This window comes from Salvelinus fontinalis, chromosome 13 (assembly GCF_029448725.1).
Source record: "Salvelinus fontinalis isolate EN_2023a chromosome 13, ASM2944872v1, whole genome shotgun sequence".
Classification (NCBI taxonomy): Eukaryota; Metazoa; Chordata; class Actinopteri; order Salmoniformes; family Salmonidae; genus Salvelinus; species Salvelinus fontinalis.
This window is the reverse complement of record NC_074677.1, coordinates 26362765-26498485: the sequence shown is the minus strand read 5'-3', so window position 1 is coordinate 26498485 and position 135721 is coordinate 26362765. Positions and strand designations below refer to the sequence as shown.

At 43.4% G+C, this 135721-nt stretch overlaps 3 protein-coding genes across 15 annotated transcripts; 2 read left to right on the top strand and 1 right to left on the bottom strand.

Annotated features, from left to right (window-relative positions):
- The first annotated feature begins 16036 nt into the window (after window positions 1-16036).
- LOC129868328 (dehydrogenase/reductase SDR family member 11) lies at window positions 16037-58781 on the top strand. Its single transcript, XM_055942209.1, has 7 exons — window positions 16037-16410; window positions 54841-55050; window positions 55923-56017; window positions 56241-56370; window positions 56592-56684; window positions 56958-57023; window positions 57244-58781. Exons 1-7 carry the CDS (start codon window positions 16279-16281, stop codon window positions 57283-57285), a joined length of 768 nt encoding a protein of 255 aa, XP_055798184.1. The 5' UTR covers window positions 16037-16278; the 3' UTR covers window positions 57286-58781.
- Window positions 58782-59069: 288 nt separating this feature from the next.
- Window positions 59070-132703, bottom strand: LOC129868325 (T-box transcription factor TBX6L-like). Of its 2 annotated transcripts, none has more exons than XM_055942193.1 (10): window positions 132381-132703; window positions 131904-132069; window positions 124718-124820; window positions 124320-124484; window positions 119680-119826; window positions 117244-117314; window positions 116858-116934; window positions 116086-116350; window positions 115237-115898; window positions 59070-60401 (listed from the first exon to the last, which is right to left on the bottom strand). In XM_055942193.1, the coding sequence occupies exons 1-10, from the start codon at window positions 132460-132462 to the stop codon at window positions 60370-60372; spliced, it is 1770 nt and encodes a 589-aa protein (XP_055798168.1). In that variant the 5' UTR covers window positions 132463-132703; the 3' UTR covers window positions 59070-60369. The 2 variants fall into 2 exon arrangements, with proteins under 2 accessions (XP_055798168.1, XP_055798169.1); XM_055942194.1 differs by having other exon boundaries at window positions 116086-116347; window positions 132381-132702.
- LOC129868327 (flotillin-2a-like) lies at window positions 67342-108706 on the top strand. Of its 12 annotated transcripts, XM_055942196.1 has the most exons (14): window positions 67533-67743; window positions 80932-81049; window positions 92360-92441; window positions 97257-97410; window positions 99254-99344; window positions 100963-101049; window positions 103573-103696; window positions 104003-104121; window positions 104230-104343; window positions 104469-104588; window positions 104839-105053; window positions 106575-106758; window positions 107029-107178; window positions 107666-108706. In XM_055942196.1, exons 3-14 carry the CDS (start codon window positions 92378-92380, stop codon window positions 107702-107704), a joined length of 1461 nt encoding a protein of 486 aa, XP_055798171.1. In that variant the 5' UTR covers window positions 67533-67743; window positions 80932-81049; window positions 92360-92377; the 3' UTR covers window positions 107705-108706. The 12 variants fall into 12 exon arrangements, with proteins under 12 accessions (XP_055798172.1, XP_055798177.1, XP_055798173.1 ...); XM_055942197.1 differs by lacking the exons at window positions 67533-67743; window positions 80932-81049 and adding an exon at window positions 67342-67526; XM_055942195.1 differs by lacking the exon at window positions 80932-81049.
- Window positions 132704-135721: the final 3018 nt, after the last annotated feature.

Genomic DNA, 135721 nt, shown 5'->3' with positions numbered 1-135721 from the left:
TGTTGTTTGATGGAACTAATTTGAGTACACTACTAGCCTGTAGCGTATGTGTTGTAGATTTTGACTGGCCAAGTGAATAATCAAATAGTTTAGACTCAAACAACGGCATTCTTCCATGCATTGTGGAGAAAATGTATGGAAATTTAACGAGATCCATGTGGCTCATTAGTATGAGATGCTGCACAATGAGGCTTTAGTTGTGAAGCATCTTTGTTGCCCAGTCATGTAACACTGTATGTTCTTTCTCCTTATCAAACTGAAATGTAGCTAGGACTGGCTGGGGAATCCAAAGTTGGTTACTTCCATTGGTTTCCCTTTCCAAAAATGTTTAGTTTTGTCCGGGCAAGTAAGCAGCATGTATGGAAGACCAAAGCTTTTAAATATTATGATAAAAATGGCCGAATCTAAGTTGTGTAACTTTTTCCAAGACAAAATATTCATTTTCCAATTATTCCAGCTGAATACATTTCACAATTATGCTTACAGAATTATTATATCTGTACCAGAGTTGTAATTTAAGCTGATTAATTGTCTCATCTTTTGCACTAATATTGTAAGTGTAAATGGTCAAATCCTTAACACAGTTTAAATTACCATCATAGAACTAAGACTGGAATTCAATCAAACCGGGACTGCGGAAAAAACTGTATGGTCAATTTTACAATTTCCATTGGGTGAAAAATCAAACCCGATTTTGATTTAGTCCTGCTTTTTCTCTTGATGCATTGTTTAATATTTTCTTTCAAATGCTCCACCGGTTGGTCCATGACTCCCAATGTGCTCACTGCTCTCCTGATGCTAGAATGATGGGTCGAAACATGTTTATGTTCAAGCAATGAAGTTTATGCAGTAAAGTTATGTTTGTGTCTGAGGGAATATAAGCAGGGTTGTTTGACCTGTGGACATATAATCATCTTGCAAAGGTGGTAAGAATCCCCCAAATCCATGGCATTTTATTGTTCAGTTTGGAACAAGGATATTTGCAGTACATTGACCCTGTCAATTGCACATGTAAAAGGCATTTGATTGTCATATGATTTATAACTTGGGATGGAGGTGGTGAAACCTTTTTTAAATTGTGGTTTTAAATATTTTATACAGTGCAATTTCTTTTCTTGATCTTGTTTGAATTAAATATTCAGCTGAAAATGTGAAGACAATACTCTTTTTTAATTTAATGTCTTAAGGCCCAGTGCAGTTAAATGTGATTTTCCTGTGTTTTAAATATATTTCCAGACTGAGATTGGAATAATACTGTGAAATGATCATGCCCATTTAGCGTAAGAGCTGTTTGGAAAGATTGCTTGAAATTTCAGCCTGTTTTGAAGGGATGGGTTTTTGCCCTGCCTGGCAACATCAGGCGGTATAAGTTAACAGATCGATAACAGAGTTTAAAACCTCTGCCAATAACAGCTAGTTTTCAGGTTACATTAGGTTAGTCCAATTGGGCCCTTACTCAGACCACTCCCAGACAGTCCTAGCAAAATTCTTGCTCGGGGAAATTGCTCTTTGCTTAGAAGATTTTTTTTATTAGAATTTTTAACCATTTTAATTCAGTAAGCTACTCAATTGTTAGCCAGAAATTATTTGATATTGAGATTTTTAAAAAATGGCTGCATTGGACCTTTTTTAAAGTTGCAATATGTAGCTTTTTGGGCAACCAGACCAAATTCACATAGATCTATAACTCACATTTCTATCATTGTACTTGAAAGCAAGTCTAAGAAGCGGTAGATCTGTTCTATGTGCGCTATTTCTATGCTTCCCGTTAAGTTTTGTTTTTCGTCTTTTACGTTTGGTTTTGTACACCATCTTCAAACAGCTGAAACGACAACATGTTTAGTTTTAGAAAATATATTTCACAGCGGTTTAGATTGTAAAATGATTCTACACTATACTAGCTTATTTTGTCACACATACTGAAATTAGGCGAACTATTAGAGTTTTGGCAACCTGCATAGTGCAACTTTAAGACCATTGTTGGTCATTCACAAAATGCTGTGTACATGTTTGTGCAATTTTGATGTGTACATTTTGTCATAAATATCCATTTTTTTTCTACTGACAATGACTGTAAAGGTATTTAACACACCGTGTACAACTAAACTGGAATTGTATATTTTTTGCTGAAAATAAAAATATATATATTTGAATTATGGGTTGTATTGTTTTTGGGGGGGGCTTAAACAGAGAGAATACTTTAATTAAATAAGTCATTTGTATATGTAGCAATCAAATCCCATCTAGAAGTATGTAACACAAGGACATGCCGATCATGAAAATATATATTTTTACTCCAATTGAGATATGGTGAATTTATTGCAGTATTATTTTACTTATGTGGCCCATGGTTGGTATTATCTGGAACCACTAACAATAAATGCAACCATAAACAAAACTAATGCACAAGTTTAGTTGAGATTGGTTGACTATAGTTGAGACCAGTCTCTGTCCTCACTGGACCCTGTGTCTCTGCAGATTGAGTTTCCCGGGCTGCTGGCTGATTCCCATCCTAGGTCCTCTTCTGGGAGAGTGAAGGCTGTGAGCTTCCTTCCATTCTGTTGCGTGTAGAATATCCACATCTCAGGAAGTCGTTGGACCTTCTTTTTTGTTAACAATACCACTGAAAATATCAAACACCCCAATAAAGAAAATTAGAATTATAAACAGGTTCAGCCCCAGGTTCGACTGTGATCTGTCAGAGTTACGCCACCTCAAGAATTCCATTTGGCGAAAGGCTCCGCACACACATTCTTCGGCTGAATGGCTTTCGTTCAGGCAAATGAGAAATAAGTGCACTCAGGCTACTCGGAAGGCTAAAGTTAGTTATTTTAAGGAGCAGTTCTCTCTCTCTGGGTCTAACCCCAAGAAGTTCTGGAAAATGGAGAATAAACCCTTCTCACAGCTGCCCATGTCCCTTAATGTTGTTGATGGTGTTGTTACTGACAAGGAGCGCATGGCTGGTCTACACGGACAAGTTCTGGTCAGGTTTAGATCTTATCTGTCAGAAAGATATCAGTGTGTCCCTGTTGCACCCTCTACAACCACTGATTATTATTATCTGACCCTGCTGGTCATCAATGAACGTTTGAACATCTTGGCCATGTTCTGTTATAATCTCCACCCGGCACAGCCAGAAGAGGACTGGCCACCCCTCAGAGCCTGGTTCCTCTCTAGGTTTCTTCCTAAGTTCTGGCCTTTCTAGGGAGTTTTTCCTAGCCATTGTGCTTCTACATCTGCATTGCTTGCTGTTTGGGGTTTTAGGCTGGGTTTCTGTACAGCACTTTGTGACATAGGCTGATGTAAAAAGGGCTTTATAAATGAATTTGATTGATTGATTTAATCACCACTTCATTAAGTCAGGATTCCTATTTGACTCAGCCATGCCTCCTTGCCCGGCCAACATTTCCTCATCTCCCAGCCCTTCTAATGTGACTAGCCCCGATGCTCCTCCCTCTTTTTCTCCTGCCCCACTAAAACGTTTCTCCCTGCAGGCAGTCACTGAGTCTGAGGTGCTAAAGGAGCTCCTTAAACTTGACCCCAAAACAATATCTGGGTCTTATGGTTTAGATCCTTTCTTTCACCGTGCTTCTACACCTGCATTGCTTGCTGTTTGGGGTTTTAGGCTGGGTTTCTGTACAGCACTTCGAGATATTAGCTGATGTACGAAGGGCTATATAAAATAAATTTGATTTGATTTGATTTAAGGTTGCAGCCCCTATCATCGCTGAGCCTATCTCTGACCTTTTTAACCTGTCTCTCCTTTCTGGGGAGATTCCCCTTACTTGGAAGGCAGCCACGGTGTGTCCTTTATTTAAAGGGGAGATCAAGCTGATCCTAATTGTTATAGGCCAATTTCTATTTTGACCTGTTTCCAACACTTTTGGTAAAAGCCAGTCAGATGATTATTGCCAAGTTTTCTTGATGTCTATACTATTCTCTCTGGTATGCAATCTGGTTTACTCTAAGGTTATGGATGTGTCACTGCAACCTTAAATGTCCTAAATGATGTCACAATTGCCCTTGATTCTAAGCAATGTTGTGCCGCTATTTTTTCTTGGCCAATTGGACTTGGCCAAAGCTTTTGATACGGTAGACCATTCCATTCTTGTGGGCCGGCTAAGGAGTATTGGTGTCTCTGAAGGGTCTTTGGCCTGGTTAGCTAACTACCTCTCTAAGAGTGCAGTGTTTGAAGTCAGAACATCTGCTGTCTCAGGGTACTCCCTTGGTGACAGGTAGTGGCTAAGGCTCGATCCTAGGTCCCACGCTCTTCTCAATTTACATTAACAACATAGCCCAGGCAGTAGGAAGCTCTCGCATACATTTATATGCAGATGATAGTCATATACTCATCTGGCCCCTCCCCGGATGTTGTGTTAAATTCTCTACAACAAAGCTTTTTAGTGTCCAACAAGCTTTCTCTACCCTTAACCTTGTTCTGAACTTCTCCAAAACAAAGGTCATGTGGTTTGGTAAGAAGAATGCTCCTCCCCACCAGTGTGATTACTACCTCTGAGGGTTTAGAGCTTGAGGTAGTCACCTCATACAAGTACTTGGGAGTATGGCTAGACGGTACACTGTCCTTCTCTCAGCACATATCCAAGCTGCAGGCTAAAGTTAAATCTAGACTTGGTTTCCTCTATCGTAATCGCTCCTATTTCACCCCAGCTGCCAAATGAACCCTGATTCAGATGACCATCCTACCCATGCTAGATTACGGAGACGTAATTTATAGATAGGCAGGTAAGGGTGCTCTCGAGCGGCTAGATATTCTTTACCATTCAGCCATCAGATTTGCCACCAATGCTCCTTATAGGACACATCACTGCACTCTATACTCCTCTGTAAACTGGTCATTTCTGTATACCAGTCGCAAGACCCACTGGTTGATGCTTATTTATAAAAACCCACTTAGGCCTCACTCCCCCCGTCTGAGATATTTACATACAACACCCGTTCTGCCAGTCACATTCTGTTAAAGATCCGCAAAGCACACACGTCCCTGGGTCACACCTCTTTTCACTTCTCTGCACCTATCGACTAGAACGAGCTGCAAAAAACAATCCAACTGGACAATTATCTCCTTCTCTTCATTCAAAGGCTCAATCATGGACATTCTTACTGACATTTGTGGCTGCTTCGTGTGATGTATTGTTGTCTATACCTTCTTGCCCTTTGTGCTGATGTCTGTGCCCAGAAATGTTGTGTTGCTAATGTGTTGTCATGTGTTGCTGCCATGCTGTGTTGTCTTAGGTCTCTCTTTATGTTGTGTTGTGGTGTTTTGTCCTATTTATATATAGGCCTCGCAGGAGGCCTTTTGGTAGGCCATCAAATTAGAATTTGTTTTTAACTGACTTGCCTAGTTTAAAAAATGTAAAGTACACTTGGGAATAGCACACTGGGAATGCCACTGTTCTCATACTGTACTTCCTATTTTTCTGGCAGCAGCCTGGGCTTCTTGAGACTGGACTCCCTACTCTTACAGGTAACCCTAGAGGTGAGGAAACTGTCAGTCCTCTGATGCTCTTTTCCTCTTAAGGGGTGTGTCCTCTGGCTGAAAACCTCCTGGGCAGCTAGTAGTGGTTGATTCTGTGGCTGTCCTATGGCAGCACTTTAGCACTACAGAGATTTGTTTATCATGCAAAGATAGTCATGAAGAGGTCACGACAACACCTTTTCCCTCTCAGGTGACTGAAAAGATTTGGCATGGGTTCCCCAGATCCTCAAAAAGTTCTACAGCTGCACCATCGAGAGCATCCTGACCGGTTGCATCACTGCCTGGTATGACAACTAATCGGCTTCTGACCATACGGCGCTACAGAGGGTAGTGCGTACAGCCCAGTACATCACTGGGGCCAAGCTTCCTGCAATCCAGGACCGATATAATAGGCTGTGTCAGAGGGAAGCCCATAAAATTGTCAGAGACTCCAGTCACCCAAGTTATAGACTGTTTTCTCTGCTACCACACAGCAAGCGGTACCGGAGTGCCAAGTCTAGGACCAAAAGGCTCCTTAACAGCTTCTACCCCCAAGCCATGAGACTGCTGAACAATGAATCAAATGGCAACCAGACTATTACATTGATTGCCCCCCCCCCCCCATCCATTTGTTTTGTACACTGCTGCTACTCGCTGTTTATTATCTATGCATAGTCACTTCACCCCTACCTACATGTACAAATTACCTCAACTAACCTGTACCCCGCACACACCCCATGTATATAGCATTGTTATTGTGTTACTTTTTATAATTTTTTTACTTAAGTTTATTTGGTAATTATTTTCTTAACTCTTCTTGAAATGCACTGTTGGTTAAGGGCTTGTAAGTAAGCATGTCACGGTAATGTCTACACTTGTTGTGTTCAGTGCATGTGACAAATAAAGTTTGATTTGATTTGAATGACATTTAAATAAAAGTTGAATACCTCTGGCGGCAACACCACACTGAAATTCTGGAGGATGCCCTTGTGCCATGATAAAAAAAATATATATTTTTTTAAGTTCTAATACCTGAATTTGAAGATCGAAAATAAATCTTTGCTCAGTGTCACTGCGGTCTCAAGTTGTTTGTGTGGGGCTTTGCATATATGTGTCTGTCTGTTTAAGGGGAGCTAAATAAGCTAACAGATTTAGCTTTTCTCCACTACTGTCCTTCATGACTACTGATCTGAAAGGATATACTGTAGGTAAATTCTGGTGTGTTGGTGTTGTACACTTTTCCAGTATTTTGAACATGCAGCACTCATGAATGTAAGGAGATTAGTTTAAGAGACGGAGGGAAGGAAGGAGAACTCCGCTATCCCTTGTTCTGGTCAGTGGGAGAATTAAGGCTAGAGGGGTAGCAGCTAGTTGACAATAATAGTCAATGTGGCAGAGATGGGTGTGGTGTGCCATTCTAAAAACTTAAGACGATGCCAAAAAAAGTATTTGGTGGCTTACTCCATTATAATACACACTTGTCCTGTACAGAAGCACAGTCATTCATGAAACTTTGGCTCCTCTTGGTGGCAAGAAAATGCAACGTGAGTTTGACGACAGTTTACACTGTTTTGCTATACATACTTTGTGAGGATGTCATTGCCTCTGGACTGTTTTAATGGCTCTTGTTTTCCATCCATGCCGGTGTTGAGATCTCTAACCAACAATTTACAGCAGTATTGTAATTGTGGGTTTGTAGCTAGGTTTCCATCCAATTGGCGACAGATTTTCATGTGAAAACTCTAGAATCCGCATAAAGAAAATATGCGCATTTTCCCATCAGTGCCCATGTTTACATGCACGGCAATATCCCGTTATTATTAGGGATGCTCAAATATTCTGTATTTGAATTGACGGATATATACATCCTATCCCGTTTAGAATAACCCGCAAAGGCTTGTATACCGGTTATGAGAAACCCGGATAAAATGCCTGGGATATGCTAATCTAAGACGGGATACTGTGACATGTAAACATTTTATCCCGTTTACTGTTGTTTTTGCAGTCTGCGCAGGTTCAGTTTCGCATATCATGGGTGTCGTGAGATTATATTTTTATCTGATTTTCAAACAAATCACTTCAAAATTAAGCTACCTGCGCAGTTCGATCCACCATTTTAATTCCTTAATAATTGTGCCTAATTATAATAGATTTGCTATAGTTTAAATTATGTTTCTACTTATAATTTCCGACATTTGATAGGCACTATTATAATTTCCTACATTTGGTAGGCCATTTGTTTGTCAACTATAGTTTGATACATGCAGCTTCTCTTCTGTCATAACTTGTTGCCTCAGAAGACTAAATAAAATAGTGCTCACCAGAATGTCTTAAATCGATAGAATTAATGCATTAGTAATCTATACTGAACAAAAATATAAATGTAACATGCAACAATTTCAAAGATTTTACTGAGTTACACAGTTCATATAAGGAATTCAGTCAATTGAAATACATTCATTAGGCCCTAATCTATAGATTTCACATGACTGGGAATATAGATATGCCTCTGTTGGACGAAGATACCTTTAAAAGAAAATAGGGGAGTGGATTAGAAAACCAGTCAGTATCTGGTGTGACCACCATTTGCCTCATGCAGCACGACACATTTCCTTCGCATAGAGTGTATCAGGCTGTTGTTGATTTTTGCCTGTGGAATGTTGTCCCACTCCTCTTCAATGGCTGTGCGAAATTGCTGGATATTGGCGGGAACTCTGTTCACAACGTTGACATCAGCAAACCCTCACCGGGCCATGCAAGTGGTCTGCAGTTGTGAGGCCAGTTGGATTTACTGCCAAATTCTCGAATACAAAGTTAGAGGCTGCTCTGGTGGACATTCTTGCAGTCAGCATGTCAATTGCTAAATCCCTTAAAACTTGAGACATCTGTGGCATTGTGGCACAAAAATGCAAATTTTAGAGTGGCCTTGAATTGTCCCCAGCACAAGGTGCACCTATGTAATGATCATGTTTAATCAGCTTCTTGATATGCCACACCTATCAAGTGGATCTATTATCTTGGCAAAGGAGAAATGCTCACTAACGGGATGTAAACAAATTTGTGCAAAACATTTGAGCGAAATAAGCCTTTTGTGCGAATGGAAAATGTATTTTATTTCAGCTCATGAAACATGTGTTTATATTTTTGTTCAGTGTAGTTAACACCGGTTGTCACGCCCTGACCGTAGAGGTCCTTGTCACGAATACTACCGAAGGTGACTCCCCTTCCCGTTCGGGTGGCGCTCGGCGGTCGTGGCCGCCGGTCTACTAGCTGCCATCGATCCCTTTTTCCTTTTCGTTTATGTCTGTCTAATTGTTTTCACCTGTTTCTTGTTGCGGTTTTGGGAGGTGTACTATTTAGGTTAGTTTCGCCCGCTAGTGTTTGTGCGGGCTTATTGTGTGTTCATGTTACGTCAGGAGTGGATTATTTTGATTGTAGGTTTTTCGCTGTCCAGTTTTTTTTAAACAGTTGGTCTGTGGGTTGTGTTTGCGCCTGTGTTTTGGCGTCACCCCTTTTGTACCTGTTCCTGTTTTCACTGTGGACATTAAAGCGTTTTGTTCCCATAACTTCTGCTCTCTCTGCGCCTGACTCTACACCCATCATTCTCCTGGCGTTACAGTCCTTTTTATGTCTCTATTTTGGTTGGTCAGGGCGTGAGTTTTGGTGGGCATTCTATGTCTGGTGTTCTATGTTGTCTATTTCTTTGTGTTTGGCCGTGTGTGGTTCTCAATCAGAGGCAGCTGTCTATCGTTGTCTCTGATTGAGAACCATATTTAGGTATCCTGTTTTCCCACTTTGAGTTGTGGGTGATTATTTTCTGTTTAGTGTTTGTCGTCACCTTTCAGAACTGTTCGTTTGTCGTGTTGTTGTTTTGTTAGTGTTCATATTTATTAAAGAAATGTATTTTATGAATACTTACCACGCTGCACCTTGGTCCTCTTCTCCTTCTCCCGACGACAATCGTTACACCGGTAAAATTGTCTGTTTTGTTTTAGGGACAGAGGAGAAAACACAATAACTTCAAAACAGTGGAAAGACTGGCCAGTGCAAAATGTCCAAATGTCATCAGTTTAACCGGTTTTAAGAAAATAAAAATCTGACAAAATGAAGAAACACATTTTTGATAAGACTTCAGTTCGTCTTAGGTGCATATCTTATGTGGTGGAAATACTGTCTGCTTGCATAACAGTTTAAAAAATAACACATTACAAGATGTTGTGTCTTTGGCTATGCCGGATTAAGTGATATGACATGCTATTCTATAAAATCCTTTCTCTGTAATTAATATTACCTGATTGAGCCAATCATGTAAATGTAATTAACTAGAAAGTTGGGGCACCACGAAAGAGTGTTTATAGAGCTGTTATCTTCTGAATAAACTCTGAAAGACCTAGTAATATTTTGCATCAATAGCAGTCAATATTAATCGTCACCTTATTTCAGTCTCATCTGAACATCGTAGAATTATGGGTTATCTTCACGAACCCTGGCAAACAAGTTGAATCAGCAATACAAAATTGGGTTTAATTATTTATTTACTAAATACCTAACTAATCACACAGAATTACATATACACAGAATGAATCATACCTTGATTACAAATTTTGTCATAAAGGAAAACGTCCCTAGCGGACGGAACAGACATGACAGCTGGATACACAAAGAAAAGGGGGTTGGGTTTGAGTGAAAGAGCGGGAAGACTGAGAAACAAAGGGAGAAGCTGTGCTATCGTAAATACAGTATCTTATGCATTCTAAATTACCGCCCATTTAGAAAAGGAAAATGCAATAAATATTTACTCTGAGCTGCGCTTCGGTAGGTTGGTCGTAAATGCTGGCCGTGTTGGCCAACAGAGATCTTCCTGTCCTCGGAAGAATGTCACTGGTGGTAAACTGGATACATTGTAGTATCGTCGTTGTGTGGTAGACGGGATAGGTCGTCCGTCCTTTCCTAGCCCATGTTTACAGCTGCTGTTGCTAACTCAACAGCTAGGATGTCTCACTTCTTTAGTGAATAAGAGTTCAAAGTTGATACCGTTCACAACCAAAGCTCACGCTGAGGTTGGCTTAGTTCTGTAGTTGACATGTTAGTCCTTTTCAACGTATGGACCCTCGTCCTATCGTCCTCTGTAACAGATAGTTACGTTTTCGTCAAGGGCTTATATAGTGGAGGGAGAGAAGGGTGTGTTTCATACTTTATTACCCATGTCTCTTCACAGGGGCGGGCCACTGATTGAGCAGAGCTCTAACTTTATGAAAACCCAAATCTCTCATTTCGAAGCTAAAATTACATTTAATCTTTTCACAAATAGTGTCATATTTAAACATTTAAATTGCACAACAATTCCATGTGAATCTGATAACTAGAATGTGTAGACTTTCCCAGATACAGTTTGTTGTCCTGTCATCAGTCATAATGTCTCAGATGACAACCGAACTGACATCATATTCATTAAGTACCAACGCATATTTTCAACTGGTTCTATTACCGAAATATGGTTCCTTTCCCCCCACTTGTTTGATGTTCTCAGACTCTCTATGTTTAACAAAGGCTATTCAAGAGTCCTTCAGTAGAGTCAGAGAGAGACGGAAGGGAGAAAGGTATTTATGGGGGGGGTCATAAACCTTACCCACAGGCCAACGTCATGACAAAGTGCATTTGCATTTTCTCTAAAGATGCTGAAAGAAGGAAATCATATTTCTCCACTCCTGTTCCCGAGACAAAATGTACATTTGTTTATAATTTCACTGTAAGAAATGCATAATTCTGCAGAAGTTCAGTGCGTGGTGACATAGTGCACACAAAATGTACTTTTTCAACTAAGTTTTCATGTACCAAAATACAAATCTAAAGTTCAATATGTTTTCATCGCATTTCCAACTCTATGGATCATTTTGTCACAAACTGTTGCCTTAAATAGCAAATGTGCCTACTCTGGTCTTCGCACATGAGCTCCAGCCAACAACCGATACAGTGCTAGTACTTTGTGCGGGTATAGTCTACATTATGTGTCAAACTTATTCCATAGATGGCCGAGTGTCTGCGGGTTTTTGCTCCTCCCTTGCTTTTGGTTGATGAATTAAGGTCACTAATTAGTAAAGAACTCTCCTCACCTAGTTGTCTAGGTCTTAATTGAAAGGAAAAAACAAAAACCCGCAGACACTAGGCCCTCCATGGAATGAGTTTGACTGACACCCTTAGTCCACATGATGAGATTATTACTGATAAGAGCAAGAATATTTTTATTTGTCAAACAGCTGTCACCAGAATAAGACCCTTGATATTAATTGGAAATGGGCATCAAGATCACAATGCACTTTCACCACCCTGTGAAGTTCATAATTGATTTAAACTGTAGCCTAATAAACTGCATGGTTTCCAGAGTCATAGTGGGAGGAGGATCATCACGTTACTCCAAGTTTATGTCAATATGATGGTTATTATATCAATATTTGCGAATTAAGGCGTTTCCACCGCCATTTCTGGCATAATTAATTTTACCGACACTAAAAGATCCCACCATGTAGACTGAACAAGTTGTCTGTCAGCATTTATAAAGTTGTATCGAAACTTCCTGTTTCCATCATAGCTGTTGTGATTTTTTTTAAATGTGGTATGACTTTACTCTAATAACTGGATGGAAACGTGGTTTGTCTGTAATCCTTAATGTTTGACAAGTTTAGCCATTTGCCTCTGTCACACTCACTTAGATGTTACATTCCATTGCAACCAAGGGAAGACTAAGTTTCATCAGTGAATGACTGTGACAGCTAGCCATGGCTAATTTTTCATCCAGGAAAGAAGGAATATGGAGGGGAAATGAGTTAGTAAAACAGACAAAGACAGACAAGTTCAAGTTTTAATAATCTCCACATGGCAGTCATAGACACTGAAACACATGGATATTGCATTGCTAATAGACAATAAAACATACAAGAGAAAAGCATGACAAAATGTACATTTGACCTTTGAAGATACTCAAGTTGTGTTGATAAGTTGGCAAAAATAAGGTATGGGTGACTGTGCCTTTCACAGACAGACAAATACAAACATGCATAAAGTCAAAAACACACTGCAGTGGAGGCTGCTGAGGGGAGGACGGCTCATAATAATGACTGGAACGGCGTAAATGGAATGGTATCAAACACATAGAAACCTTGTGTTTGATACCATTCTACCGATTCCGCTCCAGCCATTACCAGAAGCCTTTCCTCCCCAGTTAAGGTGACACCAACCTCCTGTGATACACTGAGTGTCACGATCGTCTTGATATGAGAGATTAGACCAAGGCGCAGCATGATGTGAATACATCTTCTTTTTTATTATATGAAGACGTAACACGAAACACTTATACAAACTAACAAAAACAACAAACGACCGTGAAGCTACAAACGCAAGTGCACACACAAACTACTTACGTTCAACATAGACTAGACATAGAAAATGACCCACAACAGCTAAAGCCTATGGCTGCCTTAAATATGGCTCCCAATCAGAGACAACAGTAACCAGCTGTCTCTAATTGTGAACCCATTCAGGCAACCATAGACTTTCCTAGACAACTACACACAACACTAAACCATCTATTCACCTTAACCCTCTAAACCATACAACCCCCTAGACAATACAAAAACACATACTTCACCATGTCACACCCTGACCTAACTAAAATAATAATGAACACAAAGATAACTAAGGCCAGGGTGTGACACTGAGTATTCAAAACATTAGGAACACCTGCTCTTTCCATGACATAGGCTGACCAGGTGAATCCAGGTGAAAGCTATGATCCCTTATTGATGTCATCTGTTAAATCCACTTCAGTCAGTGTAGATGAAGGGGACGAGACAGGTTAAGGAATGATTTTGAAGCATTGAGATAATTGAGACATGGATTGTGTGTGTGCATTTTTGTTACACTTTTTATATACACTGCCTGTATTTATATACTGGATTCATGCCATCGCTTACTGTTAAATACAGTATCTACTGCTGTACATATCATTCTTAGTATATATTTTTGCTGTATATACGCATAGATTGCATTTGGATTACAGATACAGTGTTATTTGGGTTGTTAACGGGATTTGTCTTGGCATTCGTAATTTCTTGTTTTTCTGTTTTTGATTATTATTTGTGCACTGCATTGTTAGGAGCTGGTAACACAAGCATTTCGCTGCACCCACTATAACATCTGCTTAACTGTGTATGCGACCAGTAAACTTTTATTTGATTTGAAATCCACTGTGATTATTATTTGACCCTGCTGATCATCTTTAAACGTTTGAACATCTTGAAGAACGATCTGGCTTTAATGGTTATGTACTCTAATAATCTCCTCCTGGCACAGCCAGAAGAGGACTGGCCACCCCTTGGAGCCTGGTTCATTGCTAGGTCTTTTCCTAGGTTCCTGCCTTTCTAAGGAGTTTTTCCTAGCCGCTGTGCTTCTACATCTGCATTGCTTGCTCTTTGGGGTTTTAGGCTGAGTATCTGTATAAGCAACTGCTAATGTAAAAAGAGCTTTATAAAATACATGTGATTGATGGAACAGGCAGTGGTCCAGGCTAGGCATGCTCATTATGGCCCCTGTAGGCCAGGAGATCATTATGGGCGAGCACCATGGTCCCCTGTCCCCTCCCTGATGCTTTACTGTTAGCATGACACAGGACTGATGGTAGCGCTCACCTTGTCTTCTCCGGACAAGCTTTTTTCTGGATATGCCCCCAACAATCAGAAAGGGGATTCATCAGAGAAAATGACTTTACCCCAGTCCTCAGCAGTCCAATCCCTGTACCTTTTGCAGAATATCAGTCTGTCCCTGATGTTTTTCCTGGAGAGAAGTGGCTTCTTTGCTGCCCTTTCTTGACACCAGGCCATTCTCCAAAAGTCTTCACCTCACTGTGCGTGCAGATGCACTCATACCTGCCTGCTGCCATTCCTGAGCAAGCTCTGTACTGGTGGTGCCCCAATCCCGCAGCTGAATCAACTTTAGGAGACGGTCCTGGTGCCTGCTGGACTTTCTTGGGCGCCCTGAAGCCTTCTTCACAACAATTGAACCACTCTCTCCTTGAAGTTCTTGATGATCCAATAAATGGTTGATTTAGGTGCAATCTTACTGGCAGCAATATCCTTGCCTGTGAAGCCCTTTTTGTGCAACGCAATGATGACGGCACGTGTTTCCTTGCAGGTAACCATGGTTGACAGAGGAAGAACAATGATTCCAAGCACCACCCTCCTTTTGAAGCTTCCAGTCTGGTATTTGAACTCAATCACCATGACAGAGTGATCTCCAGCCTTGTCTTCGTCAACACTCACACCTGTATTAACGAGAGAATCACTGACATGATGTCAGCTGGTCCTTTTGTCACAGGGCTGAAATGCAGTGGAAATGTTTTTGGGGGATTCAGTTCATTTGCATGGCAAAGAGGGACTTTGCAATTAATTGCAATTCATCTGATCACGCTTCATAACATTCTGGAGTATATGCAAATTGCCATCATACAAACTGAGGCAGCAGACTTTGTGAAAATTAATATTTGTGTCATTCTCAAAACTTTTGCCCACGATTGTAGATTGATGAGGAGAAAAAAATGATTTAATAAATGTAATCAAAATGTGGAAAAAGTCAAGGGATCTGAATATTTTCCGAATGCATTGTATGTCTCTGTAGTACCAAAGCGCTGCCATAGGACAGCCACAGAATCGACGACTACTAGCTGCCCAGGAAGCTTTCAGCCAGAGGACACACCCTCAAAGACGAAAAGATTATCAGAGGACTCTGACAGTCTCCTCACCTCTAGGGTCACATGTAAAAGGAGCACAGTCCTTCAAAAAGCCCAGGCTGCTGACAGCTAGAGGGAAACCCTCTGAATAAAAAGAGGAAGTATGAGGAGGACAGTGGCATTATCAGTGTGCTAGTCCCAAATGTACCTTCAGTCTCCCGGAAGAGGACCTGGGAATTAGCCAGTGTCCCGGAAAACTCAGAGTCCATATAGAGTCCGAAGAGACAGAGGGTCCAGTGAGGACAGTGACTTGTCTCAATTTAAATTGACCAATCTGAACTAAACTTGTGCACATTGTTGCATTTCTTTTGTTGTATTTACGTTGCAATAATTGTATTGTGGTTCCAACTAACCAATCATGGCCCATATGGTGCATTTATTACAGCATTATTAAATTATACTAATTTAAATAGGAAAACAAATATATTTTAAATCTACATTGTCCTTGTGTTTGTTATTATCATTGAGATAATATTTGATTATTGCTTACAAATGGTTTACCGGACGGGTACATTACATTTTGACTGGGTAGATACGTTTTGCATTTAGCCTAAATCAATTATTGACCAAAGTCAATACATTTTGAAGGAAATGTATGACATTGTCTCCTAGAGTACATATAATAACCAATAAACTCATTGAACATAAATGTCTTTCTTTATTGCTCATAAATTCTGCAATGAGGGCCCAGCAATGCAGCGGTTTCAGGTCTGCGAAAGTAAAAGCGCTAAAATAAACAAGCGGAAGGGGACGTCAACCAAACACATAGCGCAATGTTTGTCATTTAATATTTAATCCCGAGCGCAGGGATTGGGGTTTCCGCACTATGCCTTTTCCTGGATGCTACGAAAACAATATAAGGGAGGGTTGAACCGTGTAACAGACCGCCTCATATAAACAAGTAACTGTTATGTCTATTGTGACTGTTCAACAGACATAGGTAAACGAAATCTGTCGTTCTACTACGACCGTTTTGAAAACTAGCTAGCTAGTCTTTGTAATAGCCAAATAATCAATTGAAATGGAGCGGTGGAAAGGCAGAGTAGCTCTCGTGACTGGAGCCTCGGTCGGGATTGGAGCGGCTGTTGCACGGGCACTTGTCCAACACGGCATGAAGGTTGTGGGATGTGCCAGGAATGTTGACAAGATAGAGGTGAGTAAACATTAAACAATGTAAAAGTGAGAAAACTGTCGCAATCACTCAAAGTAGCGAGCTGACAGTTCCTCTGATGGCTGAAATGCGCCAAAAGACCAGTGTGCAGTTAACTGGCAGTGGCTAGCTATAGCCATTTTTTCGCACCTACAGTCATTGTTTCTCACTGTATTAGAGATACACAGTAGCTAGCTTTAGCCAGCCGATTCTAGTCTGCAATAGGTTTGCCTGCTTTAGAATTCAGAATAAAAGAATACATTTCTGATTTACTTTGGCCTAACCAATTGAAATAAATTTAACCTTTTAAACACAATTTACAATTTATTTTTAGAAACCTTCATGTACCATTTTAAGAAAATGTTAAATTAATTTCCCAGTTATTAGCTAGCTAGCTACATATCTAATCACTATTATTCCGTTTTATACAACGGATGGGTCTAATCCTGAATGCTAATTTGTTAAAACAGCCTTCCAGACGGTGTCTGTTCCACAAGTTACCACCGCCTAAATCTATGAAGTTAAAATGCTTATTTACTCTCTTCAGTCTAACTGCGTAATTCACTGTCTCGTCAGCCCAGCTAGGCAAATTATAAACTTGATCTCCACTATAAAAAGCATCTAGACATGATCTCACATTTTTTTTAGACTAACATTTAGTTTTCAACAGCAGAGATTTGTTTAAACTTTATTTTGTGGCTAATTTATTCATTACTCAACTTCATCTCGGGCCTAACAACACCCGTGACAATATATCCTCCAAACAGCGGCTTCTCGGGAATTATCACTTAAATACACATTCTCATTCTCTCTTTCCTAAGATTGAGAAATAGATGTGGCATGTCTTGTCAACATTGCATTACTGACAAAAGTTGTCTTCTAAAACAAGTGAATATAAATATTTTATTGTCACATACACCAGATATGTGCAGTGAAATGTGTTGTTTTACAGGGTCAGCCATAGTAGTACAGTGCCTCTGGAGCACAAACACACACACACACACACACACACACACACACACACACACACACACACACACACACACACACACACACACACACACACACACACACACACACACACACACAGATTGGGCAACTGGCTTCTTTAGCCCTCCACCCACTTGCTGATCACCTGGCTTCCTGTCCTGTCAATCGTTAACTGCTCCAGCTTTGGTCAGAATTGTGTACCACCGTATGACTTGTAATAAATTTAAAACCTAGCTGTCAAATAGGGAAATGGTTCCAATTGTTTTGATAACCAGGTAAATCTCAGTAGGACAAGGTGACTTTTATCAATATATTTGCCTGTATTTACCTGCAAAACAATAAATGCTAATTAGCTGCTATCTGGACGAGAATGCCAAATCGAGGCAAAGGTAAGAATCTCTGGGTTAACTGTCTAATGTTAGCTAAATGTAGTAATGAATAAATTGCCAAAATGCCTTTCAGTTGACAGTTCTGTGAATTGTCTTGTGCAAGTTTTAAACTGGCACAATACCTGTTTAGCAAAGGTTTCATATAGAGATGACGTGCAGGAGCTTGCAGGGATTTGTGGTCTTCCAAGATGTCTACTTTGAAGCTAATTAGCATTTTCAAATATGAGATTAAATAGAGACGAATATATTAATAAAAGTCACCTTGTCCATGCACATTGGTGTGGCTGGCTACTTAGTTAAGCGAGTAGTGTGTCAAGAAGCAGTGCGGCTTTGTCACGCCCTGGCCATAGAGAGGCTTTTATTCTCTATTTTGGTTAGGCCAGGGTATGACTAGGGTGGGCATTCTAGTTTCTTTATTTTTATGTTTTCTGTTTCTATGTTTTGGCCGGGTGTAGTTCTCAATCAGGGACAGCTGTCTATCGTTGTCTCTGATTTGGAATCATACTTAGGCAGCCTGTTTTTCCACCTTAGTTGTGGGTAGTGGACTTTGTTAGTGGCCTGTATAGCCCTAGTAAGCTTCACGTTCGTTTTTTGTATTTCTTGTTTTGTTGGCGACATTTGTAACATTAAAAGAAATGTACGCTCACAACACTGCACCTTGGGCCTGTCAATTCCAAGACTACGTTCGTGACAGAACTACCCACCACAAACGGACCAAGCAGCGTGGTAAGGAGGAATGGACATGGGAGGACATCCTGAATGGGAAAGGATCCAGGACGTGGGAGGAGATCCTGGCGGGAAAGGATCGCCTGCCCTGGGAGCAGGTGGAAGCAGCGAGGAAGGCGGAGGCAGCGAGTAAAAGGGCCCAGGATTACACAGGGTCAAGGCTGGCACGAAAGACCGGGAGCCCCCCCCCCCCAAAAGAAAATTGGGGGGCGCACGAGGAGATTGGCTGAGTCAGGTTGGAGACTTGAGTCAACTCCTCGTGCTTACCATAGGGAGCGTGGTACTGGTCAGGCACCGTGTTATGCGGTGGAGCGCACGGTGTCTCCACTGCAAGTTCACAGCCCGGTGCGCTACATTCCAGCTCCCCGCATCGGCCGGGCTAGAGTGGGCATCCAGCCAGGACGGATAGTGCCGGCTCAGCGCATCTGGCTGCCAGTGCGTCTCTACGGCCCAGGATATCTTTCGCCGGCTCTGCGCACTGTGTCTCCGGTGCGTCTGCACAGCCCAGTGCATCCTGTGCCAGCGCCCCGCCTTTGCCCTGGTGAAGGTAACCATCCAGCCAGGATGGGTTGTACAGGCTCTACGCTCGAGACCTCCAGTGCGCCTCCATGGCCCAGTGTATCCGGTGCCTGCTCCAAGAACCAGGCCTCCAGTATGTCTCCCCAGCCATGTGAGTCCTGTGCCTGCTCCAAGAACCAGGCCTCCAGTATGTCTCCCCAGCCTGGTAAGCCCTGTAGCAGCTCCACGCACCAGGCTGTCCATACGTTTCCTCCCTCCAGTGATGATCCATGGCACGAAGCCTCCAGTGGTGATCCATGGCACGAAGCCTCCAGTGGTGATCCATGGCACGAAGCCTCCAGTGGTGATCCATGGCAAGAAGCCTCCAGTGATGATCTATGGCACAAAACCTCCAGTGATGATCCATGGCACGAAGCCTCCAGTGATGATCCATGGCACGAAGCCTCCAGTGGTGATCCATGGCACGAAGCCTCCAGTGGTGATCCATGGCACGAAGCCTCCAGTGATGATCCATGGCACGAAGCCTCCAGTGATGATCCATGGCACGAAGCCTCCAGTGATGATTCATGGCACGAAGCCTCCAGTGATGATCCATGGCCTGGAGCCTGCAGTGAGGATCCATGGCACGAAGCCTCCAGCATTAATCCGCGGTCCAGAGCCTCCAGCGACAGTCCCCAGTCCGGAGCCTCCAGCGATGGTCTTCAGTCCGGAGCCTCCAATGACGGTCTCCAGTCCGGGGCCTGCAACGAGGGTCCCCAGTCCGGGGCCTGCAACGAGGGTCCCCAGTCCGGGGCCTGCAGCGAGGGTCCCCAGTCCGGGGCCTGCAGCGAGGGTCCCCAGTCCGGGGCCTGCAGCGAGGGTCCCCAGTCCGGGGCCTGCAGCGAGGGTCCCCAGTCCGGGGCCTGCAGCGAGGGTCCCCAGTCCGGGGCCTGCAGCGAGGGCCCCCAGTCCGGGGCCTGCAGCGAGGGTCCCCAGTCCAGAGGCGCCACCAAAGTGGGGGGAGCCAGAGGTGGAGCGGGGTCTGCGTCCCGCACCGGAGCCACCACCGAAGTAGATGCCCACCCGGACCCTCCCCTATAGAGTCAGGTTTTGCGGCCAGAACTTTGGGGGGGGGGTACTGTCACGCCCTGGCCATAGAGAGGCTTTTATTCTCTATTTTGGTTAGGCCAGGTATAACTAGGGTGGGCATTCTAGTTTCTTTATTTCTATGTTTTCTGTTTCTATGTTTTGGCCGGGTATGGTTCTCAATCAGGGACAGCTGTCTATTGTTGTCTCTGATTTGGAATCATACTTAGGCAGCCTGTTTTTCCACCTTAGTTGAGAGTAGTTGACTTTGTTAGTGGCCTGTATAGCCCTAGTAAGCTTCACGTTCGTTTTTTGTATTTCTTGTTTTGTTGGCGACATTTGTAACATTAAAAGAAATGTACACGTACCACGCTGCACCTTGGGCCTGTCATTTCCAAGACGACGTTCGTGACAGTCTTGGCAGGGTTGTGTTTCGGAGGACGCATGGCTCTCGACCTTTGCCTCTCCTGAGTCCGTAGAGGAGTTTCAGTGCTGGGACAAAACTGTATCGAGGAAAAGGTGTAAAAGTCCCCAAAAATATATATTTTTTAAAAACGAGTCACCTTGTCCAAGAGAGATTTACATGGTTATCAAAATATCACGCCAGGATAAGCCTACACGAAACGCAGCTCTTATTTTATTATAGTGTTTCTAAAATCTCCAATGGGAAAAATGAATGGTGTAAAAACGTATAAACGATTGGAACCATTTCCCTGTTTGACCGCTAGGTTTTATAGGTATTATGACACCTCCACTGTGGGGCTCTATGGGCCCCTGTCCTTGACTTCTGCAAAACACCACAGCCACTTAGTTTCTCTAGATCAATCAGAGATTAGAGCAGTGACGGCGTGCCATTGCAACCTATAGACCAGACTTACTCTTTTCCATTGCTAAGGAAGAGTTTGTCCACTATTAAAAGTTTGAATTTGTTCCATTATTTAGACTACAAAAAGTTACTCCAATGTTAAGACATCTTATTATTCTACAGGGTCACCATTGTTTGGAAGGTTGACAAACTCTGACACCTTTCTTGACCACAGAGAAAATTGCTTTACTATTAATTTTCATATTTTAGCAGACATTCTTACCCAGAGCAACTAGGGCTAAGTGCCTTGCTCAAGGGCACATCACCAGATGTGAGGGATTTGAACTAGTGACCTTTCAGTTACTGGCCCAATGCTCTTAACTGCTAGGCTACCTGACACCCATTCAGCAACCTTTTGAATTTCAGGTTTCTGATATTGGAAATCACGGGTGATAAAAAGACATTAAGCAATAGGCTATTTGTTCTTTATTAGAATATGCTTGGCTTTACACAAGATTCCACTGACACTTTTGCAACCACAGGCCATCTCCAATGTTTGGCCAAGAACTGAGGGAAAGATGTCAGATTGTGTGGAAGCTGGAAGGTGAAGAAGGAGCGACAAGCTTTCAACGCCCCCTCTCTCGGACAGACTGCATCACTTGTATGAGGCCTCTGAGCATTGTCTGTGTTTGAGCTTAAGGGGAAAGGGGGGCACAAAGCTGGCATTGTACCCCCTCTGCCATGCCCACATTGGGGACTGGCTGTAACAGTGCCAAGCAGGGTATGCGCTCACTGAAACGGGGGCTTGTAACTAAGTGTCCATCACCATTTTGTGCTCTTTTTCTACATGGGGGTGATGAGTACAATGTAGGCTACATATTCCAAGATAGCTATGTTCTTTGATAGCAGACAAGACACAGGTAGTTATAGACAGGTATCCTAACAACGTCAAAAGGATGCACACACATTGCATGGGTAGAAGGGATTCTGAACTGTCAGATAGCTAGCAACAATGACAAGAAGCTGCCATGTGGGGAGTCATAGGTGGCTTGTTTTTATTTAACCAGGAAAGTCAGTTAAGAACAAATTCTTATTTACAATGACATCCTAGGAACAGTGGGTTAACTGCCATGTTCAGAACAGCAGATTTTTACCTTGTCAGATTGGGGATTCGATCTAGCAACCTTTCAGTTACTGGCCCAATGCTCTATCCACCAGGCTACCTGCCGTTTTAGCTAGTTGAATTCGTTTTTGATACCATGTCTTGTTTTGAGGTGTTTTGACTTATACCACGTCTAATGTTAATATGGCAAAGATTCGCAACTATGTCTTTGAGAAATGACAATTGCTTATAAAATGTATTTGAAGACAACATATAGTTTACATGTTGTCAGTAATTCTATAATTCTAAACCAACCCAATATGTTTTGTCCTGAAGATCTGCACGCATCGGTTTCATTGCTAAACAACACACCCGTCTATTAACATAGATGAATCCCTATCTAATCCCGTGGCTAATGTTTCTATATTATCTGGTTGGCCAGTTCCTGTGTAACAAAAGCCTGAATGAGTAGAGTTGAAACTTAGGGGGAATGTGACAGCAGTAGAGGCCAGTGTCACTGAGAGGGTAGAAAAATAGTAGAAAACAGAAAAGGAAACGATAATGAGATGGATGGAGATGTGTGGTCGCCAAGGGCTGCCTGCAGGAATGGGGAGATGGAATAGGAGCAACTTGGCTTCAAGAAGCAGGTGCCAGGCCATTACTGACATTAAACAATCCATTCTCTCATTGAAACTGATATTCAGCTGATCTAGCTACAGTAGGACTGTGGTGACCTCTTACCTTGCATAATGCTATAGTAATTACCAAGGTGTTTCAATATAATGAATCCTATGATAGTAGGTTCAGACCTTATGTTTCAGTGACTTCATTAAGAAGATTCGCTATGCATTCATGGTCATCAATTGTATGCCTGTGCCAGCCCTGCTCTGTGGTCGTTCACATTCAGGAGCTCTTTGACTGTCACATAAAAGCAAAGTGCCTTGGGCTATATTTAGGTTAGAGTAATAGCCTAGTCGTGCCACAGGCGTGTTGATGGGTGTGTTTTGTTGTTCTCCAGTCCCCTTTGGGTGTTTTGCATAGAACTTAATTGATTTATAACTTAGACTGTCAGTAAGTTTGATTGGTTGAATGTTAAGAATGATAATAGATTTAAACAAAGATTGATGCCTTAGTTTTTCCTGCTTTGCCCTGCCATGTTACAGCAGTTGGCCATGTTTTATGCCTAGTTTGTGGTTGCACCCACAGATGTCATACAGTGCACTCAAACTAATATAATAGCTACAGTAGGCTATAATTCACTTAGCAGATACATTTATCCAATGCGACTAAAGCAACATTTTAATACATCAGTGTTGGAACGATGCTTTGTACATTTCCTATCACGGGCCAACAAGCAGGTAAAAAGGCATCCCACTTGTGGTCAGACTCTGAACTGTAATTCACATAAAAATGACGGCAGTACTTAATCGTCCCATGCTGTTCCAATATAAATGGACCTTTACTGTACAGTGAGAGTATAGTGCTAAATTTACCAAATAGGACCACACAGGACTGTGCACTGAGACTTTAGACAAGACTGGTTTCAGTGTGACTGATGTGTGGCACAGGCGGGAGTTTAGGACAAGCTGGGGGGGGGCGATGAGGGTGTCTGTCATTTAATCTATGAGTGGCTGCACTTTGGGCTCAGTCAATTCCTAGAAGATGTATGAGTGGTGGTGCGTGGCATGATGCAGTTCCAGCAGGACGATCATGGTGTTATCTTTGGATCTAGTGTGAAATAATTCAGCTAGAATATTCCACTGACCTTGGCTTGAAGGGGGAGACGAGGAGCTAACAAAGAGGGAGGGGCCCCAGACCCCTGTCTCAGTTGGTGTCCTTTTGATTGGTCCGGAGTTTCTAATGTCATCCTTTTTTTGATATCCAACCATCTTCATCATTTACATATCTTAACATTTCTGTGTCATTATTTGAACAGAGACCTTCAGTGATGCTTAATGCTGCATAATTGTGGGAAATAAAGGGTCACCCTAGCCTACTTTCAAGTACCTTTGTTCAATGTGCCCTGAGCTGCAATAGACAACCTTCTGTAAACATAATGATGTTACACATTTGATAAATTACAGAGTAATCCTACATTATAATTGTTATTGCCAACGGCAAGCAGGTCAGTTGTAAAGCCAGTGACAATAATGGACTTATTATCAGATTTTCCTACACAACCCCCCCAGTCCAGCCCAGTTTGTCATGTTTGCCAAAGATGGGCCAGTGTACAGTATGTAAGGGTATATTTGGCGTTGCTCTGCTTGTGAAGGATAGGATTCGATAGGGAGCTGAGGAGGATCGGTCTGGCCCTGGCCTTCAGTGATAGGAGTAGTGTGCTGTGCTGCTGTGCCTGGCCTGCATCTTAAAGCTAAAGTTCTCTGTGAGATGTTAATGGGTAGAAATCTAGTCGGGTTGCCAACTTGCTTTGAAAGAACATACTGTAGGTCTATAAATCACACAGGCAGAATGCATTTGACATGACAGCCAACTTTATTTAGCCTTGTACAGCACTGTAAGGCTCCATCAATATGTGGTTGAATCCTTTGATTAGCTGTGTGTTAATGACAGCATGTCAGCAGAGCTTTAGTGGTACAACGGCCCTGGTCAGTCCGGACCACTGGTTTCACTGTAGCAGACAGTGGCAGTCAGAGCTGTTTAAGATGAGGGAGGACGGTCATTTTTTTAGTGAGCATGGCCTTATTTCTATTACAGCATATTGAATGACTGTTATTCAAATTCCATTCACCCTGTTCAATGTAACAGCGATAGGTTTAGGCTACTACTCAAATTTTCCCAATACCCATCATGAGGTTGCCACAACCTAGCCTATGAATGAAAGTTTACAACTAGGTGCACACAGGTCGAGAGAAACATTTTAAGTGACAGTCACTGACACATGGACAGACAGTGACACATTCAATACCGCCTTGCAGACTCTTGCCTGCATCTAGCTGATATAGGGTGTAATCGTTAGTCTAACAGTTGCAAACGAGAGTTTCTATTGAATAAATTCAGGTATGTTTATCCCCGTTTTGTTCCGTTTAAGAAACGTTTTTTAATAGAATCGGCGGAATGAATACACCCCATATCACACGTAAACAGTTCACTTTCATAACAGCCACGTTTTATTCCTTCTCGCATCTATGTGCTCTCCTCCTCTCATCTTTTCCCTTTGTCGCTTGTGGACATCAGTGCACAACACATCAGCTGTATGTGACCAGGCGAAAACACCTTTCCAAGTCAAACCATAACATAACTGCTACACACAGCCTACATCGCTGTCACCATATTAGCTAAAGTAACGTCATAGCCAACATAGCTAATAGAACTAATGCGTTAGTAAACCTAATACAATCATGCCGTAACATTACAGTGTACAGTCAGTAAGCAGTTTAGCACTTTAACTTCTTTGGGAAAGGGGGGCAGTATTGAGTAGCTTGGATGAATAAGGTGCCCAGAGTAAACTGCTTGTTACCCAGGCCCAGAAGCTATGATATGCATATAAGAAGTATATTTGGATAGAAAACACTCTAAAGTTTCCAAAATTGTTAAAATAATGTCTGTGAGTATAACAGAACTCATATGGCAGGCGAAAACCTGAGACAAATCCAACCAGGAAGTGGGAAATCTGAGTTTTGTAGTTTCATTTAAGTGATTGCCTATCCAATATGCTGTGTCAAAAGATGCCAACAGTCTTTCTAAAGATGCCAACAGTCTTTAGAAAGTTGTTTGAGGCTTCTATTGTGGAAGGGGTTTGAATAAGAGCTGTTTCAACAAGTGGACTAGGCTGAGGCCAATGAGTTGTTTACTGCACGGGCGCGCCGTTCCTTCCTTTTCCTCTGTAATGAATACGCTATTGTCCGGTTGGAATATTATTGAAGATTAATTATAAAAAGACCCTAAGGATTGATTGTAACCATCATTTGACATGTTTCTACAAACTGTAATGGAACTCTTTTGACTTTTCGTCTGGATTTTGAGCTTGCGCATTGTGCCTTTGGAATAGTGAACTAAACGCGCAAACAAAACGGAGCTATTTGGACATAAATATGGACGTAATCGAACAAAACGAACATTTCTTGTGGAAGTGGGAGTCCTGGGAGTGTATTCCGACAAAGATCAGGAAATGTAAGTGAAGATTTATAATGCTATTTCTGACTTTTGTTGACTCCACAATTTGGCGGGTAACTGTATGGCTTGCTTTGGTGGCTGAACGCTGTACTCAGATTATTGAATATTGTGCTTTTGCCGTAAAGATTTTTTGAAATCTGACACCGCGGTTGCATTAAGAACAAGTTTATCTTTAATTCTATGTAAAACATGTATCTTTCATCAAAGTTTAAGATGAGTATTTCTGTTATTTGATGTGGCTCTCTGCAATTTGTTTTGGAGGCATTTCTGAACATGGTGCCAATGTAAAGAGGTTTTTGGATATAAATATGAACTTTATCGAACAAAACATACATGTATTGTGTCCTGGGAGTGTCATCTGATGAAGATCGTCAAAGGTTAGTGATTCATTTTATCTATATTTCTGCTTTTTGTGACACCTCTCTTTGGTTGGAAAATGGCTGAATGCTTTCTGTGACTAGTTGCTGACCTAACATAATGATATGTTCTGCTTTCACCGAAAAGCCTTTTTGAAATCAGACACTTTGGTTGGATTAACGAGAAGTGTATCTTTAAAATGGTGTAAAATACTTGTATGTTTGAGAAATGTTAATTATGAGATTTCTGTTGTTTTGAATTTGGCACCCTGCAATTTCACTGGCGATCCCAGAGAGGTTAAGTCGGCGGGCCCCTGTGGCAATAAATTAGTAAAACCAAAAGCTTACCTTGACTTAGAAGAGTTCCAGTGTTGTGTTGGATAGTCATAGCCAGCTAGCTAACATAGCATCCCTCTGTTTGAGCAGGATGTTTGAGTAGGCTAAACTAGCTAGCTGTATTTGCTAGCTAAGTAAGTGAAACTGAAAGTGAAAAGAATGGCAATGTCTCTCTCGCTCTCTTGCTTCGCGTTCATTTTGGAAGAAATTAATTTGTTCAAAACTGTTCAACTATTGTCTTTCTCTCTTTGAGTCAACTACTCAGCACATTTTATGTACTGCAGTGCTAGCTAGCTGTATCTTATGCTTTCAGTACTAGATTTATTCTCTGATCGTTTGATTGGGTGGACAACATGTCAGTTAAGAGCTCTGATACGTTAGAGGACGTCCTCTGGAAGTTGTCATAATTGCAGTGTAAGTCTAAGGAAGGGGATGAGAACCATTACATTTACATTTACATTTAAGTCATTTAGCAGACGCTCTTATCCAGAGCGACTTACAAATTGGTGCATTCACCTAATGACATCCAGTGGAACAGCCACTTTACAATAGTGCATCTAGATCTTTTAAGGGGGGGGGGGGGGGCAGAAGGATTGCTTTATCCTATCCTAGGTATTCCTTGAAGAGGTGGGGTTTCAGGTGTCTCCGGAAGGTGGTGATTGACTCCGCTGTCCTGGCGTCGTGAGGGAGTTTGTTCCACCATTGGGGTGCCAGAGCAGCGAACAGTTTTGACTGGGCTGAGCGGGAACTGTACTTCCTCAGTGGTAGGGAGGCGAGCAGGCCAGAGGTGGATGAACGCAGTGCCCTTGTTTGGGTGTAGGGCCTGATCAGAGCCTGAAGGTACTGAGGTGCCGTTCCCCTCACAGCTCCGTAGGCAAGCACCATGGTCTTGTAGCGGATGCGAGCTTCAACTGGAAGCCAGTGGAGAGAGCGGAGGAGCGGGGTGACGTGAGAGAACTTGGGAAGGTTGAACACCAGACGGGCTGCGGCGTTCTGGATGAGTTGTAGGGGTTTAATGGCACAGGCAGGGAGCCCAGCCAACAGCGAGTTGCAGTAATCCAGACGGGAGATGACAAGTGCCTGGATTAGGACCTGCGCCGCTTCCTGTGTGAGGCAGGGTCGTACTCTGCGGATGTTGTAGAGCATGAACCTACAGGAACGGGCCACCGCCTTGATGTTGGTGGAGAACGACAGGGTGTTGTCCAGGATCACGCCAAGGTTCTTAGCGCTCTGGGAGGAGGACACAATGGAGTTGTCAACCGTGATGGCGAGATCATGGAACGGACAGTCCTTCCCCGGGAGGAAGAGCAGCTCCGTCTTGCCGAGGTTCAGCTTGAGGTGGTGATCCGTCATCCACACTGATATGTCTGCCAGACATGCAGAGATGCGATTCGCCACCTGGTCATCAGAAGGGGGAAAGGAGAAGATTAATTGTGTGTCGTCTGCATAGCAATGATAGGAGAGACCATGTGAGGTTATGACAGAGCCAAGTGACTTGGTGTATAGCGAGAATAGGAGAGGGCCTAGAACAGAGCCCTGGGGGACACCAGTGGTGAGAGCGCGTGGTGAGGAGACAGATTCTCGCCACGCCACCTGGTAGGAGCGACCTGTCAGGTAGGACGCAATCCAAGCGTGGGCCGCGCCGGAGATGCCCAACTCGGAGAGGGTGGAGAGGAGGATCTGATGGTTCACAGTATCAAAGGCAGCCGATAGGTCTAGAAGGATGAGAGCAGAGGAGAGAGAGTTAGCTTTAGCAGTGCGGAGCGCCTCCGTGATACAGAGAAGAGCAGTCTCAGTTGAGTGACTAGTCTTGAAACCTGACTGATTTGGATCAAGAAGGTCATTCTGAGAGAGATAGCAGGAGAGCTGGCCAAGGACGGCACGTTCAAGAGTTTTGGAGAGAAAAGAAAGAAGGGATACTGGTCTGTAGTTGTTGACATCGGAGGGATCGAGTGTAGGTTTTTTCAGAAGGGGTGCAACTCTCGCTCTCTTGAAGACGGAAGGGACGTAGCCAGCGGTCAAGGATGAGTTGATGAGCGAGGTGAGGTAAGGTAGAAGGTCTCCGGAAATGGTCTGGAGAAGAGAGGAGGGGATAGGGTCAAGCGGGCAGGTTGTTGGGCGGCCGGCCGTCACAAGACGCGAGATTTCATCTGGAGAGAGAGGGGAGAAAGAGGTCAAAGCACAGGGTTGGGCAGTGTGAGCAGAACCAGCGGTGTCGTTTGACTTAGCAAACGAGGATCGGATGTCGTCGACCTTCTTTTCAAAATGGTTGACGAAGTCGTCTGCAGAGAGGGAGGAGGGGGGGGGAGGGGGAGGAGGATTCAGGAGGGAGGAGAAGGTGGCAAAGAGCTTCCTAGGGTTAGAGGCAGATGCTTGGAATTTAGAGTGGTAGAAAGTGGCTTTAGCAGCAGAGACAGAAGAGGAAAATGTAGAGAGGAGGGAGTGAAAGGATGCCAGGTCCGCAGGGAGGCGAGTTTTCCTCCATTTCCGCTCGGCTGCCCGGAGCCCTGTTCTGTGAGCTCGCAATGAGTCGTCGAGCCACGGAGCGGGAGGGGAGGACCGAGCCGGCCTGGAGGATAGGGGACATAGAGAGTCAAAGGATGCAGAAAGGGAGGAGAGGAGGGTTGAGGAGGCAGAATCAGGAGATAGGTTGGAGAAGGTTTCGGCAGAGGGAAGAGATGATAGGATGGAAGAGGAGAGAGTAGCGGGGGAGAGAGAGCGGAGGTTGGGACGGCGCGATACCATCCGAGTAGGGGCAGTGTGGGAAGTGTTGGATGAGAGCGAGAGGGAAAAGGATACAAGGTAGTGGTCGGAGACTTGGAGGGGAGTTGCAATGAGGTTAGTGGAAGAACAGCATCTAGTAAAGATGAGGTCAAGCGTATTGCCTGCCTTGTGAGTAGGGGGGGAAGGTGAGAGGGTGAGGTCAAAAGAGGAGAGGAGTGGAAAGAAGGAGGCAGAGAGGAATGAGTCAAAGGTAGACATGGGGAGGTTAAAGTCACCCAGAACTGTGAGAGGTGAGCCGTCCTCAGGAAAGGAGCTTATCAAGGCATCAAGCTCATTGATGAACTCTCCAAGGGAACCTGGAGGGCGATAAATGATAAGGATGTTAAGCTTGAAAGGGCTGGTAACTGTGACAGCATGGAATTCAAAGGAGGCGATAGACAGATGGGTAAGGGGAGAAAGAGAGAATGACCACTTGGGAGAGATGAGGATCCCGGTGCCACCACCCCGCTGACCAGAAGGTCTCGGGGTGTGCGAGAACACGTGGGCAGACGAAGAGAGAGCAGTAGGAGTAGCAGTGTTATCTGTGGTGAGCCATGTTTCCGTCAGTGCCAAGAAGTCGAGGGACTGGAGGGACGCATAGGCTGAGATGAGCTCTGCCTTGTTGGCCGCAGATCGGCAGTTCCAGAGGCTACCGGAGACCTGGAACTCCACGTGGGTCGTGCGGGCTGGGACCACCAGGTTAGGGTGGGCGCGGCCACGCGGTGTGAAGCGTTTGTATGGTCTGTGCAGAGAGGAGAGAACAGGGATAGACAGACACATAGTTGACAGGCTACAGAAGAGGCTACGCTAATGCAAAGGAGATTAGAATGACAAGTGGGCTACACGTCTCGAATGTTCAGAAAGTTAAGCTTACGTTGCAAAAAAATAAAAATAAAATACAAGATCTTATTGACTAAAATGATATAGTACTGCTGGCTGGTGAAGTAGCCTGGCTAGCAGTGGCTACGTTGTTGAAAGTGAAGCTGGCTAGGTAACCTCGACAATTTCACTAAATTTCTCTAAACTACACAATTATCATGGATACAAGGACAGCAAAGACAACTAGCTAACACTACGCTAATCAAGTCGTTCCGTTGTAATGTAAGTTTCTACAGTGCTGCTATTCGGTAGAAGTTGGCTAGCTAGCAGTGTTGGCTAGGTAGGAGGACGGCAGCGCGGCAGGCGAAAAATAGCTGGCTAGCTAACCGATAATTACTCAAAGCTACACAATTATCTTAGATACAAAGATAGCAAAGAAAACTATGTAGCTAGCTAACACTACACAAGTCAAGTCGTTCCGTTGTAATGTAATCGTTTCTACAGTGCTGCTAATCGGTGGCTAGCTGGCCATGAGTCTCCTGGGTTTTGTATTGAAGTCAATGTACACATAGGACAACGGAAGCTAGCTGTCCTTCGGCTACACCATAGTGCTACTCTACAGAGTGCCGTTGAGGCTGCTGTAGACATTCATTGCAGAATAGAATGTTTTAATCAATTATTTGGTGATGTGATTATATTTAGTACAGTTTTATCTAAAAACGATAACTTTTTTAATGTTTTACCATTTTTATTTGTCTGAAAATCACTGAGGAGAATGGTCCTCCCCTTCCTCCACTGAGGAGCCTCCACTGGTAGCAGGGTTAAACTGTCCATGTCCAACAACACTGTTGACTGTAGTTCTAGATTGTTTCTTTGTGAAGGGGTTGGTTCATGTTCTCTCGAAAAAGTATTGCTCTCTCTCCCCTCTCTGTTTGACTCTTCAAAGAAAGCAATCAAAGAGGAGCTATGTACCTAAAAAAATATATTTGCTCACTCAGAATGGCCTCAGAAGACTCCAGAAGAGATACAGTGCATTCAGAAAGTATTTAGACCCCCTGATTTTTTCCCCACATTTTGTTACGTTACAGCCTTATTTTAAAATGGATTAAATAGTCTTTTTCTCTCATCAATCTACACACAATACCCCATAATGAGAAAGCAAAAACAGGTTTAGACATTTTTGCTAATTTATAAAAAATAAAAAACCTTCACCCTTGTCTGAGATCCTGAGTGCTCTGAAGCAGATTTTCATCAAGGATCTCTATGTACTTTACTCTGTTCCTCTTTCCCTTGATCCTGACTAGTCTCCCAGTCCCTGCCACTGAAAAACATCCCCACAGCATGATGCTGCCACCACCATGCTTCACCGTAGGTCTGAGCATCCTTTAGGTGCCTTTTGGCAAACTCCAAGCGGGCTATCATGTGCCTTTTACTGAGGAGCTTCCGTCTAGCCACTGTACGATAAAGGCCTGATTGGTGGAATACTGTTGAGATTGTTGTCCTTCTGGAAGGTTCTCCAATCTCCACAGAGGAACTCTGAAGCTCTGTTCTTGGTCACCTCTCTGACCAAGCCTTTCTCCCCCGATTGTTCAGTTTGGCGACCAGCTTCAGGAAGAGTCTTGGTGGTTCCAATGGAGGCCACTGTGTTCTTGGGGACCTTCAATGCTGCTGAAATGTTTTGATACACTTCTACACCTGTTATCACTTTGTCATTATGGAGTATTGTGTGTAGATTGAGGAGGAAAACATTTTATTTAATCCTTTTGTGCACGACCGACTTGATTCGGTCTAATGTATGAAAATTTGAAATTGTATTTTTTACTTTGGATAAAAGCAGAAACGCAGAGCTACAGAAGGGTATATCATACACTGTATTTGAGGAACAATGGGAAAGTAATTGTGCTTTTGAAAGTTGATAACTTGTAACCCCACTTTTGAGAAAACGCCGGCTAGCTTGCTAGCTACTTCCAGACACAAATGAGAGAACAGCTAACTGACCTTTTTATTCGCCCTAGCAGAGCTGGTTAACCTGTTTGGGCTGCAGGGGCAGTATTGAGTAGCCAGATAAAAGGTGCCCATTTCAAACGGCCTCGTACTCAATTCTTGCTCGTACAATATGCATATTATTATTACTATTGGATAGAAAACACTCTCTAGTTTCTAAAACCGTTTGAATTATATCTGTGAGTAAAACAGAACTCATTTGGCACAAACTTCCTGACCAGGAAGTGGAAAGTCTGAAATCGAAGCTCTGTTCTACTTCCTGCCTATAAATGGGCATGATACGTATTAGTATACATGCACTTCATAGACCTTCCCCTGGATGTCAAGAGGCGGTGAGAGAAGAAATTGAGTGTTTATCTTAGTCTGAAGTGGAATACAAGCTCTTTGTATGACGTGTCCCCCATTTCTTGTTTTCTGGAGAGCGCGAAGAGGGACCTGGATTTGCCTTCTGTTTAGCTGCCGTTATAGGCAACTAATATCTCCGGCTTTGATTTTATTTGATACTCGTGACCATATCATCGTAAAGTATGTTTTTTCAATATAGTTTCATCAGATTATTGAAATTTTTTCGGGAGTTTTGGAGTGTTCGGTTCTCTTCCGTTTGTTGACATGGAGAGATTCGCGCCACTTGGCTAGTGTGCTTGCTAAATCGAGAGCGAAAATGGACGTTCTAAATCCAAACAACGATTGTTCCCGACAAAGGACCCCTTGTCCAACATTCTGATGGAAGATCAGCAAAAGTAAGAAGCATTTTATGATGCTATTTCATATATCTGTCGTACATGTGAACTAGTCGTCGGCGCCCAACTTTGGGGTACTCTAGCTATACCGAAGCTGGATGTCGTAATGAAGTTATTTTTTAGAATTCTAACACTGCGATTTCATTAAGAACTAATGGATCTATCATTTCCTATACAACATGTATTTTTTAGTTATGTTTATGAATAGCTATTTGGTCAGAATATGTGTGTCAGAAAAAGTGTCAGAAAAATATCAGAACGTTGTGGGAAATAGTAGCTACGTTAGCACAACGTATAACCACTGATTTCAGCTCTAAATATGCACATTTTCGAACAAAACATAAGTGTATGTATAACCTGATGTTATAGGACTGTCATCTGATGAAGAATATCAAGGTTAGTCAAAAATTATATATCTTTTACTGGTTTGTTACAATCGCTAACCTTTTGTTACTGGGAAATGGCATGTGTTTCTGGCTATTGTGGTAAGCTAATATAACGCTATATTGTGTTTTCGCTGTAAAACACTTAATAAATCGGAAATATTGGCTGGAATCACAAGATGCCTGTCTTTCATTTGCTGTACACTATGTATTTTTCAGAAATGTTTTATGATGAGTAATTAGGTATTTGACGTTGGTGTCTGTAATTATTATGGCTGCTTTCGGTGCAATTTCTGATTGTAGCTGCAATGTAAACTATGATTTATACCTGAAATATGCACATTTTTCGAACAAAACATAGATTTATTGTATAACATGTTATAAGACTGTCATCTGATGAAGTTGTTTCTTGGTTAGTTTGGTTGGTTCTTGGTTAGTTAGGTTGGCTTTGTGCATGCTACCTGTGCTGTGAAAAATGTCTGTCCTTTTTTGTATTTGGTGGTGAGCTAACATAAATATACGTGCTGTTTTCGCTGTAAAACATTTTAAAAGTCGGACATGTTGGCTGGATTCACAAGATGTGTACCTTTCATTTGCTGTATTGGACTTGTTAATGTGTGAAAGTTAAATATTAAAAAAATATATCTTTTGAATTTCGCGCCCTGCACTTGAGCTGGCTGTTGTCATATTGTGGGCGGCCTCGGGCTGCAGCCATAAGAAGTTAAGCTGTTTTTATGTTATCCAGAGCATTGGTGACTGCAACTGTGCTGCTGGTAACAATTTACACTTTTTTGCCAACATTTACTGACACTGATGTTGAGTGTTTGTAAATTTGTCAGTTATTCTACGCTCTGTCACACTCAAACGAGAGTGCTCCGAAATTGGAGTAGATAGCCAGAGCGAATTTACGTCTATCAACAGTTGTCGCAGTGACATTCTATTGAAATAGTTACTTGCATAGTGGAGTCTTTTGTTAAGACGTGTTAGTTTTCATTGCAGCCTCGTTTGAATGTCGCGGTTGCGCAAATTTGTACGGAATGGGGTTAGTCAGGTAAACAATTAACCATAATCCCAACTCATGACGTTACTACCCTGCATGAATCTGCAGTTAGCTAACCAACCAGGTTCAATGTTAGCTAGCTAACATCAGGCTATAACTAGCAATGGAAATGGCTCTGATATACGAATAATATCATACACGTAGTGTTAGCTAGCGAGCCATCCAGCTAACATTAGCTAGCTAGCTAAAAGTACGCTTTAACTTCAAATGAAAACGACTTTCTGTCAAAATTAGAAACATGTAATATCTGAAAATGTAGCTAACTAGACTATCTTACCCGTGCTCTGAAATTGGAGTAGATATCAGCAGTGCCGTTGAGGCTGCTGTAGACATTCATTGCAGAATAGAATGTTTTAATCAATTATTTGGTGATGCGATTATATTTAGTACAGTTTTATCTAAAAAGGATAACTTTTTTAATGTTTTACCATTTTTATTTGTTAGCAGTTGTCACAGTGACATTCTAATGAAATGGTTACTTGCATAGTGGAGTCTTTTGTTAAGACATGTAGCTATCTAGCTAGGTAAACAATGAACCATAATCCCAACTCATAACTTTACTACCCTGCATGAATCTGCAGGTAGAAAACCAATCAGGTTCAATGTTTTTATTTATTTATTTATTTTAAATTTTACCCCCTTTTCTCCCCAATTCCGTGGTATGCAATTGTTACTATCTTGTCTCATCGCTACAACTCCCGTACGGGCTCGGGAGAGACGAAGGTCGAAAGCCATGCGTCCTCCGAAACACAACCCAACCAAGCCGCACTGCTTCTTAACACAGCGCGCATCCAACCCGGAAGCCAGCCGCACCAATGTATCGGAGGAAACACCATGCACCTGGCGACCTTGGTTAGTGTGCACTGCGCCTGGCCCGCCACAGGAGTCGCTAGTGCGCGATGAAACAAGGATATCCCTACCGGCCAAACCCTCCCTAACCCGGACGACGCTAGGCCAATTGTGCGTTGCCCCACGTACCTCCCGGTCGCTGCTGGCTGCGACAGAGCCTGGGAACGAACCCAGAGTCTCTGGTGGCACAGCTAACGCTGCGATGCACTGCGCCACCCGGGAGGCACCCAATCAGGTTCAATGTTAGCTAGCTAATATTAGGTTAAAACTAGCAAATGGCTCTGAGATATGAATAATAAGATCATACAGGTAACGAGCCAGCCAGCTAACATTAGCTAGCTAGCTAGCTAACAGTACACTTTAACTTGAAATGAAAACTGTCAAAATTAGAAATGTGTAATATCTGAAAATGTACCTAGCTAGACTATCTTACCTGTATACATCATGGATGGACACCTCTCCCTGTCACGAATGCCATGGTTGCCCTTAGTTTAAAGATGTAATCCGGAGACAGGTGTTTTCTCCATCTCCTTACCTATCATGCTCTAATTCCACTGATTTCAAAACTCGGTCCTCCAGAAAGTGGAGAGCAACACTTCTACAATTCTACTACGAGATACATTTATTTAAAAAAAAGCCGAGTTAGACAGGATTACCTACACATACTGACCAGCTCAAATAGACAGAAGTGTGCTATATGGTAGACCAATTCGAACTCATCTCTCGGCATGTCCAGCCCACTCATTATCTCAGCCAATCATGGCTAGAGGGAAGGGTGCTGCATTTTTCTGTGGCTAAACCAACTAGGCTCGTAGTTTAAGAAGTTATTCATATTTACAGATGGCATACAAGTCTGTTATTAAGGCACATGAAAGTTCACATGTTCCAGAAGGTATTTCTGCCAAAAATCGTTTAGATAAAAAAAATATATACATTTACGTTCAAATGGCTCTCCTGTGAGGTAGTGACCCGTGACATATGCCTAGTTTCCTGAAACGAGTCACATTTTAAAATTGTAAGGACTGTCGCTCTCCTCATCCTCGGACGAGGAGAGGAGAGAAGGATCATCAGACCAAAATGCAGCATTCGGGAAATAAGCCATCCTTTATTATAAACGACGATGGCAACACGAAAAACAAAACACTTTCAAAATTACAAAACAAGAAAACGACGTAGACGAAAAAACCTGAACATGAACTTACTTAACTAAAACGTAAAACTCACGGACAGGAACAGACTACATCGAAACGAACAACCGAACAGTCCCGTATGGTGCAAGACATAACACAGATACGGAAGACAATCACCCACAAACAAACAGTGAGAACACCCTACCTAAATATGACTCTTAATTAGAGGAAAACGCAAACCACCTGCCTCTAATTAAGAGCCATACCAGGCAACCCAAAACCAACATAGAAACAGAAAACATAGACTGCCCACCCAAAACACACGCCCTGACCATAAACACATACAAAAACAACATAAAACAGGTCAGGACCGTTACAGAACCCCCCCCTCAAGGTGCGAACGCCGGGCGCACCAGCACAAAGTCCAGGGGAGGGTCTGGGTGGGCAGTTGACCACGGTGGTGGCTCAGGCTCTGGACGCTGTCCCCACACCACCATAGTCACTCCCCGCTTCTGTCTACCCCTCCCAATGACCACCCTAAAACTAACATCCCCTAAAATAACGGCCAGCACCGGGACAAGGGGCAGCACCGGGACAAGGGGCAGCACCGGGACAAGGGGCAGCACCGGGACAAGGGGCAGCACCGGGACAAGGGGCAGCACCGGGACAAGGGGCAGCACCGGGACAAGGGGCAGCACCGGGACAAGGGGCAGGTCCCGGCTGATATACTCAGGCAGATTCTGACTGAACGGCTCTTGACGCTCATGGCTGGCTGACGGCTCTCGACGCTCATGGCTGGCTGACGGCTCTCGACGCTCATGGCTGGCTGACGGCTCTCGACGCTCATGGCTGGCTGACGGCTCTCGACGCTCATGGCAGGCTGACGGCTCTCGACGCTCATGGCAGGCTGACGGCTCTCGACGCTCATGGCAGGCTGACGGCTCTCGACGCTCATGGCTCTCTGACGGCTCTCGACGCTCATGGCTCTCTGACGGCTCTGGCTGCTCAAGGCTCGCTGGCGGCTCTGGCAGATCCTGTCTGGTTGGCGGCTCTGGCAGATCCTGTCTGGTTGGCGGCTCTGGCAGATCCTGTCTGGTTGGCGGCTCTGGCAGATCCTGTCTGGCGGGCGGCTCTAGCGGCTCCTGTCTGGCGTGCGGCTCTAGCGGCTCCTGTCTGGCAGACGGCTCTGTAGGCTCATGGCAGACGGGCGGCTTAGCAGGCTCATGGCAGACGGGCGGCTTTGCAGGCTCATTGCAGACGGATGGCTCAGACGGCGCTGGGGAGACGGATGGCTCAGATGGCGCTGGGGAGACGGATGGCTCAGATGGCGCTGGGGAGACGGATGGCTCAGATGGCGCTGGGGAGACGGATGGCTCTGGCCGGATACGGCGCACTGTAGACCTGGTGCGTGGTGCCGGAACTGGAGGCACCGGGCTAAGGATAAGCACCTTCCTACTAGTGCGGGGAGCAGGGACAGGGCACACTGTACTCTCAAAGCCCACTCTATAACTGATGCGAGGTACCGGCACTGGTGACACCGGGCTGAGGACAAGCACATCAGGATTAGTAGGGGGAGAAGATACAGTGTGTACAGGGCTCTGGAGACGCACAGGAGGCTTAGTGCGTGGTGCCGGAACTGGAGGCACCGAACTGGATACACGCACTACAGAGAGAGTGCGTGGAGGAGGAACTGGGCTCAGGAGACGCACTGGTAGCCTAGTGCGTAGTGTAGGCACTGTAGGTACTAGGCTGGGGCGGGGAGGTGGCGCCGGAAATACCGGACCGTGGAGGCGTACTGGCACTCTTAAGCATTGAGCCTGCCCAACCTTACCTGGTTGAATACTCCCGGTTGCCCGACCAGTGCGGGGAGGTGGAATAACCCGCACCGGCATATGTAGGCGAACCGGGGAAACCATGCGTAAGGCAGGTGCCATGTATGCCGGCCCGAGGAGACGCACTGGAGACCAGACGCGTTGAGCCGGCCTCATGACACCTGGCTCAATACCCAATCTAGCCCTGCCAGTGCGGGGAGGTGGAATAACCCGCACTGGGCTATGCACTCGTACAGGAGACACCGTGCGCTCTACTGCGTAACACGGCGCCTGCCCGTACTCCCGCTCTCCACGGTAAGCCTGGGAAGTGGGCGCAGATCTCCTACCTGCCCTTGGCCCACTACCTCTTAGCCCCCCCCCCCAAGAAATTTTTGGGTGTTACTTACGGGCTTTTTGGGCTTCCGTGCCAGACGCGTTCCCTCATAACTCCGGTTCCTCTCTCCGGTAGCCTCTACTCTCCTCAGTGCCTCCAGCTCAGCTTTGGGACGGCGATATTCTCCCGGCTGTGCCCATGGACCTCTCCCGTCCAATATTTCGTCCCAAGTCCAGGAGTCCTTGTTGCCCTGTCGAGCTTTCCCTTGCCGCTTGGTCCTAATTTGGTGGGTGATTCTGTAAGGACTGTCGCTCTCCTCATCCTCGGACGAGGAGAGGAGAGAAGGATCATCAGACCAAAATGCAGCATTCGGGAAATAAGCCATCCTTTATTATAAACGACGATGGCAACACGAAAAACAAAACACTTTCAAAATTACAAAACAAGAAAACGACGTAGACGAAAAAACCTGAACATGAACTTACTTAACTAAAACGTAAACCTCACGGACAGGAACAGACTACATCGAAACGAAACGAACAACCGAACAGTCCCGTATGGTGCAAGACATAACACAGATACGGAAGACAATCACCCACAAACAAACAGTGAGAACACCCTACCTAAATATGACTCTTAATTAGAGGAAAACGCAAACCACCTGCCTCTAATTAAGAGCCATACCAGGCAACCCAAAACCAACATAGAAACAGAAAACATAGACTGCCCACCCAAAACACACGCCCTGACCATAAACACATACAAAAACAACATAAAACAGGTCAGGACCGTTACAAAAATAAGACTGTAACATAACAAAATGTGGAAAAAGTCAAGGGATCTGAATACTTTCTGAATGCTCTGTATCTCTTCGAGCTATCAGAAAAGGGATGTCACCCTTCCATAAAGAAATTTCACCTGAATCACCCATGGATTGTCTTGACAAACAAATCAGTGTCTTTTCAGCTGTCTGTTATGTCAGTGTCAATGCTCAGGAATAGACCCAGCGGCAATGCGGATGGATTGTGAAAGTCCCTTTCTCTTTTTCTCTCTTTCCATCAATTTATCACTTGAGCTTCTCAACATCATGTTTGCTCTGATATTGAAAAGCTTATTTGGTTTTGATTTCAATAAAAAGCTATGGTTTTAGTTGAGAAGCAAAGGTTCAACAAATGCAATATACTGTAGGTGTAGTAATTCGGACCCTTTTGTCATATCTTTCACTGTATGCCAAAACAGACATGATCTTATTCTTGGCACAACATGCTCAATCATGTTTCAAAGGACTGGAGCTGACACTGTAGAGAGTTTGTGAGTCTTTTCCCTGCTCTGGCTCCGCATTCCTGTGGTTTTAGATGAGGCTCAGTGGCCTGGTCCCAAATCTTTTTGTGCTGTCTTGCCAATTCCTATGGTCATTTTCATGCCAAAAAAACAATCGACCATAGTAGTTGGCAAGACAACACAAACAGATCTGGGACCAGGCTATGGGCTCAGTCAGTGGATTGTGAATAGTTTTGTCTCTCTGCCTGGCCTCAGCCCGCCACCCATAGTATCTGTGAGACTGTCACTGTGGTGCCACTGGAGTGACATGCCCCCCCCAACTCCCCCCTCTTGTAACTGTGGGTTCTAGGCGGTTAGCCAGTCTGATGTTCAGTTTGTTCATAGTGAGTAGTTTTCACACAGCAAAGCAAGGCTTTGAAGTGGGTCAGACCAGTAAGGGGTGACTTCACGTTATTTTACTCACTCACTCTGTCTTTCTTTTTCTCTCACTTTCTCTGTCTCTCTCTTTCCATCATCCAGCTTCTTAACATCAAGTTTGTTTTGATTTTGAAAAGCCTATTTGGTTTTGATTTCAATAAAAAGCTAGGGTTTTAGTTGAGAAGCAAAGGTCCAACAAATGCGATATATACTGTAGGTGTTGTAGTTTTGACACTTTTGTCATACCTTTTACTGTATGCCAAAACTGCATAAGACATGATCTTATTCTTGGCACAACATCTCTCACAGGTGACGATCAATGTTAGTTTTAGCTGTTTGGGAAAATCTGCATACTCATGACCTAAACAAAATGCGTATTCAGTCCCTGAAAAAAAATCCCTGTGTCTGCATGTTGAAGTACCTGCAGTGCAGGTAGGGTATTTGATGAGTCAGTTCACCCCGCAGCTCATCTGCTTATCACTAATTCATTGGGAGCAGTTTGTCTGACCCACAGGACTTTTCCACTGACTTTTGATTTTCCATTGGGATCTAAGTGGATAAACCACTGCATCTAGCCTATCTGATGATGTGGTGATTTCCCCGTTTCAGACCGTTTTCTTTGGGTTTGGTGCCTAATGAACATGACCCTGTTCTGTGTTCACCCTGTGGATTACCTAGCCTGGCCCTGTGTGCCTGTTGGCCCTAAGGCAGACACATCCTTTCACGCTGCTGTGGCTTCAGCAGACGGGATTACTATGTCTGCAACTCTGCATGTGCTCTCTATCTCTCTCTGAAGTCGCTCAGACCTGGGTTCAAATAGTCTTTTTTTCTTTCAAGTGCTTTAGCTGTGCTTGATTGAGCCTGCCTGGTGCAATGGAACCAACGAAATAGTCCCAAAACCACTCAAGCAAACACTCAACTAATTTGAAACTTTTAAAATACTATTTAAACCCATGTCTGCTCTGAAGTGCTCTCTGTGGGGAAGGTTGAGGGGGGAAAGTGGGGGGGGAAACAGTAAGGAAGAACCACCTAAGTGCCACTGAGGTGTTGGAGCTAGAGGCTCTGACCAGAAGGATGTGAGAGAGAGGAGAGAATTATGCAATACACTGATGGAACTAGGCTGTATCACAAAACACTGAGACAAGAGCTAGGTTCATTGAGTTCATATTTTCCAGTGGAGGAGGGGACAATTTTTTTTTATTTTTTTTTTATTTTACCGTTATTTTACCAGGTAAGTTGACTGAGAACACATTCTCATTTGCAGCAACGACCTGGGGAATAGTTACAGGGGAGAGGAAGGGGATGAATGAGCCAATTGTAAACTGGGGATTATTAGGTGACCATGATGGTTTGAGGGCCAGATTGGGAATTTAGCCAGGACACCGGGGTTAACACCCCTACTCTTACGATAAGTGCCATGGGATCTTTAATGACCTCAGAGAGTCAGGACACCCGTTTAACGTCCCATCCGAAAGACGGCACCCTACACAGGGCAGTGTCCCCAATCACTGCCCTGGGGCATTGGGATATTTTTTAGACCAGAGGAAAGAGTGCCTCCTACTGGCCCTCCAACACCACTTCCAGCAGCATCTGGTCTCCCATCCAGGGCCTGACCAGGACCAACCCTGCTTAGCTTCAGAAGCAAGCCAGTAGTGGTATGCAGGGTGGTATGCTGCTGTATGCTCAGATTTATGACTAAGTTACACAAGACAAGCCTGTATCAGCAAAAACGCTAACATATAACAATGGACAATTCTCAAAGTAAAAATAGCATGTATATCTAATTAAACAGTATAGTATGTAATGAATATTACATTTCCACCACAAACCTCTCAAGCTCTATCAGGTTGGATGGGGAGCGTTGCTGCACAGCTATTTTCAGGTCTCTCCAGAGATGTTCGATCAGGTTCAAGTCTGGGTTCTGGCTGGGCCACTCAAAGCCATTTAAAGACTTGTCCCGAAGCCACTCCTGCTTTGTCTTGGCTGTGTGCTTAGGGTCGTTGTCCTGTTGGAAGGTGAACCTTCACCCCAGTCTGAGGTCCTGAGCTCGGAGCTCTATGGACAATTCCTTCGACCTCACTGCTTGGTTTTTCCTCTGACATGCACTGTCAACTGTGGGACCTTATATAGACAGGTGTGTGCCTTTCCAAATCATATCCAATCAATTTACCACAGGTTTTTTTATGTGCTGCTCTAGAGTTCCATGGCTCAGCAGAGTGGCCCTGGATAATTAAGCAATAAGGCCTTAGGGGGTGTGGTATATCGCCAATATACCATGGCTAATTGCTGTTCTTTGCGTGACGCAACGAGGAGTGCCTGGATAAAGCCATTAGCCGTGGTATATTGGCCATACTGTATACCACAAACCCGAGGTTCCTTATTGCTATTATAAACTGGTTACCAACGTAAAACAAAAATGTTTTGTAATACCTGTGGTATACGGTCTGATATACCACGGATGTCAGCCAATCAGCATTCAGGGCTAATAATATGCTATGGCTAGACTTGTGTTGTGCTGTCCATCAGAAAAGTTGGAAAGACTATCCATCAACCAATTAAAAACAAGAGCGCTTTTCCCCACAAAACAGCCTCGTTGTACATGCGTTTCATGCATTTTGGTTTGAAGGTAGCCTTACTCTGTAGTTCAACTTATATCTTCATGTCTATAACTTCACTCTCACTCCCTCTGACCCCTAAGCTTTCCCCCCTGATCTCCCATTGGCCCAGGGCCTCCTGCAAAACCCTCTAATCACAGTATCTCTGACAGGGAGTTACTCCAGGAGTAGACAGGTTTATGGTGCATAGGGCTTCTCCACTCCTCATATGAGTGGAGAATTAGCTATACATACACTGCTCAAAAAAATAAAGGGAACACTTAAACAACACAATGTAACTCCAAGTCAATCACACTTCACTTCTGTGAAATCAAACTGTCCACTTAGGAAGCAACACTGATTGACAATAAATTTCTCATGCTGTTGTGCAAATGGAATAGACAACAGGTGGAAATTATAGTCAATTAGCAAGACACCCCCAATAAAGGAGTGGTTCTGCAGGTGGTGACCACAGACCACTTCTCAGTTCCTATGCTTCCTGGCTGATGTTTTGGTCACTTTTGACTGCTGGCAGTGCTTTCACTCTAGTGGTAGCATGAGACGGAGTCTACAACCCACACAAGTGGTTCAGGTAGTGCAGCTCATCCAGGATGGTGCATCAATGCGAGCTGTGGCAAGAAGGTTTGCTGTGTCTGTCAGCGTAGTGTCCAGAGCATGGAGGCGCTACCAGGAGACAGGCCAGTACATCAGGAGACGTGGAGGAGGCCGTAGGAGGGCAACAACCCAGCAGCAGGACCGCTACCTCCGCCTTTGTGCAAGGAGGAGCACTGCCAGAGCCCTGCAAAATGACCTCCAGCAGGCCACAAATGTGCATGTGTCAGCATATGGTCTCACAAGATCTATGGTCTCACTATTCAAATGTGAAGTTACAAGTTTGCGACCGTTGTTAAATCTTTCACACATCATGATACACGTTTGCGAAATTAAATTACACATTTGCGAATCGTCCTTGCAACTATGAATCTGAATGTGCGACCACAATTCTAAATAGAAACTCAAGTAGTTCTGTCATCATTATAATCCCTTACCAACCTGCCTCTGGAAGCAACGTCAGCACAATAACTATTTTTCAGGAGCTTCATGAAATGGGTTTCCATGACTGAGCAGCCGCACACACACAAGCCTAAGATCACCTTGCGCAATGCCAAGTGTTGGCTGCAGTGTTGTAAAGCATGCCGCCGTTGGACTCTGGAGCAGGGGAAACGCGTTCTCTAGAGTGATGAATCACGCTCCACCATCTGGCAGTCCGACGGACGAATCTGGATTTGCCGGATACCAGGAGAATGCTACCTACCCGAATGCATAGTACCAACTGTAAAGTTTGGTGGAGGAGTAATGGTCTGGGGCTGTTTTTCATGGTTTGGCCTAGGCCCCTTACATTCTGTCCAGACAGTGCACTATCTCACGCATGTTGATTTTGTACATCCACACCAGACGCAATCCAGACTCACAGGTTGAAATATTAAAATGAACTCTGAACCAAATACATGAATTTGGGTGCAGGTCGAAACACATGAAACATTCATGGACGTTTAGCTAGCTATCTCTCTGTTGCTAGCTAATTTGTACTGGGATATTAACATTGGGTTGTTATTTTACCTAAAATGCACAAGGTCCTTTTTTTAGGGATCTTTGTAGAATTTTGAACCAGTTTGAGTCACACAAAAGCGTGTGCTCTCTACTCCGACATTTATTCCACAGATAAAAGGGGAAACTAATAGTTTCTAGTAATCTATCCGACTGTAGTAGTAGTAGTAGTAGTAGTAGTAGTAGTAGTAGTAGTCTTCTGCTTCTGTGGGCTTTATATGTCGGTTAGCAACCTGTTTAAGGTGCATTACCACCACCAACGGGACTGGAGTCTGGACCTCAGTTCATCTTTCAATCACACACGTAGGTATATGCGCCTAAAAACCAATGAGGAGGTGGGAAAGGCGGGACTTGCATTCTAGACAGATCTGTGCTTCCAACTTTGTGGAAAGAATCTGAGAAAGGCACTTTCCTGTTTGAGCATGACAATGACCCCGTGCACAAAGCGAGGTCCATACAGAAATGGTTTGACGAGATCGTTGTGGAAGAACTCGACTGGCCTGTACAGAGCCCTGACCTCAACCCAACCGAACACCTTAGGATGAATTGGAACGGTAACTGCGAGCCAGGCCTAATCTCCCAACTTCAGTGCCCAACCTCACTAATGCTCTTGTGGCTGAATGGAAGGAAGTCCCCGCAACAATGTTCCAATAGTGGAAAGGCTTCCCAGAAGAGTGGAGGCTGTTATAGCAACAAAAGTGGGACCAACTCCATATTAATGCCTATGATTTTGGAATGAGATGTAAATCGAGCAGGTGTCCAATACTTTTGGTTATGTAGTATATATATATATAGTAGTAGTAGTAGTACTACTATATACACTGCTCAAAAAAATAAAGGGAACACTAAAATAACACATCCTAGATCTGAATGAATGAAATATTGTTATTAAATACTTTTTTCTTTACATAGTTGAATGTGCTGACAACAAAATCACACAAAAATTATCAATGGAAATCAAATGTATCAACCCATGGACGTCTGGATTTGGAGTCACACTCAAAATTAAAGTGGAAAACCACACTACAGGCTGATCTAACTTTGATGTAATGTCCTTAAAACAAGTCAAAATGAGGCTCAGTAGTGTGTGTGGCCTCCACGTGCCTGTATGACCTCCCTACAACGCCTGGGTATGCTCCTGATGAGGTGGCGGATGGTCTCCTGAGGGATCTCCTCCCAGACCTGGACTAAAGCATCCGCCAACTCCTGGACAGTCTGTGGTGCAACGTGGCGTTGGTGGATGGAGCGAGACATGATGTCCCAGATGTGCTCAATTGGATTCAGGTCTGGAGAACGGGTGGGCCAGTCCATAGCATCAATGCCTTCCTCTTGCAGGAACTGCTGACACACTCCAGCCACATGAGGTCTAGCATTGTCTTGCATTAGGAGGAACCCAGGGCGAACCGCACCAGCATATGGTCTCACAAGGGGTCTGGGGATCTCATCTCGGTATCTAATGGCCGTCAGGCTACCTCTGGCGAGCACATGTAGGGCTGTGCGGCCCCCCAAAGAAATGCCACCCCACACCATGACTGACCCACCGCCAAACCGGTCATGCTGGAGGATGTTGCAGGCAGCAGAACGTTCTCCACGGCGCCTCCAGACTCTGTCACGTCTGTCACATGTGCTCAGTGTGAACCTGCTTTCATCTGTGAAGAGCACAGGGCGCCAGTGGCGAATTTGCTGATCTTGGTGTTCTCTAGCAAATGCCAAACATCCTGCACGGTGTTGGGCTGTAAGCACAACCCCCACCTGTGGACGTTGGGCCCTCATACCACTCTCATGGAGTCTGTTTCTGACCGTTTGAGCAGACACATGCACATTTGTGGCCTGCTGGAGGTCATTTTGCAGGGCTCTGGCAGTGCTCCTCCTTGCACAAAGGCGGAGGTAGCGGTCCTGCTGCTGGGTTGTTGCCCTCCTACGGCCTCCTCCACGTCTCCTGATGTACTGGCCTGTCTCCTGGTAGCGCCTCCATGCTCTGGACACTACGCTGACAGACACAGCAAACCTTCTTGCCACAGCTCGCATTGATGTGCCATCCTGGATGAGCTGCACTACCTGAGCCACTTGTGTGGGTTGTAGACTCCGTCTCATGCTACCACTAGAGTGAAAGCACCGTCAGCATTCAAAAGTGACCAAAATATCAGCCAGGAAGCATAGGAACTGAGAAGTGGTCTGTGGTCACCACCTGCAGAACCACTCCTTTATTGGGGGTGTCTTGCTAATTGACTATAATTTCCACCTGTTGTCTATTCCATTTGCACAACAGCATGTGAAATTTATTGTCAATCAGTATTGCTTCCTAAGTGGACAGTTTGATTTCACAGAAGTGTGATTGACTTGGAGTTACATTGTGTTGTTTAAGTGTTCCCTTTATTTTTTTGAGCAGTGTATATATATATATATACATACACTGCAACACCAATGAACTATCAAACACACCAAGACAGTCATGAAGAGGGCACGACAACACCTCTTCTCCCTCAGGAGACTGAAAAGATTTGGCATGGGTCCCCAGATACTCAAAAGGTTTTACAGCTGCACCATCGAGAGCATCCTGACCGGTTGCATCACCACCTGGTATGGCAACTGCTTGGCATCTGACCGTAAGGCGCTACAGAGGGTAGTGCGTACGGTAGTGCGTACAGTCCAGTATATCACTGGGGCCAAGCTCCTGCCATCCAGGACCTAAATACTAGGTGGTGTCAGAGGAAGGCCCAAAATATTGTCAAAGACTCCAGTCACCCAAGCCATAGACTGTTCTCTCTGCTACCACACATCAAGCGGTACCGGAGCACTAAGTCTAGGACCAAACGGTTCCTTAACATATCTTCTACCTCCAAGCCATGAGACTGCCGAACAGTTAATCAAATGGCCACCTGGACTATTTACATTGACCCCCCTCCCCTTTGTTTTTACTCTGCTCCTACTCGCTGTTTACTATCTACAGTATGCATAGTCACTTTACCCCTGCCTACATGTACAAATTACCTCGACTAACCTGTACCTCCGCACATTGACTCGTTCCCGGTACCCCCTGTATATAGCCTCGTTATTGTTATTTGATTGTGTTACTTTTTTTAAATGTTATATTTTACTTTAGTTTATTTAGTAAATATATTCTTAACACTATTTCTTGAACTGCATTGTTGGTTAAGTAAGCATTTTACGGTAAGGTCTACACCTGTTATATTCGGAGCATGTGACAAAAACAATTTGATTTGATTTGACTTGACTGATGTAGCATAAGCTTATTGACTGCAGTGAACATACAACATACCAGCCAGACTGGCTCAGTTGAGTTGCTTCCCAGGCCCACCCTTATTTATAGTAAACCTCTGCTCCTATCTATAGCTTCCTATGCTCTGTGTCAGTCAGTCAGCAGGTAGGATGAAATCCCGGCATACTGGCTAGCCTGACCCAGTGAGCGAGTTACACAACACCTGGCGGTGGGCCGTTCTGCCTCTGTCATTAGCCTACTCCACCCCCAACATGTTATCAGTGTGTCACAGCCATTCACATCACTGGGTTATACTTTCCAATCAGAGACTACTTTTTATACTTATTATTTGCCATATGTTTAATTTACCTTACCACTGCATGTAAGCCTACCCTTATATAGTTAGCCTAATTTCAAGGGTATTTATTTTTTTGCGAAGCTTCTATAGCAATGCTTTGACATTGACAGTGTAATAGGTGTGTTTAATGGGCTTAATCTGATTGAGCATATAGTGACTAACTAGCGACAAGCTAGTGATGTTGTTTTATAGCCCTATCTTGATTATCCTCAGGGAGAGGGGTAATAAAAGCCTTTTCCCTCTCCAACTTTTGGACCTTTCTGCGGCTGCTCTTTCATTCTGTTCAATGGATGTGATCATGCAGCACACACCCTCTCAGTGACGGCTCCACCACCTCCTCCTCTGCCATAATCCTTTTATATCTCGTCATCATTCCTCCCCAACTCATGAAGGACCTGCTTGTAGTCGATGTCTACTACTCTAAAGGCAATGATTTCAGGAAAGACAAGCAATGTTTTTGGTCAGTTTGTCAGGTCTCAGGTGACAGGATGAAAAAGATAGCCTATCTTTCATTTTGAAAGATCAGACACCCCTTACTCATTGAATTCATTACAACAGGTTGTCTCACTTTACTGTTATGGAGTTGTTCTGTTTGAATGTCTGAACCAAGAGTTTGATATCAGACCGTTTCTTACATGAATATGTCACTTTGATTTGTCCTGCCATTCACTTGGTCATTTTGTACATATATATTAGATTTCTTTGGAACTGCTACGTGTGCCCATCTCATTGATATAAAATTATTAGAGGTACACAAGTTGTTTTTTAAATAGGTCACTGTAATTATATATATGGCCACCGCACGTCCTGCGCGTAATGGACATATGGGCAGCTATTCCAACATAATCTTTTTCTTTTTCTTTTCTTTTTTTTACTGTTGCCTAAATTTTTACTTGGACCCATTTGTATGTTATAATCCTTTATGACCATATATACCTCTGTGATTAATTATGATTGACTATGCGCAAAAGTGAATTGAATTGTTTCCACACCCACCATGCGTCATGTGCGTAATGGTCATGTGAGGTGAAATGTGTATATTTTGGGATGTGAACACTCAGTCTGTTTGACCTGACGAAGATCCGTTTCGGATGGAAACGTAGTCAATAAAGCGGTGAATTGGGAGCCTAAACAGTGTGCAGGCCTTCTTGTTCTTTATACGGTCTGGGCTGATCATGCATTGTTATGTGATTGTCATAGCTGCAGATTTGTCTTGGGAGGGTAGCTGGCTGCCATGGTGAGGGACTGCATTTAATAACTGTAATTAGAGACTTAAAGCTCTGACTTGACATCGCAAGACAACTACTGTGGTCTCCAGTTTCTCTCCTCTTTGTCATCCCTTTCCCTCCTCTCTCTCTCTCTCTCTTTCATTTTCTCTCATCCACACGCATAGGCCTACATTCATTGAAAAAATATTTTATTTTATTTCCATTCTGTGTATTCTTGTGATTTGCTCATTTTGTAGTATGCTTTCTATCCAGACCATTTACACCCCCCCCCCCCCACACCCACCCAACCACCCTCTCTTTCCTTCTCTGTCTTGCTCACTCACTTTCTGTGAGGGCGGCACAGCAGTCTTGATAATGAGGACAAAAATGCAATGTGACAGGCCCAGTTGCATTTTGTGTTACAGGTGCTTAAAAGAGACGGGAAGAGAAAGAGAAGGGTAGGGGGGATGAACTAAACTGTCCGTCATGAAGGACCTGATGCCCACTTTCCGATCAAAAGGAGAATAGACACATTAGCCTAAAATACAATCCTTCTGTTGTCTCACTCAGTGCCATGCAGAGTGAGTTAACCTGAGACAAATCTAATTTCAGAGCACTTCCTGGCTACTCATGGCTGCACTGTAGCTTACTAGCTTAATCGATTACTGCTGTCTCAACATAGGCTCCCATCCCATCTGAAAGCATTGTTGCCGATATTAATAATATTATTTATTTCATTTAGAATAGAAATACATCTAAATCCTATTAGAAGTGTGAACAATTGTGGATAAGCAGGGCTAAACGGGTACCCAGTCTTGTATAATATGTATGGATGAATGATTGGAACTATCTGATGCTGGATGGGTGTGTGGGACTCGGACACTGCCTGAGACAGTCAGTTAATGATGTCTCTCTGCATTCCTGACCTTACATAACAAACCGACCCAGCAGGGCTAGAATACGCGCCACTAGATGTCAAAAGAGCCACTAGATGTATTGTGATACATTACATAAAATCCTTGAAAGATACCAACATTTTGGTAGTTTACTGGTAAACTTAAAAAATATACCCACCCTTTACAACCCTATCCCTGATCCCGTCCCGTCTACCCCTGCTCTGCTCACTCACATCACCCCCTCTCTTCTTCTGGCCAAGGCTGCACTTCAGTTCACTGCTCTGTTTGGCGATCATTCCTCATCCTCTTCCTCACACACACTACCCTCACCTGCCTTCCTCTCCCTTCCTGAGAGTCACTGTCTGTTCCAGCCCACACAGACACACACACACTCAGGCGTGGGGGGGCAGGGCAGGGTAAAGAGGGAAGCCCCTGTTAGAATGCTGAGGCTGTGATTACCAATTGAAATCCTCTTGCTTGTATTTGTGCTATTGAATTGAAATTATGTTCACCCTCATATGACCCTATTTATTAACTCTGTTGAATCATGTGTTTGTAAAACTAGAGAGAGCTTACAAAAATATTTCTAATCCTGGGGTTTTGTGTTCAGGTAATGCCTTCTCTGTAGATAATCCCAGTTAAATCACTACATCCCAGTCTTTGGAGGCTCTAGGCAGTTTAGAATATTAGGTAGCCCTTTCCACTCACAGCCCATGTCATCCCGTATATGGGTTAAAAATGGCAGATTTTGTCATTGAGAAGCGCATTAATTGGAATGCAGTGGCTGTATAGTAAAACAGCTCTGTGTGGGTTTTGACTGACAGGCGTTATAAACTTGAGCACCACGAGCGACATAAAGTTGCCCCCACCCCTCCCGCTAATTGGGCTACTTTTGCACATTTGTTATTGTCTGAATGAGGGAGATGCTGTAAATCAAGAGGAGTCAATGTGTTCTGAAAGATGAAACGTTGAGGATTAGAATAAATACTGCTTTGATGTCATACAAGCAAACCACACACCCATGAGTCCAAATGTGCACATTTCCTTCCATATTTGAAAACTCATGTAATTTACAGTATCACCGTTTATGATCGCTATGTTTGATCCACAGTTACAAGGAGGACATGCATAATACCCTGGGTTGTCCTGAACAGAATGAGCCTATGTTTGTCTTTATTGTGAAGAAAATGTTGCCGAGGAACACGAATTAACTCCATTCTATGCGCACCAAAACTACAATCTGTTTGAAGTGTCTTTTGAAAGCCTAACACTGTAAGATTGTATTTTATAACTTAGTTAGCCATGCTGGGAATAAGCTTTCAAATGATGCTCACCTGACCCAGAACACTATATATAACGGAACGTTTTTGGATTAAGTAAACAACAACAGTAATTGTGTGATGGTAAGGACGTAGGGCTGTATTCCAAAACAACTACAAGTGTACTTGCTTCAGTTCCTCAATTGCAAAGCTAGGAGGGCTCAAAAACCACCTTTTATAGTTGAAGGCTCTTTTCTTGAGTCATAAAGTGCATTGAAATTACTAAAGAACTGTGCCGTTTGGAGAGGTGTTTGGCCACTTGGAGACACCAGTTAGACCTCTCACACAAACCCTTGTAATCAGTTTCTTATCTTGCACCTACACCAACATGACAATGATTATTATGTCACTGAATGTATCCAGAGTATTTTTAGATTTTGTTATTGACTAATGCTGAGAAAAGTACAGTAAAAGTAAAATGCACAAATGACTCAGTCTTGTGTCAGGTGAACTGCGTGTCCTCACCTTCGTTCTGATAATTTCCCCATAATCTGCAAATTGTTCTCTATCAATTTCTACCATGGCCATGTATATACTTTCTATAGTTCTTCTGTTAGAAACATTTACATTTGGCCCTATCCATATAGGCCAATTTCCACAAGTGTAAAGGGATAATGTATGGTGTGTGTGTGTGTGTGTGTGCGCGCGTGTCCCCATGTCGCTCCATCCCTGCCCTGTCCTCATGAGACTGAGTGCTCTCGTCCCAAATGTCACAGCACTTTGGCTTGAAAAGAGAGAGGGAGAGGCTCAGAGTGCCATACAGTCCTTGGCATCATCTCTGCCTGCCAGTGCTGCTGCTGCCACCAACCCCCCCCCTTCTCCCTCCACACACACACTCCTCCCCCATCCCTCCCCTCTCTGTCTGTACTGAGAGCACTCCAGACAGGGACATCATGTGTATGGGTCATAAACGTATTGCTTATTTCCTTAAACCAGACACTGTGTCTAGACAAACATATGGCCCAAAAGGAAACTTGTATAATACCTGCATTTTGTCAACAACACTTTTGAGATTGCAGATGTTTGGTATTAAGGTGTTCCTACACTCTTCAGACAAGACTAGATTAAATGTTAGTTATGGTGTGCTGCAGCTGACTAGCCTGAGTTTGCCCTGATCATCTTCCTTTTATGCAATACAGGGATTGATTTTATGGTTGTGGCTCCTTTCAGATAATGTATGGGTGAATGGGTAGGGCAATGTTTCTTTACAGCTGAAATCAATGTGACTGACCAAATTCAATAGGCATATTTCATTACTAATAATTTTGATTGCTGAAAGCACAACACGCAACGTTTTAATCTGGAGTTTTTTTAATTCTCATGTCACGGGCCTCCCGAGTGACACAGCAGTGTAAGAGGCGTCAGTACAGACCCGGGTTTGATCCCAGGCTGTGTCACAACATAACCGGGAGTCCCATAGGGCGGCACACAATTGGCCCAGTGTCGTCCGGGTCATGGGAGACTTTGGCCAGGGGGGCTTTACTTGGCTCATCGCGCTCTAGCAACTCCTTGTAGTGGGCTGGGCGCCTGTAGGCTGACTTCAGTCGGCAGTTGAATGGTGTTTCCTCTGACACATTGGTGCACCTGGCTTCCGGGTTAAGCGGGGCAGGTGTTAACCTGTCTAGGACTGGTTCGCCAACAGCCAATGAAATTGCAGGGCGCCAAATTCAATCAACAGAAATCTCATAATTAAATTTTCTCAAACATACAAGTATTAGGCATCATTTTAAAGATAACATTCTCGTTAATCCAACCAGTGTCCGATTTCAAAAAACTTTTCGCCAAAAGCAGAACATATCATTATGTTAGGTCAGCAACTAGTCACAGAAAGCATACAGTGATTTTCCAAGCAAAGAGAGGTGTCACAAAAAGCAGAAATATTTATAAAATGAATTACTAACCTTTGATATTCTTCATCAGATGACAGTCCCGGGACAACATATTACACAATACATGTATGTTTTGTTCGATCAAGTTCATATTTATATCCAAAAACCTCAGTTTACATTTGGCTTTGCCACCAAAACATCCCGTGAATTTGCACAGAGCCATATCAAATCACAGAAATACTCATAATAAACATTAATAAAAGATACAAGTGTTATTCACAGATTTAAAGATATACTTCTCCTTAATGCAACCTCTGTGTCCGATTTCAAAAAAACTTTACGGAAAAAGCAAACCATGCAATAATCTGAGTATGGCGCTCAGAGACATACAGAACCCAAGAAGGTATCCGCCATGTTGGAGTCAACATAAGTCAGAAATAGCATTATAAGTATTCACTTACCTTTGATGATCTTCGTTAGAATGCACTCCCAGGAATCCCAGTTCCACAATAAATGTTTGATTTGTTCCATAAAGTCCATCATTTATGTCCAAATTCCTCCTTTTGTTAGGGCGTTTAGTAAACAAATCGAAACTCACGAGGCGTGGGCAACTCCAGTGGAAATGTCGGACGAAAATTCCAAAAAGTTATATTACTGGTCGTAGAAACATATCAAACGATGTATAGAATCAATCTTTAGGATGTTTTTATCATAAATGTTCAATAATGTCCCAACCGGAGAATTCATTTCTCTGTAGAAAAGCAATGGAACGAGAGGTAACTTTCTCATGACCGTGCATCACGAGCACGTGGCTGCTGGCAGACCTCTGACTCATTCCCCTCTCATTCAGCCCCCCTTCACAGTAGAAGCCTGAAACAACGTTCTAAAAACTGTTGACATCTAGTGGAAGCCTTAGGAAGTGCAAGATGACCCATATCCCACTGTATATTCAATAGTGGCTGAGTTGAAAAACTACAAACCTCAGATTTCCCACTTCCTGGTTGCCATATGAGTTCTGTCATACTCACAGACATCATTCAAACAGTTTTAGAAACTTCAGAGTGTTTTCTATCCAATACTACTAATAATATGCATATATTAGCATCTGGGACTGAGTAGGAGGCAGTTTACTCTGGGCACGCTTTTCATCTAAACGTGAAAATGCTGCCCCCTATCCATAAGAAGCGCGGTTTGGCGGGTCATGTTTCGGGTGTATGCATGACTCGACCTTCACCTCTCCCGAGCCCGTTGAGGAGTTGCAGCGATGAGACAAGATCGTAATTGGATATCCCGAAATCGGGGAGATAAAGAGGGTTAAAAAAAATGCATGTCATGTGTTTACCTGATTTGTGACCGAGGTCTTGTTCCTATCTGTGTTGTGTTTGTAGAAGCTGGCAGCAGAGTGCCAGAGTGCGGGCTACAGCGGTACGCTGATCCCCTATAAGTGTGACCTGTCCTGTGAGGAGGACATCCTGTCCATGTTCTCTGCCATCAAGACGCTGCACCAGGGGGTGGACGTGTGTATCAACAATGCAGGCCTGGCCCACAATGAACCCCTGCTCAGTGGCAAGACAGACAGCTGGAGGAACATGATCGACGTGAGTGGACAACACACACACTGTACACATGGGTTTACACACATACACGCTTTAACGAGCAGAAATATAAAAAATGAAGAGAATAACTAGCTAAGCAAGGGAAATACTTGTTGTTGTAGAGTAGGTGGTGTGAAGCATAGTTCAGGGGGTTCAGTGAACCCACAACCACACACCCCCCCTCACAAGAAGTCGTTCCATTGGTTATGAGAGTAGACCTGGCAGTGGTACTACAAAAAGGTCCACTTGTGGAAAAAAGAGAGGCGTTATTTCCCTCTATCTATTATGCTGGAACTTTTCTTTACACTGTGATTCATGGAGCTCTTGACCATTCCATTGAAGACCCCCAGGCTGAGCCCCCCCTGCTCTAAAGGTAGTCTCATCCCTCCAGAGGAGCTGAGCATTTCTAACGCCTGTCCATCTGTTGCCATGGCAGCCAAGATGAATGTGTATGGCGTGTATATTTTTAGATGGTGTAATCTGTATTCTGACCTTGTTCCGCTGTGGCAACCCCCCAATGCTACCTTAGCTACGCCACTGTGACTTTAACCTGCCCTGCCTGGCATCACTCTCAAAGTCACTGTGGCACTGTCATATGATGGATGAGACAGGTCAGGTGCCACAATCTGACACAGTGACACACAATGACACTCTCTACCTGTGTGACCAGCCAGTAACCAACCAGTATGTTGTCTGAGGTCATTTTTGGTCTGTTGTAATTTTTTGCGATGTAATTTCACAAGGGGCCTTAGCTTTGACACTGTTGAGAACTATAACTGTATTCTCATTCACCTAGACAGACTGTCTTAAACAAGTATTTTTGTGTGTGAAGGCAGATGCAGGTGCTTGTTTTTGACAGAAGCTCTCCCTTATAGGTGAATGTCCTGGCCTTGTCTATTTGTACACGTGAGGCCTACCAGTCAATGAAAGAGCGGAATGTGGACGATGGCCACATCATCAATATTAACAGGTAGACTACAGCTTCTTTACAGCCCATTAAATGCATGTTATAATTGACATTTAAATGATGAAATACTCTCTCAGGAGATACAGTGAAGAAGGCCTACAATTTCACTCTTGGTTTTAGACAGAAGATTCAGAGGGATACAGGATGGGGATGTAGCACAATCGTATACATGCCATTATTTCACTCTCTTTTACTACCTCCCGCACTCCCTTCTTCCCTGCTATAGTATGGGGGGACATAGAATGGTACCTAGTGCAGATGAACATTTCTACTGTGCCACAAAATATGCTGTGACTGCTCTAACCGAGGGGCTGCGGCAAGAGCTACGGGAAGCAAAGACCCACATCAGAGCCACGGTGAGCAGAGCAACATTACCTTGTCACAGTTTTTCATATGAATCTGACAAATGTCTTATACAATTATTAGATAGAAGGATGATTGGTGTGTGTGTGTGTGTGTGTGTGTGTGTGTGTGTGTGTGTGTGTGTGTGTGTGTGTGTGTGTGTGTGGTGTGTGTGTGTGTGTGTGTATATATAAACATCAACAACGAGCATGGTTTGAGCCTTTCTCTTCCATAGTGTATATCCCCTGGAATAGTGGAGACTGAGTTTGCCTTCCGGCACCACAACAGTGATCCAGAGAAAGCAGCTGCTGTGTATGAGAGTATAAAAGTAAGGCAGCTAGATTTTGTGCGAGTCCGTGTGTGAGTCCGTGTGTTGGTGGCACCTTCAATTGGGGAGGACGGGCTTGTGGTAATGGCCTGAGTGGAATCAGGGGAATGGTATCAAATACAGGGTTTTGATGCCATTGCATTTGGTCCATTACAGCCATTATAATGAGCCATCCTCCCCTCAGCAGCCTTCTGTGGTGGATGTGCCTACGGCTTCTCTCAATACAAATACTTTAACAAACTGTATTACTAATTGGCCTTTTTTCCTCTGCAGTGTTTGAAAGCACAAGACATAGCCAGTGCAGTCACATACGTTCTGGGAGCCCCGCCTCATGTCCAGGTAAAGTAGTGCTCTGTCTATCTGTTGCTTCTGTCAACATTTGGCTTACTTATATCCTGCCTCTCTCAAGGCTAACTCTTAGATAGACTAATGGTACTCTATGTTGTCAATGTTCCTGACCTGCAGAGTCTGAAACAGTGCGCTTTTATAGAGGACATTCATGCAGTTTGTTGGATGCCTTTATTTTTTTGTGTATGTAACCCTGCTTGTTGGCCTCTAGATCGGAGATGTGCAGATGAGGCCGGTGGAACAAATGTCATAGCAACAGAGCAGGAAGTTAAGCAACTGGAGGAGCCGATAGAGCCAGGCAGCAAGCACCATTGTGACGACTTCTTAGCGACCTCTGCTGGGCAACGACAAAAACAAACAAACTAGTGTTCAACTGGATTTGGACTGAAGGAATCGGTTTGAGGAGGTGAGGAGGAGGCTGTGTGTGGTGGAGTAATATCTGGTCTGGAGATGAGAGGATGGGCAGGTACTCTTAACCACTACTGAATTACTGTGAGTGCTGCTACAACATGGGTTTTGGTGTATTGCTCTGGAAGCCTTGTTTCAAAATGAAGCCACATCAAACTTAGGAGAAGAAAAGAGGGTTGTTGCTCCTGTGCTTATGTGAGTCATCTATTCTACATGACCAGACAGACAGACACAGACAGACAGACCGACTGGACGGACGGACGAGTATGCCATCAATTGCACATAAAAAAAAAATGTAGGTCATATTACATATATGTTTAAAATGATGGAACAAAACACTGCTATTTGTATTATTTTTTATATAAATATTTTAACTTTGATTATTGGTAGATTTGGATAATATGCTGTACCCTCTAACCATAGACGCTCGATCCATTTTTACTATTTTGACATGTTTTTAATAACAAGCAGATTTGGTTAGCCTGTTATGTATCAAGTAAGTCCCGCTTGTACGTTTTTCAAAACCTATGCCAACCATCACCAATCAACAAATGTGTATAAGGGACAGTCAAGCATGATTACGCAACCATCACTTTGGACCAAGTGTATTTCCCCACTCCATAAATCAACCATATGAGATAGGCCTAGATTCAATCAGATCAATTGTTAAGCGGCAATAGCCGACATGTGCATAGGTGATGTTTTGGGGGTGTTGGAGGTGTAACTGCGTTGGAGTTGTCAAAATTGGTGAGCAGCTGCTCTCTATTATTGTCACGAAGCCACACCTGCCGGGAGATGCTTGTGGATTTGACAGCTCTAACACAGGTCCACCTCCGACACTTTCAAAACATGAGTTTTACAGATGTCAGCTAAAGCGGATTTGATTGAATAAGGCCCTTAAATTGTTTTGCACCATAGAGATAGATAGAGGACTCATCTTTGTATCTGTGATAGCATGGGCCACGCCACTGAGACTTAGTAAATTCTCTTCTTCATGATTGGCTGATCCCTCCTGATGACTCGGTTGGACATGACTCCAACAGGGTCACCAGGAGGAATCAGCCAATGAAGTTGGAAGTCCCACACATTTGACGACATTAGAATGGTGGAAGCCCTCAATGGCGCTGCCCATGCTAATATGACCTTTTGGCCACTAGAGGCCTTTGTCATTCTCTATGTTTTGACTTTGGATCCATTTGGAGGAGCATAAAGAAAACACTGGCATCTTGTCTCGAGGAAGTTACTAACTCATGAGTGCACATGTATACTTTCCCCCAAGTGTGTACTTGTATGATACAGTAGATATTTCTCAATAAAATGAAATAAGAATTGTCAAAGGTGGCCTCTGTTTTGTGTGCCATTATTTGTTTTTGTCATGTGTTTTCTTCTTATTGATGACACTTTACTGTCAAATTCTATCCAAATAGACCTAAACTCGTAGAGCTATTCAGTTAATTGAACAAATATCAACTAGATGGCATAATCTTGGACAGGTTTATAAACGAAACACCTCTGAATATGTTTTTCTAAGGAACCTCTGTCTGTAGTGGTGTTTGTGACACCACCTACTGGTGATTGTAAAAACCTGGCACACCCTTTGGACTTTGAGTCAGTTGGCTTTTTTATTTTTACTTTACACAACATGACAGGAGTTGTACAGTATTTATCCTACTACAATGACAATATCCTGATTATTTTGAGGTTTTATAATACTTGACATAATTATGCCTGATTAAATTTCCTTTCAAACATTTTATTTTAGTATTTTTTTAATATACAGTATATCAAATAAATGTTGATATACTGTATAATTTACAATCATTTTACAATGGTAACTTATCATTTATGAGTCACGGAACGTAACCCTTTGTCAGATTGCAATGAATATTTTACATAATATATAATATGTAGCCAAACAACCAGTTCTAAGATCATTGACTTAGATTATCCATGGCAACATGTGGCATATTTTTTTTATTTTTATTTACGTGACATAGTACCAAAGCTCAGACAGTGCAACATATGGACATGTTAGTTAAGGCCTATCCGTCATGTTTACCACTACCCACTCCTCATCATATTCCATTCTGATGACTCAAAACAGAGGTAGGTAAGCTTCTTGGATGTAAAATATCAATTTTGTGTATTTGTTTTCACATTATTGACTATAATAGTGTTCAAAAAAGGTCTTGACATTCACTTGGAGAACCAGCCACATCCCCATTGATGAATCTGTAATACTGTATAAGTCTCAAGTGACACCAATAGTGGTCAGTTCTTGAGGCCACAGACAGTCCACAGTTTGGTTTCCAGCCCCAATGTGAATCAAGCTCGACATACAGAGTGAACCCTCACCTGGCTCTCCAAGCCTATCATAGTCCCTACCTCACAGGCACAGAGGCCATCAGTAGGGAGAGTCAGTATCAGAGGTTTGTCTGAATGTGAGGCTTCTCTGGTAGAGGAGCAAAGCAGCTGATGACTGCTATGTTTGGGTATGTCTGTCCTCCCATCCCCAGGTAGTATGGTACTTTTGACTTCTCATTCTCCGGTGAATAGGGGGCGATTAACTTTACTAATCTCTCGGGGGAGGAAGACAAAACTTTTATGAAACATGGCAAAAAGGACACAAAAATTGAATTTTGTCCAACACCTTAGCATAGCCATTACACCAGAACCTCTTGAGGAGGTTGCAGGTGTTGTACTAAAGTTGCAATAATGCTATAGGTAGGTAGATGAATAGAGAGAGAGAGAGAGAGATAGAGACTGACAGATGAGTATATAGTAATTCAGTATCTCATTGAAAAAGCCAGGCAGAACCCACAGTGTAAGAAGAGCTCTGAGGGGGATCCAGATGATGGATGCCATGGCGATGACCCAGCCAATCCCCTGAGCCCACGGGGGATACACGTAGTCCTCATAGCAGGCTGGTTTAAACTGGATGATTGCAAACACCAGGATCCCCTGTTGCACAAGAGGAGAGAGAGGGATGATGAAATACATTTATCAATTGCATTCAAAGTATTCCTACTCTCAAACCTGGATGTGCCCATGTCATGGAACTTCCTTCTGAAACTTCTCAGTCTATTCTTGTTCTCAGAAATGAAGGCTATTCCATGCAAGAAATTGCTAAGAAACTGAAGATCTCATACAACGCTGTGTTCTACTCCCTTCACAGAACAGCACAAACTGGCTCTAACCAGAATAGAAAGAGGAGTGGGAGGCCCCGGTGCACAACTGACTGAGCAAGAGGACAAGTACATCATAGTGTCTAGTTTGAGAAACAGACACCTCACAAGTCCTCAACTGGCAGCTTCATTAAATAGTACCCGCAAAGCACCAGTCTCAACGTCAACAGTGAAGAGGCGACTCCGGGATGCTGGCCCTCTAGGCAGAGTTGCAAAGAAAAAGCCATATCTCAGACTGGCCAATAAAAAAAGATTAAGATGGGCAAAAGAACAGACACTGGACAGAGGAACTCTGCCTAGAAGGCCAGCATCCCGGAGTCACCTCTTCACTGTTGACGTGAAGGAAGGCCAGTTTTATTGCTTCTTTAACTAGAACAACAGTTTTCAGCTGTGCTAACATATTTGCATAAGGGTTTTCTAATGATCAATTAGCCTTTTAAAAGTATAAACTTAGATCAGCTAACACCACATATCATTGGAACACAGGAGTGATGGTTGCTGATAATGGGCCTCTGTACACCCATGTAGATATTCCCTAAAAAAAATTGCTGATTCCAGCTACAAGTAATTTACAACATTAACAATGTCTACACTGCATTTCTGATCAATTTGATGTTATTTTAAATGGTCAAAAACTGTGCTTTTCTTTCAAAAACAAGGAAATTTAAGTGACCCCAAACTTTTGAATGGTAGTGTTAATACACATACACTTTTTTTTGGAATATCCTTTCCTTTATTATTCCCCACAAACCCTACCACCCCTATCCCCAATTGGAGTAAACTAATAAACAACAACACTTGGGCTTCTACTTCCAGCTTATACATACTATACACATTTTACAGACACAATCTATTTTACAATAGTTATATTTAGTTTGTTTTTAGTCCTGGCCTTCCTCTATTTCTGATGTCCATCCAGTTTGATTTCTATTTGCCATATATTTGTAACTGTGCTATTTCACAAAAGTTCTGAACCTATATACATTTTACTTAGAGTTAGCAATCTAGTTAGTTAATTAGTTTAGATTTTCCACTTCCTCATGTGTTGAACACCAAATGAATAATCCTATGATATTAGTTAGTGCACATAAAGATGTACAGTGCCTCCAGAAAGTATTAATACCCAATGTTCCCTCAATTTTTTTCTGGTGCAGAGCGTAAATTTCAACATTGTGAAAATTCTGTGGAACTTCAAGCGCGTATTTACTGTGAACACTGAGGCTGTACCTGCTTTCAGTTACAGTTTCAGTGGTCAAGTAGGATACGATGGCTATTTGATCCTAATGTAGGCCTACCAGAGTGGCCTACCATTAAAAACAATGGCCAGTGTGTGGTGTTGAATGTAGGCCTACATTTCATGAGACATTTGGAGAGAAAAGAATACAGGGCTTGATATTAACCTGTTTATCCACTTTTTGTGTTGTTTGATGCAAGATACCACTTTACAAAATAAAATGCATTATTCCCTTACTATTATCACAGAGAATCAGACAAATGATGCTCCCCTCTGTCTATTGCCTACTTAGCTTATTCAAAACCGTCTCAAAATACAAAAACTGCCTCTTTAAGACGAAAAAAGATCTTTACCAGACTTGCTTTTCGAAGATGTCAAGAAATGTACACATTTTGTGCTCTGTAGGAAACAATCACTCTCCCATTCCTGACTACAAGTGCATGTCCGAGAAAAAAACCAAGCCATGAGGTTGAAGGAATTGTACGTAGTTTCGAGACAGGATTGTGTCGAGGCACAGATCTGGGGAAGGGTGCACATTTTTTTTTGCCATCATTGAAGCTCCCCAAGAACACAGTGGCCTTCATCATTCTTAAATGGAAAAAGTTTAGAACCACCAAGACTCTTCCTAGAGCTGGCCGCTTGGCCAAACTGAGCAATCAGGGGAGAAGGGCTGTGGTCAGGGAGGTGACCACGAACCCGATGGTCACTCTGACAGAGCTCCAGAGTTCCACTGTGGACAAGGGAGAACCTTCCAGAAGGACAACCATCTCTGCAGCACTCCACCAATCAGGCCTTTATTGTAGAGTGGCCAGACGGAAGCCACTCCTCAGCAAAAGGCATATGATAGCCAGCTTGGAATTTGCCAAAAGCCACCTAAAGAACTCCCAGACAATGAGAAACAACATTATCTGGTCTGATGAAACTATGATTGAACTCTTTGGCCTGAATGCCAAGCGTCATGTTTGGAGGAAACCTGGCACCATCCCTACGGTGACGCATGGAGGTGGCAGCATAATCCTGTGGGGAGGTTTTTTCAGTGGCAGGGACTGGGAGACTAGTCAGGATCAAGAGAAAGTTGAACGGAGCAAAGTACAGAGAGATCCTTGATGAAAACCTGCTCCAGAGCACTCAGGACATCAGACCTGGGCGAAGGTTCACCTTCAAACAGGACAACGACACTAAGCACACAGCCAAGACAACACAGGAGTGGCTTCGGGACAAGTCTCTGAATGTCCTTGAGTGGCCCAGCCAGAGGTCGGACTTGAACCCAGTCTAACATCTCTGGAGAGACCTGAAAATAGCTGTGCAGCGACGTTCCCCATCCGACCTGACAGAGCTTGAGAGGATCTGCAGAGACTCCCCCATTATGGGGTATTGTGTGTAGATTGATGGGGGAAAAAACAATATAATCAATTTTAGAATAACGCTGTAACGTAACAAAATGGGTAAAAAGTTAAGCGGTCTGAATACTTTCCGAATGCACTGTATATAGGGGTGTGCCTTTACAAATCACTTCCAATTATTTGAATTTACCACAGGTAGACTCCAATCAAGTTGTAGAAACATTGAGGATGATCAATGGAAACAAGATGCACCTGAGCTCAATTTTGAGTCTCATAGCAAAGGGTCTGAATATCCCTCTCCTCGCGTCCTCTCCTCCGTAACCTTTCAAAAGGAGGCCAGAGAGGACAGAGGAGAGAGGACACAGGAGTTGACGGAATCTAATTGAGAAAAGGCCATGGACTGTTCTCCATGTTCCCAACCGGAATGCGGTACCGGTTTATCAAGGCTCAGACCAACAGACTCCAAAACAGCTTCTATACCCTGGTCATAAGACTGGTAGATGGCTAACAACTACTGCTTTCTCTCGCCCACAGACTATCCACACTGACTCTATGGCCATCCACTGACTCTATGGCCATTAGACTTTTACTCAAGTAGTATTTTACTGGGTGACTTTCAACAACCTCTCCCCCATTCAGACACACGCACATTCACTGTCACTCTTACTTACACGTACAGTGCCTTGCAAAAAAGTATTCATCCCCCTTGGCGTTTTTCCTATTTTGTTGCATTCCAGGTGACTACCTCATGAAGCTGATTGAGAGAATGCCAAGAGTGTGCAAAGCTGTCATCAACGCAAAGGATGGCTATTTGAAGATTCTCAAATATAAAATATACTTTGATTTGTATAACACTTTTTTTGGTTACTACATGATTCTATGTGTGTTATTTCATAGTTTTGATGTTCTCACTATTATTCTACAATGTAGAAAATAGTAAACATTAAGAAAAACCCTTGAATGAGTAGGTGTTCTAAAACTTTTGACCGGTAGTGTACAGTGCCATGCAAAACTATTCATCCCCCTTGGCGTTTTTTCTATTTTGTTGCATTACAACCAGTCATTTAAATTGAAAAAAAAAACTTGTTTCAAAAAATGTTTTTAAAAAAAAATAAGAAAAGTATTCCCTCCCTTTGCTATGAAGCCCCTAAATAAGATCTGGTGCAACCAATTTCCTTCAGAAGTTACATAATTAGTTAAATAAAGTCCACCTGTGTGCAATTCAAGTGTCGCATAATCTGTCACATGATCTCAGTATATATACACACACACATGTTCTGAAAGGTCCCAGAGTCTGCAACGCCATTAAGCAAGGGGCACCACCAATAAAGCAACACCGTGAAGACCAAGGAGCTCTCCAAACAGGTCAGGGAAAAAGTTGTGGAGAAGTACAGATCAGGGTTGGGTTATTAAAAAATATCAGAAACTTTGAACATCCCACTGAACACCATTAAATCCATTTTTCAAAAATGGAAAGAATATGGCACCACAACAAACCTGCCAAGAGAGGACCGCCCACCAAAACTCACAGACCAGGCAAGGAGGGCATTAATCAGAGAGGCAACAAAGAGACAAAAGATAACCCTGAAGGAGATGCAAAGCTCCACAGCTGAGATTGAAGTCCATAGGATCACTTTAAGCCGTACACTCCACAGAGCTGGGCTTTACGGAAGAGTGGCCAGAAAAAGCCATTGCTTAAAGAAAAAAATAAGCAAACATGTTTTGTGTTCACCAAAAGGCATGTGGGAGACTCCACAAAAATATGGAAGAAGGTACTCTGGTCAGATGAAACTAAAATGTTGCTTTTTGGCCATCAAGGAAAACGTTATGTCTGGCGCAAACCCAACACCTCTCATCACCCTGAGAACACCGTCCAGGGACAGGGAAACTGGTCATAATTGAAGGAATGATGGATGTTAACGGGATCGATTTGACAACAGCCAGTGAAAGTGCAGGGCGCCAAATTCAAACAACAGAAATCTCATAATTAAAATTCCTCAAACATAAAAGTATTATACATCATTTTAAAGATAAACTTGTTGTTAATCCCACCACAGTGTCCGATTTCAAAAAGGCATTACAACGAAAGCATACCATGCGATTATGTTAGGTCAGCACCTAGTCACAAAAAAACACAGCCATTTTTCCAGCCAAAGAGAGGAGTCACAAAAAGCAGAAATAGAGATAAAATGAATCACTAACCTTTGATGATTTTCATCAGATGACACTCATAGGACTTCATGTTACACAATGCATGTATGTTTTCTTCGATAAAGTTCATATTTATATCCAAAAATCTCAGTTTACATTGGCGCGTTATGTTCAGTAATGTTTTGCTTCCAAAACATCCGGTGATTTTGCAGAGAGCCACATCAATTTACAGAAATACTCATCATAAATGTTGATGAAAATACAAGTGTTATACATGGAATTATAGATCCACTTCTCCTTAATGCAACCGCTGTGTCAGATTTCAAAAAAACTTTACGGAAAAAGCACACCATGCAATAATCTGAGTACGGCGCTCAGACACAAAAACAAGCCATAGAGGTACCCGCCATGTTGTGGAGTCAACAGAAGTCAGAAATAGCATTATAAATATTCACTTACCTTTGATGATCTTCATCAGAATGCACTCCCAGGAATCCCAGTTCCACAATAAATGTTTGTTTTGTTCGATAAAGTTCATAATTTATGTCCAAATACCTCCTTTTTGTTCGCGCGTTTGGTTCGCGCGACGAAAAGTAAAAAAGTTCCGTTGTATAGAATCAATCTTTAGGATGTTTTTAACATAAATCTTCAATAATGTCTCAACCGGAGAATTCCTTTGTCTTTAGAAATGCAATAGAACGCAGCTAACTCTCACGGGCGCGCTAGAGACTGAGCTCATGGCAGTATGCCAGACCTCTGGTTGAAAAAACTCTCATTCTCTCCCCCTTCACAGTAGAAGCCTCAAACAAGGTTCTAAAGACTGTTGACATCTAGTGGAAGCCTTAGGAAGTGCAATCGGACCAAATGTACACTGTATCTTGGATAAGCAAAGAGTTGAAAAACTACAAACCTCAGATTTCCCACTTTCTGGTTGGATTTTTTCTCAGGTTTTTGCCTACCATATGAGTTATGTTATACTCACAGACATCATTCAAATAGTTTTAGAAACTTCAGAGTGTTTTCTATCCACATCTACTAATAATATGCATATCTTAGCTTCTGGGCCTGAGTAGCAGGCAGTTTACTCTGGGCACCTTATTCATCCAAGCTACTCAATACTGCCCCCCAGCCATATTATTAAAAGACTCCTTTCGAAACCCCCACTTCTCTTTATATAGTTCCTTTCGAAACACCCACCCCTTTTGACACCCCAATTTTTCCTTAAAGATGCGCCACAGATAGAACAATGAGACAAAACAAGCGGGAAGGTACGTCAACTAGCGCAATGTTTGTCATTTAAAACAGATAGAACAATGAGACAGATATTTCAACGGATGTATAAATGTGATGCATCAGCTTGGCGTTTCCACTCACTACCAAATATGGTAGCGAGAGGAAGTCCAGTGGCCAACAATGGGAGAAGATTGAACAAGATGGATTTTGGTCAACATTCTGCTAATTTTTTGTTGTTGTATTTAACCTTTATTTAACTAGGCAAGTCAGTTCAGAACAAATTCTTATTTACAATGACGTCCTACCCTACAATGACGTCGGACGACGCTGGGTCAATTGTGCACCGCCCTATGGGACTCCCAATAACAGCTGGATGTGGTACAGCCTGGATGCAAACCAGAGACTGTAGTGATGCCTCTTGCATTGAAATGCAGTGCCTTAGACCACCGTGCCACTCGGGAGTGATTTATAATCAATGAAACATTTGATCTCAATATTTAGTTTCCGGTTCCCAAAACTATAATCTGTTATTAACAGAGTGGACTAAGTTGTATAGACTTTACCCTTTGCTAAAGTAAAAAAAATGCGTTGTTTAGGAGTGCAAAGGCGAATTTAGTTATTGCACACGCGCACTTCACAGAGTAGGCGTTCCGTAACGGAAATTAGCGAATGTGTTCTAGAACACGCCAATAGGATCTCGCTAGCTTGTGTTTGGTTCTGCCCACCTCCTTGCTTGTTCTGCCCACTATGACGCATTTGATTCCGTTTGAAACGACAGGCTGTGGTCTATCTTGGTTTAATTATACAACTCTTTGGATTGTCATTCTGCAACGCACTGAGAGATGTCATATCAGTAGATGGCAGCATAGTGACCCTGAGGGATGACTGCTCTGAGAGATGACGTCGCAGCTGGACCCCTCTTGTTTTGAGGTCGGCCGAGGTGAAATCCCGGGGGACCTCTTCTCTCATAATGATAGGGGCGGGGCAGGTAACGGCTTCGAAGACGAGAGAAATCGGTCTGTTACGTTGGGTTTTTATTGTCGGTTGTGTTGCAACAGATTTGTAGGCGACCTAGGCACTTGGTTTGGGATCCGTGTTTTTAAATAACATGGGTAATTGCCACACAGTTGGACCAAATGAGGCCCTTGTGGTTTCAGGTACGTAACGTTAAATTACATTCATCTTCAACTTTGGGAATTGTAATTTAACGTTAGTTAACTACTTTCACCTCTTATTTACACAGTGCCACGCACATTGCAGCGTTATTCACAATGGATAACCTAATTTTGTCATTAGCTACGAATTCAGATGCTGCTCTGGCTTTCGATCGGTGGCTATATTTTATTTTGGCTTCCAGCTAACGTTTTTTGTGTTGATTTCAATATGCCACACTTCTCCTAACCACCATATGATTGTAAACAACACAACGTTACATCGCATTCATGCTGATATGAATAAGGGATCGTGTTCAACCAAGTCATTGATGCGATTTTCTAGTTTGGGAAATAGTAACGTTGTGATTATGAATGACGGTATCCGAGTCGTGAGGGAAGGGAGTATGATAGTGGGGGGATGCATATTACGGTATGTCAGGCCCATATATTCATACCACAAATGTCAGGCCAGATTGCATAATACAGATGAAATTATATGAAATTTGGCCTGATATGTTATAGCCTCAGTGATTGCAACTAATGGAGTATTACCCATGAAATACATATAAATACAACTCTAAACGTAATATAACTAACATAGGATATAAAAAACAAGGACATATTAATCAGTTATTAATAGGTTGTAATAACTGTTGGACAGATATAGCTAGTCTATCATATACTGTAGCCTTCTATTTGCTGAGTGGCGGTATGGGAGAGAGGTTGCAGTGACATGTGAAACCTGAACAAGCCAATGGAATTTGTGGAAGTAGGCCTAATGTGCTCTAGGCGATCTCATCTGTATGAGTTGAGTTAGAGACATTACAGATGTAGCGTTAGGTATTTTAAGGTCTGGGAACTAGAGCTGGGTATTACCAGGGATCTCACAATAGGATATTATCACGATACTTAGGTGCTGATACTTGTATCACGATTCTCACATTCTATATGTATTGCTATTCGATACTGTGATTTTATTGCGATTCGATGTTCTAAACATATTACTCACCATATGTTTGCTGCAGAGGGACAAGAGAGCCATGAGAAAACAACTTTTGATTTAGATCAGTCATGGAAATAAAAGTGCTGAAAACAAATTGGCTCCCTGTTTAAAAAGAAAATGGAGAACAAGCAATGAATGAAAAATACTGGGCTTTTGGTGCAGATACAGGCAACTACCGCAAACATTATATTGAGAAATTATCAAAACGATAAGAAATTATAAATTCAAAAATGATATCCTGATTATGTAACCTTATCGACCCCCCCTTTCAGTCTTTGCAGACCCTGAACTGTAGCAGCATGACTGGATAACGGCAATTAAATGGAAGCCATGTTGCTACGTTTTGTTGTGTGTATGCCTAGAAAGATTACAATGCCATTTCAATTAGGCTATTTCAAGGATAGGCCTCAATTTGCTATTCAAGAGTAACTAGGCTGTGTTTGGTGTAACCCAGGAAATCGTAAGTCTTATTACATACAGGAAGAACTATTGGATATAAGAGCGATGTCAACTTACCAACATTACGACCAGGAATACGACTTTCCCGAAGCGGATCCTCTGTTTGGACAACCACCCAGGACAATGGATCGGATCCCAGTAGGCGACCCAAAACAATGGCGCCGCAGAAGGGGCAAACGAAGCGGTCTTCTGGTCAGGCTCTGTAGGCGGGCACATCGCTCACGAGTATACTACTCGCCAATGTCCAGTCTCTTGACAACAAGGTAGATGAAATTCGAGCAAGGGTTGCCTTTCAGAGAGACGTCAGAGATTGTAACATTCTCTGTTTCACGGAAACATGGCTCACTCGGGATACGTGTGGGCCCGGTTTCTTCACGCATTGCGCCGACAGAAACAAACATCTCTCTGGTAAGAAGAAGGGCGGGGGTGTATGCCTTATGATTAACAAGTCGTGGTGTGATCATAACAACATACAGGAACTCAAGTCTTTTTGTTCACCTGACCTAGAATTCCTTATGATCAAATGCCGACCGCATTATCTACCGAGAGAATTCTCTTAGATTATAATCAGCCGTGTATATCCCCCCCCAAGCAGACACCTCGACGGCCCTGAAAGAACTTCATTGGACTCTATGTAAACTGGAAACCACATATCCTGAGGCTGCATTTATTGTAGCTGGGGATTTTAACAAATCTGAAAACAAGGCTCCCTAAATTTTATCAGCATATCGAATGCGCGACACGGGCTGAAAGCATTCTGGATCATTGCTACTCTAACTTCTGCGACGCATACAAAGCCCTCCCTCGCCCTCCTTTCGGCAAATCTGACCACGACTCCATGTTGTTGCTCCCAGCCTATAGACAGAAACTAAAACAGGAAACGCCCGTGCTCAGGTCTGTTCAACGCTGGTCCGACCAATCTGATTCCACGCTTCAAGATTGCTTAGGTCACGTGGACTGGGATATGTTCCAAATAGCCTCAGACAACAACATTGATGTATATGCTGATTCGGTCAGCGAGTTCTTTAGCAAGTGCATCGGTGATGTTGTACCCACGGTGATTATTAAAACCTTCCCCAACCAGAAACTGTGGATTGATGGCAGCATTCGCTCAAAACTGAAAGCGCGAACCACAGCTTTTAATCATGTCAAGGCAACCAGAAACATGACCAAATACAAACAGTGTAGCTATTCCCTCCGCAAGGCAATCAAACAAGCTAAGCATCAGTATAGAGACAAAGTAGAGTCGCAATTCAACGGCTCAGACACGAGACGTATGTGGCAGGGTCTACAGTCAATCACGGATTACAAAAATAAAACCAGCCCCGTCGTGGACCCTGACGTCTTGCTCCCAGACAACTTCTTTGCTCGCTTTGAGGACAATACAGTGCCACTGACACGGCCCGCTACCGGAACATGCGGGCTCTCCTTCACTGCAGCCAATGTGAGTAAAACATTTAAACATGTTAACCCTCGCAAGGCTTCCGGCCCAGGCGGTATCCCTAGCCGCATCCTCAGAGCATGCGCAGATCAGCTGGCTGGTGTGTTTAATCCCTATCCCAGTCGGCTGGTCCCACATGCTTCAAGAGGGCCACCATTGTTCCTGTTCCCAAGAAAACTAAGGTCATCAAGAAGGGCTTTGAGAGACTAGTCAGGGATCAGGAATAACTATGTAAGAATGCTGTTCATCGATTACAGCTCAGCATTTAACACCATAGTACCCTACAAACTCGTCATTAAGCTCAAGACCCTGGGTCTCGACCCCGCCCTATGCAACTGGGTCCTGGACCTTCTGACGGGCCGCCCCCAGGTGGTGAGGGTAGGAAACAACATCTCCATCCCCCTGATCCTCAACACTGGGGCCCCACAAGGGTGCGTTCTCAGCCCTCTCCTGTACTCCCTGTTCAACAATGACTGCATGGCCATGCACGCCGGTGAGGGCCCTCGGAGTGTGGTGTCAGGAAAATAACCTCATACTCAACGTCAACAAAACAAAGGAGATGATCGTGGACTTCAGGAAACAGCAGAGGGAGCACCCCCCTATCCACATCGACGGGACAGTAGTGGAGAAGGTGTAAAGTTTTAAGTTCCTCAGTGTACACATCACGGACAAACTGAAATGGTCCACCCACACAGACAGCGTGGTGAAGAAGGCGTAACAGCGCCTCTTCCATCTCAGGAGGCTGAAGAAATTTGGCTTGTCACTGAAAACACTCAAACTTTTACAGATACACAATCGAGAGCGTCCTGTCGGGCTGTATCACCACCTGGTACGGCAACTGCTCTGCCCACAACCGTAAGGCTCTCCAGAGGGTAATGAGGTCTGCACAACGCATCACCGGGGGCAAAATACCTGCCCTCCAGGACACCTACACCACCCGATGTCACAGGAAGGCCAAAAAGATCATCAAGGACAACAACCACCCGAGCCACTGCCTGTTCACCCCGCTATCATCCAGAAGGCGAGATCAGTACAGGTGCATCAAAGCTGGGACCGAGAGACTGAAAAACAGCTTCTATCTCAAGGCCATCAGACTGTTAAATAGCCATCAATAGCCGGCCTCCACCCAGTACCCTGCCCCGAACGTAGTCACTGTCACTAGCCGGCTACCACCCGGTTTCTCAACCCTGCACCTTAGAGACTGCTGCCTTATGTACATAGACATGAAATCACTGGTCACTTTAATAATGTTTACATACGGATTTACTAATTTCATGTGTATATACTCTGACATTGCTCATCCTAATATTTATATATTTCCTAATACTTTTACTTTTAGATGTGTTTATTGTTGTGAATTATTAGATACTACTGCGCTGTTGGACCAAGGAACACAAGCATTTCACTACACCCGCAGTAACATATGCTAAATATGTTGATGTGACCAATAAAATGTTATTTTATTTGAAATTCTTGTTGATTCAAGAAAATGTTAGGTTATTTACTGTGGTGGTGGTTCATGAAAGTAATGATTCTTTAATTCCCTCTCAGGCCTAAAGTACTTTAGGCAAACAGCATTTCCTTAGATTTGGAAGGGATATTGCACAATCACATCCCAGCTAGCACATTTGGTTCCTTGGAAGTTGTGGGAACGTATGTTTTTGGTTTTCCATTGGTTTTGGGAACAAGCCATACGTTTCCTGACAGGTAAAACTGAGAACTGAAGTGAAAATTTCACCTGTTCTGGGAACGTTAATCTTTAGGTTGCAGGGAGGTTATTTGAACGTTTTACTGTGGTTCCCTGAAAGTTTTCCCAGGAAGTTTTATTCATGTTTTCCTTATTGAAAACACTGAATGTTTCAATAAGACTTTTAATAACACTGCTGGCTTAGTTTTGGTTAAAGCTAGAATATGTAACTTTTTGGGATACCTGACCAAATTCACATAGAAATGTGACTTATAGATTTGTCATTCTCATTGAAAGCAAGTCTAAGAATTGGTAGATTATTTTCTTTGTGCGCTATTTCTATTTCTATTTCTTTTTAAGTGGGAGAACTTGCACAATTGGTGGCTGACTAAATACTTTTTTGCCCCACTGTATACAGTTGAAGTCGGAAGTTTACATACACCTTAGCCAAATACATTTAAACTCAGTTTTTCACAATTCCTGACATTAAAATCCTAGTAAAAATTCCCTGTCTTAGGTCAGTTAGGATCACCACTTCATTTGAAGAATGTGAAATGGCAGAATAATAGTAGAAACAATTATTTATTTCAACTTTTATTTCTTTCATCACATTCCCAGTGGGTCAGAAGTTTACATACACTCAATTAGTATTTGGTAGCCATTTTGCCACAACTTTGGAAGTATGATTGGGGTCATTGTCCATTTGGAAGACCCATTTGCGGCCAAGCTTTAACTTCCTGACTGATGTCTTGAGATGTTGCCTCAATATATCCACATAATTGTCCTTCCTCATGATGCCATCTATTTTGTGAAGTGCATCAGTCCCTCCTGTAGAAAAGCACCCCCACAACATGATGCATGTTCTTCGGCTTGCAAGCCTCCCCCCATTTTCCTCCAAACATAATGATGGTCATTATGGCCAAACAGTTCTATTTTTGTTTCATCAGACCAGAGGACATTTCTTCAAAAAGTACGATCTTTGTCCCCATCTGCAGTTGCAAACTGTAGTCTGTCTTTTTTATGGCGATTTTGGAGCAGTGGCTTCTTCCTTGCTGAGCGGTTATGTCAATATAGGACTTGTTGTACTGTGGATATTAGAGGTCGACCGATTAATCGGAATGGCCGATTAATCGGGGCCGATTTCAAGTTTTCATAACAATCGGAAATCGGTATTTTTGGGCACCGATTTGCCGATATTACTATTATTATTAATTTTTTTTACATCTTTATTTAATATTTTTTTAACTAGGCAAATCAAAGTCAGTTAAGAACACATTCTTATTTTCAATGACGGCCTAGGAACACGGGCAGAACGCCAGATTTTTAACCTTGTCAGCTCGGGGGATCCAATCTTGCATTGATTACATTGCACTCCACGAGGAGCCTGCCTGTTAGCGAATGCAGTAAGCTCTGGTAAGTTGCTAGCTAGAATTAAACTTATCTTATAAAAAACAATCAATCAATGACTGTCATTGCTCCAATGTGTACTTAACCATAAACATCAATGCCTTTCTTAAAATCAATACACAAGTATATATTTTTAAACCTGCATATTTAGCTAAAAGAAATCCAGGTTAGCAGGCAATATTAACCAGGTGAAATTATGTCATTTCTCTTGCGTTTATTGCACGCAGAGTCAGGGTACATGCAACAGTTTGGGCCGCCTGGCTCTTTGCGAACTAATTTGCCAGAACTTTACGTAATTATGACAACATTGAAGGTTGTGCAATGTAACAGGAATATTTAGACTCATGGATGCCACCCGTTAGATAAAATACGGAACGGAATAAACGTTTTGTTTTCGAGGTGATAGTTTCCGGTTTAGTCAAAGGTATATGGTTTAGAGAGAAATAGTCGACGCGTTATAATTCCTGTAATAACTTGCGGCTGAATTTGAAAGGGGTTCCTTCGTTATTTTACTGTTCATGTCTTCCATAGAGAATGTCTTGATCTACTTCAAATAAGGTCTGTGTTTCGTGCAGGCTTAAACTGCCTCGACGTTTTCACGTGTAAATCTCACTAGGATAAGGTAACGTTTGTCAACATATTTTCATAAATCCAGTCTACAATTATTTTTTAAAATCTTTGCTTATATTTAGCCAATATTGATCAGAGTTACCTTGTCCTATGGATATCTACACAGTTATAAAATTGGCACGGTGATGTAAGCCTACACGAAACACAGACCTTATTTTAAGTGAATCTAAAAATAACCTATGGAATAAATGAAGGAACCGCTTTTCAGATTTTGCTAGGTGTCTTGGGAATTATGACTCGCACTTTGGTTGTCAATTCTTACCATGCCCATTATTAAAATAGGATTTCCTGCATATAGAAATTCAAGTTTTTGTTTTCAACATTCATCACAGGTAACTTAAACTCTATTTTTATTCAAACAGTTGAGAGTATTTGGCTCCTAAGCAGACTCTTCAGTATCATTGTCACTTCAGAGCTGTGTGCGTGTGTGTATTTATGTATTATATTATATTAAGTTAAAATAAAAGTGTTCATTGTTCATTCAGTATTGTTGCAATTGACATTATTACAAAAATGTTTGTGTGTTTATGATATATATATATAATTTTTATATATATATAAATAATCGGCCGATTAATCGGTATCAGTTTTTTGTCTTCCAATAATCGGTATCGGTATCGGCATTGAAAAATCATAATCGGTCGACCTCTACTCATAACCGCTACACACAGCCTACATCGTTATCACCATTATTAGCTAAGGTCATATTCAACATAGCTACTAGAACTAACACATTAGTAAACCTGTTACAATCAGGCAGTACAGTGTAGTCAGCAAGCAGTTACACCTGCGGGCCTGGTGCCAATAAATTAATAAAACCAAAAGCTTACCTTGACTTGGAAAAGTTCCAGTTTTGGATACCCACAGCCAGCTAGCTAATATAGCATCCCTCTCTGTTTGAGCCAGGTGTTTGAGTAGGCTAAACTAGCTAGCTACATTCGCTAGCTTGATTGAGTGGTCAACTTGTCAGTTCGTGCTGCAAGAGCTCTGATAGGTTGGAGGACGTCCTCCGGAAGTTGTCATAATTACTGTGTATGTCTATGGAAGGGGGAGAGAACCATGAGCCTCCTAGGTTTTGCATTGTCCTCCCAGTGGAGGACGGAAACTAGCTGTCCTCCGGCTACACCATGGTGCTACCCTACAAAGCGCTGTGGAGGCTACTGTAAACCTTCATTGCAAAACAGTTTGTTTTAATCAATTATTTGGTGACGTGAATGTATTTAGTATAGTTTTATCTAAAAAGGATAACTTTTAATGTTTCACTACTTTTATTTTCATGAAATTCACTGAGGATGGTTCTCCCCTTATCCTCTGAGGAGCCTCCACTGTTCTCTACACTAAACTTGCTTTTTTTTGTCACAAACTGAAATTAGGTGAACTACTAGAATTTTAGCAACCAGGGATTGGCGAAGAGATTTCTGCATAGTGCATGTTTAACCGATGATATTCTGTTCTCCATCCATTAGTCCATTGCACCACCAGGATGGAGCTAGCATGCAATGTTATTTTTAACTCATACAAAGCTGTTGATTTGAGTGTATTCAAAAATACCCCATTTCAAAGGAAACAAACTCTCATTAAGATCTGGTGAGGCCAACTAGTGTGCGCGGCCATCACACCTTAACACACAAGATAGAGGATAGAACATTTTGTTGACTCTGAGAACAGAATGTAAATGTAAATGTTTTTGAAAAACATTCTCAGAACACTATTTGAACTTTACTAATGTTGTCTGGTTTTTTCTTACATTTTTTCTTAATGTTCTAAGAACATGACTTAAAATACAGTGGCTTGCGAAAGTATTTACCCCCTTGGCATTTTTCCTATTTTGTTGCCTTACGACCTGGAATTAAAATTGAATTTTTGGGGGGGTTGTAATCATTTCAGTTACACAACATGCCTACCACTTTGAAGATGCAAAATATTTTTTGTGAAACAAACAAGAAATAAGACAAAAAAACAGAAGACTTTAGCGTGCATAACTATTCACCCCCCCAAAGTCAATACTTTGTAGAGACACCTTTTGCAGCAGTTACAGCTGCAAGTCTCTTGGGATATGTCTATAAGCTTGGCACATCTAGCAAAAATTAAATTAAATGTAATCATGTTTCAACTTTAAGGAAACGTTCTGTTAAAGTAATGAAATAGCAATAAATTATGCATTTGCGCCATCTGAAAGTGTAACGACTCCCACCGAAGGTGGCTCCCCTCCCTGTTCGGGTGGTGCTCGGCGGTCGTCGTCACCGGCCTACTAGCTGCTACTGACTTTTCCTCCCCCTCCCTTTTTGTTGATTATTTACACCTGTTTGTGGTTAGGGTGATTTGTGGGGCTTTATTACCCAGCAGCCCGGCCTGCTGGGTGTGCGGGATTGTTTTTGTGTACATGCTTGTGGGACACGGTTCGTGTACGTTATTCTCAGTGGTATTTCGTGTTATCGTTTATTGTAGTGGAGCATTCCTTTTAGAGTGGCGTCGCGTTCACCTGGTTGTGGTATTAAATTAGAATGCTACTCTGAACTCTCTGTCTCCTGCGTGTGACTCCTTCCTCCACTACACCCCGGGCATTACAGAATCCCGCACCGGCCAAGTATGGAGTCAGCAGGAGCAGCGGCCAACCCCCTCCCATCTATGGAGGAACGGGTTCTCCACCACACTACCGTCCTCCATCGCATCGGTTCCGCCATGGATCAAATGATGGAGAGAATGGACCGATGGGAAAGGAGTGGTCTCCTCTCTCCACCTGCAGTCTCTCCAGCTCAGGATTCCTCCTCTCCTCTCTCACCATCCTCCGGCTCCAGCGCTCTCCGTCTTGCGCTCCCGAGGGAGTATGATGGAGCGACAGTGGGATGTCAGGGGTTCCTGTTACAAATAGAACTGTACCTGGCAACCGTGAGACCCACTCCCTCGGGAGCGGAGAGAGTGAGTGTCCTCATCTCCTGCCTAACGGGTCGTGCTCTGGAGTGGGCTAACGCTGTCTGGAATGGCCCAGATTCAGCAAAAGAGCACTACCCCGAATTTTCCCACCGCTTTCGTGCGGTGTTCGACCATCCACCTGAGGGCCGAGCGGCGGGAGAGCGACTGGTTCATCTTAGGCAGGAGAAGAGGAGCGCCCAGGATTACACGTTGGAGTTTCGGACCTTGGCCGCGGGGTCTGGGTGGAACGACAGGGCCCTTATAGATCACTACAGATGTAGTCTCAGGGAGGATGTCCGCAGGGAGCTAGCGTGCCGGGACGAAGCGCTCTCCCTGGATGAGCTCATTGATATGTCCATCCGGCTGGACAATCTGCTGGCATCCCGCGGCCGTTCGGAGAGGGTCCTGTGCGTTCCACTACCCAGCACCCCTGCACCCATTCCCATGGAGTTGGGTGGAGCCGTGCCGAGGGGTACCGGAGGAGGAGGCTCCCCCTGCACCAGCTGTGGTCGGAGAGGACACACGGCCGATCGGTGCTGGGGGGGTCCATCTGGGGGTCGAGATGGCAGGCGGAACATTTCTCGGTCACCTCAGGTGAGTAAACACCAGACTCACCCAGAACCCCCTGTTTGTCATATGTTTGTCTTAATTTTTTTTCTTAAGTTTTTTCCCTCTTCCCAGCATAAGGCACTAGTCGATTCAGGTGCAGCTGGGAACTTTATGGATCGCGGACTCGCCATCAAGCTAGGTGTTCCGCTTTTGCCGATAGATTCTCCTTTTCCCGTGCACTCCCTAGATAGCCGGCCATTAGGGTCAGGTTTGGTCCGGGAGGCCACGGTTCCACTGGACATGGTGACGCAGGGGGATCATAAGGAACGTCTTAGTTTTTTCATTATTGATTCGCCTGCGTTTCCAGTGGTACTGGGGATTCCCTGGCTGGCTAGTCACAATCCTACTATTTTGTGGAAACAGGGGGTTCTCCAGGGATGGTCAGAGGAGTGTTCTGGAAGGTGTCTGGGAGTTTCCATCGGTGCCACGTCGGTGGAGAGTTCAGACCAGGTGTCCACGGTTCGCATTCCCCCCGAGTATGCCGATTTGGCAATCGCTTTTAGTAAAAAGAAAGCGACTAAATTACCACCTTATCGACCGGGTAGGGATTGTGCGATAGATCTCAAGGTGGACGCTGCGCTTCCCAAGAGTCACGTGTACCCTTTGTCCCAAGAGGAAACGGTGGCTATGGAGACATATGTCACTGAGTCTCTGGGACAGGGGTACATTCGGTCATCCATCTCACCCGTCTCCTCGAGTTTCTTTTTTGTGAAGAAAAAGGAGGGAGGTTTGCATCCGTGTATTGATTATAGAGGTCTAAATGCCATCACAGTGGGGTTTAGTTACCCACTACCTCTAATTGTTACTGCAATGGAATCATTTCACGGAGCGCAGTTTTTCACAAAACTGGATCTTAGGAGCGCGTACAGTCTGGTGCGTATTCGGAAGGGAGACGAGTGGAAAACCGCATTTAGTACCACATCGGGCCATTATGAGTACTGCGTCATGCCATATGGGTTAAAGAATGCTCCCGCCGTTTTCCAATCCTTTGTAGACGATATTCTCAGGGACCTGCACGGGCAGGGAGTGGTGGTTTATATCGATGACATTCTGATCTACTCAGCCACTCACGCCGCGCATGTGTCTCTAGTACGCAAAGTGCTTGGTAGACTGCTGGAGCATGACCTATATGTTAAGGCTGAGAAGTGTGTGTTTTCCAAACGAGCCGTCTCCTTTCTGGGTTATCGCATTTCCACATCGGGGGTGGTGATGGAGAATGAACGCATTAAGGCCGTGCGTAATTGGCCGACTCCGACCACGGTAAAAGAGGTGCAGCGGTTTTTGGGTTTTGCCAACTACTACCGGAGGTTTATCCGGGGTTTTGGCCAGGTAGCAGCTCCCATTACCTCACTGCTGAAGGGGGGTCCGGTGCGTTTGCAGTGGTCAGCAAAAGCGAACGGAGCTTTCAACAGGTTGAAGACGCTGTTCACGGAGGCGCCCGTGTTGGAGCATCCGGATCCCTCTCTAGCATTCATAGTGGAGGTGGACGCGTCCGAGGCTGGGGTGGGTGCCGTGCTATCACAGCGCTCGGGTACGCCACCAAAACTCCACCCCTGTGCTTTTTTCTCTAAGAAGCTCAGCCCAGCGGAGCGTAACTATGATGTGGGGGACCGGGAGTTGTTAGCGGTGGTCAGTGCTCTGAAGGTGTGGAGACACTGGCTTGAGGGGGCTAAGCACCCTTTTCTCATCTGGACCGACCACCAGAATCTGAAGTATATTCGGGCAGCTAGGAGACTGAACCCACGTCAGGCAAGGTGGGCCATGTTCTTTACCCGATTTCAGTTTACTCTATCATACAGACCGGGCTCCCAAAACATAAAGGCGGATGCTCTATCCCGTTGTTTTGACACGGAGGATCGGCCCACCGAACCTACCCACATCCTTCCCGCCTCAAGGCTTATAGCACCAGTGGTGTGGGAGGTGGACTCGGACATCGAGCGGGCATTAAGGGCGGAACCCGCTCCTCCTCAGTGTCCGGCGGGGCGGAAGTACGTGCCGCTTGGTGTTCGGGACAAATTGATTCGGTGGGTTCACGTCCTACCCTGGGGTGAAGAGGGGTCACCCTGGGGTGAAGAGGACAGTGGGGAGCCTTCGGGGGAGGTATTGGTGGCCTACTTTGGCGAAGGATGTTGGGTTTTATGTCTCCTCCTGTTCGGTATGCGCTCAGAGTAAGGCTCCTAGGCACCTTCCTAGAGGGAAGTTACAACCCCTCCCCGTTCCACAACGGCCTTGGTCACATCTATCCGTAGATTTCCTGACCGACCTTCCCCCGTCTCAAGGGAATACTACGGTGCTGGTGATTGTGGATCGGTTTTCTAAGTCCTGCCGTCTCCTCCCGTTGCCCGGTATCCCTACAGCCCTGCAGACTGCGGAGGCATTATTCACCCACGTCTTCCGGCACTACGGGGTGCCGGAGGACATCGTTTCTGATCGGGGCCCCCAGTTCACGTCCAGAGTATGGAGGGCGTTTATGGAGCGTTTGGGGGTCTCGGTCAGCCTTACCTCTGGTTATCACCCTGAGAGTAATGGGCAGGTGGAGAGAGTGAACCAGGAGATGGGTAGGTTTCTGCGGTCGTATTGCCAGGACCGGCCAGGGGAGTGGGCGAGATATATCCCTTGGGCCGAAATGGCCCAGAACTCTCTACGCCACTCCTCTACTAACATGTCCCCCTTTCAGTGTGTATTGGGGTACCAGCCGGTCCTGGCACCATGGCATCCGAGCCAGACCGAGGCTCCTGCGGTGGAAGAATGGGTGCAGCGCTCCAAGGAGACATGGAGGGCCGTCCAGGAATCACTTCAACAAGCTAGTGGACGGCAGAAGAGGAGTGCTGACCGCCACCGCAGTGAGGCCCCTGTGTTTGTGCCGGGGGACAGGGTCTGGCTCTCGACCCGAAACCTGCCCCTCCGCTTGCCCTGCCGGAAGCTGGGTCCGCAGTGTGTAGGGCCCTTTAAAGTCCTGAGGAGAATAAACGAGGTGTGTTATCGATTACAACTCCCTTCCTATTATCGTATTAACCCCTCGTTTCATGTGTCTCTCCTCAGGCCGGTGGTAGCTGGTCCCCTGCAGGACGGTGAGGTACCGGAGGTCCCTCCTCCCCCTCTCGACATCGAGGGGTCCCCGGCGTATAGGATACGAGCCATTCTGGACTCAAGACGCCGGGTGAGGGGCCTGCAGTACCTCGTGGACTGGGAGGGGTACGGTCCGGAGGAGCGGTGCTGGGTCCCGGTGGGGGACATTCTGGATCCATCGATGTTGAGGGATATCCATCGCCTCCATCCGGATCGCCCTGCGCCTCGCCCTCCGGGTCGTCCTCGGGGCCGGTGTCGGCGCGCTGCGGGAGCCGCGCGTCAGGGGGGGGATACTGTAACGACTCCCACCGAAGGTGGCTCCCCTCCCTGTTCGGGTGGTGCTCGGCGGTCGTCGTCACCGGCCTACTAGCTGCTACTGACTTTTCCTCCCCCTCCCTTTTTGTTGATTATTTACACCTGTTTGTGGTTAGGGTGATTTGTGGGGCTTTATTACCCAGCAGCCCGGCCTGCTGGGTGTGCAGGATTGTTTTTGTGTACATGCTTGTGGGACACGGTTCGTGTACGTTATTCTCAGTGGTATTTCGTGTTATCGTTTATTGTGGTGGAGCATTCCTTTTAGAGTGGCGTCGTGTTCACCTGGTTGTGGTATTAAATTAGAACGTTACTCTGAACTCTCTGTCTCCTGCGTGTGACTCCTTCCTCCACTACACCCCGGGCATTACAGAAAGGAAGCTATAGATTCTGAACAATGAAGGAAATGGCCAAATAATCCCATTGATATGAGCACTGTCCTATTAGTTTATTCACTCTTAAAAATACCTCATATCATAGCCTTTGAAGCCGACAACCAGGGTTGGAAATTCGGTTTTGTCATTGGCGGGTAAGAATGTATATTTCACCAGCCACGTGGCGGGTGGTCACACAGAGTATTTGGGAACAGTTTTGTTTTTATCCTAAGCCCACATGTAGAAGTTGGTCGAATTGACAAGAAAGGCTACTAAGTATGACTTTGTACTTGTGTTTCTTGGCCAGTTACATCGTTTTGTTCACATGCCATGTTTTTCAATGTTAATTTGAGTTTGCTGCAACTGTCTGCTGCTAGGAAGAGGTTGCAGTCAGAGATTTTTCTCATCACAGACAATAGAGTTCCGGAGTTACCACGGTAATGGCCCATCCCTTAAAAGGCCAGCTGAACATTTTTGTCTCACCTAATCATTGTGCTTGATTGAGCATGGATCACTCCCAAAAATGTTTATTAATGAACTTTTAGCCATTGTTCTCCTAGATTTATTTGTGTGTTTCTACATTTATACTTAAAACATTATGTACTCCTTGTAAAAAATGTCAGCGTAGAGCCCAGATCTATCACTCAGCATTTTGTGACAGGGCAGGAACTTTGTTGATTCTTGATGTTCAGTTGTAGAACTGTTTATGTGTTTTTATTATTGGATCTAAATGATTTTAGATCATTTACAAAAATGAAAAATGAAATTACACAATATACCCCATTACTTCTTACTAGTAATACATTTATTGTATTTTAAACATAAAGCATGTTTATTTGTTCTTTTGTTGTGAGTTTGAGTAATTATGGAGAAAAAATAATGTTTTGGCTGATAAAAAATGTCAGTGGCTGGTAGATTTTTTTTATCTACTGTACCTGCCACAATGGCTGGCGGACCAAAAAGTACATTTCCCACCCTGCCGACAACTAGTACCAGTAAGACCCATTGATAACTGCCAAATGTTACCACAATTGTGTTTTCCAAAACTTTATTTCTGATTTGAGTGTGAGCTAACTTTCCTGTACTAGAAATGTCACCAACACCATCAAGTGTGGTTTGTTGGTGGTGTAGTGTTCTGTATGTGGAGCAACTGTTGAAGTGAAAGTGTCAGGGGAAGTTTTTAGAGACAATGTTTTAGTTTGTGGTCTACAGGAGGCTTGTCGTGACAGACAAAGTGTTTACACATAAGGCCTAAAACCAAGGCTGTGACAGTCATGTAATTTTGGATGGCGGTTATTGGCCAGCCGGTTGCAAGTGTGGTGAAACTGAGAAGACACTGTCTGTCCTTTTGAGTTTTGAAACTCATGTTAGGATATGTCAGTTATCCCGTGAGAGCTTTTGTGCCAAACCCACTAAGGCGTTTCAGATGCCAAGCTTATGGTCATGTTGTGAAGGAGGGAGATTCTGAGATGTGAGAAGTGTGCAGGAGGGCATGGCACAAAGGAATTTGTACTATCAGTGGAAAAAACTGTGTGTCAATTGTGGGGGTGCCAATATTGCTGGGGATCAGAAGTGCCCAGTGCGAGAGACAGGTTGAGGTTGCCATTATCAGAGTAGAACAGAAGGTGTCATTTGCTGAGGCAGTGAAGAGAGTAGAGGATGATGAGTCAAGGGTAGGCCTAGGCCAATACAGAGTGACACAGTTGTGCTTCAGTAAGGTTGGCTTCTTAGCATTCAGTGCCATGGTTATCAACTGTACAGAAAGGGTATGCAAGTCACAGAAAATAGACATTGTGGTGGCAGCTGCAGAGAAGTACTTGGGTGTACAAGGTTTTACTGCAGATTTACAAGGTGTGTTGAACGAAAGAGTCCTGTCCTCCCAGGCTGTCAGTTAGGGTCAAAGTAGTGGAATGGGGTGTTTAAAAAAATAGTAGAATATAGGTGTAGGGTTAGTTAATCGTGCAATTGTATTTAGGTAGGACTTCCCAACTTTACATCTTCGTCATACTTCTTATTATTCTTCTTCACACAACACCTCTTATACCATTTAAGCTAGAAACGATATTCAAACTTTATAACGTGTAAACCAGGGGTCTCCAACAGAAATCTTCTTCTACTTCTCTGCTATTCAAATCTGAAATTATAACAGAATCATCTGGTACCAATCAAACATTACAGCTGTTTAAGTAACAGCATCAACTTTTGACCACTTTCCGAACAAGTTAGACAAAAGATTGGAGAGTATGACATTTTTGTCAACTTCTCTGATATTTCAATCTGGCAACGAAACAAAAATATCCACTACGGATCTAAGGATACAGTTCTTTTAGTAACTGCATTAACACATTTCCCTGCCGTTCTAACCAGTCTCCCAATAAGTCAGACTCCAGAGATTTGAGACTGGGACGGAGGTTCACCTTCCAGCAGGACAACGACCCTAAGCATACTGCTAAAGCAACACTTGAGTGGTTTAAGGGGAAACATTTAAATGTCTTGGAATGGCCTAGTCAAAGCCCAGACCTCAATCCAATTGAGAATCTGTGGTATGACTTAAAGATTGCTGTACATCAGCGGAACCCATCCAACTTGAAGGAGCTGGAGCAGTTTTGCCTTGAAGAATGGGCAAAAATCCCAGTGGCTAGATGTGCCAAGCTTATAGAGACATATTCCAAGAGACGTACACCTGTAATTGCTGTAAAAGGTGGCTCTTCAAAGTATCGACTTCGGGGTGGTGAATAGTTATGCATGCTCAAGTTTTGTTACACACACAAAAATATGTTGCATCTTCAAAGTGATAGGCATGTTGTGTAAATCAAATTGCACAAACCCCCCCATCTATTTTAATTCCAGGTTGTAAGGCAACAAAATAGGAAAAATGCCAACGGGGTTGAATACTTTCGCAAGCATTACAATGTAATGCTTGCCCAATTTTTTTTTAAACTATATATTGTCATTTTTTTACTGTAACCATTTAAAATGTTCATAAATGAACATGGGTTTGAATGAGAACCATAGGAATACAGAGGTAGCAATTGAAAATGGCCCTGCTCCTTGGTCCATTAAGCTACAAGACCAACTTTAAAACATTCAGGCTATCAAATTCTTTAACACTTTTATAAACTATAACTAAATACATTTGAGAGCATTTGCATAAAATAACCAACAGTAATTCTTGAACCGTTCAAGCGAGATACAGCAAACCAATTTTCATATGTTCAGGCTATCCTAACTTTTCATCTACCTACTTTTTCAACTATAACCAGTCATCACATTACAACTGCAGACACTACCACTACTATAACGTTTTTCAAAACCATACATACAGTTGAAGTCAGAAGTTTACATACACTTAGGTTGGATCATTAAAACTCATTTTTCAACCATTCCACAAATTTCTTGTCAACAAACTATAGTTTTAGCAAGTCGGTTAGGACATCTACTTTGTGCATGACACAAGTAATTTTTCCAACAATTGTTTACAGACAGATTATTTAACTTATAATTCACTGTATCACAATTCCAGTGCGTCTGAAGTTTACATATACTAAGTTGACTATGCCTTTAAACAGCTTGGAAAATTCCTGAAAATTATGTCATGGCTTTAGAAGCTTCTGATAGGCTAATTGACATAATTTGAGTCAATTGGAGGGGTACCTGTGGATGTATTTCGAGGCCTACCTTCAAACTCAGTGCCTCTTTGCTTGACATCATGGCAAAATCAAAAGAAATCAGCCAAGACCTCAGAAAACAAATTGTAGACCTCCACAAGTCTGGTTCATCCTTGGGAGCAATTTCCAAATGCCTGAAGGTACCACGTTCATCTGTACAAACAATAGTACGCAAGTATAAACACCATGGGACCATGCAGCCGTCATACCGCTCAGGAAGGAGATGCATTCTGTCTCCTAGAGATGAACGTACTTTGGTGCGAAAAGTGCAAATCAATCCCAGAACAACAGCAAAGGACCTTGTGAAAATGCTGGAGGAAACGGGTACAAAAGCATCTATATCCACAGTAAAACGAGTCCTATATCAACATAACCTTAAAGGCCGCGCAGCAAGGAAGAAGCCACTGCTCCAAAACCGCTATAAAAAAGCCAGACTACGGTTTGCAACTGCACATGGGGACAAAAATCGTACTTTTTGGAGAAATGTCCTCTGGTCTGATAGAACTGTTAGGCCATAATGACCATTGTTATGTTTGGAGGAAAAAGGGGGAGGCTTGCAAGCCCTTTTGCTAAAATAAATCATTCTCTCTACTATTATTCTGACATTTCACATTCTTTAAATAAAGTGGTGATCCTAACTGACCTAAAACAGGGACTTTTTACTAGGATTAAATGTCAGGAATTGTGAAAAACTGAGGTTAATTGTCTTTGGCTAAGGTGTATGTAAACTTCCGACTTCAACTGTACTTTAAAACTGCTTTGCTTTAAATCAGTGTCCAAGATCACTTTCTGAGTCAAAATGCAAGCTAAGAATTTTTTTAAACATGACTTGAAAAACGTAAGCCTTTGCAACATTAACCAGTTCAATGCAGTTCTGTAGCAATGAGGTTTACGCTAAAGGCTCAATACATTATCAAATCAATTCAAATTTTATTTGTCACATGCGCCGAATACAAGAAGTGTAGACGTTACCGTGAAATGCTTACTTACAATCCCTTAACCAACAGTGCAGTTCAAGAAGAGTTAAGAAAATAATTACCAAATAAACTAAATTCAAAAGTAACATAATAAAATAACAATAACGAGGCTATATAGAGGGGGTACCGGTACCAAGTCAGTGTGCGGGGGTACAGGTTAGTTGAGGTAATTTGTACATATAGGTAGGGGTGGAATGACTATGCATAGATAATTAACAGCGAGTAGCAGCAGTGTACAAAGCCAATGGTGGGGGGGGGGGGGGGGGGGGGGCAAATGTAAATAGTCTGGTGGCCATTTGATTAATTGTTCAGCAGTCTTATGGCTTGGGGGTAGAAGCTGTTAAGGAGCCTTTTGGTCCTAGACATGGCGCTCTGGTACTGCTTGCAGTGCGGTAGCAGAGAAAACAGTCTACGACTTGGGTGACTGGAGTCTCTGACAATTTTATGGGCTTTCCTCTGACACGCCTATTATATAGGTCCTGGATGGCAGGAAGCTTGGCCCCAGTGATGTACTGGGCTGTTCGCACTACCCTCTAAAAGCGTCTTACGGTCAGATGCCGTGCAGTTGCCATACCAGGCGGTGATGCAACCGGTCAGGATGCTCTCGATGGTGCAGCTGTAGAATTTTGGAGGATCTGTGGACCTATGCCAAATCTTTTAGGTCTCCTGAGGGGGAAAAAGTTTTGTCATGCCCTCTTCACGACTGCCTTGGTGTGTTTGGACCATGATAGTTTGTTGGTGATGTGAACACCAAGGAACTTGAAACTCTCGACCCGCTCCACTACAGCCGCGTCGATGTTAATGGGGGCCTGTTCGGCCCGCCTTCTCCTGTAGTCCACGATCAGCTCCTTTGTCTTGCTCACATTGAGGAAGAGGTTGTGTTGTCCTCGCACAACACTGCCAGTTCTCTGACCTCCTCTCTGTAGGCTGTCTCCTCGTTGTCGGTGATCAGGCCTACCACTGTTGTGTCGTCAGCAAAATTAATGATGGTGTTGGAGTTGTGTTTGGCCACGCAGTCGTGGGTGAACAAGGAGTACAGGAGGGGACTAAGTACACACACCTGAGGGGGCCCCAGTGTTGAGGATCAGCGTGGCAGACGTATTGTTGCCTACCCTTACTACCTTGGGGCGGCCCGTCAGGAAGTCCAGGATCCAGTTGCAGAGGGAGGTGTTTAGTCCCAGGGTCTTTAGCTTAGTGATGAGCTTCGTGGGCACTATGGTGTTGAACGCTGAGCTGAAGTCAATGAACAACATTGTCACGTAGGTTTTCCTTTTGTCTTGGTGGGAAAGGGCAGTGTGGCGTCTGATTGAGATTGTGTTATCTGTGGATCTGTTGGGGCGGTATGCAAATTGGGGTGGGTCTAGGGTATCAGTTGCTGTTGGAGTGGGTCTAGTCATATTCCAGTTGCTGTTGATGTGAGCCATGGCCAGCCTTTCATAGCACTTCATGGCTACCTATGTGAGTGCTGCGGGGCGGTAATCATTTAGGCAGGTTACCTTCGCTTTATTTGGCACAGGGACTATGCTGGTCTGCTTGAAACATGTACAGTAGGTATTACAGACTCGGTCAGGGAGAGATTGAAAATGTCAGTGAAGACACTTGCCAGTTGGTTCCCGCATGCTTTGAGTACATGTCCAGGTAATCCGTCTGGCCCCACGGCTTTGTGAATGTTGACCTGTTTATAGGTCTTGCTCACATCGGCTACCGAGAGCGTTATCACACAGTCATCCAGAACAGCTGGTGCTCTCGTGCATGCTTCAGTTTTGTTTGCCTCGAAGCGAGCATAAAAGGCATTTAGCTGATCTGGTAGGCTCACGTCATTGGGCAGCTCACATTTGGGTTTCCCTTTGTAGTCCGTAATAGTTTTCAAGCCCTGCCACATCCGACGAGCATCAGAGCCAGTGTAGTAGGATTCGATCTTAATCCTGTTTTGACACTTTGCTTGTTTGATGGTTCGTCTGAGGGGATAGCTGGATTTCTTGTAAGTGTCTGGATTAGTGTCCCGCTCCTTGAAATTGGCAGCTCTAGCCTTTAGCTCGATGTGGATGTTGCCTGTAATCAATGGCTTCTGGTTGGGATATGTACGTACGGTCACCTAGGGGATGACGTCGTCGATGCACTTATTGATGAAGCCAATGACTGAGGTGGTATACTCCTCAATGCCATTGGATGAATCCCAGAACATATTCCAGTCTGTGCTAGCAAAACCGTCCTGTAGCGTAGCATCGGCGTCATCTGACCACTTCCGTATTAAGCAAGTCACTGGTTCTTCCTGCTTTCGTTTTTGCTTGTAAGCAGGAATCTGGAGGATAAAATTATGGTCAGATTTGCCAACTGGAGGGCGAGGGGAAAGCTTTGTATGCATCTCTGTGTGTGGAGTAAAGGTGGTCTTCATATCAAATCAAATATTTTTGGTCACATACACATTTTTAGCAGATGTTGTTGCGGGTGTAGGGCTATGCTTGAATTGCTCTGCCAATGTTGTTCTTCTCAAACCATTTTGAAATGATATTATAACATTTTAGGTATATGATCACACTGGTAATAGATCATTTATTGTTTTACTTGTGAGGCACAGCTGAGTGAGCTTAATAATTTGCAATTTTTTTACTGGACTGATGGCCTGCATCCAGGGCCTATAATTAACACTCGCCAAATGTGGGTGAGAATGTCTAATTCACCAGCCACATTGGCGGGTGGCCACACTCAGGACTCTAGAGTGTGTTTTTGCGAGTATTTCATAAATAGTTAAGTATGGGCACAAATGCAAGTTGGGATTTATAGCTAAATAAATGCTGCAGTAGCTATTTTCAAAGTATTTCTGCAACGTTGTTTCATATCTGATAATGCACAAAGAAATTTGAATCCTAATGTTATAGCTATCTCACCTCACACATAAATACTGCCTGTCTGAGGGGCTGTGAGCACTGTGAGTGAAGTGCTGAAAGATTCATTTTTAGAAGCAATGCGCACAGGCATAAAGGTTTACTAGAAGTCTACTTAAGTGAGACTTTGTCCTTGTGTTTCTTTGCTATTTACATTGTTTTGTTCACAACCTAGGTTGCTTTTCAATGTTTGATTTTGCTTCCACTGCTAGCAAAAAGAGACATCCTTGGCCTCAATTAGTGAGATTCTAACGGGCACACAAAACTACTGGAGTGGCCCTGTTACTAAGGTAACCTTAAAAGAGGCAGCTGAAAATGTTTGGTTAAAAGACTCGGGTCACAGAGTATTAAATTAAATCGACCAATATATACCACATTGCTTATTATTAATAATACATTTATTATTTTAGAAACATTAATAAGCATGCTCGTCCATTTTTTCTGTGTTTTTAAGTGTATTTATGGCGAGAAAATATTTCAGCTGGGAAAAAATCTGGGTAGCTGGTTGATAAAAAAAAAAAAAAGTGGCTTATATGCAAAAAAGTACATTTTAGGCCCTGCCTGCATCTGATGGTCAGTCTGAGGGCAGGGAGCAGCAGTGAGGCTGCATCTCACCCGACTCACCATCCCTCCACTCTCCCTCCCTCTGCTGAGAAAATGTTTCTGCCTCATGCACCAATTCATGTTGTTACTCTTATGACCAGAGAAAGTGACATTTTCCTTGATTTAAAAAAAAGACAAAAGCCACTGATAATAACAACGCAAGCTTATCGGAACATTTTGCAATGCGCATTCATTACAGCTGCAGTGGCTAATAAAAGTGTTGACAGTGCTGATGGCTTATAAAAGTGTTCACAGTGCTGAATAACAACTTATTTATTTATTTATTTTATTTATTTATCCGTTATTTTACCAGGTAAGTTGACTGAGAACACGTTCTCATTTGCAGCAACGACCTGGGGAGTAGTTACAGGGGAGAGGAGGGGGATGAATGAGCCAATTGTAAACTGGGGATTATTAGGTGACCATGATGGTTTGAGGGCCAGATTGGGAATTTAGCCAGGACACCGGGGTTAACACCCCTACTCTTACGATAAGTGCCATGGGATCTTTAATGACCTCAGAGAGTCAGGACACCCGTTTAACGTCCCATCCGAAAGACGGCACCCTACACAGGGCAGTGTCCCCAATCACTACCCTGGGGCATTGGGATATTTTTTAGACCAGAGGAAGGAGTGCCTCCTACTGGCCCTCCAACACCACTTCCAGCAGCATCTGGTCTCCCATCCAGGGACTGACCAGGACCAACCCTGCTTAGCTTCAGAAGCAAGCCAGCAATGGTATGCAGGGTGGTAACATGAACTTACTCATAAAAACAGCAGCTCTTTGCTGTATTCGTTTAGTCTCTCTCTAGTCATAATCTCATAGTATCAACTTTGCTGTGCATTCAAGGCTTCCTTTTACAGTCTATGGCTTGAGGAGACTGCAAACACAGTGATCTTAGCTAGCTGATTGGCCAGGTGCACTTGATTTGCTCTCTTGGCCTGCCGGGTAGGCGGAGTTATACCTTCAGACACACAAAATGGCTACTAAATCAAATGCACCTACCGCCAACAGGCTTTATCGTTTGTTTTTTTAACAGAAATGTTTAGTGATCGACTAGGAATTTCTTAAAGATAGACCAGTCGGTGACCACTGCTTTAAATAGTAAATTAAAACTTTAAAACTTTTACCACTATCACAAAAAAACTTTTAAAGAGTTAAAGCAAGTCCCATCAGTTTTCTTCATGGAAAATTGCCATCTATTTATTTTTTATCCTTCTTTTTATTTTTGTGTCACAAAATGTAATGTGATCAACCACACGCTCCCGCACAGTAGGTTGTTGACATGCACAAACAAAATGTGCAAACTCCATGATACCGAAGAAGAAGGAGGAAGTAAAAGCAGAAAGTGTACCCATCAATATGTGGTGTGATTTGTTGACTCAACTCAACTGACATTACAAAAAATACATTCCATTGCATGAGCCACATTAGTTAACATAATTTGAATGTGGGCCTCCCGAGTGGCAGTGCTTGAGGCGTCACTGCAGATCTGGATTCGATCCCGGGCTGTATCGCAAGCCGCCCGCGACCGGGAGACCCATGAGGAGGCACACAATTGGCCCAGGGTCGTGTTTCATGGGGCGCATGGCCCTCGACCTTCGCCTCTCCTGAGTATGTACTGAAGTTGCAGTGATGGGACAAGACTGTAACTACCAATTGGAGAGAAAAAGGGGTAAAAAAATATATAGAATTTAAAAAAAAATGTAACATCATTTGAATGAACTTTACATTACCATGGAAATTATTGCATCCCAATACCAGGCAGCCATTGTGAGTGTACCCTGAGTTTACCAGTCAAATTGCCAGGGTTAGAGGCTCTAAGCCTGAGGTGAGTTCAACACGGCTTCTGTTTGCAACGAACATGTTGCCAGAAAAACAATTTCAGTTGAACGATTTAAATGAACATTCCAAAATGTTGCGGTGAAATATCAAACAGCTACTTTTTGTAAGGATTACTGTGGCTTTTTAGTGACAGTATTCAAACTGAAAATTAGAAATTGTGTTAGAAAGCTTTTAGCGTCAATCCCAAGAAGACTCGAGGCTGTAATCACTGCCAAAGGTGCTTCAACAAAGTACTGAGTAAAAGGTCTGAATACTTGTGTAATGTGATATTTACGTTTTTTACTTGTAATGAATTTGCAAACATTTCAATAAACCTGTTTTTGCATATTCATTATGGGGTATTGTGTGTAGATTGATGAGGGGGGGAAACGATTTAATCAATTTTAGAATTAAGCTGTAATGTAACAGAATTTAGAAAAAGTCAAGGGGTCTGAATACTTTCCGAATGCATTTACATTGACAGGTACTGGAGATGGAGTCACTGACCCATTTTCCTAACCACTACACCACCTACTGCTCTCTGGGACCTCAGCTCTTCAAACTGTGGTCTGATACCATTGTACTGGTCTGGTGTACTGTGGTCTAATAGTGTAATACTCTAATGTTGATGATACTGTCAGTGGTGCAATGACACTGATTGTCATTCCATAGAAATAGAATACAGTACTATTTCTGTGGTGTTATCAGTGATACAGTGGTTACAATGTGATGCTCATGTTGCCTGTGCTGGCTCTCAGGTGGTTGCTGTGGCTCCGATGAGAAGACCTACGTGGTGGGAGGCTGGTCCTGGGCCTGGTGGCTCATTTCAGACATCCAGAGGTAAGAACGGGGTGTAATCCATTTAGAGGGTTTAAGTACAGTTTGGGGAATTATACAATCACTGCCCTAACATCCAGAATTTACCTCCAAAACAAACCATTTAGGCCTACTGTTGGATGGCAGACAGATTTGTCTGTTTATATTTTTAAACATCAAAATCAGTTTTAACACCATATTTAAAACTGTACCCACTCATCCTCACATTTACACCACACATTTAAACATATTTACAATCTACATGAAATATTATACCTAGTCTCTTTACCCACACAAAGGAAATAAGCAGTTTGTTATTGTTATGTGCTTTGCAGTGAGAGTGCAGTGGAGTGTTTACTGTGTGTGTAAACACAATGTGTCACAGTTAGCAAGTCAGCTGCTCTCAAATACAACCTTGCCGTCAGCAACCCCTGTAAACACTACAGCACAGAATTAAAGTGGAAAAACAAACACACTGAGAGAGGTTAGGGTCAGGTGAAGTTCAATCTCACTGAATTATATTATCCTGTTAGAGACAGATAAAATACAGTTGGCCTATGTTTAAAATAAAACAAATCAACGTTAGCTTACACAGCACATATGATAGTTGTGAAATCAAATTTAAAAGATAATCGTTTTTAGATCTCTGAACACAACAGATCCCGTTACAATTTATTTCATGCATTTTCCCTTAACTATTAAGTATTGTGTTTGTTTGTTACTTCTTGTCTCTTTGTTTCTGCCATGCTAATCTGCCTTGCCTTGTCTGGTGTTCAACTCACCATGTCTCTCTCAGCCCTGCTGTGTCTTGGGGATGATGTCTTAACCATAGTGATTCTATTAAATTACTAGAGGGGCTATGTCATAAATCCTCAGTTTCAGAATGGGGTGAAAGTGGCAACCATATCCGTCAGGGAGAAATCCAAATCCAGTTTAATTGGAATGAATTGCAGTAGAGGCATAATCCTTATTTTACTTATGCAGGAAAATAAAAGTAAGGCATGTGAAGTATCATAAATTGTGTAATGGAATTATAGTCAACCTAAAATATTGTCAAATAATTATAAATACAGGTTTTAGCCTCTAAAATATATTTAAACTGACCATAAATGTCTCAGATTATGTCACTTTGGAAAGCTGTGAGTGCTAATATATGATACAGTATCAGTACCGTTGCATTTACAACTTGTCTAAGTCCTATCATCGACTGATTTGAGCCAGTGTATGGCTGTGGATTGAGTGCATTGTTTGAATGGAATGTCGGTGTATTGGCAGTTAATTTCACACATTTATGAAGTCATTCCTCTAAACCTGGTTGGCTAGCTAACACACATACAGTGCAGATAAATTCTTCAAATTCATCGTTTTACACAATATCTTATGACAGCACTGGAAAACCAGGGTTGACCAACTCCCTGACCAACATGGCTGACCTTTGCAAGGTTCATGTCCATTCTAGTATTCTAATTCCTCATTCTATGTTCCTAACTAGCTATATAGCTCATGCCAGAGCCATATATATACAGTGCCTTCGGAAAGTATTCAGACCCCTTGACTTTTTCCACATTTTGTTACGTTTCAGCCTTATTCTACAATGGATTAAATAAATAAAAATCCTCAGCAATCTGCACACAATAACCCATAATGACAAAACAAAAACTGTTTTTTTGAAATTTTAGCAAATGTATTAAAAATACAAAACAGAAATACCTTATTTCCATAAATATTTAGACCCTTTGCTATGAGACTCAAAATTGAGCTCAGGTGCATCCTGTTTCCATTGATCATCCTTGAGATGTTTCTACAACTTGATTGGAGTCCACATGTGGTAAATTAAATTGATTGGACACGATTTGGAAAGGGACACACCTGTCTATATAAGGTCCCACAGTTGGCAGAGCAAAAACCAAGCCATGAGGTTGAAGGAATTGTCCGTAGAGCTCCGAGACAGGATTGTGTCAAGCCACAGATCTACCAAAAAATGTCTGCAGCATTGGTCTCCAAGAACACAGGGGCCTCCATCATTCTTAAATGGAATACGTTTGTAACCACCAAGTGTCTTCCTAGAGCTGGCCGCACGGCCAAACTGAGCAGGCGGGGGAGAAGGGAGGTGACCAAGAACCCGATGGTCACTCTGACAGAGCTCTGGAGTTCCTCTGTGGAGATGGGAGAACCTTCCAGAAGGACAACCATCTCTGCAACACTACACCAATCAGGCCTTTATGATAGTGGTCAGACAGAAGCCACTCCTCAGTAAAAGGTACATAACAGCCCACTTGGAGTTTGCCAAAAGGCACCTGAAGATTCTCAGACCATGAGAAACAAGATTCTCTTGTCTAATGAAACCAAGATTGAACTCTTTACCCTGAATGCCAAGCGTCATGTCTGGAGGAAACCTGGCACCACCCCTACGGTGAAGCATGGTGGTGGCAGCATCATGTTGTGGGGATGTTTTTCAGTGGCAGGGACTGGGAGACAAAGATGAACGGAGCAAAGTACAGTGAGATCCTTGATAAAAACCTGTTCCAATACGCTCAGGACCTCAGACTGGGGCGAAAGTTCACCTTCCAACAGGACAACGACCCTAAGCACACAGCCAAGACAACTCAGGAATGGCTTCGGGACAAGTCTCTGAATGTCCTTGAGTGGCCAACCAGAGCCCGGACATGAACCCAATCAAACATCTCTGGAGAGACCTGAAAATAGCTGTGCAGCAATGCTCCCCATTCAACCTGACAGAGCTTGAGAGGATCTGCAGGTGTGCCAAGGTTTTAGCCTCATACCCAAGAAGAGTCGAGGTTGTAATCGCTGCCAAAGGTTCTTCAACAAAGTACTGAGTAAAGGGTCTGAATACTTATGTAAATGTGATATTTCAGTTGTTTTTTTATATACATTTGCTAAAAAAATGTGCTTTGTCATTATGGGGTATTGTGTGTAGATTGATGAGGGATAAAACAATTTAATCAATTTTAAAATAAGGCTGTAACCTAACAAAATGTGGAAAAAGTTGAGGGGTCTGAACACTGTCCGAATGCCATGTATATATAGAGAGAGTTAGGTCAGGTTTTAGAATGGCTGCCATGTTAGCGCCCATATAGAAGTGTATTCTTGAAATGTTGCTGATGTAACAATACGAGAGCGCCTCCGACAGTTCCCTTTGAAATTACCCGCTGTAAACAAGCAAAACAGAGCAGCGAATTTAACAGACGTTTTTATTGATTAGCCTTCAGGATCATGTGTATCCAAATCTTGACTGTGTTTTAGTGTCAACAAATTGCGTATCTGCTTTCACTGGACATCTTCACAGGTTTAGAAAACTATCAGAAATAAACAGCACAGCGCGGATGTAAGAATCAACGCTGGTAGAGACGAGTAGCAGGTACAGGGAGTGAACATTTAATGAAATGCTTACATGAAACAGGACAGGACAGCATCTGGACATGAACACATAACAACATAAATACTGACACCGGGAACAAACGGGGGAGCAGACAGTTATAGACAGGGCAATCAACAAAGGGAAGGAGTCCAGGTGAGCGCTGCTGCGCGTAATGATGGTGACAGGTGTGCGTAATGAAGGGCAGCCTGGTGCCCTCGAACTTTAGAGTGGGAGAGCGGGAATAGGCGTGACAGCGGAAGCGTTAATTATTACTTAGCAATGGCTATGGAGAGGAAAGTGGTGCTCCCAGAACGCTCAACCACATTGGCCCAACTCTCTATATATTAAAAAAATTATTAACATTTATTTAACTAAGCAAATTCTTATTTACAATGATAGCCTACACCATCCAAACCCGGACAACGCTGGGCCAATTATGCACCGGCCAATGGGACTCCCAATCACGGCCAGTTGTGATACAGCCTGGATTCGAACCAGGGTGTCTGTAGTGACGACGCCTCTAGCACTGAGATGCAGTACCTTAGACCGCTGCGCTACTCAGGAGCCCCTATATATATTTAGTGTACAAAACATTAGGAACATGACATAGACAGGTGAATCCAGGTGAAAGATATGATCCCGTATTGATGTAACTTGTTAAATCCACTTCAATCAGTGTAGATGAAGGGGAGGAGACAGGTTAAAGAAGGATTTTTAAGCTTTAAGACAATTGAGACATGGATTGTGTATGTGTGCCATTTAGAGGGTGAATGGGCAAGACAAAATATTTAAGTGCCTTTGAACGGGCAATGGTAGTAGGTGCCAGGCACACTGGTTTGAGTGTGTTTAGAATTGCAAAGCTGCTGTTTTGTACACTCTGTGTATATGGTTCTGGCTCATACTATAAAGACACGTTATTTTATCTAGTAGTTGCTAGGATACCTCCCATTAGGGCTCTAAATATAGTTAAGTAGAGGCATGGGATGGCTCAAGTGTTTGTTGCCCATGGTGCTCTTTTAAGAAAGAAGATATACTAGTCTGGCCTGGTCCTTGATCTGTTTGTGCTCTTTGGCATAACAACAACGACCATAGGAGTTGTCTTTACAGCAGAGATTTGGGATCAGGCTAATAGTAGTCATATCCAGCCTCTAGTTGGACCTCTCCTATTTCCAATAAACCTCATGCGATCTAAATATTTCAGTCACACTTTCCTATAATTTTGAATGACTAAATAAATATACGAAATAGCGTATCTGTGTATAGTTTTTCTCTGGTACAGCGTTTGTTTGAGCCAGCTCCGCCTGCATTAGCTGGTAGCCATTACAGACTGGAGAATAGGGTGGGCTCTGAATGGGTTAACTAAAGCTCCCAGCCTCCGAGCCACTTCCCGTTAGTGATGCAGTAATCTTGTTAGTGTCTCTGGCCCAATGAGTCATTGATCCACTTCTCTCTTAACACAGAAAGAGAAGGAGCCTGGGAGGCCTCGGGGAGTGATGCTGCAGCAAGCCCATCCCCTGACTCTGTCTCAGACTTGAACATTGAAGCTGAAAGCCACGTCCATGTTGGTGGGGAGCTTCTGAGGACTCGGCCAGCTTCTAAATGCACTTTAGCTATGTCAGTCAGTGTGTCTACAATTGATTTGATGTTAGTGTTATTAGCCATGTTGTATACAGCTCATACGCATATAGTATGCATAGCTCTCTCAAGTGTGTGAAAGAGCAGTGGAAAAATGTTGGTGTGAATGTTCACATTTGTATTGTGACTCAGTCAATTGTTTTGTTGACAATACTTGTTAACCGAGCCTCAACTAAGCAGTAGAGATTGTCATTAGGGTCTTGCAGTGTGTAGAGGCATTCTTGAGTAATCTCTAGTGCCTTTAATGCCTTAAACTCAGATGTGGGTTAAGAATGCTGCTGTGTGACTGCTATGCTGACCAATCCAATCCTTCCCCGTGATTTCTGCCGTTTGTCCTAGTTGTTGCTGTCTGTTGTGTTGTGAAGAGAACTGACTGGCTGTGCTGTGTTTGTGCTTGTAATGTAAACACCAGCATATTAGATCATTGATAGACTGGAGACATTTCGTTTCCATCTGAAGCTCTCTGCCTCAGCCTCTGGTGGTTAGGCTACACAATGGTTCCTTTTTGCTGTAGAGCAGGGTTCCCCAACTGGCAGCCCACGGGCCGAATTCGGCTCGCAAGTGATTTTATTTGGCCCGCCCAAATTATTATATATATATATTTTTTCATTATTGCGTTTTTATTTTTTATTGTTGGACTTAAAAGACTAAAAACACTAGGAAATCAGCTCCAAGTCATTTTAATTTTGGAAATCTGTTCCAAAGTATTCCCACGCATAATAGACAGATACTGTATATGTGATTGTATACAAATGTAAGCGACGTTTGAAATTCTTATGTTTTTTGTCAAATATTATATCTGTTTGGGCTTCTTGTGATCAATTTGCAGTGTACAAATTATTTGTAATTATGTTCCGGCCCCCTGACCATCCGCACAAGAAGAAATCGGCCAGTGGCTGAATCTAGTTGATGATCCCTGCTGTAGAATCTAGTCTATGGTAGGCTATGGCGTAGGCCTCCTAAAGTGTCTTCTAGAGTGTCTTCCCTCTCCTCTCACCCCTGAACCTCCGTTACTGACATCCCTAAAAGCTGTTATAAGTGTACTATATTCACTGCCCTGCCTCTCCTATTCCTACTATCCTACCGCCTGCCTGCCCGCTTAGGATGTCGCTGGAGATAATGACCATCCTCTGTCGCTGTGAGAATATCGAAACCTTGGAGGGTGTCCCCCTGGATGTGACAGGGGTGGCTCAGGTAATGCTTCAGATAGCCTTGAAAAGACCACAAAGACACGAAAGACAACAGACAGTCAGGCAGTGACTGATGCACTGGTCAAGAACAAAACAAACGCCAGAGGCAAACAAACGGTTGGACTAACTGGCTAACTACTCTGTATCTTTGTTTTTCCATCTTCATGTCACGTTGTTTTCTCCCTCTGCAGTGGAAGGGAGAGAGAGTCAGCTGTCTGTCATTGTTCTTTGGGCTTTGCTACACAGCTAACGTCTGTGTTTGTTAACTCACTCCTATGGGCTTTGGCAACAGGGTCCCCATAATGCATGCTCTGAGAAAGGGATGCAAAGAAGTGTCCCACCATTGCTAGCTATTACACTGTTGATAAACACAAGTTTACATGACTTGATATTTATTTCAATGTGGGGATTTGATGCACATCACCTCTACTTTGGTAACCTAATGATATTTTGCACTCCAGAAAAAAAGCATTCAATTACATCCTGTTGTCACTGCCCTGGAGGAGGCCTTGGGTGAATGTTATTTATTTTCCTTCACTTTTTGTGTTTTTACTCCCCCTCTCTTCATTTGCTCTCCCTTCCCTCCAGAACATGCCAATTTTTATTTTATATTTTCTCCACGTTCTCCACAGGATAACCCTTGAGATTATGACCCTGCAGCCCAAGTGTGAGGATGTGGAAACAGCGGAGGGTGTAGCTATTACTGTCACTGGGGTGGCACAGGTAAAACACCTACCTACTGTACCACGTCTACCTTCTGGGAATGGACTGGAATGCCTCTTTCAGCTCAAATTGGGATAGGGTTCAGCCTCCATCCCCTCCCTCCCCTCCTATGCCTCCCTTCTCCCCAAGGGGGACTGGTGCCATAGCCATGACTGAGGGTCAATCATTCTCCTGATAGAAGTTACCACAGAAGAATTGCCTCCATCAATTATTACATTTAATTATTTTTAATATTATAATATTAACTATAATCCAGAGTTGCAACTAGAAACTAGAACAACTAGAAATATGCCAAATCACCACAATTTTCCAAAATGGAGATATGTTTCTTCATTGCAAAGGTTGTGACTAGAGCGAGTACAACTATGACCGGAAGGGAGCAGGTTAGGAGAGCATTTTAGCTAACCTTAACCCTTTTACTAACCTTATCCTAAGTCTTCTAACCTGCCACGTTAATTATCCTAATCTGCTGTGTAAATTCTCCTAGCCTGCTACAAAAAAGTAACTTCCGGTCGTAGCTGTACTCTCTTTAGTCAGAATCTGTTGCAAGGGTTTAGTTATTTCAGACCCTGTTTGTTTTACACTAAACAAGAAGGCCTGTTTAAAGTGAAATGTTTGTGTCTGTGGTCAAGTGTAAATATGGAGTAAACACCATAGAGCGTGTAGTCTCACATTCCTTGTTGGATACAGTACTTTACAGAGTTTGTTACAGATTCAAAAAAAATCTCCTTACTAAAATTATTTGCCCATGTCTATTACTAAATAGACCCTATATTGCTCAAGCAGGAATTAAAGTGATGAATCTAATGTCCATGAATATCAGGTTGAGCTAGCTGTTTGTGGAGAATAACTGACCCTCATATCAAGGCAGAAACAGTCCAGACAGACATTTGACTTTAATGGTGTCTTCCTTAAAGGGGTACAGGGAAGAAGAATAAAGCCTGACATGGTTTTTTTGCATCCAAACATTTACATTCCTTATTTTTACAGTCATTAACTTTTTGTAACCTTTTGTGTTAAAATCATTATTTAATTGTGTTAACCCCCTAGTGCCAATCTACAGTGAAAGTTATTAAAATTGGTGTCACATGGATTGACGCTGGAGAGACGAAGCAGGTACAGGGAGTCAAACATTTGACATGGAACGAGACAGGAACAGCGTCAACATACAAGAATCAATGCATCAGCAGGGAACCTGACATATAGGGAGGTAATAAACAGATGATAGGTGAGTCCAGGAGAGTCCAATATCGCTGAAGCGCGTGACGAGGGAAGGCAGGTGTGCGTAATTGATGTCAGGAGTGCATGATGCAGGGCAGCCTGGTGCCCTCAAGCGCCAGTGGAGGGAAGAGCAGGAGCAGACGTGACAATTGGTTTAATTGAAAATGTGAGCTAATTAAATTTAGTTATGTATTTAACTAGCTACTGTTAATTCAATGTGAGTATACAATTTCAAGTGTTCCTGTAATTTACTTTATTACTTTAGATTTTATTTATTCGTTCTCTCTGGACATTTCTGTCTTATTTACAACTAATCTGGTCTATAATTTGTAATTCATTACAACCAATTCCATTACTTCTAACCCAGTGCAAGTTGTGTGATGTTCCCTTTTCTTAGTTTCCTAGTCTGTCCAGTGGGCTTGACTACAATGAGCCCACTGTCACTGATGCAGAGGGAGCTTTAACGATGAACTTCTCTAACAAGGTCCATCATCAGGTCTCTCTCTATCTGATTGGACGAGCCTATACAAGCCTCCTGTCCTGGTTTCTATGGTAACGGTGGTGACTGAAGTTTACAGTCTTTGACATTGTATTTTAATGAGACTGTCCCAACTCAATGTAATGGTTTGAGTTGGGACAGTGCAGATTTGGATAATGGAAAGTGGATATACCCACCTTCCTCTGACCTTAAACACACCCATATGGTGTCTCATATTTCTCATATTATATGACCTTTTACTACAATATTAAGAGATCTAAATGAGTTTCCACATGTTTGTGAAACTGGAAGAGTCCATTTGTCTCTTGGCAACCTCCTAAGTGGGCGGCCGTAAAGTAAACAATGCTTCCATTTCAACCAGATGTCAGGGAGAGAAATAAAACATCTAAAAAAAGAAATAAATGAAAGCAGTTCCTCACGAAGGTCATTATCACCTTAGTGTGAGAAAGTAGGAAATGGTTGTTTAAATAATTAAATAAGCAGGAAATAGATTTGTATTATTTCCGATCATTGGTCTCATATTTCCAGTTTCATGGTTTTTATTTTGTAATGTACCCTGCCCACCACAGGCAGTTGGTGGCACCTTAATTGAGGAGGACAGGCTCGTGGTAATGGCTGGAGTGGAATTGGTGGAATGGTATCAAATACATCAAACATGGTTTCCATGTGCTTGATGCCATTCCTTTTGCTCCGTTCCAGACATTATTATGAGCTGTCCTCCCCTCAGCAGCCTCCACTACTGCACACCTTTCAGAGCATGCTGGAGGAACCTTGGTGTTTGAAGGGGGGGGTGGAGCCAGGGCACATTTGCATGGGTCCTCATCTCAGTTCTGGCCTTCAATTGGCATAGCTCCCCCTGCTGTCTATGTCAGGTGGCCTGTCTGTTTGTCTGTCTGTTTGTGGTCATTTGTAATCAGTGTTTTCAAGGAATGATTGCCATCTCCCCTCCCATTACACTGTGATTCCTCTCAGCCCATTTCTGAATGCATGCCTCATTGGAGTCAATGTCCAGTCACATTTCTCACCTCAGGACCAGCTCACTCTCTTTCCTTTCAGCTGCAGCAGACAACACAACCGCCATTGACTTGTTTACCTTTAAAATGATTGATTCAATGATTGATTGAATAGGGCCAATCTGAAGATATCTTATCTCCTCTGACTTGGTTTATCCTCACCTTTAGTACTTCTGTTGTTTTATTAGTAACCTGAAAAGACTCTTGACTATATCTCACATGGATGATATGCACCAGGCCAGAGTTTACACGGTTTCTTATGGCTCAGTTATATTCAGGATTTATACTGCTTGTTATTAACACAGAAACCCACACCTAGCCTCTTCATTACAGAACTGTCTCACTCAGTCCTTACTAAAACCAGGGTGGAATCTCAAATATTTTCCTTCGATTCCTCCTTTTCAAAACATCAGATGGAAACAAAGACTATTGGAGGACACCTTCTCATCTGATCTTCTCCTCCATGTTCTCGTGTCCTCTTATGTTTTGAGAAGGAGGCAAGCAGAGAGGAATCCAGGAAAATGATTTTAAGATTCACCCTAGATCAGTGTTTTGTGTAGCACAACATTCCCACAACATGAGCAATGACTGCAGTCCTCAGTATGAAGAGATGTTTCTGAGTGGAGTTTGGCCTTGAGGAGAGTGAATAGTGGTGGAAATGTACCCAATTGTTATAAACTCAGCAAAAAAATAAACGTCCTCTCACTGTCAACTGCGTTTATTTTCAGCAAACATAACACGTGTAAATATTTGTATGAACATAACAAGATTCAACAACTGAGACATAAACTGAACAAGTTCCACAGACATGTGACTAACAGAAATGGAATAATGTGTCCCTGAAAAAAAGAGGGGAGTCAAAATCAAAAGTAACAGTCAGTATCTGGTGTGGCCACCAGCTGCATTAAGTACTGCAGTGCATCTCCTCCTCATGGACTGCACCAGATTTGCTAGTTCTTGCTGTGAGATGTTACCCCACTCTTCCACCAAGGCACCTGCAAGTTCCCGGACATTTCTGGGGGAATGGCCCTAGCCCTCACCCTCCGATCCAACAGGTCTCAGACGTGCTCAATGGGATTGAGATCCCATTGATTTTGACCCCTTCCCCCCCTTCTTTCAGATACACATAATTCAATTTATGTTAGTCACATGTCTGTGGAACTTGTTCAGTTTATGTCTCAGTTGTTGAATCTTGTTATGTTCATACAAATATTTACACGTGTTAAGTTTGCTGAAAATAAACGCAGTTGACAGTGAGAGGACGTTTCTTTTTTTGCTGAGTTTATAACTACAGACAGAGTATGTTCACATTTTAGGGAATAAAATAACTAAGTATAATGTGCATGCATGGGATTTTAAGAAATAACCTATAATCACATAGATTAGCCAGTGTAGTTATGTGTCTGAAGTTCTAATCAGATTATGTTGATGTTGCTCAGATGATGTCAGTGTATTAATTAGCTGGCTGACAATGTGTCTATTACCCTGGCTCCAGGTGAAGGTGATGGTAGACAATGAGCTGCTGGGCTATGCCTGTGAACAGTTCCTGGGGAAATCTGTGATGGAGATAAAGAGTGTCATTCTGCAGACCCTGGAGGGTCATTTACGCTCTATTCTCGGTAGGGACCTTCTGACAGACACAGGCTGCTGCTCAGTACTATTGGGTCTCAGAGGAGTATTACTATTAGGTCATGCTATAGAACTTAAAACCATTTTACATGTTCTCAGGAAATCAAATTCTATATCCCATATAATGTATGCATGTTCTCCTCGGACCTTTAGGCTCTGGTTTAACTCTGATATAGGATACTAACAATTTTACAATGTACAACTCATTTAAATAAATCACCACTTCAGATAGAGGAATCCATATCAGTCTATGGTTAGTGACCCAGCCAGACACTGACCCCAGTCCTGTGTTCCAGGTACTCTGACGGTGGAGCAGATCTACCAGGACAGAGACAGATTTGCTGCTCTGGTGAGGGAGGTGGCAGCGCCCGACGTGGGCCGCATGGGCATCGAGATCCTCAGCTTCACCATCAAGGTAAGAGACAGGAGCACAGTCATCCTATTACAGCTTTATACACTTAAAGTGACACCACTTGCCGCACAATGACTGAGGGCCTCTGTGTTTTTTCCCTGTCCTTGTCAGGATGTTTATGATAAAGTGGAGTACCTGAGTTCCTTGGGCAAGAGTCAGACAGCTGCAGTACAGCGAGACGCAGACATCGGAGTGGCCGAGGCAGAGAGAGACGCAGGAATCAGGGTAAGAAATATACTGCAAACAAGTCGATTCCCTGAATGCGTCGCAGTACATCGCACTCAGTATTCATGTTAGTCTTTGCTACACTGAATCTTCTCTTCTCATCTTGTGGTCTGTGCCCCCAATAGGAAGCAGAATGTAAGAAAGAGATGATGGACATCAAGTTCCAAGCAGATACCAAGATGGCCGACTCTAAGAGAGGGTTGGAGATGCAGAAGGCTGCTTTCAATCAAGAAGTAAACACAAAGGTATCAGACATGGGCATCATTGCTCTAGATTAGATTCACCTAGTAGTCAATCGATGACATCAAATCTACGCCTAATGTGAAAAATGGTTAATCCTTTATAAGAGATTCACCCTAGTCATATTCATTAGTGCACACCAAAGCTAAACGTTTTCCAAAGAAAAGGGGACTACCTGAAACTTTTCGTTTCAGCACGTTGGATTCCATTCCATTCCTGGTGAATATCACCGCTGCCTTTTCTCCCCCCCCCCAGAAAGCAGAGGCCCAGCTGGCCTACGAGCTGCAGGCAGCCAAGGAGCAGCAGAAGATCCGTCTGGAGGAGATAGAGATCGAGGTGGTTCAGAGGAAGAAGCAGATCACCATTGAGGAGAAGGAGATTGACCGCACTGAGAAGGAGCTGATCGCCACGGTCAAGAGGCCGGCCGAGTCTGAGGCCTACAAGATGCAACAGCTGGCCGAGGGACAGAAGTGAGTGACCAATCACTGAGCCACACCCAGAATGCATGGAAAATAAGGACAATGTGTATGCTCGTTCAAATTCTGGATGCAACGCAGGGTGTCATACAAATAGGAAGTGAGTAAACCACCACGGGAGCTGAGAGTGTCTGCCTTTCAAGCATCTATGTAGCAAGTAAGTTACACTCAGACATAGGTCTAGGATAAGCTTAGCCTTTTCTAAATCCTAACCAAAATACAAAACTGATCAGTGTGTAGGGGCAACTTCATCTCACACTTGCAGTAGTAGCTAATCAAATCGAATTGTCACATGCTTCGTAAACAATAGGTACTGAGTAAATATGCAGGGGTAAGAGGTAATTGAGTTAGATTTGTCCACATTTTTGGGAATAAAATAACTAAGTATGATTTGCATACATGGCATTTTAAGAAATAACCTATAATCACTGTCTGTAGTGCTAACTAGATGATGTTGATGTTGCTCAGACTATGTTTTAGTGTATTAAGTATCTAGTTAACAGCTGACAATGTGTCTATTACCCTGGCTCCAGGTGAAGGTGATGGTAGACAATGAGCTGCTGGGCTATGCCTGTGAACAGTTCCTGGGGAAATCTGTGATGGAGATAAAGAGTGTCATTCTGCAGACCCTGGAAGGTTCCTGGGGAAATCTGTAACTAGGAATAAAGTGAGAGATAATAAACAGTAGCAAGCAGCGTATGTGATGAGTCAAAAAAGTGCAAAAGGGGTCAACGCAGATAGGTAGCTATTTGGTTAAGTACTTAAGTCTTATTTATATATATTTTTGAACCTTTATTTAACTAGGCAAGTCAGCTAAGAACAAATTCTTATTTACAATGACGGCCTAGGAACAGTGGGTTAACTGCCTTGTTCAGGGGCATTTCGATAGATTTTTACCTTGTCAGCTCGGGGATTCAATCTAGCAACCTTTCAGTTACTGGCCCAATGCTCTAACCACTAGGCTACCTGCCACCCCCTTATGGCTTGGGGGTAGAAGCTGTTCATGGTCCTGTTGGTTCCAGACTTGGTGCATTGGTACCGCTTGCCTTGCGGTAGCAGAGAAAAAAGTCTATGACTTGTGTGGCTGGAGTCTTTGACCATTTTTAGGTCCTTCCTCTGACACCGCCTGGTATAGAGGTCCTGGATGGCAGGGAGCTAGGGTATGCACTACCCTCTTTAGCGCCTTGCAGTCGGATGCCAAGCAGTTGCTATACCATACGGCGATGCAACAAGTCAAGATGCTCTCAATGGTGCAGCTGTAACTTTTTGAGGATCCGAGGTCCCATGCCAAATCTTTTCAGCCTCCTGAGGGAGACGAGACGTTGTTGTGTCCTCCTCACGACTGTGTTGGTGTGTTTGGACCATGATAGGTCCTTAGTGATGTGGTTTAAACCAAATTATAGCTATGATTTAGGTGTGTAGCCGATGTTCATACTGTAGTTCAATGAAATCTAGTCTGCACTGCAATCTAATGATGTTGTTCGAGTTAAACCCTTTACATGCCCTCCTGAACAGGATGAAGAAGGTGCTGACGGCCCAAGCGGAGGCGGAGAAGATACGTCGTATCGGAGAGGCAGAGGCCGGTTCCATAGAGGCTATAGGGAAGGCTGAGGCTGAAAAGATGAGGCTGAAGGCTGAGGCCTACCAGCATTATGGAGAGGCTGCCAAGACTGCTCTGGTCCTAGAGGCCCTGCCTAAGGTCAGTGTATCAGGACTGAGAGGCATTTAACACTTTATACGTAGTGTTGTGGTAAGGAGGAGTTGACATAGAGCTGCACACAATAATTTGGTACAAGGTGTGTGTCAGCTTTTGGACATGAAAAAATTGAAGATTTAAAAATTAAAATATTTATGTTTTCAGTGTTACCATTTTTATTTGCTTTAAACCTGAGCACTAAAGGTTGTGTTAGGTGAGTTCTCTCAGAAGAACACCCAGGTGAAGAAGGTTTGTGTCATTGTGTTGGTACAGATCGCTGGCAAGGTGGCGGCACCCCTGGCCCAGACCAATGAGATTGTCATCCTAAGCGGGGACGGTAGTCGTGTGACCGGCGAGGTTAACCGCCTATTGGCTGAGCTCCCCGTGTCCGTCAACGCCCTCACAGGGGTGGACCTGATGAAGGTGAGGGGGGAGGGGAGGAGGGAGGGGGTACCTTCACATTCCAGGGGGGTCAGTAGAATGTAGCTATATGAGCGATACCCCGCCCACACTCATAATCACTGCAGGTGTGTGAACACATTCCATCTATCCAGCCTCAGCTAGCTAGGTTTATAAGGCTGAATCTACAGTAGGCCTATACATAAACATTTACACTTTTGTACACAATAGAAATACAATTTTGCTGTGAAGTCCATGTCGAATTGCAGTCATTCCAGAGCATACTCCCTACAGATCCTACCATGTTTTTAACTACACTCAGTTTTCTCACTCTGTGTGTCCCAAATAGCATCCTATTCCCTATGTAAATATTTGGGACAAAGCCTAAGTAATGTGCAAATAGCCAGTTGATGGCAATGGGCCAACTTTTTGATTCTCACTAAGTCACAGGGCTCTCCATTGTTCCAGTGAAGGCTGCAGCTAACCCAGTCTCTCTCTTATCATCCCACAGATCCCTTTTCTTCAGAAGATGACCAACCCTCAAGCATGAAAACAATCCAATGCACCCAGACTCCAATACATCTCTCTTATGCACTCTTTAAATCAACAAGAAACACTTGAATACAAGAGTTGTTGTTTTACTACGAAAAGTACTACGAAAGAGTAGAGTCGTTTTCATTTCCTAGACCCCTGATGCCTTAGCTCTATAGGACCAGATCATCTGCATGGACCACTGAATGATTTTTTTTAAAGAACAAAAAAAAGCAACCGTTCATTTTATATTTTGTTTTTAAGAAGTTACCCCCATTGTGTTGTACTTACACTCATCTACATTATAGAAAAGGGGCATTCGTCCTGATTTTTCTGTGCAGGCCTTATTCTGGTCTGAAAGGTCTCGCCAGGTCTTCACCTTGTGTCTTCATAGGTTTTTTTTATTGTGTTACACTTAGTACCTTGGATATGCCCATGGTTTTTTACAGTTACTTGTGCAAGTGTTTTTAGGTATTTCATCACCCATTTTTATTGTTTCATTCTTATGTGCAGTCAGTGCCTGTTTACCAACCAAGTGGCCAAACCTCAGGAAAAGTAATGGTTTGGAAATTCAAAAAGTTTAGTGATACTACAGTGAAATTCAATGAGAGATGTAGAAATGTCCTCCCCCATCCTCATATCATTTGCCTTTTTCTTTACTAGAATCTTCATTTCATTCTTCATCTTGGGTATGGGAGAGGTGTGCCTTCTTAGGACAAGACATGCAAGAAGCAGAAAGCATACACATGAACACGTGTGCATCGATCTTCATGTCTGTATGAAGCCATATACTTTCAAGATTAGCCTTAATATAGAGACCCAGGAGTCCTGCTAGCTTTCCTGATCATCTGGATTACCTCAGTCAATCTAAGCTTTAATACTTGTTCTACTTCTTTCCAATTATTGAGATGCCATATGACAATATGCATTTCAGTCTCTTAGGGTAGCCAATGTTGTGTTATGTCACCTTGTGGTTCCATTCTTAAATTACATATACATTTTTATAAAGGATTTATCTCTACAGTTTACTAGACTCCTTAATTTCAGGATTTTACAAGGTGCTGCTTGATATCTTTGACTAGGAATGCAATGCTGCCAAGACCGGTTGACCATCCAATCATTTATCAGCTATCTCCACATGCCTTACCCAATGTGCTTTAAACACAAGAAGACATTTCAGTTTGTTTAAACATTTGAGTTGGACTGGAATTCGTTTTAAGTCGTTTTTATTTTATGAAAATATATTTTAGCGTTTAGGGGATTTCTAGACACTTGCTGAACCAATGTTGCTCCGGCCAAACGCTACGCCACGTCCATGGACGTTCTCCACAATGAGTCATAATACCCTTAAAACCTAGTGGTCCATCAAGGAAATGGTTCCAATCGTTTTTCCACAATTCATTTTTCCTGTAGGGGATTTTAGAAACACTTTGGGCAGTGTTTCATGTACGCTTACCTTGGCGTGACGTTGTGATAACCGTGTAAATCTCTCTAGGACAAAAACAAAGTAGATTTTGTCCCCCGAAAAAGAAAAAAGAAATAATAATAAAATAAAAAATTATCTCTAGGACAAGGTGATTTTTATCAATATAGTAGCCTGTATTTACCCCCAAAATGAAATGCTAATTATCTGCTAATGTGGCCATGATAAAGAACTACAAATGCCATGATGATCTGGACGAGACTGCCGAATCGAGGCAAAGGTAAGAATCTCTGGATAAACTATCTAATGTTAGCTAAATTTAGTAATTAATAAATTGGCTACATTTCTTTAAATTGACAATTCTGTGAATCGTCTTGTGCAAGTTTTAAATTGACAAAATACCTGTTAGCAAAGGTGTCAGCTAGAGATGACGTGCAAGAGCTTGCAGGGATGTGTAGTCTTGCATTGACTACTTTGATGCTAATTAGCATTTTCAAATCTGAGCGTAAATATATTGATAAAAGTCACCTTGTCCAAGAGAGATTTACATGGTTATCAAAACGTCATGCCAAGGTGTGCCTACACGAAACAGAGCCCTTATTTCAAGTGTTTCTAAAATTCCCTATGGGAAAAAATTTATGTTGGAAAAATGATTGGAACCATTTCCCTGTTTGACCACTTTGTTTTATGGGTTTTATGACACCACCACTGTGGGGCTCTTTTAGAGAAAGTACCTCCCCAATGATTTCTAGAATGCAAACTCATTCAAATCTGATTGGTCCCAGAAACTGAAGGGTTGGGCCAGAGCCAGAACAAATTGTAAAGTGGCGTTTTGAAAATGTGTCATTGGCTTTGATACTCTGATTGGTTAGAGATGATCCAATCACTGATGACTTTGTTTTGTACAACCATATAAATAAGAATGAATTCCACCCTTCATTTTGACGTCACCACAATTGACTTCACCAATGCAGATATGTATTCACCAATGCAGATATGTATTCACCAATGCACCCAAGTATGTAGCGAACATAGCGCAACGGAATAATTCAGTTTGTGTAGTCAGGCAAATGCATTTTATTTTACAGTAATGTTAACCTGCTGTCAATGCCAACGGCGGTATATCGCTGGTCTGGGGGAGAATCTAATCCCTACTGATCACCAAAAGTGTTTCTTTGGAAATACTGTATTTATTTTATCGTGCTTTTATTATAGTCTCTGTTGTAAGATTTACATCTTAGACCAGACCGTAACATTTTGAAGTGATAAATTGTGTGATACAGTACTGGAAACCAGAATGCAACCTGTATTCTGTTTGATGAAATGGCTGGTTTGAATTGTATAAAGGTGGAAATGTTGAACAGGGCCGTAGGCATGGGTGGACACAGGCCCACCCGCTGGGGAGCCAGGCCCAAAAACAAAACAAAAATTATACAATATGCCCCATCCATATTTCTGTAGGCCCATCCACCAACTAATTTCTTTCTACGCCCCTAATGTTGTGGTGTCATGTTCTATCTAAACATACTGAAGTCTTTCCCTGGTCAAAATGTGTTTTTGTTCAGCTGAAAAACACCCATTGGATTTTAAACTGTTATTTTTGGCCCCTCTTTTTGTGCCAATGTTCTTTAAAAAAAAAATGGCATCATGTATTATGGATAGTGTCATTTGATTTCAGCAGAGTAGAAGCAGCTTTCAGTTCAGGCAAAATCTACCTTTTGAAGCTAGAAAATAGTTGAAGACCAAACATTGTATGCCTTTAACTGTTATCTTTATCTAAAGAGTATATACAGTGCAATCGGAAAGTATTCAGACTCCTTGACTTTTTTCACATTTGACTTTTCCTTCCAGAAGGACAACCATCTCTGCAGCACTCCACCAATCAGGCCTTTATGGTAGTGTCCAGACGGAAGCCACTCAGTAAAAGGCACATGACATCCCGCTTGGAGTTTGCCAAAAGGCAGCTAAAGGACTCTCAGACCATGAGAAACAAGATTCTCTGGTCTGATGAAACCAAGATTGAACTCTTTGTCCTGAATGACATGCGTCAAGTCTGGAGGAAACCTGGCACCATTCCTACGGTGAAGCATGTTTTTCAGCGGCAGAAACTGGGAGACTAGTTAGGGTCGAGGGAAAAATGAACAGAGCAAAGTACAAAGAGATCCTTGATGAAAACCTGCTCCAGAGTGCTCAGGACCTCAGACCTCATATTCACCTTCCAACAGGACAATGACCCTAAGCCAGGGGTGTCAAAGTCAAATGGACGGAGGGCCAAATAAAAAATTTAGCTACAAGCCGAGGGCCGGACTGTTCGAATGTTCATTGAAAAAATTTTAAATGACGCATATAGTCTAGTGAACCTAATTGAACCTACTGAAAACCTAACAAATATATTCCAATATGATCAGATAAATAAAGCAATATTTTCTTATGGCTCTGTCAGTAATCTTTAATTTTCAACAGACACAAAAGACAAATTTCCTTTATATAAAAATCCCCATAACATGAACATTAAATGAAAGAAACCGGTATTCAAGGCACCATCAGTAGCCTATATTTTCTATTTTAGCAAAAGTGGGCTAAATTTACTTCAAAGAAAAAAACAATAATAGCAATTTTCTATCATCCACTCAACTGAAATATTTTTAAAATATAATTGGATTGAAATACAATAAAATAAAGTGCAAAAATCTATTAATCAAAAACAACACTTTGTTTAAGGAGAAGTAACATGCAGTGAAAACAAATATTAAACTTTAATTTTTAAACTTGAACTGAGTAAAAACTCTAAATATGTGATTGCACAGTAATGTTCACTTGTTTGAGGTTGAGGGTGATACTTGGTGGTGTCCCATCTTTTCCACAAGTTCATCAATGTTCGGGGTAAGGCTCTGAGCTGAGGAAATCCTCAGAATTGAGTGGAGGTGTTCAGCAGTAAGTCGACTTCTGTGTGATGTTTTGTTCAGGTTCATCAAAGAAAACAGTTGTTCACACAGGTATGTGCTGCCAAACATAGACAACGTTTGAGCAGCCTGGATGCGCAGCTGGGGCATTGTGTCGGGGAGGAAACGGGCGAACTCCGCAGCACCCACTGCCGCATATTTTGCCCTCAGTGCATCATTGCATTGGAGGTCAATCAACTCCATTTGGAGGTTTGGTGGTGAGCTTTCCACGTCAACAGCAAATGGGTTACCGAGCAGTTCCAACCTGCTTTTTTGTGCTTCAAAGTCAGCAAATCGGCGTCGAAAGTCAGCGGCAAGCATACCTATTTTATCAGCCAACTGTGCGCTCGGGAACGCACTGGTAGAGAGCTTCTCTTTCATGGTCTGGCAGCTGGGAAAGTGGCTCAAATTTTCTTTCCGCATCTGCGTCTCCCACAGAGTCAGTTTGGTTTTAAATGCCTTCACTGTACTGTACATATCAGAGATGACATGATCCCGACCCTGCAGCTGCAAGTTCATTGCATTCAGATGACTCGTAATGTCACACAGAAAAGCCATTTCACACAGAAACATTTCGTCTCGGAGTTGTGTTGTGTCTTTCCCTTTGCTGTCCAAGAACAGACAAATCTCCTCACGAAGCTCGAAACATCTTTGAAGCACCTTTCCCTGGCTTAGCACCTCTGTGTGATAAGGCAAATCACCATGCTCCGTTTCTAACTCCGTCAGAAATGCCTTGAACTGGCGGTGATTCAAACCTTTGGCTCTGATAAAGTTAACTGTGCGCGTGATGATGCTCATTACATGCTCCATTTTCAAGGCTTTACCGCACAACGCTTCCTGGTGTATGATACAATGATAAGCTGTCAGCTCACCTGTCGCGTTTTCCTCTTGCATCTTTTCCCGTATCTTCGCCACCAGTCCGCTCCTGTGTCCACACATCGCAGGTGCTCCGTCGGTTGTCAAACCCACGAGTTTTTCCCAAGGCAGCTCCATCTCATTTACACATCTTGACACCTCTTCATACAAATCATGCCCCGTAGTTGTGCCATGCATAGGACGTAAAGCCAAAAACTCCTCTGTCACGCTTAGGCTGGAGTCCACTCCGCGGATGAAAATTGACAACTGGGCAATGTCAGAAATGTCGGTGCTCTCATCCACAGCCAAGGAATATGCAATGAAATCTTTTCCCTTTTTCACAAGCTGCTCTTTTAGATTGATGGACAACTGGTCTACTCTCTCGGCAATGGTGTTTCTGCTCAGACTCACATTTAAAAAGAGTTGCCTTTTTTCTGGGCAAACTTCGTCACAAACTTTAATCATGCAGTTTTTGATGAAATCCCCCTCCGTAAATGGCCGGGCTGATTTAGCGATCTCTTCTGCCAAAATAAAACTGGCCTTGACAGCAGCCTGGCCTTGTGATTTGGCTTTTTTGAACAGAGCCTGTCGAGATTTGAGGCCTCGTTTTAATTCCTCTGCCTTTTGTAGCCTTTGTTCCATGTCCATATTCTTGTTTTTGTCCGCGTGTTTCGTTTCATAATGTCGTCTCAGATTATACTCTTTCAGTACCGCCACACTTTCTCCACACAGAAGACACACAGGTTTTCCAGCTACCTCCGTGAACATATACTCCGACTCCCACCTTGTTTGAAACCCCCGGTTCTCAGTGTCCACCTTCCGTTTTGCCATTTTTGATGGGTATCTGAAAGTTAATTTTACTGTGATGCTGACGACTGCTGTGCCAATAAATATTGAAATGAAGCAGCCTACTGCTCGGTGCGTCACCGTTGCATTGTGGGAAATGTAGTATTGGTGCGTGTAAAAGATCTGCGGGCTGCCGGCTTGCTGCGGTCTGCGGGCCGGTTCTAATAATAAATCAAGATCATCCCAGGGGCCGTAAAAAACCTTCTCGCGGGCCGGATGTGGCCCGCGGGCCTTGACTCTGACATATGTGCCCTAAGCACACAACCAAGACAACGCAGGAGTGGCTTCGGGACAAGTCTCTGAATGTCCTTGAGTGGCCCAGCCAGAGCCTGGACTTGAACCCAATCGAACACCTCTGGAGAGACCTGAAAGCAGATGTGCAGCGACGCTCCCCATCCAACCTGACAGAGCTTGAGAGGATCTGCAGAGAAGAATGGGAGGAACTCCCCAAATACAGGTGTGCTAAGCTTGTAGCGTCCTACCCAAGAAGACTCGAGGCTGTAATTGCTGCCAAAGGTGCTTCAACAACGTACTGAGTAAAGGGTCTGAATGCTTAAGTAAATGTGATATTTCAGTTTTTTTATTGTTATAAATTTGCACAAATGTAGAACTGGGTCTGAATACTTTCCGAATGCAGTGTATATATATAAAAAAGATTGCACATTATTGAAATATACAATATCTATTCAGACTTAATAAATGTGTTTATGTGAATTTGTCTATTTTGGATTTATATAGATTGTTACATTACATACTACTGGAAAACTGGTCCCAAATGGATATTTCAGCATGTGAACATGTGACCCTCCAGTCTTGCTGTTGCAAAGTATTATTCACTTCCCTGTAATAAATGTTCTGCCACCTCATACAGTTTCCTCAGTATTCTTTCAGAGAATCAGTTACCAGTGGCCTGTTACATTATCCTCGTCCCATAACTCCTATGCTGTATGTGCTGTAGCCAACTTTTCTAGCATGACAACGATACATACAGTATGGATATGGCTAATGTTATCAGCATTAACATCAAAACCAAAAAAACATAATTTTGTATGTTTGATAAACCACTGCTCTTCTGCATTCACATCTCACATATAATCTCACTCATTATTTACTGTTAATTACAATGTCCCAAGAAAGTGGGGAAACATGTTGACGGTTAAGACATGATGCAAATCTATTGCATAGGTGTTAGCTCCCCTTACAAATTATAAAAATCTAATGTCAGGGCAAAAGAGTCCCCAGTTCCTTATCCTAGCAAACCACTTCCCTATTCTACAACTGAAAAATATGGATTTTTTTTGCAACGTCTAACATAGCAAAGAAAAAATAACTATACATGACTCAATATTGCATATTAATTTGCTTCAAGTCTACCCAGAGATGTTGCTAGATGTCCACAAGTGGTGGGGAAAATGTTCATGTCTACCTGACCTGTTGTGTTTACTGAACAAGAGATCACTTATAAGTCGAGCATAGGTGACTTACAGGAGGGTACTCTAGGGTCCACATTGTTGTCTCTTAGCAGCCCAGCAAAGCCAATCAAGCTGTTCTGGTGGTAGCACATCATGTTGTGGAGAGGCAGGTACTCTGGCTCATGATCAGGTAGTGGTGGATTGGGCTGTGGTGGCCGGAGCTCCCTGTTCACCCCCAGCTCCAGGCCTGGCCTCTCATACTGGGCCTGGGCCTGGAGCAGCTTCCCCTGGGGGCTTACTGAGTTGATCCCAGACCCTTCCCTGCTGTGGATCCTGTTGAGCATGTCGGTGAGGGACCAAGGGTTGCCGGACACCGAGGGGGAGGGGCTCATCTCCAGGCTACGCAGGGCACTCTCAGGTAGGTACATCCTGCTGACCTTTGGGGGCAGGTGGAGAGGGTAGTCAAACTCAGCCTGATGGGGCTGTGGCTGCTGGGGCTGGTGGTCTGATGTGTGGCTGTGGCTATGGCTATGGGAGAGTTCTGGTGCTGGACCACTTGGACCTCCTCGGTGGTGAGGTGGGTGAGGCCCCACTGGTTTCCTGCTCTGCGCCTGGGGCCTCCTGAAGCCAACAGACCCTAGGTGGTGAGTCTGGCCCAGTGGAGGGTGTGGGAGGAAGAGAGGAGAAGCAACGTTTGATAAACCAGTATGCCTGGCTTCGTTATGCTGCCCAGGGCTGAAATAGAACAATAGAGTACAGTTTCAGAATATTAGCCTAGTTTTTATTTTTGTATTTATCCAATCATCATACTCTAGAAATACTGGACTGGTAAGAAGAAGCATTATGATTCTCGTTCACAATTCATTGCTGATTATTTGATTAAATACACTTTTAAGATTGAAAATGGCCTTGATAATCTGACCTGCCATTGTCCCTGGTAGTAAGTGTGTTGTATGTGTGGGTGTTGTGGGTCATTGGATCCTGGATCCCCCATCCCTCCTGGCCACAGGGCAGGGCTGCAGCCGCAGCCCCCCAGTTCATGAAGGCAGAGATTAAGGGGTTAGGTGCAGCAGAGAGAGATGTGATGTCATCAGTCCTGGATCCTGCAGCACCATAGGAATTCACTGAGCTAGAGCTTGAGACGATGACATCAGCCTCATCATCTGACTCCACTGGTCTGGATCCTACTAAAACAATGAGGACAGGACAGAAAAGAACAGGGCCGTATTCATAAAGTGTCTCAGAAAAGAAGTGCTGATCTAGGATTCATGTAATCGTATTCATCATTATTAAATGGCAAACTGATCCTAGGTCAGCACTCCAGCTCTGAGACATTATGAATATAGGCTCAGATGCTAGAACAGTAAGGAGAGATGGTGCATGGAGATTCCTTAACCTTCTACTTTGACAAACTCTTTAAAATGTCCTAAAATGAACTTTAGAGGAAGGGTATAGAATAACTACGTAGATAGCCTACTACAGTTTTTGGATTGTCTCAAAATGAAATAATGACACCTGCTGGCTATTGTCTTGAGCAGTTTCCTTTTCTCATGTTAGGAAAGCTCAATAGACAGCTGGCTTGACTGTCATAGTATGAAATAGAAATACGTTCTTTAGAAATGAGGTGTAATGTTTACAATTTCCTTTACAGATGTTTGAATAAACTCTGTTATTAACTCTGTATGTGACTATACCATTTGAAGATTTCAATTCCATCTGGAGTTGTCTTTCATTTAGTTTTTCGGAGCTCTGACCTTCCTTTTCTCTGAACCTACAGAGAGAAACTATTGTCATTATTCACAGTTTCTTATTAACATGATAGTGATGTGTACCAGTAAAGTGGAAAATAACATGTCACTTAATTGATCAGTGAGTCGACAAAGTACCATTCCAATTCTGCACAATCATCATATCTTCCACTGAGTAAACAATTCAAAGGTTTACCAAGAGGAACATATTGGGGACTATATAATTGACTAACAAATTTGATAGTTATTCTGAGTCATACTGGGAGGAGTATTGTATCACTTTCAAGTGAGTTGCTGTTCATGTTTCAAGCTACTAGAAGGTTGTCTCTCACCTTTTTCTGTTCAGCCCATTGTCACGAAATCCTTTTGCAAAGGGGTTGTTGTCTATCTTGAGCTTTGTTATCTGTTGGGTAAATTAGCACGTCTCATTTATTATGAACTCAGCAAAAAAATAGACGTCCTCTCACTGTCAACTGTGTTAACTTTTAGAAAACTTAACGTGTAAATATTTGTATGAACATAACAAGATTCAACAACTGAGACATAAACTGAACAAGTTCCTCAGACATGTGACTGACGTAAATTTAATTATGTGTCTCTAAAAGAATGGGGGGGGGGTCAAAATCAAAAGTAACAGTCAGTATCTGGTGTGGCCACCAGCTGCATAAAGTACTGCAGTGCATCTCCTCCTCATGGACTGCACCAGATTGCCAGTTCTTGCTGTGAGATGTTACCCCACTCTTCCACCAAGGCATCTGCAAGTTCCCGGACATTTCTGGGGGAATGGCCCTAGCCCTCACCCTCCAATTCAACAGGTCCCAGACGTGCTCAATGGGATTGAGATCCGGGCTCTTCGCTGGCCATGGCAGAACACTGACATTCCTGTCTTGCAGGAAATCACACACAGAATGAGCAGTATGGCTGGTAGCATTGTCATGCTGGAGGGTCATGTAAGGATGAGCCTGCAGGAAGAGTACCATATGAGGGAGGAGGATGTCTTCCCTGTAACGCACAGCCTTGAGATTGCCTGCAATGACAACAAGCTCAGTCCGATGATGCTGTGACACACCACCCCAGACCATGACGAACCCTCCACCTCCAAATCGATCCAACTCAAGTGTACAGGCCTTGGTGTAACGCTCATTCCTTCAACGATAAACATGAATCCTGTCATCACCCCTGGTGAGACAAAACCGCGACTCGTCAGAGAAGAGCACTTTTTGCCAGTCCTGTCTGGTCCAGCGACGGTGGGTTTGTGCCCATAGGCAACATTATTGCCGGTGATGTCTGGTGAGGACCTGCCTTACAACAGGCCTACAAGCCCTCAGTCCAGCCTCTCTCAGCCTATTGCATACAGTCTGAGCACTGATGGAGGGATTGTGCATTCCTGGTGTAACTCGGGCAGTTGTTGTTGCCATCCTGTACCTGTGCTGCAGGTGTGATGTTCGGATGTACTGATCCTGTGCAGGTGTTGTTACATGTGGTCTGCCACTGCGAGGACGATCAGCTGTCCGTGCTGTCTCCCTGTAGCGCTGTCTTAGGCGTCTCACAGTACGGACATTGCAATTTATTTCCCTGGCTACATCTGCAGTCCTCATGCCTCCTTGCAGCATGCCTAAGGCACGTTCACACAGATGAGCAGGGACCCTGGGCATCTTTATTTTGGTGTTCCTCAGAGTCAGTAGAAAGGCCTCTTTAGTGTCCTAAATTTTCATAACTGTGACCTTAATTGCCTACCGTCTGTAAGCTGTTAGTGTCTTAACAACCATTCCACAGGTGCATGTTCATTAATTGTTTATGGTTCTTTGAACAAGCATGGGAAACAGTGTTTAAACCCTTTACAATGAAGATCTGTGAAGTTATTTGGATTTTTACGAATTATCTTTGAAAGACAGGATCCTGAAAAAGGGACATTTCTTTTTTTTCTGAGTTTAGTACTGTACACCCCAGGAGGTTGGTAGCACCTTAATTGGGGAGAATGGGCTCTTTCTAATGCCTGGAGCGGAATCAGTGGAATGATATCAAATGCAGCAAACAAATAAAATAGTACATGCACCGAATACAACCTTACCGTGAAATGCTTACTTACAAGCCCTTAACCAACAATGCAACGATACATTTTTAACGTTACAACATTACATTTTGACAACGTTACATTTTTAAAATAAAGTAAAAAATGAAATAAAAAGTAACACAATAAAATAACAATAACGAGGCTATATACAGGGGGTACCGTTACCAAGTCAATGTGTGAAGGTGCAGGTTAGTCGAGGTAATTTGTACATGTAGGTAGGGGTAAAGTGACTATGCATAGATAATAAACAGCGAATGGGGGAGGGGGTATCAATGTAAATAGTCCGGGTGACCATTTGATTAATTGTTTAGCAGTCTTATGATTTATAGGTAGAAGCTGTTAAGGAGCCTTTTGGACCTAGACTTGGCTCTCCAGTACTGTTTGCTGTGCGATAGCAGAGAGAACATTCTATGACTTGGGTGACTGGAGTCTTTGAAAATGTTTTGGGCTTTCCAGGTGTTTGATGCCATTCCATGTGCTCCATTCCGGCCATTATTATTAGCCACTCTCCCCTTAGCAGCCTCCTGTGCTGTACATGTCTCTTATTATGCTCTCTTGAAGCAGCATTTGACATTCCAGACTTTACATGCATTGTCCATATTCAACCCCCAGAGAGCACTCTAATCAACACAATTGGATTAGAGCTGTTCCAATATCTCCTTCTGGGAGAATCCCAAGGGTGTCCTGGCCTTACCTCTGAGTTCTGGTAGGCAGTGACAGCTATGAAAGCTGCCTCGGGGAAGGTGAAGCGCAGGTAGCCCCCTGACAGAGGGTTATAGGGGTCTGGAGACTGGACGATGTGCAGACGGGGCTGGTACTTATGCATGGAGTGAAGAACCACCTGCAGAACATATGATGATCCCTGTTACTACTATGCCTGTCGACACATACTCTCCAAATGGTTTAATTTGTCCCCCAAAATTTCAGCGAAAAAATAAATATACAATACCAGTCAAAGGTTTGGACACACCTACTAATTCAAGGGTTTTTCTTTATTTTTACTATTTTCTACATTGAAGAACAATAGTGAAGACATCAAAACTATGAAATAACATATGGAATCATGTAGTAACCAAAAAGGTCTTAAACATATCAAAATATATTTTATATTTGAGATTCTTCAAAGTAGCCACCCTTTGCCTTGATGACAGCTTTGCACAGACAGCTTTTTATATACAAATGTAAGCAAGGTGTAAGGATCTGGGTGTAGCTGGTGCAGAGGAGTCAGGCGCAGGACAGCAGAGATGAGTAACACAAGGAACTTTACCTCCCTCTGGGCAGGTGCCTAGGGGCCTTGCACTGGGCGCACACTGAGCAGGTGGAAACATAAACCCTCACATCCTTGGCCAAGGTGGACCACCAGTACTTCCCACTAAGACAGCGCACCGTCAGACTGATGCCAGGATGACTAGAGGAGGGTGACGTGTGGGCCCAATAGATCAAACGGTCGCGGACAGCAGACGGAGTGTACAGACGCCAAGCTGGACACTAAGGGGGAGTGGGCTCTGTACGTAACGCCCGCTCGATGTCCGCGTCCAGCTCCCACACCACCGGTGCCACCAGGCAAGAGGCCGGAAGTATGGGAGTGTGATCTATGGACCGCTCCTCTGTGAACGCTAAGGCAGACAGTGCGTCTGCCTTAGCGTTCTGGGAACCTGGTCTGTAGGACAGGGTGAAAACAAAACAGGTAAAGAACATGGCCCACCTTGCCTGGCGAGGGTTCAGTCTCCTCGCCGCCCGGATGTACTCCAGATTGCGGTGGTCAGTTCAGATGAGAAAAGGGTGTTTAGCCCCTTCAAGCCAATGTCTCCACTCCTTCAGAGCCTTGACAACAGCCAACAGCTCCCGGTCCCCGACATCATAGTTTCGCTCTGCCGGGCTGAGCTTCTTCGAAAAGAAAGCACCGGGGCGGAGCTTCGGTGGCGTACCCGAGCGCTGAGAGAGCACGGCTCCTATCCCAGCCTCGGATGTAGGACAGGGTGAAAAAAAACGGGTAAAGAACATGGCCCACCTTGCCTGGCGAGGGTTCTGTCTCCTCGCCGCCCGGATGTACTCCAGATTGCAGTGGTCAGTCCAGATGAGAAAAGGGTGTTTAGCCCCCTCAAGCCAATGTCTCCACGCCATTACCTGACCAAAGCCCCGGATAAACCTCCGGTAATAGTTGGCAAACCCTAGAAACCGCTGCACTTCCTTTACCGTGGTGGGAGTCGGCCAATTACGCACGGCTGAAATGCGGTCACTCTCTATCTCCACCCCTGAAGTGGAAATGCGATACCCTAGGAAGGAGACGGACTGTTGGAAGAACAGACATTTCTCAGCCTTGACGTACAGGTCATGCTCCAACAGTTGACCAAAATTGGATCTCAGGAGCGCTTACAACCATGCTCGGCGCGTGTAGTGGAGTATATCAGAATGTCGTCGATATACACCACTACACCCTGCCCGTGCAGGTCCAGGAAAATCTTGTCTACAAATGCCTGGAAGACTGATGGAGCATTCATCAACCCATACGGCATGACGAGGTACTCATAGTGCCCTGAGGTGGTACTAAATGCCGTCTTCCACTCGTCCCCTCCCGGATACGCACCAGGTTGTAAGCGCTCCTGAGATACAATTTTGTGAAGAAGCGCGCCCCGTGCATTGACTCTATCGCACTGGCTATGAGAGGCAGCGGGTAGCTGTACCTCACAGTGTTTTGGTTGATACCTCGATAGTCAATGCACGGGCGCAGACCTCCATCCTTCTTCTTCACAAAAAATAAACTCGAGGAGGCAGGTGAAGTGGAGGGCCGAATGTACCCCTGCCCCAGGGATTCGGAGACATATGTTTCCATAGCTGCCGTCTCCTCCTGTGACCGGGGATACACGTGACTCCTGGGAAGTGCTGCGTCTACCAGGAGATTTATCGCACAATGCCCCCGTCGATGGGGTGGGAATTGAGTCGCCTTCTTCTTACAGAAGGCGAGAGCCAAATCGGCATATTCAGAGGGGATGCGCACGGTGGAGACCTGGTCTGGACTTTCCACCGTAATGGAACCGACGGAAACCTCTAAACACCTCCCCGAGCACTTTCGTGACCACCCCTTGAGAGCCCTCTGTTGCCACGAAATAGTGGGGTTATGACAGGCCAACCAGGGTAGGCCCAGCACCACAGGAAACGCAGGAGAATCAATAAGGAAAATACTAATTCTCTCCTTGTGACCCTCCTGCGTAACCATGCCCAGTGGAGTGGTGGCCTCCCTAATTAGCCCTGACCCTAATGGTCAACTATCTGGGGTGTGCACAGAGAAGGGCACATCCACAGGAACAATGGGGACCCCTAAACTATGGGCAAATGCTCTGTCAATAAAATTCCCAGCTGCGTCTGAATCTACGAGCGCCTTATGCTGGGAATGCGGGAAAAACTCAGGAAAATGTATAAACATGTGAGCAACAGGGGGCTTTGAGTGAGCCTGGTTCCGACTCACCTGGGGTGACACGAGAGTGCCCTGCCTGTTGTCTCGACTCCCAGAAGAACCTCCCCAGCACCGACCAGCAGTGTGCCCTCTGCGACCACAGATGGGACAGGGAACGACCCCTCCTCCGGTCGCCCTAAGCGCAGCACCTCCCAGCTCCATGGGCGTCGGAGCGGTGGTGCTGGGGGATGGAACTGAAAAACCCCGATCCGGACGTCCGCGGGTAGCCAGCAGGTTATCCAGTTGGATGGACAGGTCCACCAGCTGGTTAAACGTAAGAGCGGTGTCCCTGCAGGCTCGCGCAGACTGCACCGGTAGTGATCAATCAGGGCCCTGTCGTGCCATCCCGCGCTGGCGGCCAGGGTCCGGAAGTCCAAGGCGAACTCCTGTGTGTTCCTCGTCCCCTGCCTCAAGTGGAACAGACGTTCACCCGCCGCTCTACCCTCAGGCGGGTGGTCGAAAACTTCCCGAAAGCGGCGGGTGAACTTAATTGTAATTGTCCAACACCGCTTCTCCTTCCCCCCATACGGCGTTGGCCCACTCCAGGGCTTTCCCTGAGAGACAGGAGACGAGGGCAGACACCCTCTAACGTCCCGAAGGAGCCGGGTGGACTGTTGCCACGTAGAGCTCCTGCTGGAGTAGGAACCCCTGGCATCCGGCAGCTGTCCCATCATATTCTCTCGGGAGCGCGAGCCGAATCCCACTGGGACCGTGTGAAGGAGGGGTGAACTGTGGTGCCTGTTGTAGTGGTGCCGGTGGAGGCGCTGGCAGAACTCTTCCTCTCTCCCATTGGTCCATCGTCTACAGCACGCGATCCATGGCGATGCCGAGACGTTGCAACATGGTCGCATGCTGCTGGACGCGCTCCTCGACCGCCATAGGGGGGTTGTCTGCTCCGGCTGACTCCATTTTCGGGTGCGTGATTCTGTAAGGATCTGGGTGTAGCTTGTGCAGAGGAGTCAGACGCAGGACAGCAGATATGCGTATCACAAGGAACTTTACTCAAAATGTCCAAATACATGAAGTAATACCAAGCACACAAACATCGGACCGAACTTACAATAAAACAATCACGCACAAAAACCATGGGGAAAACAGAGGGTTAAATAATGAACATGTAATTGGGGAATTGAAACCAGGTGTGTAAAACAAAGACAAAACAAATGGAAAATGAAAAGTGGATCGGCGATGGCTAGAAGGCCGGTGACGTCGACCGTCGAATGCTGCCGGAACAAGAAGTGGGACCGACTTCGGCGGAAGTCATGACACAAGGTTTGAAATGATTATGTTTTAGTCAAACATTATATCTGTTTGGGCTTCTTGCAGTCAATTTGCAGTGTACAAATTATTTGTAATTATGTTTACATTTTAGTAATTTAGTAGATGCTCTTATCCAGAGCGATAATGATCAATTAGGGTTAAGTGCCTTGCTTAAGGGCACATCTACAGATTGCTAAAATTCTAATAGTTCGCCTAATTTCAGTTTATGTGACAAAACAAGCAAGTATAGTGTAGAGAATCATTGTACCATCTAAACTGCTGTGAAATATATTGTGCATAATCAAAAATATTGTACTTTCAGCTGTTTGAAGCTGGTGTACAAAACTGAAAGTTAAAGACACAAATATGATACTTAACCACAGGAAGCATAGAAACACAGCACATAGAACAGATCTAACGCTTCTTAGACTTGTTTTTAACAAGAATGACAGATCTATAACTCACATTTCTATGAGAATTTGGTTGGGTTGCCAAAAAAGTTGCATTTTCCAGGTTTAAGTAACATTCAGTGACTATCAGCTCTTTTGCAACAGTGTCATGGTGACATGACACTTTTAATGTCATAAAATGTGCCATGGTCCTTCCATGCCAAGCCTTACCAGGCCACTGGAGTTGAGGGTGTTGTTGGTGAGTTTGAGCTTGTGGAAGGAGACGGGGTATTGCATCCACCTCTCCCCAGGTGAGGGAGAGTCTGGGTGGATGAAGAAGCGATTGGGAAGACGTGGCTCGGTCATACCACTCACTTCCCAGCGATCCCTGCTCCACTGCACAGGACAGAGGTACAGTTTAGTGTCTAAACACATTGATAACCAGCATCTTCTGCAGTTTTGAATCTAACATATTTTTCTAAAGCTTATCAATCTAAACACAAACACTAATCTACAACGTTAGTGTGTGTTTGTGTGTGTGTGTGGGTGTGTGTGTGTTGTGGTAGCAATAGATAACACAAAATTTAAATAAACAGTAGCCTAATGCTGGGAGGGGTAGGGTGAGGTACCTTGTATTTGTCGTCGCCAAATGAGACCATGTCCATCATCAACACATACTTTGCCTGAGGATTCAACCCTGTCACAGTGACTCTGCAGCTTGGAAACAGACGCCTATAAAATACAATCAGGTGGGAAGTTTGAACAATATTGAACCAACCGGTTAGGAGAGACCAGGGCACAAAGTAACAACGAAACTCAAACTAGAAACCCCGTAGAAAGCTGAATGATGTAATTCAATGTGCTAATGCTTGGTTAGTGTATCTACATGCCTTGTAACTTTTGCTAGAATCCATACATTTTTCAAGGAGAATTGTCAATATTCTTGCCGCCTCTCTTTTTTTAATATATAATAATTCTTATCAGTAAGAAGAGGTCTGTTGATTGGTATAGCTGATGACAATAATTACTGTTGTATTTTCTCACAAAACTCAGATTAAACTCAGAATTGTAGAGGGACACTTTTACATTTATCACAATTAACCCCTTATCTAAAATTCAATGGTATTTTATATGGTATTTAGAAATATTCACATAATATTCACATAAGGAAAAATATATATATATCAAGTTTGCAATTACAACTAAGATAATACCTTAGAAAAATGTAAGGGAAAAAATCATACTTTGAATGTGAAAAGTATCCTATCTTTAATATATACATTTTGGTTACTCGGTTTTTGGTCAATATGACATGCCTAAAAGATCAAATATACATATATTTTAGTCAATGTAGTGAATTTTCATCCAAGTATCAGCTTCAAGTCAGAAAATGTTTCAATTACCCCTAATTTGTATCATTGAAGACAGTATTACATTTAACCCTGCAGCCTGTTACAATGATCCCTGCCAAAGGGTGTTGTGCACCCCAAAAATCTGAGGGCGCACAAGGTTTCGAGGATGCCTGGGGGTGGTCCGCAGTGGGGCTATGCCCCCGTCTGTAAGTTGGAGAATTTAGCATTATTCAAACACCTAAAACAGTTTTTTTTCTGCAATCTAAAGACATCATCATGCTTAATTCTGTGTCAAATAAATATGTATATTTTTCTGCATATGTAAGCATACTTCTTGAGCTGTCTGTATTCTCCTGACTGGTGTGTTTTTTAAAGAAACTAAATATGCTTCTCTGCATCTCTGCTCAAATCTGGGTAAAAGATTGAAAGGAACATCTTATTCAGTATATTTAGTTATTGCTTGCTTTTCTAAAGTCTACCAACCTTGCCAGCAGGTATGCCAGCTAAGATGGTTAGACAAGCTAGCTATTCTAACTTGATTGATAGCCTGTCAATTTCTCGCATGGAATAGCCTTCATTTCTCAGATCAAGAATAGACTGATGAGTTTCACAAAAAAAGTCTTTGTTTCTGGCCATTTAGAGCCTGTAATCGAACCCATAAATGCTGATGCTCCAGATACTCAACTAGTCTAAAGAAGGGCAGTTTTATTGCTTCTTTAATCAACACAAGTTTCCAGCTGTGCTAACATGTGTGCAAAATGGTTTTCTAATGATCATTTAGCCTTTTAAAATTATAAACTTGGATTAGTTTACACAACCATTGGAACACAAGAGTGATGGTTGCTGATAATGGGCCTCTGTATGCATATGTACACATTCCATTAAAAATCAGCCATTTCCAGCTACAATAGTAATTTACAACATTAACATTGTCTACACTGTATTTCTGATCAATTTGATCTTATTTTAATGGACAAAAGATGTGCTTTGATTTCAAAAACAAGGACATTTCTAAATGATCCCAAACGTTATATGTGTATATATGTGTGTGTGTGTGTGTGTGTGTGTGTGTGTGTGCGTGCGTGCGTGCGTGCGTGCGTGCGTGCGTGCGTGCGTGTGTGTGTGTGTGTTTATTACAGGACAAATCTGAGGGCACATGCTCCTGTGCCCCCTATGGGCATGACGCCTCTGACCCTAGCTTGGGTACCAGTCTTTAGCTAATCCACTCCCTGTACTCCGTCGTGCCAAAAAGACTGGCCTTTCTGCCATCATTAAATATGAACATTCTATAATTAATGAACTGGAGGAGAACAGAGGATTTGTTCCTGATTCGATCACCGCTATCCTCTAATCACAACTATTATGCAAATATTGGAACTCATAAACTTTTATATCCACAGAACATGTTGGCATCCGGTTGCTAACCAACCGTTTTTTGTTTGTCCAGATGAAAAACCAGTCTAACAAAAGCACTGAGGTACTAACGGTCAAAAAGTTGCTAGCTCACCTCTAAATTCTCTAAGTATTTTCCAACCACAAAACATCTGAGTTTTACTTGCCTAGCTAACAGCTAAATATAGTTTTTATTAATTCTAATTACATTTTAGACACTCCACATGTTGTCATGGAAAATATTAATGTTATTTCCAAAAACCAATAGTAACTCCGCCATAAATTAGTAGGGTGTATTGTCTCGTTCAGGTGCTAGTCGGACATACGACACTCGGACATTTCCGACTTGCAAACTGGTTGAACGTAGCCAGTGTATAACTACAACCAATTAGCAAGTTGGACATTTCCGAGTTTCCTAGTTCCGACAAGCACTGCTGCATATGTTGGTCATAGACACCTTAAAAATGGTGGGGGAGTGGATCAGAAAACCAGTTAGTATCTGTTGTGACCACCATTTACCTCATGCAGCGCAACACATCTCCTTCGCATAGAGTTGATCAGGCTGTTGATTGTGGCCTGTGAAATGTTATCCAACTCCTCTTCAATGGCTTTGTCAAGTTGCTGCATAATGGCGGGAACTGGAACACCCTGTCTGTTGAGTATGCAAGCCATGGAAGAACTGGGACATTTCCATCTTCCAGGAATTGTGTACAGATCCTTGCGACATGGGGCTGAGCATTTTCATGCTGAAACATTAGGTGATGGCGGAGGATGAATGGCACGACAATGGGACTAAGGATCTTATCACGGTATCTCTGTGCATTCAAATTGACATCGATAAAATGCAACTGCGTTCATTGTCCGTAGTTTATGCCTGCCCATAGCATAATCCCACCGCCACCATGGGCACTCTGTTCACAACGTTGACATCAGCAAACTGCTCACCCACACATCGCTATACACGCTGTCTGCCATCTGCCCGGTACAGTTGAAACCGATATTCATCTGTGACGAGCACACTTCTCCAGCATACCAGTGGTCATCAAAGGTGAGCATTTGTCCACTGAACTTGGTTACGACGCCGAACTGCAGTCAGGTCAAGACTCTGGTGAGAACGACGAGCACGTAGATGAGCTTTCGTGAGATGGTTTCTGACAGTTTGTGCAGAAATTCTTATGTTGTGCAAACTCAGTTTCATCAGCTGTCCAGGTGGCTGGACTCAAACGATTCTGCAGGTGAAGAAGCCAGATGTGGATATCTTGGGCTGGTGTGGTTACACGTGGTCTGCAGTTGTGAGGCTGGTTGGTCGTACTGCCAAATTCTGGAAGCGGCTTATGGTAGAAAAATGAACATTCAGTTCTTTGGCAACAGCTCTGGTGGACATTCCTGCAGTGAGCATGCCAATTGCACGCTCTCTCAAAACTTGAGACATCTGTGGCATCGTGTTGTGTGACAAAACTGCACATTTTAGAATGGCCTTTTATTGTCCCCAGCACAAGGTGTACTTGTGTAATAATCATGCTGTTTAATCAGCTTCTTGATATGCCACACCTGTCAGGTGGATGGATTATCTTGGCAAAGGAGAAATGCTCACTAAACAAATTTGTGCTAAACATTTCAGCGAAATAAGCTTTTTGTGTGTATGGAACATTTCTGGGATCTTTTAGTTCAGCTCATGAAACATGGGAAGTGTAGTAACCGCAGTCTGCAGATAGACATTAGAAAGGCCAGTCTGTAATGGGTCAGCGGTCAAACGACCACCCCTCATCACTGTCAAATGTTCCCTAAAATACTTAAGCGAACAGTCCTTTCTAATCGACCTGGCCCGGGTATCCTGGAAGGATATTGACCTCATTCCATCAGTAGAGGATGCCTGGTTATTCTTTAAAAGTGCTTTCCTCACCATTTAAATAAGCATGCCCCATTTAAAAAATGTAGAACTAAGAACAGATATAGCCCTTGGTTCACTCCAGACTTGACTGCCCTTGACCAGCACAAAAGCCTCCTGTGGCGTACTGCATTAGCATCGAATAGTTAGGAACCAATATACACAGGCAGTTAGGAAAGCTAAGGCTAGCTTTTTCAAACATAAATTTGCATCCTGTAGCACAAACTCCAAAAAGTTCTACGACACTGTAAATTCCATGGAGAATAAGAGCACCTCCTCCCAGCTGCCCACTGCATTGAGGCTAGGAAACACCGTCACCACCTATAAATCTACGATAATTGAGAATTTCAATAAGCATTTCTCTACAGCTGGCCATGCCTTCCACCTGGCTACCCCTACCCCGGTCAACAGCTCTGTACCCCCCACAGCAACTTGCCCAAGCCTCCCCCATTTCTTCTTCACCCAAATCCAGATAGCTGATGTTCTGAAAGAGCTGCAAAATCTAGATCCCTACAAATCAGCTGGGCTAGACAATCTGGACCCTCTCTTTCTAAAATTATCCACCACAATTGTTGCAACCCTTATTACTGACCTGTTCAACCTTTCTTTCGTATCATCTGAGATCCCTAAAGATTGGAAAGCTGCCGCGGTCATCACCCTCTTCAAAGGGGGAGACACTCTAGACCCAAACTGTTACAGTCCTATATCTATCCTACCCTGCCTTTCTAAAATCTTCGAAAGCCAAGTTAACAAACAAATCACCGACCATTTCGAATCCCACCGTACCTTCTCCTCTATGCCATCTGGTTTCTGAGCGGGTCATGGGTGCACCTCAGCCACGCTCAAGGTCCTAAACGATATCATAACCGCCATCGATAAAAGACAATACTGTGCAGCCATCTTCATCGACCTGGCCAAGGCTTTCGACTCTGTCAATCACTGCATTCTTATCGGCAGACTCAACAGCCTTGGCTTCTCAAATGACTGCCTCGCCTGGTTCACCAACTACTTCTCAAATAGAGTTCAGTGTGTCAAATTGGAGGGCCTGTTGTCCAGACCTCTGGCAGTCTCTATGGGGGTGCCACGGGGTTAAATTCTCGGGCCGACTCTTTTCTCTGTGTACATCAATGATGTTGCTCTTGCTGCTGGTGATTCTCTGATCCACCTCTACGCAGACGACACCATTCTGTATACTTCTGGCCCTTCTTTGTACACTGTGTTAACAAACCTCCAGACGAGCTTCAATGCCATACAACACTCCTTCCGTGGCCTCCAACTCTTCAACCGATCGCTGCCCGCACCCTCCCGCCCGTCTACTCTGGACGGTTCTGACTTAGAATATGTGGACAACTACAAATACCTAGGTGTCTGGTTAGACTGTAAACTCTCCTTCCAGACTCACATTAAGCATCTCCAATCCAAAATTAAATCTAGAATCGGCTTCCTATTTCGCAACAAAGCATCCTTTACTAATGCTGCCAAACACCCTCATAAAACTGACTATCTGTTACGCCCTGACCTTAGTTTTTTTGTTATGTCTCTATTTTGGTTTGGTCGGGGCGTGAGTTGGGGTGGGCATTCTATGTGTTTGTTCTATATTTTATATTTCTATGTGTTTGGCCGAGTGTGGTTCTCAATCAGAGGCAGCTGTCTATCGTTGTCTTTGATTGAGAACCATACTTAGGTAGCCTCATCCCACCTGTGTTTGTGGGTAGTTGTTTTCTGTTGTGTGTCTGCACCACCCAGAACTGTTTCGGTTGTTCTCTTTGTTATTTTTGTTATTTCAGTGTTCATTAAATAAATATGGACACGTACCACGCTGCACCTTGGTCCTCTCCTTCCAACAGCCGTTACACTATCCTACCGATCCTTGATTTCGGCAATGTCATTTACAAAATAGCCTCCAACACTCTACTCAGAAAATTGGATGTAGTCTATCACAGTGCCATCCATTTTGTCACCAAAGCCCAATATACTACCCACCACTGAGACCTGTATGCTCTCCTTGACTGGCCCTCGCTTCATATTCGTCGCCAAACTCACTGGCTCCAGATCATCTATAAGTCTTTGCTAGGTAAAGCCCTGCCTTATCTCAGCTGACTGGTCACCATAGTAGCACCCACCCGTAGCACGCGCTCCAGCAGGTATATTTCACTGGCCATCCCCAAAGCCAACTCCTCATTTGTACACCTTTCCTTCCAGTTCTCTGCTGCCAATGACTGGAACGAATTGCAAAAATCACTGAAGCTGGAGTCTTATACCTCCCTCACTAACTTTAAGTATCAGCTGTCAGAGCAGCTTATCAATCATTGCACCTGTACACAGCACATCTGTAAATAGCACACCCAACTACCTCTTCCACATATTGTTAATTGTTTTTTGCTCCTTTGCACCCCAGTATCTCTATTTGCACATTCATCTTCTGCACTATCTATCACTCCAGTATTTAATTGCTAAATTGTAATTATTTCGCCGCTATGGCCTATTTATTGCCTTACCTTCCTAATCTTACTACATTTGCACACACTGTATTGATTTTTATATTGTGTTATTGACTGTACGTTTGTTTATTCCATGTGTAACTCTGTGTTGTTTGTGTCACACTGCTTTGTTTTATCTTGGTCGCAGTTGTAAATAACTAGCCTACCTGATTAAATAAAGGTGAAATAAAATAAATAAATAAATAAATAAAAGTCTCTTTGGCAGTGACAAGGAGTGGAACTTCAGCTGAAGAAACTGGTACTCAGACTACTCTTACACCGCCGCCTACAGGGTTAAGTGTACATTTTGACTTCTGACACTTTCTGTTGACTTGTAAAGGACTGGTATGTCCTAGAAAGGTAGTTACAGTGGGTAATGGTAGCTGAGATATGCATGTTGTTTGTATAAAATATTATTAATAACTCAAATAATCTTTTCATAAATAAGCTGAACTGAAAGTGTTACTTTGTGCTCCATACTACTATCGGTTATTCAATTTAATAAAAAATAGTGGTTCTTTGCAACAGAATTACTCTGAGACTAGGCCTATGTCCCAAAACAGTCACCAAATGGAAATTGCATTATTTTAGGCTATCATATTTAATTAATTTCTAATGTTTCTATCACTTATGTTTCATATTCTTGACAAGCGGTTATTATGAAGGACTATGGCTACCGCTATTTATCATCCACACATCCTACCTTCCTGTTTTGGTGATGAGCATCTCAGTTCCTATATCGCCAAATTGTTCCCATAGCTCGCGACCCTGGAGCGACACCCGAACTTGAAGAGCTGAAAGCTCGGGTTCACACCCGACTTTACCACCGCCGTTCCAAGACTGGCCCCGTCGAACCGCATCTTTCCAATCTAGTAGAAGGTATTTATTTGCGTCATTCATAGCCTATATTAGAGTTACGGTTTTTATTCCACAAACCTATGACAATAGACTACATAAATAGCTAACCACTGGGCACACAGTGGTTGAATGAATCAACGTTGTTTCCACGTCATTTCAATTAAATTATGTTAGATGTTGAATTGACGTCTGTGCCCAGTGGGATAGGCTACCCCTCTCAATAGGAAAGAGCATTGGTATTGTTAGGCTCAATTAGGACTTTTAAACGCAACGTTTTCAATAACATTTGGTAATGTTGTCTATCCATTAAACACAAACCTACCTGGTGGACAATAGCCATAGTTCCTGTGCTGAGAGTTGAGTGGGTAGTCACCACACAGCAGCCTCTCCTCATGCAGATACATGGCCTTGGAGCTCCAGTCAGCGCTCTTGTTGTTAATTTCTCTCTGATTTACTCCAAACTCGAGCTCAGGGATATGCACTTGAGATGTGATTAGGGCAGCTATCCCCTATACCTTTCCCTCCCATATGGAAGAAGACAGAGGTGTGTATGTGTGTGTGTGTGTGTGTGTGTGTGTGTGTGTGTGTGTGTGTGTGTGTGTGTGTGTGTGTGTGTGTGTGTGTGTGTGTGTGTGTGTGTGTGTGTGTGTGTGTGTGTGTGTGTGTGTGTGTTAAGTGTTGGAACATCAATCAGAACCCCACTTTGATCTTTATACAGTTTAGAGTAGCCTAAATGTTGTTGTGTGAAAAGAGGGGTGCATGTAGGGGGAGGTTGGTGTTCAGTATAGGCAGTGAGGCATTGGGGTTCCCCAACTTCAAAACCCCCAACTCCCAGGCCAGGTGCTAATCACCTGGGCAGTTTGGTCTGCCATTACTACAGGAAGCTGGTGCCGGCTCCTTCATTATACTGGCTGACCAGACAGACACAGGACAGAAGGCAGGGGAGTGTCAATGCAGAGGTGTGTGTCGAGTGACACCTTGCTCCCTAAGTAACGACCTCCAGTCCACTGGACTTGAGCTCTACAGGGATGGCCTGGCTCTTTGAGATGTGGCTTGGTTATGATAAATATCATCACGATACCAAAAATATCTGAACACTTCTGATCTTCTCTAATGTAGTAAATGCTGTCACAAAAATATATATTTGTCTTTGGTCTTCAAGGCAAGAGGGTGGAATTATTAATGTGGTTGTATGATTAAACAATATTTTAAATTATCATTAAATTATCATTAGGAATGGATAAATCATTCTACATATGAAATACGTATTTGAGAGAACTTACAAATCTCTTATCCCAGCATATGAAGAGGACCTACACAGAACTTGTATGTTTTACATTTACATTTAAGTCATTTAGCAGACGCTCTTATCCAGAGCGACTTACAAATTGGTGCATTCACCTTATGACATCCAGTGGAACAGCCACTTTACAATAGTGCATCTAGATCATTGGACTGGAGACTCATGTTCTGCTCTTATGCTCATATGTTATGTAGAGGTAAATCAGAACATTACAGAACATTTCTATGAATGTCTATAAATAGTAATTTACTTTCCTTCAATGTGCTACAATAGAAAATGAACGGCATCAGATTCATTACCCAAGATGATCCGTTTTTAGGGATATTTATTTATTTATTTCCCCCCAATACTTCCATCTGATACATACTTAATAATATTAAGAGCAAATTTACTCTGATTTAGATGTGAAATGTGAAGCTGCATTCTTACAAAGTAAAGCAAATGTGTATTATTCTTTTTCATTCCGTACATAAATCAATTAAATTTTTGTCCTCCTGTTTTTCAATGTCTGGCTGGCCGCACAAATACATTTTTATTTGAATGCGCTGTAAAATTCACAGAAATCTCAATTTATTTCCCTGGTGCCTGGTGTCCCTCCAACTCTTTGCTGATAAAGAGTTGGAGGGACACCAGGCACCTCAATGGTGCCGCCCAGATAGGCCTGCTTACGTCTTTATCTGTAGGATCAACCCGACCACTCACACCCCCTTGGTCCCCCGCCCAAACTGGGGAGATTGTTTCCACAGTAACTGGGCTAAGTTGTCGCCCCCACCTCTGTCCTCACCCCAACCGTGTCACCCGACACCTCCCACTTGCATTATACATATTTATTTCAATTTTGTTGAAATATGATACAAATATTGTGCCAGAAAATATGCCAACCACAATGAATGCTCCAGAAAGATGGTTGCAGTTATGTTTGATATGTCGATGATTCAAACCACTAACATTTACATCAAGAAGAGTCATTGCATAATATTCAGTTGAAATCAGCTGCTGATAGTTGGATAGATACCATTTCCTTTGTAGTCAACATCTAAGACACAATTGATTGCATTTGCAATGACGTCAACTATAAAGTATTTGTAGTGGGGAAGAACTGTCAATTATTATACAGTACCAGTCAAAAGTTTGGACACACCTACTCATAACAGGGTTTTTCTTTATTTTTGTAATGAATACTCAGGGAGAAAAAGGTGTAGATTTACGCGCAGAGCGCGGCAAATGTTTATTAAGCCTTCGCAGAAGGCAGGAATCGTGGTCACAGGCAGGCAATGGTCAAACACAGGTAGGCAGTCAAAAATAAATAAATAACTCGCAACCATAAAAACAGAAAGAACTGAACTAACTAGGGAGCTGATGAGACCAGGTGAGAAACGGACACAGGTGAAAACAATGAACAAAATGAAAGACAGGGCTACGTTCCAGAACACAAAGAAACAGAACTAAGTTCAAGAACACAAAGAAAAAGAACACAAGGTTGACTAAGAAAAGAAAAGCAGAACCTTACCATTTTTACAATTTTCTACATTGTATAGTAATAGTGAAGAGATCACAACTATGAAATAACACATATGGAATCATGTTGTAACCAAAAAAGTATTAAACAAATCAAAATATATGTTATATTTGAGATTCTTCAAAGTAGCCACCCTTTGCCTTGATGACAGGTTTGCACACTCTTGACATTTTCTCAACCAGCTTCAGCTGGATTACTTTTCAATTAATAGGTGTGCCTTGTTAAAAGTTAATTTGTGCAATTTCTTTCCTTCTTAATTGTGACAAGGTAGGGGTGCTATACAGAAGATAGCCCTATTTGGTAAAAGACCAAGTCCATATTATGACAAGAACAGCTTAACTAAACAGAGAAACAACAGTCAATCATTACTTTAAGACATGAAGGTCAGTAAATCCGGAAAATTTCAAGAACTTTGAAAGTTTCTTCAAGTGCAGTCGCAAACACCATCAAACACTATTGTCTTGTTTTGCACACTTTGTACAAAATAATAAAATGCAGTACTACAGGATATTTCTTAACGTAGCTCTTTATTAGCTAGCTATAACTGGCATGTTCACGTATCGCCAACCAGGATCAAACTGACCATGACCTAACCATTTGGGTGGTCTTAACCAATCATAGCACAGTATGATATGGCGGTAAAATGCATCCAATTACAATTCAGTATGTTTACACATATAAATATTACAACTATAATGAAACTGGCTCTCATGAGGACAACCACAGGAAAGGAAGACCCACAGTTACCTCTGCTGCAGAGGATATGTTCATTAGAGTTAACTGCATCTCAGAAATTGCAGCCCAAATAAATGCTTCACAGAGTTCAAGTAACAGACACATC

Excerpts from the sequence above, each read along its gene's own strand:
- LOC129868328 (XM_055942209.1), top strand. The coding sequence starts at position 16,279 with ATGGAGCGGTGGAAAGGCAGAGTAGCTCTCGTGACTGGAGCCTCGGTC. Across the intron at positions 55,051-55,922 it reads GCTGGAGGAACATGATCGAC|GTGAATGTCCTGGCCTTGTC; the intron begins GTGAGTGGACAA and ends TCTCCCTTATAG. Across the intron at positions 56,371-56,591 it reads AGACCCACATCAGAGCCACG|TGTATATCCCCTGGAATAGT; the intron begins GTGAGCAGAGCA and ends TCTCTTCCATAG.
- LOC129868325 (XM_055942193.1), bottom strand. The coding sequence starts at position 132,462 with ATGTATCTGCATGAGGAGAGGCTGCTGTGTGGTGACTACCCACTCAAC. Across the intron at positions 132,070-132,380 it reads CTATGGCTATTGTCCACCAG|ATTGGAAAGATGCGGTTCGA; the intron begins GTAGGTTTGTGT and ends ACCTTCTACTAG. Across the intron at positions 116,935-117,243 it reads AATGGGCTGAACAGAAAAAG|GTTCAGAGAAAAGGAAGGTC; the intron begins GTGAGAGACAAC and ends TTCTCTCTGTAG.
- LOC129868327 (XM_055942195.1), top strand. The coding sequence starts at position 67,723 with ATGAGGCCCTTGTGGTTTCAG. Across the intron at positions 104,122-104,229 it reads TCCTCAGCTTCACCATCAAG|GATGTTTATGATAAAGTGGA; the intron begins GTAAGAGACAGG and ends TGTCCTTGTCAG. Across the intron at positions 104,344-104,468 it reads AGAGAGACGCAGGAATCAGG|GAAGCAGAATGTAAGAAAGA; the intron begins GTAAGAAATATA and ends TGCCCCCAATAG.